Source organism: Canis lupus, chromosome 8 (genome assembly GCF_011100685.1).
Source record: "Canis lupus familiaris isolate Mischka breed German Shepherd chromosome 8, alternate assembly UU_Cfam_GSD_1.0, whole genome shotgun sequence".
Taxonomy (NCBI): Eukaryota; Metazoa; Chordata; class Mammalia; order Carnivora; family Canidae; genus Canis; species Canis lupus.
In genome coordinates this window covers 39,183,695-39,327,873 of record NC_049229.1, presented here as the reverse complement: position 1 = coordinate 39,327,873, position 144,179 = coordinate 39,183,695, and the positions used below count along the sequence as shown (strand labels likewise).

The following is a 144,179-nucleotide window of genomic DNA, read 5'->3' as shown; positions in this document are numbered from 1 at the left end:
TAGATCTACTGTCGAGAGAGAGAGGTGCCTGGGTGGCTCAGTCGGTTGAACGTCTGACTCTTGGTTTCCATTCAGGTCATGATCTCAGGATCATGAGACAGAGCCCCTGCATCTGGCTCTGCACTCAATCTACAGTCGGCTTGGAACGCTCTCTCCCTCTCTCTCTGCCCCTCCTGCTCTCTCTCTCTCTCTCTCTCAAATAAATAAATAAACCTAAAAGAGAGGGGGGGTTGCTAAGAGAGCCTGGAGAGATTATTCCAAACTAAAAGAAAATGAAATCTTTTGAATTCCCTTTCATAGGGAATTTCATAGACAAGTGGAAGTCTCTGCCCCCAAAGGAAACAGAGGCCATAGAGGAATTTAAGAATGATCACAAAGAATGTTGTTTCTGCACATCTGACTGTACTGAATAAGATTGCATCCTGGCTCTACCCAATCTCTCAGACATTTTGGCCTCCTCTGTTCCTCTATCTTTGTGCCACCAGAGCCTGGCCTTCTGGATATTTTACAGTTTCTAGGATAGTCACTTAGATATTATAGTCTTATACTAGATCCCAGCCTCCTCACTCCTTACTTTGGCCCAGCTAGCAGCTTCCCAAGTTGTTTGGGAACAATGGCAGGCTGGAGCTGTTTGTGCAAAATGGCTGTCATATTTTCAGGAATTTTAGGAGCCAGTTGTTAAATATAGTCATTATTAAAAACCAAGTGACAAAAACTTACAGTGAAATAAATTGTATATTTTTCAAAAGGGAGTAAATACAGGCATACCTCATTTGATTGAGCTTCACAGATATGCTACATCTTTTACCAGTTGCAGGTTTGTGGCAACCCTGCATTGAACAAGTCTGTCAGCACCATTTTTCCCAGCAGCATTTGTTCACTTCATGCCTCTGTGTCACATTTTAGTAATTCTTGCAATATTTCAAACTTTTTCATTATTACTATATTTGTTATGGTGACTTGTAATCAGTAGAATTCACTGGAAGCTCAGATGAGGATGAGCACTTTTTAGCAATAAAGTCTTTTTAGTATTTTTAATATTTTATTTATGTGACAGAGAAAGAGAGAGCAAGCACAAGGAAGGGGAGTGGGGGAGGGAGAAGCAGGTTCCCCCTTGAGTAGGAAGTCTGATGTGGGGCTCAATCCCAGGACCCCAGGATCCTGACCTGAACTGAAGGCAGACAATTAACTGAGCCACCCAGGTGCCCCAGCAATAAAGCCTTTTTATTTTTTTTTTTTAAAGATTTATTTATTTATTCATTCAGAGAGAGCGAGAGAGAGGCAGAGACACAGGCAGAGGGAGAAGCAGGCTCCATGCAGAGAGCCCGATGTGGGACTCGATTCCGGGTCTCCAGGATCACACCCCGGGCTGCAGGCGGCGCTAAACCACTGCGCCACCGGGGCTGCCCAATAAAGCCTTTTTAAATTAAGGTATGTATGGGGCACCTGGGTGGCTCAGTGGTTGAGCATCTGCCTTTGGCTCAAGTCGTGATCTCGGGGTCCTGGGGTCAAGTCCTGTATCTGGCTCCCCACAGGGAGCCTGCTTCTCCCTCTGCCTATGTCTCTGTGTCTCTCATGAATGAATGAGTGAATAAATAAATCTTAAAAATAAATTAAGGTATGTATGTACCTTGTTTTTTTTTCCACACACAATGCTGTTACATACTTACTAGACTATAGCATAGTGTAACTCTTACATGCTCTGAAAACCAAAAAAATCATTTGACTCACTGTCTCGCAATACTCATTTTATTTCCGTGGTCTGAAACCAAACCTGCAGTATCTCCAAGGTATACCTGTGCTCAGAAATCATCATTTCCTAATTATTTCACTCTGGTTTACTGTTATCTGTGCTTTTGAGGTTATTTATATATATTTCCTTTGTGTGGTGGAAATACTTTATAATGAATTGCTGCTGTGCATCTCTTGCCAGGTCCATGTTCAGTGAAATCATGCTGATAGCTTGATATCAACTATGATGGGAGTATTTACATCATGCAAACTGGCAAGTGCTACATTATCAGCACCACCAGCCCCTTCCAAGAGAGCCAGTTGTTAGGTTTTTACCAGCATGCTATTGCAGAGATGCTCACATGGGCCTCTTTGTTCTCAGAAAGTAGTAGATAAACTGAAAAAAGCTTGAGAAACAACTATTTTCAGGTGTGCTTTGATCTGATTGGGATTTAAACCATCAAGGAGCAATGAAAATGAATCCAGTCTTCCACAGTTCCACAGAGGGAGATAGATACCCATTGATTCCCAGATTTGGGGTGGACACTAACAAAGTAGCTACTCACCTCAGTCCTTTTGCTCTCTTTTCCACTGGGTGGCTTGTGAATATTCACAAAGCTGAACAGGGAACCTCTCAGCGGGCTTCTACCCACCCATCCCTATAGCTATAAAATACCCTGCATCTAGTCCTGCTTCCCCGCAAGAGAATGAGGGAACGCAGATGGGCCCTGACCTCTAGGACTGAACCACAGCACTCTGCAATCCACTCTGTAAACACTCCCCTTCCACTGGCCCACATGGTATTTTTACTACTAGCAGAGCTGAGTCTTTGGGAAGGCAGCTCTCTTACAGAGTAACAGGTATAAAAATAGCAGGTGACTCCACTTCAGTGATAGGTGCCAAGCAGTGTTTCTGGGACCACAGCCGTGATAGCTGGGCCTGGTGGGGCTGAACTGGGCTTGTAACCAAATCTCCTACTTACCACCGATGACAGTGTGGCCTTGGGCAAGCAATGATCTTTCTAAGCCTCCCATCTCCTCATCTGTAAAGCAGGAAAAGAGATTGTCGAAAGTTGATAGAGCAAGAGAAAGAGATTTAAGTATATATTTTTCAAAGTTACAATGCTAACCAATGTCTCATATTGTGGGACAGAGAGACACAGAGACATAGGGAGAGGCTCCCTGCTCACAGGGAGCCTGCTTCTCCCTCTCCCTCTGCCTTTCCCTCTGCTCCTTTTCTCTCTCCCTAGCTCGCTCTCTGAAATAAATAATTTTTTTTCAAATAAATAAAATTTTTAAAAAAATAAATAAATTGGAGGTGGGTATCCTGGAAGTGGTGATGTCATCTAAATCCTTGCTATGACAGCAGAAACAATAGAAGTCGAGCATGTTTTGTAGAGAGAAGAGGTAGCTCTGAGAAGCAGTAAAAACAGAACGTGTAAATTAGTTACCATTAGGGTCTGGGATTCAAGGTGGTGAGAGAAAAGCTGCTGCTTTTCATTGCTGGATTTTCCAATTTTTTTTTTTTTTTTTTTTTTTTTTTTTTTTACTTCTTAATCCTGGTGATGCATCACCTTGATTCAGTTTTGGTTTTGGTTTTTTAATTTTTTATTTATCTACTTGACAGCACAAGCAGGGGGAAAAGTAGGGGCAGAGGGAGAAGCAGGCTCCTCACTGATCAGGGAACCAGATGTGGGGCTCAGTCCCAGGATCCCGAGATCATGACCTGAGCTGAAGGCAGACACTTGACCAACTGAGCCATCCAGATACCCCGACCTTGATTCAGTTTTTAAAGAAGAAAAACTGTGCATTATATTAGCTAGATTTGTAACCTCTTGAAAAGTAGGTTGATTTCATTTGTTCTTTTCCCTGGAGTTGAGTTTACATGCTTTGCTATGGGAACATTGGAAATAGTTTATTTTTACAGTTCCTAGGCTTTGTAAGTTTCTGTAGCTCCTTTAAGCCTGTGTTGTATGTCTCTTGATTTATAATATGTTGGCAAATCATTCCAAATAAAGCCTTGTTTTCTTGCAGAAATATGTAAAGAAATAGCACCAGATGATTCAGAGTTTGCAATGAATGTTTTCATCTCCCGAGTACTAAGCTGGGTGACAAGCAGTGGTGGAGGCCTGAGTCAGCCTTCTGCTTGGTCTCTGCAGCACCGTCCCCCTACCCGCACCCCACACTACCCCGAGCTCCAGGCCAAATAGGAAATCTTGAACTCACTAACCCCAAGTACACAGGCCTATAAGGGGTGTTTGGATAGGTTTTAGGAGACCCCCCCGGAACCCCCCCCCCCCCCCAATCACATTTGCAACCATGTGTTTTTCTGGGTAGAGCGTCCAGACACTTTTCAGATTTTCAGCCTCTAAAACCCTAGAACTGAAAAGGTTTAGCTGTATGGAGGCTAAAGTGTTTTTTTTCACCTCTAAAAAGTAAAGATTGTGATTCTCTTCCCCTTCCTATGTTTGTTTTTTTTTAATTTATTTATTCATGAGAGACACACAGAGAAAGGTGGAGAAATAGGCACAGTGAGAAAGTAGTGTGGAACTCGATCCCAGGACCCTGGGATCACAACCAGATCCAAAGGCAGATGCTCAACCACTGAGCCACCCAGGCGTTCTCCTTCTTATGTTTGTAACGCAGAGTAGTGGCAAGAGCTCCAACTCTGGACCAGACTGCCTGGGTTTGAAGCCTGCCTCCACAATTTTTCAGCTGTGTGGCTTCAGGCAAATTACATAATCTCTCTGTGCCTCTGTTTTCTCAATTTAACGAAAAATGGGGCAAATAATAGCACCTTTCTCACTGGCTTGTTGTGAAGGTTAAACAAGCTAGTAGAGGTAGAGTGCTTAGAACAGACCCTTTCACCAAGGCAGCATTAGGAGGGTACCTCCTTCCTGCCGACTGGCAAGTCACAAGTGGTCACCCCAACTGAACTGTGTGGGTTATCTTCTGTGTGCTTGGGGTTAGAGCTGAAGCACATCCTGGTGATCCTGCCTTAGAAGGCCCTAAATGCATAGATGACACCACAGAAATTCCTCGGAAATTTGAAATTGTAATGTGAAATGCACATTCCTGTTGATGTGGGTTGTGTGCTGAGGGGAGGGGGGCAGAGGTCAGGGCAATTTCTGTATGAAGCACCCCCTCCACGGCCTGCTGGGGCCTCTCATCCGCTGGGCTGGAGGGGCTGTGTACCGTCCGGGCCATCAGCCCACCGGACCCACCCTCTTCTGAGCCCACCTGGCCAACATGCCCTCATCCCGAAAGTCCCCTTGTGGGTCCCTCCTGTGAGAAGCCGTTTGTGGGCGCGTCCTCCTCGCGGGCGGGGTGCACTGCGGAGCTTCACGCTCTGGCTCCCGAATTCCCGTAACAACCCCTATTGCAAACAGAAGTGGTTATCATCCCCCCCTTAGGGGTCAAACAATTTAGGCCGGGAGAAACTTGTAAAACCATCTCTGGGAGGCCGGGACCTTCAACCATCCACCTCTGCTGACTTCCTCATTCCACCTAGTTCCAGCAGCACAATTTTTTTTTTCCATTAATTTGTTTCAAATCTCCTGTGAACCTTCTGGAGACAGAGATCATACCCAATTCATGCCTGTACCTCAAACATCAATCACTGTGTGGTGCATATAGTAGGTATTCAATAAACAGATGGATGGATCTCAAATTGGGGCTCTGCAAAATTTCCACCCCAGCTGTCCCCAGATGACAATCTTCAAAAAGGGCTTCCAGCCTTGATCTGGTGATTTTTAGACACTTAGTTAATTCAACAAACAAGTATATGTTTAGTGTCTACTATACAGCAAGCGGGGCGGGGCCGGGGAGGGGGGATACAGCAGTAAACAAAACAGAACCTCCTGCCCCGGGGGTGCTTATATCCCCGCCCCCCGGCCTCACAGATGCTTTGTGGGGACCCCCTCCTGGCAGTACCGTCCTGATGCCTCTTGCTAGGAACATTGTGGTGAACAGTACAGACGTGCCCTCTTAGAGTTAGTTCCAACCCTGACGAATAAACACATGGGTATCAAAAAAAAATTACTCCCTCACTCAAACCAACATACTCCCAGCTCCCAGGCTGGCTAACAGCCCCAGGGCCCCCACCTCCGGTACAGCAGCCCTCCTGCCCTCCTCCTCAGGGTTCACCCCCCAACACCCCTTGTAGTGACAGGGGAAGGGCCTGGGCAGGTCCAGGACACCAAGGTCTTGCCTGGGCTGCTGTGAGCACCGGGATCAAGAAGACAAAGTGCTGCCAGGAGTGCAGGCTCAGCCAGGTGCTGAGGCAAGAGCTGGCTCCGGGTTGGCAGCCACTGCGACACCAGAGGTCACTGGCAGGGACACGCTTCAGAGGCTCTCCTACCGACCAGGGACTCAAGGTTGCAGAGCTCACCACACAAGTCCTTCCTGATATTTTCCTTTCATGAGCAGGTTTTTGACTTTAAGATCCCTTGAAGCTGTGAGAGGGAGGCCAGGTATATAGTCTCTGACCTCAAGGGAAATCTTGTTAGATTAGGAAGGCTCAATGCCTCTGGAGGGTGGGTCAGATCAACTCCGGATTCTTTCCTTCCAGCTGCCCCTCTGGCCACCCTCAGAGACAAACAGAGCTGTTTGGCCATCTGACCTTCAGGGTTCTGCAACAGCCCTAATAGCTCTCCCACACTCCTCCCTCCCCGCCCCAGCCCTTAGTGGTGTGTCCCCAGGTCTAACACCCTCTCCCACACACCCCTGAAGCCTCTGCAACTAGCTGTTTTTACTTCGGTGACTGTATAGGCACATGCTGGGTTACTTGGGTGGACATGGGGATGCTGGAATTTAGAGGCTTCTTCATCTTCAAGGGTCAGATCATCTCTTGATTTAGGGGTAGGCCTGCAGCCTAAGAGGATTCTCTTATTCTGTTAAACCATTTGAAGGAAGTCTGGAAGGAAGTCTAAGTAAAGGGGGGGTTGTCACAGCACAGGTGCCTGGAAGTGCTGGTTCACCCCCTTATGCAGCATGCAGCACCTTTATTTTCTTCCCTCCCTTTCCACTGAAATAATTCTTCCTTGATTTTTAAGATTCAGTTTATTTAAAAAAAAATTTTTTTTAAGATTTTATTTATTTATTAATGACACAGAGAGAAAGGCAGAGAGACACAGGCAGAGGGAGAAGCAGGCACCCTGCAGGGATCCCAGGACCCTGGGATCATGACCTGAGCCAAAGGCAGACGCTTAACCACTGAACCACCCAGGTGCCCCTATGATTCAGTTTAAATATTCTCTTCTAAGTCACCTTCCCAGAACTGTCTAGTCCACAGTGACCTTCAGTTGCTCTGAGCATGTAGAGCTGTTGCTATATATGCAACACATTCAATCACAGCTTGCCCCTGTGTCCTCTCCTGGCTCGAGAACTGGACCTGCTCATTTTTGGCCACCTGGGTCTGCGTGGGGAGCACGCTCGAGTGCATAGTCTCCATGGTGAACTCCCTGAGGGCAGAGGGCATGCCGCTACCTCTGGGAACCTCCTTTGCCCTCTGGCTTCCTGCCAGGGTGTGTAGGTGCATACCTCCCTGCTGATTGATGGCGGATTAAAGATGGAAACTTGCTGTATCATTTGATTTCACTTTTGATAAGACAGGGAGGTAGCTGGCACTTTGGGAAGGTGCCCATACCTCGTCTATCCTTTGCCTCGTGTGCTGTTTCAGCAAAAACCAAGGCTGAATAGAAATCCAAAGGAGTGGAAATTACAGGGAACCCTGTGCTTTTCTAGGCCTGTGTTCCAAAGTGATGATAAAACATCCAAGTACACTTCCATTCCTAGCTCAGAAACCACAACAGATGGAAGCAAGTGTGGGCGGTAATTAGAGGCCAAGGTGAGGGAAAAGAGTCATCCATCAGGCCCTGCAAAACCTCATCAAAGGAAATCAGTGCAGAGAATAAAGTCTCCTTGGGTTTGTTTTGGAAGAAAGGATGGGGGATTATGTCCTGATTCCTACAAGTACAAGAGACCTGGCACTGGCTTGGACCATCCAAATATCAAACCCAGTAATTACGTGTTGTGGGCAGGGCCAGCCTGGTTTCCCAGTGCTACATCCACTTCCTGTGGTGGGTGGCAAGTCTACAAGGCACAGTGATGCCAAGTTTTCTCAGCTCTTTCCTCAGTGTGGCAAAGTTAGAATAAGGCCAAAGAGCATGGTCTAGAAACCAGAGAGAGCCACCGTGAAGATCGTTTGAGCAGACGGGCCAGATTTCAGCCAGAACAGCTAGTTCTTTATGAACAGAAGCTAAGCCATGGAACATATTCTGGTGGTGGAACCAGCCTGGGAGAAAATGGATCTCCTGGGTGAAGAGGCACCAAAGGTAAGAAGAGAGGCAGGAAGCACCTTCTCTGACCTGGGCCAGCCAACAGTTTGACCAACTTCATAATCTTTCCCAAGAACTGCACAGAAGCATCCAGGGATTTCTGACCCTGTGAGAAGTTTAGAGTCATGGTGTCCACTCTCTCCCTTAGCCCTGACATTAGCACCCTCCCTTAGGGGAGATGGCTACTTTCCCTTCACGCCACCAAATCAACTAAATAAAAATGACCTAATCTAGAAAAAGTAGTACGTTCACATACAGGAGCTATGGGAGTGGGGTGTACCCAGGAGGAAGAAGCTGTGGTTCTCACAATTTTGGAGGGGAGAGAGGCTCAAAGGAGGGAAATGGCCATTGGGGATGACAGCTCTGGGAGTATCCCTCCTCAAAGGAGTCGGTTCCAGGGTTTGCACCCCATGGAGAAACACTCCAGGGTCTCTGCCCCTTTATGCCCACTTGACTGGGTGGCACAGGCCTTGGGGTGAGGATCACCCACAGAGCCCCTTTCAAGTCAAAGTCTCCAAAGGACCAATCCAGAAGTTTCATTAATTCCACCTCCCCGAGGATGGTGGAATAGAGCCATAGTGAGAACTCAATGATCTCAGTGGGAACTTTGTGCAAAATCTGCTTACCTCACATAAATCCTCTAAGTTTTTAGGAGACACCCATACTGAGATGTGTTGCTCAGCATTATAGGAGCTACTTTCTCACATGGTATGGCTGGTATGCAGTTCACGACTTGGTAAAGATAGCTCGTGAGCTGAAGAACACATGCCTGCTGTCTCTTTTTTAGTTCTCTACAGACATGTGTCACCAAAAAGTCTTTGAATTTTTTACTAGCTGTACTGAGATATAATTGATTGAATATCTTTAAGGATGTAAAAAAAATAATTTAAATAATAGTCTCAACAATTATTTTAAATTGTATTTGCTAACATTTATATGAATATTTGTTCATAGGACAAAATCTAGGTGAAACCCAGAAAATTATTAAAATAATCTTTTAATCTCTTGTAATTGCACAAATTAGAGTTAACCACCACTACGTTTCTAGAAATATGCTTCCGGTATTCTTTATCTGCCCCCCTTTTTCTTTTTAAAATTGAGATCCTATGGTGTTATATCTGGCATACACACACACACACACACACACACACAGATACATAATATCTTTTATTTAGTCATATTGCAAATACCGACAATGAATATTTCTTCACACATTCCTAGAGCCACTACTAACAATCAAGATACAGAATATTTCCATTACCCCAAAAAGTTCTCTGGGTCATTTTTCCATTAGTGATCTCAGTCCACAGCTCTAGGAGACTCCCAATCAACTATCTGTCACCATAGATTAGATTTGTTCTTCTAGTGTTCATATAAATTAAATCATACCTATGTATTCTTTTATGTTGACTTCTTTCATTCAGCCTAGTGTTTTCGAGTTTCGCCCACATTGTTGCAGGTATAAGCAGTTCATTCCTCTTGATTACAGAGTAGTATTCCATTGTATGGAGTGGAACATAAAACACCACAGTTTACCCATTCACCTGCTGGTAGACATTTGGATTGTTTCCAATTTGGGGCTACTGTGAATAGAGCTGCTATGTACATGTCTTCCTGTGGACATATGTCTTCATTTCCCTTGAATAAATATCTAGGAATAAAGTTATTAGATCAGAAAGTAGGTATATGTTTAAATGTATTTATTTTATTTTTAAAAATAATTTTTTAAAGATTTTATTTATTTATTTAAAAAGATTTTATTTATTTATTCATGAGAGACACAGAGAGAGGCAGAGACATAGGCAGAGGAAGAAGCAGGCTCCCTGCAGAGAGCCTGATGTGGGACTCGATCCTAGGACCCCAGGATCATGACCTGAGCCACTTAGGTGCCCCTAAAAGATTTTATTTATTTGTTTGGGAGTGAGAGAAAGCACAGAGGGAAAAAAGCAGACTTACCATCGAGCAGGGAGCCCAACGCAGGGCTGGATCTCAGGACATCGGGATAATGAGCCCAAGGCAGAAGCTTAACTGACTGAGCCACCCAGGCACTACCAAATTTATGTATTTTAAATTTATATATTAAATTTATATTTTAAAAAGTAACTTTTTCAAAGTATTGGTACTGTCTTGTAGTTCCACAGTAGTGTATGATTGTTCTGGTTCTTCCACACACTCATGAACACTTTGTATAGTCAGTCTTTTTTATTTTAGCCATTCGATTGTGTCATTACATATACTATTTTTTAAATTTAACATTCTATTGTGAGCATTACCCATAATATTAAATATTCTTTGTAAATGTCACCCTGTGGTTGTATTGTATATCACTGTATGGGTGAATCATACTTCAGATAAGTGATTCCCTATTGATGAACTGTTAGGTTGTAGTGTTCTCCGTAAATAATGCTGACATCTTTGTCAGAGTAAGGGGTGATTTCCTCAGAATAAATTACCTAAGTAATTCTTTCTTATGGTAGAAAAATTAGAAAAGTACAAATAAGCAAAAGGAACAAAGCTGTCTATAATTTTACTACTTTGAGATGGCTAAACCACATCTCAAAATAAGGTCAACTTTTAAAAAAGTTATCTTCATTCCAAGAAATTAAAAAGAATCATAGTGGAGAAAAAAACCTTTTTTAAAGACTCTTGTTACCTATTAGCAAGAGCTCATTTCTGACGTTTTGGCAAGGAGAAGAAATTCTACTATTTTAGTCTGTCCAATGGGCAGCTTTGGGTGCTTCCAATGGAAGGGGTCCAAACCTTGAAAATAACCCCCTACAGATCTCAGGGTAGACTCTAGAGATGCTATCTCTAAAAATCTCAAATGGAGGGGTGTCTGTGTAAGTCAGTCGGTTGAGCGTCTGATTTTTTATTTCAGCTCAGGTCATGATCTGAAGATCATGGGATTGAGCTCTGCATAGGACTCTGCACTCAGTCCAGACTCTGCTTGAGATTCTCTCTCCCTATCCTTCTGCCCGTCTCACTCATACTCTCACTTTCTCCCTAAAATAAACAATAATTTAAAAGAAAATAAAAAATAAAAATTTCAAATGGAGCCCTAATCCTCTACAGAAAAGACTGAATATACAAAACTAGGAAGCAAAACAACAGGCTCTTTCTTTCAGCCACCCTCATGCCCTTCTGCCAAATATATGTATTCTACAAAGCATTCTCATAGAATCCTCCCATTTCTGGGCTTTGGAAAGAATGCACTGCTAGACACACCCTCTCTGGATCCAGGAAGGAACTTTCTAAAAGCTGGGTGGTATGTGTTAAAAGCAAAGAGAAGCTCTGAGTTGGACTGTGAGAACAGGTCTTGACAGGCCAATGTCTCAAAGCCCCAGGCTGGTGAGCACCTGAGGAAAACACACAGGTAGAAATCACCACTCTCAAGATGGTAAAGAAAGGAAGAGAAAAACAACTTTTTTTTTTTTTCATCTATAGGTCATAGTTAAAGGACCATATGCTCAGGCAACTCCTAAGCAGACAATTCAAGAAGCAACACTTAGCAATTGTGTGCCAAAGTTGCCTTGGCACTTATGTGCCAGACACTGGATTGGGTGCTTTATGTGCATTAGCCCTAATAGTTAATACTCACAGTGAACCCATGAGGTTAACCCAATGAGTATTATTACCCCAATTTTGTGGACAAGGAAATAGAGGCTCAGAGAGGTGAAGTAACTTGCTTGAGACCACACAGATCACATGTGTGACCTGAGGCTCTCTGACCAGATCCATATTACATGGGCCCACATAGTCCAGTCATTCCCAGTCTTCTCCCTCTCCCTGACACCAAGCAGCTCTCAGAACGGTGCCTGGTAATACTACCACGGCTCTGTTCATTATAGTCACACCTGCATCTACAGTTGGTCACACTGGTACTTTGGAAAGTATATATGCCAGGAGGTAAGAAAGAGGAGTGATTCTCCTGGGGCACCTTGGCGAGGAGACAGCATTGTGTAGAGCAAAGTGTACTGGCCTGGGGATTAGCAGGGTTGAGTCCTAGTGTGAGATCTGCCATCAATAGCCTAACAACCATGGGTAAGTATCTGACCTCTCTGGGTCTCTGTTGGTTCCTCTGTATGAGCACTGACACGCCTCCAGCATCCTTTTTCCCATTTGCTTCTCAGGCCTCCCTCAGGGCTCCCCATGGAGACTAAGACTGTGTACTTCAGTATGAGGCCTCTGGAGCCACTCAGCTACTCAAGCCAACAGGCTGGACAGAATCCCAGCTCTGTCACTTGCTGGTTGTGGGACCTTAAGAATTTATTAACACGCTGTGCCTCAGTCTCTCCGCTGCAGAACGGACCTACCTCATGGGGTTGCTGTAAGGTTTAAAGAGATAATGCCTGAGACAGAGTAAGCAGTTTGGGCATGTTATGATTACTATTAGTGACATGTAATCTACATATTATCCCCATATCTCAGTTGGTTTTTCTTCTTGTCTAAACCCTATTCGTCAGCTCCTCTGATGAAGGAGTGAACTTCACACAGTCCTCTGGTTCTCTTCAGAAGGTTGCAACAGGGCAGGACACATGCTTGGTGCTGTCATTTAAAGGTGTTTAAACTCAGTGCCAGTAAGACTGCTGACTCTTGCTTTTTGGGGAGAGGGCATTGGTCACTGCACAATGATTGTATCATGAGCAAGATGCTCCCTTAGAAAGAAACAACACTAGTCTGGTGTCTGGAGTCAAATTCCATTGGGGAATGTGTTCATTTGTGATCTGAAATCAGGGCAGAGCCAGGAATACAAAAAGAGGGGAAGGCATTCTATAGACATTACCCATCTGCTTCTCATTTTAAAGACTGATGAGATCATGGTGTCCTCGCTCCTGTATTTTAATAAAATTGTCCCAATGGCACATTGCCTTAAAACCTGCAGGCAAATCATACTAATTCAGACAAGGTGGACTTTGTGAAATGTCAGCACTTTAGACTATTTCATTCAATTCAAAATATTTTCTAATTTCCCTTGTGATTTCTTCTTTGACCCATGGAATATGTAAAAGTGTGTTGGTTCTAGATATTAAAGGATTTTCCAGATATCTTTCTTTTATTGACTTTTAATTTAATTCCATTGTGGTTAGAAAACATACTTTGATTTCAATTCTTTTAAATTTGCTAAGGTTTGTTTTATGGTCCAGGGTATAGTGGGGCACAATTTGTGTGTACTTGAGAAGACTGGGTATCTACTGTCAGGTGGAATGTCCTATAAATGTTAATTAGGTCATGTTGGTTAATAGTGCTGTTCAGGTCTTCTCTCTCCTTAGTCTTCTACCATCTGCTTTATCTACTTGCTCCATCTTGTTACTGAGAGAAGAGTGTTGAAATCTCTAACTACAATTATGAACTTCTCCATTTATTCTTCCAGCTCTATCAGTTTTTACTCAGATATTTTGAAGCTTTGTTATTTGGTACATATATATTTAGAATTATTATATATTTTTTTAAGATTTTATTTATTTATTCATGAGAGACACACAGAGAGAGAGAGAGAGAGGCAGAGACACAGGCAGAGGGAGAGGCAGGCTCCATGGAGGGAGCCCAATGTGGGACTCGATCCCGGGTCTCCAGGATCACACCCAGAGCCAAAGGCAGACACTCAACCACTGAGCTACTCAGGCATCCAAAATGATTATATCTTCTTGATAAAATTGTTCTCTTATCATTATATAATTAACCTCTTTATTGATGGTGATATGCCTTGTTTTCCAAGTCCATTTGAGCTTTCTTTTGATTTACTGTTAGCATGACATATCCTTCTCTATCTTTCTACTTTCAATTTATTTGTGTCTTTATATTTCAAGTGTGTTTCTTATGGGTAGCATACAGCTGGGTCTAGCCTTTTTGTTCAATTCGATAATCTCTCCCTTTTATTAGAGGTGGTTTAGACTATTTACATTTAATGTAGTTATCCGTATGTTGGATTTAAATATCTCATTGCTAGCTGTTTTCCATTTGTCACATCTTTTCTTTGTTTCTTTTTTTCTCTTTTCCTGTCTTCTTTTGAATTTATTTGGTATTTTTTTATTATTCCATTTTACTTCCACTTAAATTTTATATTTATTTATTTTTAAGTAAATTCTACCCCCAATGTGGGGCTCAAACTCACTACCCCAAGATCAAAAGTCACATGCTACCAACTGAGCCAGCCAGGTGACCCCTCCACTTAAATATTTTAAATTGAAAGTGTTTCCAGACAGCGGTACCTGGGCAACTCATTTGGTTAAGGAGGTGACTCTTGATTTCAGCTCAGGTCATGATCTCCCAGCCATGGGAATGGAGACCCAAATGGACTCCACACTCAGCAAGAAGTCTGCTTTAGATTCTCTCTCTCCCTCTCCCTCTGACCCTCTTCCTATTCTCTCTCTCTAAAATAAATACATTTAAAAATCTTTTTAAAAATACATGAAAGTGTTTTCATACATACTGAAACCTTTCAATGTATTGGTTTTTTTTTTTTAATGTATTGTTAACTAGAGGTCCTTTTTATTTAACTAAAAGAGTGTGGACTTTGGAGTTAACCAAACCTTCATTTGTAACCTAGTTTCTCAGGCCCATATGACCTTTGTCAACTCAATATCTATAAGATTCAACTTCCCCATTTGTTGGTTTGGGTTTTTTTGTTTTTGCTTTATTTTTTTTCAGTTTTACTTATTTAAGTAATCTCTACACCCAACATGGGGCTCAAACTCATGACCCTGAGATCAAGAATCACAATGTTTGGGACACCTGGGTGGTTCAGTGGTTGAATGTCTGCCTTTGGCTCAGGGCGTGACCCCAGGGTCCAGGGATTGTTTTGCGCATCAGGCTCCCCTCGAAGAGCCTGCTTCTCCCTCTGCCTGTGTCTCTGCCTCTCTCTGTGTGTCTATCATGAATAAATAAATAAAATCTTAAAAAAAAAAAAAAGAGTCACAATGTTCTGACTGGCCAGCCAGGCATCTATCAACTTGTAAAATCTAAATAATCATTACTACTTTTCAGAGCACAATGAGAATCAAATGAAAAAATTAATTACAGTATCTAGCATAGGTCTAGAACATAACAAATAATTAGTGTTACTTGCCTTCATTTTATTTGTTTTCTTCACATAGCTCTGTTTCTTTTTTTTTTTTTTTCATAGCTCTGTTTCTAAAAGAAGTTTGAACACTATCAAGGAATCAAATACCTGGCCTATTTACTACCACCTCTGATCATCTTTCATGAGCCCAGAGCAGATATTGCTAGTCAACCACAGCTCTGTTTTGTTTTTAAGATTTATTTTTTATTTACATCAAAGAGAGAGGAAAAGTATGGGTGCAGTGGGGGGGGAGGGGCAGAGGAAGAGGGAGTGAGAATCTTAAGCAGACTCCATGCTGAGCATGGAGCCCAATGTGGGGCTTGATCTCACGACCCTGAGATCATGACCCTGGGATCATGACCTGAGCTGAAACCAAGAGTCGGATGCTTAACTGACTGTACCACCAAGGTGCCCCAAGCATAGCACTGTTTTAAATAAACTCAAATATAGCATCATGCCAACCAAATGGAGATGGATCAAACTATGAAACCCATCTGCCAACAAGGGCTAATACAACCCTACTGAAAGTCTTTTTAATACATTTATTATTGTAATTGGGTTAAATCCCCCTTTTCTCTAACAACTTTTTACCTTGTTCATTTAATCAAACCCTTCACTAAAGGTATTGCAAAGGAAAACTTCTATTTGTTCAGCTCCAGTGATCCCAAATGCTGAATCAATGAGGTTTTTATTTGGCATCTGTGAAACCAGACACCAAAGCAGAGTACAGGGTGAAAGTAGAGTCGTTGGCCAGGGGTCAGGGGCAGGACCGCAGGGCCAGCTCATCGCCTCTCATTTTAGAGCCTGACACAAGCATGTGATGAGGGCCTGGCATCTCATGATGGGCACCAACTATTCCTTCTGGGACCTCGGGTGTCACTTAGCTATGGATAGACAAAGGATGATCTGTCATTTGCTTTGAAAAAAGACTTGACCTCGTACCATAGCAAAGCACTGAACACTTCTTGTCCAGCTGCCTCTTCCCTGCCCGGCCTTGAAAATAAAGACTTCCTGTTAGTGGTGCTGGGCCACATTGGCCATGTCCAGAGACGAGCTGGTGCTTAGGAACATATATGCAGCCTTGTCTCCTCAGGATCTGAGCTTGCTGGGTGGGGACTGGCCTGGTAGTGGCACCCAGGCCACCCTCCTTGTAACCCTAGGAGGGACTGATTTATAACAGTGCTGGCTTCTTATTATTTAGGAAAACATCAGTGAAAAAACAACCCTGCTATCTGAAAGAGGCCCCCTAACCTACTCTTGGCCTGGATCTGCAGGGACACCCCATCCTCTCTTCTTACTATTTCTCCCTATCGGTCCTGTCATGGAAAACTTCGTAATGACATGGGCAGGGGGCTTCTTGAATATTCCCACCATACTTGTACCAATTTGGAGTATAGAAATAAGCTGAATGAATGCTTCCTTTTTTTTAAAAAAAAAAGACATGTGGCTCAAACTCACAACCCTGAGATCAATAGTCACATGCTCTACTGACTAAGCCAGTCAGGTGCCCTCAGAGCTGGGATTTGAACCCAGGCCTAAAACATAACTCTAAATCTAGTGCTTGTTCAACTCTTCCTGATATATAAAGAGGTGCATTCTTTCCTAAAACCACATTGATGAAATGTGGATTTTTTTTCTCTACTTGGAAGATGGAGTCCCTACAAGTTACATGAATTTCTCCCCAACACAGAGGGCAGGAGAGGAACTGGGAGAGGCCACCTCATCCATTCCCACCATTGGTCACTGATAGACTCCAGGGCAGGCTAGGGCTCTAGCAGAGGCAGGAAGCATCACTCAATGCTGTCAATCCCTGGAGTCAACAGTTTCTCTCCTCTCAGCATGCCTCCTCTTCTCCACACCACTGTGCTCCTCACTCTACATACTGAGTGCCAGTCCCTGGGCCTGACAGGAGCCGTCACTCCTAGATCTCCTTTCAGCTTCACCTCAAGAAATGCTCTCACCTCCACTTTCTTCAAAGTTCACTTCAGTGTCTGGGCTTCTGTGACCCTTGGTGATTCCCAGGCTATAATCATCAGTCAGGCTCTATGCTTCCATGGCAGCTGGCAGCTGGCACCTGAAATGTACCATGAAAATGAACTATTTAGGGGGCACCTGGGTGGCTCAGTCGGTTAAGTGTCTGTCTTCAGCTTGAGTCATGATCCCAGGGATGCAAGACAGAGCCCCAAGTTGGGCTCCCAATGCAGTGGGGAGCCTGCTTCTCCCTCTCCTCCCTGCTTGTGCTCTCTCTTGCTATCTCTCTCTCTCTCTCAAATAAATAAATAAATCCTTTAAAAATAAAATAAAATGTACTATTTTTGTTTCTTCCTTTTCTTGGTAGACCATGCAGTCTCTAAAGGCTAAGGGGACAAGTGTTATTAGTCTTTCTAAGGACCTAGCACAGGTCCCTAATAATGCCTATTTAACTAAATGGAATTTATTTTAATTGAATTGAACCAGCTCACTGACACAAAATTCAGGGAGGAATATATTTCATGATTTGTTATGAAGATTATTTGATTATTTCTCTGCAATATCAAAGGCTAAGGAGCAAATATTCTCATAAGTATGTCCAGGCTTGCAATTCTGATTGAATATGTGATTGAATATGTATATTGTGCATAAGGCAGACTCAGCTGAGTACACAAGATTTATAATTTTGTGTTATAAGAATGTGACAGAGGGGTGCCTAAGTGACTGATGTCTGACTCTTGATTTCGGCTCAGGTCATGATCTCAGAGTCATGGAATCTTGAGTCCTACATCAGGCTCTGCACTCAGCATGGAGTCAGTTTGGGATTCTTTCTCCCTCTGCCCCTCCCCTCACTCCCACTGTCTCAATCTCTCTCTCTCAAATAAATTAATTAAATCTTTAAGAAAAGAATGTGATAGAATGAGGCAATTTTGAAATTATGACTAAAATATTGTATGACATGTTTAGTGTAGACACCATGTGCTCTTCACAGAGTTGAATTAGCACTACAGATTTAATCATTAGTTTGAGATAGTATTTTATTTATTTTAAAGACTTTTATTTACTTATTTGAAAGAGAGAGAGAGAAGGGATCCCTGGGTGGCTCAGCGGTTTAGCGTCTGCCTTTGGTTCAGAGCATGATCCTGGAATCCCAGGATTGAGTCCCACATTGGGCTCTCTGCATGGGGCCTGCTTCTCCCTCTGCCTGTGTCTCTGCCTCTCTCTCTCTCTGTCTCTCTCTCTCTCTTTGTGTCTCTCACGAATAAATAAACAAAATCTCTAAAAAAGAGAAAGAGAGAAAATGAGTGGAGGGAGGGGCAAAGGGAGAGGGGAGAAGCAGACTTCCTGCTGAGCAGGGAGCCTGACACAGGAGGGCTCAATCCCAGGACCCAGAGATCATGACCTGAGCCAGGCAGATGCCCAACCAACTGAGCCACCCAGGTGTCCCGATATAGTCTTCTAAATGCTTAGGAATAGACTCAAGAATCACCTCCTGGAGCCTGTTCTGGAAGTTTTACCATCAATAGCCAATACTCACATTCTTTTCAGGGCTTTGCATACAACACTTCATACTATCCTCCCTACAACGTTATGAGGCAGACACTATGGACCTCCCCATTTCTCATATGGAAAACTGAAGCAGCATGAAAGGAAGTAACCTACCCAAAGCCTCACAGGGAGTAAGTGGTGGAGCTGAGGTCTGAACCCTGGGCAGTGTGGCTCAAGTCCATGCTCTGTACATTCCAGGTATTACACACCAGCACACTAATCGGCTTTGAGCAGACCCATCAAGAGATCTAGCTTAATCTGAATTATTACATATTTACCTCTTGACCTCCAGTTGTATCCTCTGTAGGAGAGAGAAAAATATATTCAACAGTCTCTTTATAATCACACCATGAATATCAGAAGAGAATTTTTAGGCTGTGTCTGAGTTTTATTTCTGATTTGTTTAAATAATTCCATTTAGTTTAAAATTTCTCCCAGAGATTTCCCCCTCACCCCCACCCTCTGCCATGTTAGTCACCCATGTTTTTTAGGGCACACTTGATTTCTTTTAGATAATTCTTCCCAAATTATGAAGATCCTAACTGGATAGGAGCATTGTCTAGCTAAGGCCTAACCAAGGCCATATGTGGGAAAGTATTCAGGAGTTTTGCTTATCGTTTCCTCATTAACATTCCAGCATCATGTTCTTTTGTTTTCCCAATAGTTTCCTTCTTGCAAACTATAGTTGTGACACAGTAGTTAACTGTGTTTGTAGTTGTGACACAGTTGCTAACTTTGAAAACTTTGTAACATTTTATTTTTTTTACTATAGGGCTGTGAGCCATTTTTCGTCTTGTATTTGTGATGTGGATCATTTTTTAAAAATTTGTCAAGGCCAGTCTAAAAGGGTCATATTGAGTTGAGTTCTCACTGTTGGGATGTTGGCAACTCCACCTAATTTGGTATCATCCACCAAAAGCAAGATACTTATTCTCAACTCTATCATGTGGGTCACTGAAGAAAGTATTTATATAAGCCTCTTTTCCCATAAATATACTTTTTTGGTTTCCAGATAGTCTGGGAGTGTTGAACTGAGTTCACATTTAATCTTTTCCAAGAACTGCAATGATTATCTCAGCGTTATGCTGACTTATGAAGAAACAATCAAAGCTCATTACCAAATCTGAAGAAATACTGGTGTTTGGCCACTACTCAGTTCCTGGAGGACAATCCAAGTTGAATTTATTCTAAATACAGGAGGGACAGCAATGTTCTTTGGAAGCAAAAGCTTGGCCTGGATATCTGGAACTTACTGAGAGGGCTCTGCCCCTCATCTTGCTTCTAGACTGGCATTCCTTTTAGTTATTGCTAAGCAGAGCAAATTTACAATCTGGTAGCAAGCCAGGGCAACTATGAACTAAAGAATTGGAAGTCTTTAAACACAAATTTTTATATTGTTTATTTTATATCTTGTGTCCTAGAAAGGAAAAGACAGACAATTTTTTTTTTTTTTTTATAAAAGGAAGTTTCATGGCTTCTCGTGTTCTCTCATATTTGTAGGGTGAACTGATGCATTGCCTATGCTAAAGAATCCCAGACCCGGCTGATAATCAGAACCACCTGGAAAGTTGGGAACTTTCATATGGTCAGCCCCTCCCTAGACTTCCTGAATCTTCATCTGGAGTTGGGTGTTAAGAAATGGAGGTAGGGCATCTCTATCTTTTGAAACCTCCCCAAATTAATTAAATTATTTATGGTTAAATCCATGCAATGGAACACCAAATAGCCATTTGAAAAGGGAGGACTACATATGCTAAAAAACTACATGTGATATGGAAAAATCTCACATTAGGCACACAGAATGCATAGTAAGTTCCCAATGAGATGAACTTATCATGAATATATATGTACACATGCATACAGACATCCACTTATATGTGTATACTATATACAATTAGGCGCTTCACCAGAGGCACCTGTCAATCAGAAAGAATGCCACAGAGCACCTGGGCCTAGTGTAACCCCTTGAGATGATTATAGGGGACAGGGTATGAGAGGAGGAAATCAGGGAGTCTGGGATCCCATGGGGGTAGAGGCAGTGTCTACCGACTCTCATGGAAGTATTTCAACATGTCTACACCAGATGAGGCTTAGTCCTGCATTTACATACTTAAAACAATTCTGGAAGTTTTCCTGAGAATCTGAGACTAGTGGCCTATCCATCAACACTGGTTGACTTACACAGACAGATAATTTACTGGGAGCTTATTGGGTAGAATTATCAGGAAAGCTTGGAAAACAGACAAGAATAAAGGTGAAGTAGACTAGCCACAACCACAGGCAAGGCCACACTGCTGAACCAGTCCAACATGCCCCCTGCCGCTGCCACCCCTCTTCACTGGAGGCTGTTGCTGTCATCCCTGCCGCTTGCAAACTTTGGAAGAGCACTTGGTACATCATCTCATGATTATTTAGATTCGAAAGGGTACACAGCTACTGTTGCTAATGCTGGTATAAATATTGGGGTGCATGTACCTCTTCAAATCTGTATTTTTATATCCGTTGGGTAAATACTTAGCAATACAATTGCTGGATCATGGGGTAATTCTATTTTTAACTTTTTGAGGAACCTCCATACTTTTTCCAGAGTAGCTGCACCAGTTTGCATTCCCAACAACAATTCTCCATATCCTCACCAATACTTGTTTCCCGTGTTGTTAATTTTAGCCATTCTGACAGGCGTGAGATGATATCTCATTGTAGTTTTGATGTGTATTTCACTGGTGATAAGTGATGTTGAACATCTATTCATATCTTCTGCCCATTTCTCAACTGGATTATTTGTTTTTTGGGTGTAGAGTTTGATAAATTCTTTATAGATTTTGGATACTAGCCTTTTATCAGATATGTTATTTGCAAATATCTTCTCCCATTCCACAGATGGCATTTTAGTTTTGTTGATTGTTTCCTTTGCTGTGCAGATTTCTATCTTGATGAAGTCCTAATAGATCATTTTGGCTTCTGTTTCCCTTGCCTCTGGCAACATGTCTAATAAGAAATTGCTACAGCTGAGGTCAAAGAGGTTTCTACATGTGTTGTCCTCTGGGATTTTGATAGATTCCTGTCTCACATTGAGGTGTTTCACCCATTTTGAATTTACTTTTGTGTATGGTGTAAAAAAGTGGTCCAGTTTCATTCTTCTGCATGTTGCTGTCCAGTTTTTCCAACATCATTTGTTGAAGAGACTGTCTTTTTCCACCAAATATTCTTTCCTGCTTTGTCAAAGATTAGTTGACCAGAGAGTTGTAGGTCCACTTCTGGGTTCTCTATTCTGTTCCATTGATCTGTGTGTCAGTTTTTGTGCCAGTACCATACTGTCTTGATGATCACAGCATTGTAATACAGTTTGAAGTCTGGGATTGTGATGTTTCTAGATTTGATTTTTCTTTTTCAGCATTGCTTTGGCTATTCAGGGTCTTTTGTGGTTCAATAGAAATTTTAGAATTACTTGTCCTAGCTCCGTGAAAAATGCTGGTGGCATTTTGATAGGGATTACATTAAATGTGTAGATTGCTTTGGGTAGTGTAGACGTTTTTACAATGTTTATTCTTCCAAACCATGAGCATGGAATGTTTTTGTGTCCTCTTCAATTCTTTGTGTTCTCTTCAATTTTTTTCATAAATGTTCTATAGTTTTCAGAATACAGATCTTTTACCTCTTTGGTTAGGTTTATTACTAGGTATCGTATATTTTTTGAAGCAATTGTAAATGGGATCAATTCCTTGATTTATTTTTTTGCTGCTTCATTGTTGGTATGTAGAAATGCAACAGATTTCTGTACATTAATTTTATATCTTGTAACTTTGCTGAATTCATGTATTAGTTCTAGCATATTTTTTTTTTTTGTGGAGTCTTTTGGGTATTCTACATAGAGTATCATGTTGTCTATAAGTTGTGAAAGTTTGACTTCTTCCTTGCTGATTTGGATGCCTTTTATTTTTTTGTTGTTGTTGTCTGATTGCTGAGGCTGACTTCCGATACTATGTTAAATAGTAATGGTGAGAGTGGACACCTCTGTCTTTTTCTTGGCCATAAAGGAGAAGCTCTCGGTTGTTCCCCATTGAAGATGATACTAGCTGTGGGTGTTTCATATATGGCCTTTATGATGTTGAGGTATGTTCCATCTATACATACTTTGTTGAGGGTTTTCATCAAGAATAGGTGCTTTATTTTGTCAAATGCTTTCTCTGCATCTATTAAGAAGAATATATTGTTCTCATCTTTTCTTTTATCAATACTGTGTATCACATTGATTGATTTGCCAATATTGAAACACCTCTGCAGCTCAGGAATAAGTACCATTTTATTATGGAGAATAATTATTTTATCTTTTATTTTTTTTAAAGATTTTATTTGTTTATTCATGAGAGACACGGAGAGAGAAGCAGAGACATAGGCAGAGGGAGAGGCAGGCTTCCTGCAAGGAGCCTGATGTGGGACTTGATCCCAGGACCCTGGGATCACGACCTGAGCCAAAGGCAGACACTCAACCACTGAGCCACCCTGGCGTCCAGAGAATAATTCTTTTAATGTACTGTTGGATTAGATTTGCTAGTATCTTCTTGAGAATTTTTGCATCTATATTCATCAGGGATATCGACCTGTTATTTCTCCTTTTTAGTGGGGTCTGGTTTTGAAATCAAGGTAATCCTGGCCTCGTAGAATGAGTTTGAAAGTTTTCCTTCTATTTCTACTTTTTGGAACAGTTTGAGAAGAGTAGATATTAACTCTTCTTTAAATGTCCGGTAGAATTCAGCTGGGAAGCCTTCTGGCCCTGGACTCTCGTTTGTTGGGAGATTTTAATTACTGATTCAATTTCCTTGCTGGTTTCGGGTCTGTCCAAATTTTCTATTTCTTCCTGTTTCAGTTTGGTAATGTATGTTTCTAGGAATCTGTCCATTTCTTCCAGATTGCCCAGTTAGTTGGCATACAATTTTCCATAATTCTCTCTTATAATTGTTTGTATTTCTGTGGTGTTGGATATGATCTTTTCTCTTTCATTCATGATTTTATTTATTTGAGTCCTCTCTCTTTTCTTTTTGATAAGTCTGCTAGGAGTTTATCAATTTTATTAATTCTTTCAAAGAACCAGCTCCTAGTTTTATTTATTTGTTCCACTGGGGTTTTTGTATTTGTTTGTTTCTGTATCATTTACTTCTGCTCTAATGTTTATTATTTCCCTTCTTCTGCTGGCTTTAGGCTTTATTTGCTGTTCCTTTTCTAGCTTGTTTAGGCGTAGGTTAAGCTATGTATTTGAGACTTTTCTTGCTTCTTGAGGTAGGCCTGTATTGCAATATCCTTTCCTCTTAGGACCACCTTTGCTGCATCCCAAAGGTTTTAGACTGCTTGTTTTCATTTTTATTTGCTTCCATGTATTTTTTAAAATTTCTTCTTTAATTTCCTGGTTAACCCATTCATTCTTCAAGGATATTCTTTAACTAGCATGTATTTGTGGTCTTTCCCGATTTTTTCTTGTGGTTGACTTCAAGTTTCAAAGTGTTGTGGTTATATGTGTCACTTTAGATCCTTGAAAATGAACAGGTACACACACTTTCCCATCCTTTATTCCTCCATTGATGGAAGATGTGGCTTCCACAGAGATGTATGGCTTGGGTTTCATGGTGGAGTCATTCTGTCTCCTTCTCTGAATTGAGCGTTCTTTCTAGCAGAGGTTCGTTTACCATGGTTTCATGAAGTGATTATCTTATTTTCAAGTGTTTTTTTTTTTTAATTTATTTATGATAGTCACAGAGAGAGATAGAGAGAGAGAGAGAGAGAGAGAGAGGCAGAGACACAGGCAGAGGGAGAAGCAGGCTCCATGCACCGGGAGCCCGACGTGGGATTCGATCCCGGGTCTCCAGGATCGCGCCCTGGGCCAAAGGCAGGCGCCAAACCGCTGTGCCACCCAGGGATCCCTATTTTCAAGTGTTATGTCAAGATTGAAGTAGGTCTTGGGGTCAACTGTACTTCCATTTCTGTTAGAACTTTTGTTTTGATTGCCTACCCACTTGAGAGAATGCCCAACCACATCTCTGAGCCTTTCCTAAGCAAGCAACTTGAAAAAAACATGGTTACTATAGTCCAGGATCTGGGAGAGAAGAGCAAAAAAAAAAATAATAATAATAAACTACATCTTAAAAATTGTAGTGGTTTTTGTGTAAAAGCCAAGAGTTGAGAACATATACCAGAATTCAGGTTCCACTTGACCTGCAAACAAACTATGTAACTCTTCTAAATTTCATCTGCTTTTTTCCAGGCCACAAGAGTATTCAGAGACTGGGAAGCTGTGAAGATGAGGGGTAATAGCATGCTAATAACAATCACAAGACAAAGAAGAAAGTAGATCATCTTTGTTTTTTGATGATTATGTACCATTCATCCACAGAAAAGACCTACTACAATTCACTATAAAAGATATAAGCTCAGAGAAATGCAAACAGATGTTCACACAAAAATCTGTACATGAATGTTTATAGCAGTGTTATTGGTAATGGCCTCCAAACTGGAAATGACCCAGATATCCTTCAAAGGATGAATTAAACAAAGTGTGGGGCACCTGGGTGGCTCAGTTGGTTAATCATCTGACTGGATTTTGTCTCAGGTCATGATCTTAGGGTTGTGAGACGGAGCCCTGTGTCAGGCTTTGTGCTCAGCAGAGTCTGTTTGTCTCTCTCCCTTTGCTTCTACCCTCTGCTCTCTTTCTCTCTCTAAAATAAATAAAATCTTTTTTTAAAAAATAAACTATGTTACATCTACATCTCAGAATACTACTCATCAATAAAAAGGAATAAATTATTGATACCTGCAGCAGATGAATTTTCAGAAAATTGGGGCAGCCCGGGTGGCTCAGCGGTTTAGCGCCACCTTCAGTCCAGGGCCTGATCCTGGAGACCCGAGATCGAGTCCCATGTCAGGATACCTGCATGCTTCTACCTCTGCCTGTGTCTCTGCCTCTCTCTCTGTGTGTCTCTCATGAATAAATAAATAAAATCTTTTAAAAAAATTAACAGGATCTCTCTGTATAATTTCTTACAACTACATATGAATTTGCCATTACTTCCAGATTTAAAAAAATTAATTAAAAAAGAAAAGTAAAGGTATAATCAACACAAATATGTAAAAATAGAAAATGTAAATCTGCAAAACCCAAACTGAATTCTCATGATTAAGCATGACATTTATTTCTTTGATTTCTTGTAGCAAAAGAAGAAGAGGAAACCATGATGGGTCAAATATTCTTGTTTTCTCATGAAAATAATCATAGTAAATTTTTAAGAGAGGCAGTCTTTCCCTTGGGAGTCAATTCTAAAAGAGCAATGAACTTAGTACTTAAAAAAAAAGATTTATTTATTAATTTGAGAGAGAGAGAGAGAAAGAGAGAGCACAGGGTATAAGGGGCAGAGGGAGAGGGAAGAGAATCCACACTTAGTGTGGAGCCCACAGGGGGCCCCTTCTCATGACCCTGAGATCACAGCCTGAGCTGAAACCAAGAGTTGGACACTTAACAGACTGTGCCACTCAAGCACCCCAAACTTAATCTTAAAAATACAAGCCGGGGCACAAAATAAAATCTACAGAGGAAAGGCTGGCTCAGGGCTCAGATGCTGTTACTTTCAATCCTTGAGGACTCATAACATGGTTAAGGAATCCTATGGGAAAAAAAAATGATACAACTTTCATGGCTGGTCTTGTACCTAAACGGAGTAGATGATCATACAAACGGAGCATACAGAATGGTTCTATTATTTCTTATTTCTAAAATTCCAAAACCCAAACAACTCAATACTAAAACTCCACCTCCTGCCTTGACCTGATGTCTTCCTCTAGCTATTGCACCATTTCTTTCTCCCCCTTCACAGCAAACCATTGTGCATTGGCCAGAGTCTTGGTCTCCACTTTCTCACCAGACTTTCTCTACTCAGACCACATCATGGGGGCTCCACACTTGGATCCTGCACAGTTGACCTCTATGTTCCCAAATCCAACAGACACCTCTCTGTTTCTGTCTTACTGGTTCTCTCTGCAGCATTTTTTACCCCACTGCCCACTTTCTACATCATGGCAGACTTTTTCTCTTGTCTGCCATGACCTCATCCTCTCATGTTTTTCTTCTTACCTCACTGGCTAGTGGCACATTCTGAAGTCAAGTTGGAGCATGTAAGGTATTTGCCACATTTGTTTGCTCCTCTTGTCCCCTCTTCCATGTAGAGTGCCCTATGGCCGGCTCTTTGTCTTCTCTATCTTTACCCCCAAATCTGTATTTCTGCCTCAGATCTCTCCCCAGAATTCCAGATCTCTCTAACCAAAGGCCACCTCATTTCCACAGGAATGACAGATTGACATCTCAAACTTAACCATCCAAAATAGAATTGGAAATTTCTCCCTCAACCTGTTCTTCATCCACTCTCCCTTATGGAAATACCAAACATCCAAATGCTCAGGCCAAAAAGTTTAGAGGTTTCCTTGCTTTCTTTTTTCTCATCCCCAACAGCCCATCTGTTGGCAAATCCTGACAACTCTACCTTATCCAGAATCCATTCCTACTCCAACTCACCACCTTTCCTGTCCTGGGCTCTTAACCTCTAATTGACCTCCAGCCTCCAGCCTCCACTCCCCGACCCCCCAACCCAGTCCATCTTCCACACACCACCCAGTACAATCTTTTCAAATATAAATTGGATCATGTCACTCCTTTGCCTAAAACCCTCCATCAGATTCCCATCCAATTAGATAAAATACAAACTTCATGCTACATCCTACAAAGCACAAACCATCTGGTCCCTGCTAACTCCCTTTTATTCTGCCCTCTGCCAGGAGAAGCTCCAGCCATGTGGAGGGCACAAACCATGTCTGCCTTGTAATGAGAGTATTCTCAGAAGCTAACACAGCAGGTACACAGTAAGTATTTGTTTGTGAATTAATAAACTAATGATTTCATAAGACAAACTTACAATTCTAGACTGGTAACAACAGCTCTGTATCTTAGGGTTCTGGCTTGAAAACCCAGCAACTGTAACTACCACTCTTCCTGGTTTGCTATGAGAACTAATGGGGAAAAAATTCTAGCTGTAAAAATCCACCCAATTGTTCTTTAATGGGTACATGTTCCAGTGTGAGTTCTATGATGACAGTTCAGGCTCCTCCTCACTTTATTCTTTGTGTGCAATGACACAAGACTCTTGAGTCCTCAAGCAAATGCTCCATTTGTGCCTTTTACATCTGCATCAGTGTGTGATTATAATGGCATGATAAGGGATGTGTGTGAAGGGAATAGCGTGCATGTGGAGAAGGAGGTAATTATTCCCCAGTTAAGTAACAGAGTTTGGGTAGGAACCAACATATTTATCCAGTCAGTAGGCTCAGAGAAGCCACACAAAAGAACACAATCCCTGAAGCAGGAAATGTGCTCTGAGCCCAGGGCACATCCACAGGAGGCCTGACTGTGCCACTGGCTCAGTCTGAAGTGGATTCCGGTTATCTGCACTTAATGGATTTACTGCATCTTGTTACCATTTTCTTTTCCTTGAGGGTATATTTTGTTTGTTTAACATTCTCACAGCCTGCTTTAGTCTGAGCTTGTTGCAAAGGGAAAGGCTGGGAAAGAGGATGGAACATTCCTCAGTCAACCTGCAATCACATCTGATGGTTTGGGAGAATTCATACCTACTCATTTTTTTCATCTCCCTTTCTACCACCAGCCTTTTTTGTTTGTTTTTCTTTCCTTCCGTAAATATTGAAGTTTATGCCTCTAAAAAGTGGGGTGGTGACTTGATGGAGGGCTTACAAAATCACAATAACATTATTACACCTGACAGATTTACCAATAATGCCAAGTATCTCCCTTACTAGTAAATTTCCCTGATTATATCACACATATAAAAATAATTGGTTTGTTTAAATCAGAATCCAAGCAGGGTCGCCATATTATGTTTGGCTGATATGCCTTTTAAGTCTCTTTTTTCACCTAGAGGTTCCTCTTCCCTCCCATCTCTCCTTTGTAACTTGTTGAAGAATAAGGTAAGTTTTTCTGAAGAGCTCCCCCCATTTTGAATGTTTCTGATTGAATCCTTGCAGTATTATTTAACGTGATTTCCTCCAGAAATCAAATGTCAAATTTATTTTTTTAAAGATTTATTTATTCATGAGAGACATAGAGAGGTAGAGACAGGCAGAAGGAGAAGCAGGCTCCCCATGGGGAGACTGATGTGGGACTTGATCCCAGGACCCCGGGATCATGATCTGAGCTAAAGTTCAACCACTGAGCCACCCAGGCAGATGCCCCCAAATGTTAGATTTAGAGGCACAATCTGATTTGGGTTTTGGTTTCTATTTTGGTCTGGGTTTTTTGGCTGAAACATTTCATAGGTGGTACTTCATATTCCCATTGGGGGCATCTAATAACTAGATGTCCTTTATGATGTTAGCTGCCACCAGCAATCAATGCCTACACCCATTATTCTATTAAGGTTTGGAAAGATGGCAAGATTCTAACTCTCATTCCTTCTGCATTGATCATCCGGGCTATTTCTACATGGGGAAATTTTCCCTCATCAACTATCTGGGCTGCCCTAGGGTGCACATTCAAAGAGTTCACTACCTGACAGGGAGACAAGGCATGCTCAGATGCACCAGCTGTACTAAGTGATAAGTGTTCATTAAAGCATGGGTGCAGGAGGAGGATAGAGCAAGCAGTGGAAATGAGACGTGGGCTCCTCCTCTCCGGAGTCCTCGCTACTTCTGCACGGATGATTATGAGCAGGCTGATTGCTGAGCCCTTAAGCTTCCATTTCACCATTGAGCTTAGCTGCACACTTCCCTATTCTGTAATGGAGCTTTGTCCTGACTCTAGCTCAACTCTGAGAACAGGGACCCCACCTTTTTCTTCTTGAGTCCCTCATGGACCTAGCAAGGCACTGACCACTGGGTGGGCTCTCAGTCAATGACTGGTGACTGCTTATAAATGCAGGATGATAAATTGTTTTATCATTTCCATAATCACCCTCCAAAGCACTTCTGAAGTCTCTATCTGGTCAAAGAGTTGGATAAAATGATACAGTTACAGCCCTCAGTAAGTTTTAAGTCCATAATGGACTACACCATCACAGGCTGATGTGAAGGAGCCAGATATTTGAATCAGCTCTAAATGAATACACGAAAACATAAACATGTTCAAAAAGTAATACATTACTGCCAAGTTGACTTCCAAAAGGCTCACATCCTAGTATATTTCCCTCTCAGTGTATGAGAATGCCTACTTCTCCATCCACTTACCAACACTAGACATTGTCACTTCTTAGAATTTTGCCAATTTAATAGTTGAACATAGAATCGTATGTGTGGGTTTTTTTAAAGATTTTATTTATTTATTTGAGAGAGAGAAAGTGAGTGCACACAAGGAGGAGGAAGGGGCAGAGGGAGAAGCACACTCCCTGCTGAACAGTGAGCCCAACGTAGGGCTCGAGCTCAGGACCCTGAGATTGTGACCTGATGAAGGCAGCCACTTAACTGACTGAGCCACCCAGGCATCCCTGGAATTGTATGTTCTGATTCGTACTTCCAGTTAGTAATGAGAATAAGTACCATGCTGGCCATTTGTGTTTCTCCTTTTGTGGCTAATTACCTACTCACATCTTTTGCTTATAAACATTGAGGTCCCTGTGTGCTGCCAGATGGTGTGGTGCTAGATGTCAGCACTATGCAAGAAATTGGGAACAGGGATCCCTGGGTGGCGCAGCGGTTTGGCGCCTGCCTTTGGCCCAGGGCGCGATCCTGGAGACTCGGGATCGAATCCCACGTCGGGCTCCCGGTGCATGGAGCCTGCTTCTCCCTCTGCCTGTGTCTCTGCCTCTCTCTCTCTCTCTCTCTCTCTGTGACTATCATGAATAAATAAATAAAATCTTTATTAAAAAAAAAGAAATTGGGAACACTATATTTTTAATCTATTGTTAAAAAAATAGAAAGTACATGTAAGCTAAGATGTTTAAAGAAAAATCAAATTCCTACTTCTCAGGCAGAATTTTAAGATTTCATTTTATTTTATTTTTTGAGAGATAGATAGAGGTAAAGCAGGAGCAGGGGCAGTGGGAGAAGGAGAAGCAGACTTCCTGCTATACAGGTAGCCCGATGCGGGACTCAATCCCAGGACCCCGGGATCATGACCTGAGTTGAAAGCAGGTGGTTAACCAATGTGCCACCCAGGTGCCCCTCTTTGTGTTTTTTAAGGGTTGTTTTTTACACCAAATAAGGTTTACTTATATAAATTAGGGGGAAGAGGGATGATGTCATTAAAAAGTATTTCTAAGAAGTATAGGTTGATATGGGGCATCCACGAAGAGACTTAAAACTTTGATTCTAAATAGCTCCAACATTCTGACACTGGCCAGTGAGGGTAGGAGAGGTGACCCCTGGCAAGGTCCTAGGCTTGGGTGGCCACTCCTGTGCCAGGTTTCAGTGGGGTGGGACTTTGCAGGGTAGAGGCCAAGGGCAGTCTCCTTTTGCTCTGCTTGGGCAGCTAAGCTAAAGGCAGAGGTAAAGGAAATGAGAACAAATCGTTCCATATGAGGAGGAGGGAGGCCAAGATGCAGAGGGATTGGCCTTGGACACCAAGTCTCTTGGCATGGCTCACCTAGACTGCCTCAGGCATCACCCCCTAGAGAGTGCCCAAAACCAGAGACAGAGAACAATTTTAGGAGCCCCCTGCCAGACACAGACTGCTCTGGAGATGATCTGCAAATACAACAGGGGCCAGTTCACCCTGTGTTCTCAGGTCCCTGACACCGCCTGCTTTCTGCAACCTGAAACGTGTTCAGAGGTGGGAGGAGTCAAATTTATTTTTCTTTCTTGGTATAAAAATTAGCTGGGACTCAGAATGCCATCTACCAAGTCTGAAATAGGATGATGGGGTTGGGCAAGCTGAATCCTACAACAGTGATGGCTCCAATGCTCTAGGACCCTGGAGCAGACAGCCTTAAAACAAAGACCAAACAGAAGAGTTCTCCAGTCACCAGCAGAAGGGTAAGCAATAAGACCCCTTCTAGGGGCACCTGCGCAGCTCAATCGGTTAAGCGGCTGCTTTTGGCTCAGGTCATGATCCTGGGGTCCTGGAGGCCTGCATTGGGCTCCCCGCTCAGTGGTGAGTCTGCTTTTCCCTCTGTGCTTTCTCTCGCTCTCACTCTCTCTCAAATAAATCAAATATAATCTTTTTTTTTTTTTTTAAATAAACCCTTCTTTACTGTCTACAAAAGTCATTACTATTTCTTGGCAAACCAACACCATGGTCCAGCTCAACTGCACAAGGCCTCATGGCCCCAGTTTCCTGGTCTGAATCCTGTGAGAATCCCTAGAAGCATGCCCTGGTATGCTTCACCCCATCTCTGCCTATTCAGACTCCTTCCATGTTCAAGAGCCATCTCTGTGCCCACCTCTCACTCCCTCAAGCTGATAGGCTCTCTCTCTTAAGCCCCATTGCATTTTATTTTTTTAAGATTTATTTATTTATTTATTTATTTATTTATTTATTTATTTGAGAGAGAGAGTGTGTGTGTGGGAGAGCACAAGCAGGAGGAGGAGCAGAGGGAGAAGCAGACTCCCTGCTGAGCAGGGAGCCTGACTAGGGGCTTGATCCCAGGACCCTAGATCATGGCCTGAGCTGAAGGCAGACACCTAAGGCACCCCTGCATTGTTTTTCTTGATTTCTGACATCTAGTCTCCTTTTTAAACCTGTGTTCATTCTTATTCTTCCCTTATGTCCAGAGAGCAACTTGCATAAAGGACTGCGTGTTGTCCATCTCTATGTCCACATATCAAAATACTACAGAAGTATCTGCTGAACATTTTTTTTTTAATTTTTTTTTTTTATGATAGTCACAGAGAGAGAGAGAGAGAGAGAGAGAGAGAGAGGCAGAGACACAGGCAGAGGGAGAAGCAGGCTCTATGCACCGGGAGCCCGACGTGGGATTCGATCCCGGGTCTCCAGGATCGCGCCCTGGGCCAAAGGCAGGCGCCAAACCGCTGCGCCACTCAGGGATCCCTGAACATTTTTTTTAATCAACTTTTTATTTTAGGACAATTTTAAATTTACATAAAAACTGTAAGGATAATATAGAGAATTCCCATATACCTTACACCCAGTTTCCCCTATTATCAACATTTTATATTTGTATGGTACATTTGCCACAATTAATAAGCCAATACTGAAACATTACTATTAGCTATAATCCATACTTTATTAAGATTTCCTTAATCTTTTCCTAATGTCCTTTTTCTATTTCAGGATCTTTTCCAGGATACTACATTGTCGTGTGGCAGTTTCTCAAAAATTTCCTTTTTTTTTTTTTTTTTTTTTTTTTTTAGAATTCTGGTTTTAAAATTTTTAAATTTAAATGCAATTAATTAACATACAATGTATTATTAGTCTCAGATGTAGAGGTCAGTGATTCATCAGTCTTATATAACACTCAGTGCTCATTACATCACATGCCCTCTTTAATGTCCATCACCCAGTTACCCTGTCCCCCATTCTCCTCCCCTCCAGCAACCCTCAGTTTGTTTCCTAGCTTAGAGTCTCTTATGGTTTGTCTGTCTCTCTGATTTTGTCTTATTTTTCCTCTAGTCCCCTATGTTCATCTGTTTGGTTTCTTAAATTCCACATACCAGTGAGATCATATAATAATTGTCTTTCCCTGGTTGACTTATTTCTCTTAGCATAATACCCTCTAGTTCCATCCATGTCATTGCAAATGGCAAGATTTCATTTTTGATGGCTGAGTAGTATTCCATTGTGTGCATGCGTGTGTGTGTGTGTGTGTGTGTGTATATATATGTATGTGTATATATAATGTGTGTGTATATATGTATGTATGTATATATATGTATATACACACACACTGCATCTTCTTTATTTTTTTTTTTTTGCATCTTCTTTATCTATTCATCTATTGATGGACATCTGGGCTCTTCCATAACTTGGCTACAATTCAGTGATAGTATATTCACAATGTGTAACCATTAGCACTATCTAATGCACATTTTTATCACCCCAAAAGCAAGTTCTGTACCTGTTAGCAGTCACACCCCATTCCCTCTTCCTCTCAGCTTCTGGTAACCACCAAATAGATCACTAAAGATCTACGTCATCTTTATGGATTTCCCTATTCTGGACATTTCATACTATTGTTAATTATAGGATATGAGGCCTTTTGTGTCTGGCTTCTCTTTCATTTAGCATAATATTTCTAGGCTTTATTCACATTGTAGCATGAATTAGTACTTCATTCTTTTTATTGCTACATAATATTCCATTGTATGGATATACCAATTTTGTTTATCTATTCATCAATTGCTGGACATTTGAATTGTTCCATTTTTTATCTATTACTAATGTTTCCATGAACATTTGTGTACAAGTGTTTGTGTAAACATATGTTTTCAGTTCTCTTGGGTATATGTCTAAAAGTGTAATTGCTAGGTTCTAGGATAATTTTATACTTAACTTTTTGAGGAACTGACAAACTTTTTTCCAAAATGGCTACATCATTTTACATTCCCAGCAGCAATGTTGTGAAGATTGATTACTCTGCATCCTCATCAACCCTTATTCTTGTCTGTCCTTTGTTCATAGCTATCCTAGTGGGAATGAAATAGTATTTTATAGTGGTTTTGATTTCCATTTCTGTGATAACTAATGATGTTGAGCATTTTTTCATGTGCTTATGGCCAATTTTATATCTTCCTTGGAATAATATCTGTTCAAATTCTTTGCCCATTTAAAAGTTTGATTATTTGAGGGATGCCTGGGTGGCTAAGTGGTTGAACATCTGCCTTTGGCTCATGGTGTGATTTTAAGATAGTAAATAAAATCTTAAAAAGAAATAAAAATTTGATTATTTGAGAAACATGCTTGATGGAATGAACAGCAGGCTGGATGAAGCAGAAGAATGAGTCAATGACCCAGAAGACAGAGTAATGGAAAGTAATCAAGCTGAACAAAAGACCAAGAAAAGAATTATGCAAAACAAGAATAGACTCAGGAGACCCAGTGACTCTATCATATGTAATAACATTCATATTACAGAAGTCCCAGAAGAAGAAAAGAAAGAAATGAGGGCAGAGAATTTATTTTTTTTTAAATTTTTTTAAAACTTTTATTTATTTATGATAGGCACACAGTGAGAGAGAGAGAGAGGCAGAGACACAGGCAGAGGGAGAAGCAGGCTCCATGCACCGGGAGCCCAATGTGGGATTCGATCCCGGGTCTCCAGGACCGCGCCCTGAGCCAAAGGCAGGCGCCAAACCGCTGTGCCACCTAGGGATCCCAGGGCAGAGAATTTATTTGAAGAAATAACAATTGAAAACTTCCCAAATTTGGGGAAGGAAACAGATATCTGGATCCAGAAAGCACAACTTCCAAGGAACCAACAAAGGAAGATTTACACTAAGACATACTGTAATTAAAATGACAAAATATACTGATGAAGAAAAAATGTTAAAAGCAGCAAGACAAAAGAAGATAGTTTTATTTTTTTAAAGATTTTATTTATTTATTCATGAAAGACACAGAGAGAGAGTCAGTGGCATAGACAGAAGGAGAAGCAGGCTTCTCCTGTCTGATATGGGACTCAATCCCTGGACCCAGGATCACGCCCTGCCACTGAGCCACCCAAGAAGATAGCTTTATACAAAAGAAACCTCATTAGGCTATGAGCGGAGTTTTCAGCAGAAACTCGCTAAGCCAGAAAGGAGGCATGATATATTAAAAGTGATGAATGGGAAAAACCAGCAGCCAATACTCTATCCAACAAGGCTATCATTTAGAATAGAAGAGATAAATAGTTTCTCAGACAAACAAAAGCCAAAGGAATTCATGACTACTAAACCAGACCTGCCAGAAATATTAAAGGGGGCTCTGAGTGGAAAGGAAAGACCCAAAATGACAATACAAAGGTAAGAAACACAAAAGCAGTAAAAATGAATATTTCTGTAAAAAAAATCAGTCAAGGAACTCACAAACTAAAAGATGTGAAATATGAGATCATTACCTAAAATATGGGAAGAGGAGTAAAGAATGGGTTCAAACTTAAGTGACCATCAACTTAATATAGGTTGCTATATGCAGAAGATGTCAAACACAAACCTAATGGTAACCACAAATCAAAAACCAAGAATAAATATGCAAAGAATAAAGAGAAAGAAATCCAAATAGATCACTAAAGAAAATCAGCAAACCATGAAAGAGAGAAAGGCAAGAAAGGATCAGAGAGGGCAGCCCTGGTGGCTCAGCAGTTTAGTGCTGCCTTCAGCCCAGGGTGTGATCCTGGAGACCCAGGATCGAGTCCCCTGTCAGGCTCCCTGCATGGAGCCTGCTTCTCCCTCTGCCTGTGTCTCTGCCTTTCTCTCTCTCTGTGTCTCTCATGAATAAACAAATAAAATCTTAAAAAAAAAAAAGAGAAAGGATCAGAAAACATAAGAAGTAATAAAATGGCAATAAATACATATCTATCAATAATTACTTTGAATTAAATGGACTAAATGCTCCAATCAAAAGACACAGGGTAACAGAACAGATTAAAAAAAAAAAAAAAGAAAACAAGACCCATCTATTTATTGTCTATGAGAGACTCATTTTACTCCTAAAGATACCTGCAGATTGAAAATGAGGGGATAAAGAAACATTTATCATGCAAGTATGTCAAAAGAAAGCTAAAGTACCAATATTTATACAAGACAAAATAGACTATTTTTTTAAAGATTGATTTATATACTTGAGAGGGAGAGAGAGAGAATCCAAGCAGACTTCCCAGGATGGAGCCCAAGGCAGGGCTCAGTCTCAGAACCCTGAGATCATGATCTGAGCCAAAATCAATAGTCAGATGCTTAACTCAATGAGTCACCCAGGTGTCCCCAAAACAGATTTTAAAACAAACACTGTAAGAAGAGACAAAGAAGGATACTATATAATAATAAAGGGGACAGGGGATCCCTGGGTGGCACAGTGGTTTGGTGCCTGCCTTTGGACCAGGGCACGATCCTGGAGACCCGGGATCGAATCCCATGTCGGGCTCCCGGTGCATGGAGCCTGCTTCTCCCTCTGCCTATGTCTCTGCCTCTCTCTCTCTCTGTGTGTGACTATCATAAATAAATAAAAATTAAAAAAAAATAATAAAGGGGACATTCCAACAGGAAGATAAAACAATTATAAATATTTATTCACCTAACATGGGAGCACCCAAATACATGAAACAGTTGAAAACAGGGATGCCTGGGTGGCTTTGTTGGTTAAGTGTCTGCCTTTGAATCAGGTCATGATCTCAGGGTCCTGGGATCAAGCTCTGCATCAGCCTCCATGCTCCGTGGGAAGTCTGCTTCTCTCTCTCTCTCTGCCCCTCCCCCTACTTCACGCTCTCTATCTCACACTCTCTCTCAAATAAATAAATAAATAATCTTAAAAAGAAATAAAAATGAACATAAAGGACCTAAAATGATAGTAATACTATATTAGTAGGAGACTTTAACACCCCATTTATATCAATGGACGGATTATCTAAACAGAAAATCAACAAGGAAACAATAGCTTTGAGTGACAAGGGGGACCAGATGGATTTAACAGACATATTCAGAACATTCCATCCTAAAACAGCAGAATACATATTCTTTCAAGTGCACATGAAACATTCTCCAGAACAGATCACATTTTAGGCCACGAAATAAGCCTCAACAAATTCAAAAAGATTGTGGTCATACCATGCATCTTTTCTGACTATGACACTATGAACCTAGGAGTCAACGACAAGAAAAAATCTGGAAAGACCACAAATACATAGAGGTTAAATAACATGCTACTAAATAATGAATGAGCAAAATAGGAAATAAAAGAAGAAATTAAAAACTACACGGAAACAAATGAAAATGAAAACACAATGGTTCAAAACCTATGGGATAGAGCAAAAGCAATTCTAAGAGTGATATTTACGCCATACATACCTACTGCAAGAAGCAAAAAAACCCTTAAATAAACAACTGAACTGGGGTGCCTGGATGGCTCAGTTTGTTAAGCATCTGCCTTCAGTTCAGGTCATGTCCCAGGGTCCTGGGATTGAGTCCTACATGGGGCTCCCTGATCAGGAGGGAGTTGGCTTCTCTCTCTCCCTCTGCTGCTCTCCCTGCTTGTGTGCTCTCTCTCTGTCAAGTAAATAAATAAAATCTTAATTTTTAAAAAAAGCAAACCCTAACCTTACGCCTAAAGGAGCTAGAAAAAGAACAACAAAGAAAACTTAAAACCATCAGAATGAAGGAAGTAATAAAGATTAGGGCAGAAATAAATGATACAGAAACTAGAAAAACAATAAAACAGATCAATGAAACCAGGAGCTGGTTCTTTGAAAAAAATCAATAAAATTGATAAACCTCTAGCCAGACTTATGAAGAAAAAAAAACTCAAATAAATAAAATCATGACTAAGAGAAAAAACAAGAAACACCATAGACATACAAATAATTATAAGAGAATATTATGAAAAACTATATGCCAACAAATTGGACAATCTAGAAGAAATGGATAAATCCTTAGAAATATATAACATGGGCAGCCCGGGTGGTTCAGTGACTTAGTGCTGCCTTTGGCCCAGGGCGTGATCCTGGAGACCCAGAACATTGGGCTCCCTGCATGGAGCCTGCTTCTCCCTCTGCCTCTCTCTCTCTGTCTCTCATGAATAAATAAATAAAATCTAAAAAAAAAAAAAAAGGAAATATATAACGTATCAAAACTGAAACAGGAAGAACAGACTGATTACCAGCAAAGAAATTGAAATAGTAATCAACAAACTCCCAACAAACAAAAGTCCAGGACCAGATGACTCCACAGGCAAATTCTACCAGACATTTAGAGTGTAATACCTATTTTTCTCAAACTATTCCAAAAAAATAGAAAAAGAAGAATAACTTCCAAATTCTATGAGGCTAGCATTACCCTGACATCAAAACCAGATAAAGACACCACAAAAATAGAAAGAAAGAAAGAAAGAAAGAAAGAAAGAAAGAAAGAAAGAAAGAACGAACGAACGAACTGCAGGCCAATATCCCTCCTGATGAACATAGATGCATAAATCCTCAACAAAATACTAGCAAACCAAATCCAACAATACATTTAAAAAGTCATTCACCATGATCAAGTCATAGTTATTCCTGGGTTGCAAAGGTGGCTTAATATTCATAAATCAATCCTATGATATATCACATGAATACTAAAGAATAAAAACCATATGATCATTTCAATAGATGCAGAAAAAGCATTTGACAAAGTACAATATCCATTCATGATAAAAATCCTCAACAAAGTAGGTTTAGAGGGAACATACTTCAACATAATGAAGGCCATATATGAAAATCCACAACTAACATCATCCTCAATGGGGAAAAACTGAGAACTTTTTCCCTAAGGTCAGGAAGAAGAAAAGGATGTCCACTCTCATCACTTTCATTTAACATAGTACTGGATGGCCCTAGCTACAGTAGTCAGACAACAAAATGAAGTAAATGGCATCAAAATCAGCAAGGAGAAATAAAACTTTCACTGTTTGCAGATGACATGATACTATATATAGAAAACCCAGAAGACTCCACCAAAAAACTGCTAGAATTGATAAATGAATTTAGTAAAGTTTCAGGATATAAAATTAATCTACAGAAATCTGTTGCATTTCTATATACCAATAATGGAGCAGCAGAAAGAGAAATTCAGAAAACAATGCCAAAAATAATAAAATACCTAGGAATAAACCTAACCAAAGAGGTGAAAGACCTATACTTGGAAGACTATAAAACATTCATGAAAGAAACTGCAGAAGAGACAAAGAAACAGAAAGACATTCCATGCTCATGGATCAGAGGAACAAATATTGTGAAAATGTCTATACTACCCAGAGCAACCTACAGACTTAATGCAATGCCTATGAAAATACCAGCAACATTTTTCACAGAGTTAGAATAAACAATCTTAAAATTTGTATGGAACCACAAAAAACATCAAAGAGCCAAAGCAATCTCGAAAAAGAAAAGCAAAGCTGGGGCACCACAATTCTGGACTTCCAGTTATATTACAAAGCTGTAGTGATCAAAACAGTATTATGGTACTGGCACAAAAATAGACATATAGATCAATAGAACAGAAAACCCAGAAATAAGCCTGCAATTATATGGCCAATTAATCTTTGACAAAGGAGGAATGAAATATCCAATGGCAAAAAGACCGTCTCTTCAACAAATGGTATTGGGAAAACTAGACAGCAACATGCAAAAAATATGAAACTGGACCACTTTCTTACACCATACACAAAAGTAAACTCAAAATAGATTAAAGATCTAAATATGAGAACTGAGACCATAAAAGTTTTAGAAGAGAACATAGGGAGATTTTTTCTGACATCAGCCATAGCAACTTTTTTCTAGATATATTTTCTGAGACGAGGGAAAAAAAGCAAAAATAAACTATTGGGACTACATCAAAATAAAAATCTTTGGGGCACCTGGGTGGCTCAGTCAGTTAAGCATCTGCCCTTGGCTCAGGTCATGAGCCAACAAGCTCCTTGCTCAGCAGGGAGTCTGCTTCTCCCTCTGCACCAGCTCCCTCCCACCACCACCTCGGCTCACACACACACTCTCTTTCTCTATCAAATAAATAAATAGAGTCTTAAAAAATAAAAATAAAAATCTACACAGTAAAGGAAATAATCAATAGAATTAAAAGGCAACTTACAGAATGGGAAAAGATATTTGCAAATGACATATACAATAAAGCATCAGTATCCAAAATATATAAAGAACTTGTACAATTTATTACCCAAAAAACAATTAATCCAATTCAAAAATAGGCAGGAGACATGAACAGACATTTCTCTTAAGAAGACATACAGATGGCCACAAGACACATGAAAGGATGCTCAACATCACTTACCATCAGGGAAATGCTATTCAAAATTACAATGAGATCCATCTCACATTTGTCAAAGTGGCTAAAATCAATGACACAAGAAACAATAGGTGTTGGCTAGGATGTGGAGAAAAAGGAACCCTATTACACTGTTGTTGGGAATGCAAAGTGGTGCAAACCCTGTGGGTGGCTGAAGAAGTATGGAATTCCTCAAAAAATTAAAAATAGAACTATTAGCAATTACACTACTGGGTATAAATACAAAAACACAAATTCAAAGGGACATATGAGCCTCCATACTTATAGCAGCATTAGTTATAGTAGCCAAGATATGGAACCAGCTCAAGTGTCCATTAATTGATGAATGGATAAAGAAGATGTATACACACACACACATTGGAATATTATTCAGTCATAAAAAAGGAATGGAATCTTGCTATTTACAATGACATGGATAGATCTAGAGAGTATAATGCTAACTGAATGGTCGGTCAGAGAAAGACAAGTATCACATGATTTCATTCATGTGTGGAATTTAAGAAACAAACGAGTAAAGGGGGAATAAAAAGAGAAAAATCAAGAAACAGACTCAACTCTAGAGAACAAACTGATGGTTACCAGAGAGGAGGCAGGTGGCAAGATGGGTGAAATAGTGACAGAGATTAAGGAGTGCATGTCTCATGATAAGCACCACCAGGTGATTAAAATAAAAACTTAATAAAAAATAAAATAAAATTAGAGTATTTATTTTTTATTGTGGAGTTGTAAGAATTCATTATATATTCTGAATACCAGACCTTTATCACATACACAATTTGCAAATATTTTTTCCCATTCTGTGGATTGTTTTCACTTATAACAGCTTTACTGAGATATAACTATGCCATACAGTTCATCATTAAAGTGTAAAATGTAATTGTCTTTAGTATATTCAGAGTTAAACAACCATCATCCTTATTTTCTTGATAATGTCCTTTGAAGTACAAAAGTTATTAATTTTGATGAAATCCAATTTATCAATTATTTTGGTTGCTTATGTTTTCGGTGTCATTCATACTTAAGAAACCAATGTCTAACCCAAGATCATCAAAATTTACTCCAACATTTTCTTCTAAAACTTTTCTAGTTTTAGCTCTTACATTTAGGTCTATTTTTTTAAAGATTTTATTCATTTATTTATTTATGAGAGACACAGAGAGAGAGGCAGAGACACAGGCAGAGAGAGGAGCAGGAGCAAGGAGCCCCATGTGGGACACGATCCCGGATCCCAGGATCATGCTCTGGGCCAAAGGTGGACGTTCAACCACTGAGCCACCCAGGTGTCCCTACATTTAGGTCTATTATCCCTTTGAGTTAAATTTTGAAATCAGAATGTGTTAGTCTTCCAACTTTGTTCTTTTGCAAAATTGTTTTGCTTATCTGGATCTCTTACACTTTCATATGAATTTTAAGAAACTTAAAAGAAGCATAGAGAAAGAAATTTCTGAATCATCTTTTAAGGGTGGCTGCATCATTTTTATTACCCCAGCAGTGAATAAGAGTTCCTCCCTACGACCCAGCAATTGCACTGTTGGGGATTTACCCCAAAGATACAAATGCAATGAAACGCCGGGACACCTGCACCCCGATGTTTATAGCAGCAATGGCCACGATAGCCAAACTGTGGAAGGAGCCTCGGTGTCCAACGAAAGATGAATGGATAAAGAAGATGTGGTTTATGTATACAATGGAATATTACTCAGCTATTAGAAATGACAAATACCCACCATTTGCTTCAACGTGGATGGAACTGGAGGGTATTATGCTGAGTGAAGTAAGTCAGTCGGAGAAGGACAAACATTATATGTTCTCATTCATTTGGGGAATATAAATAATAGTGAAAGGGAATATAAGGGAAGGGAGAAGAAATGTGTGGGAAATATCAGAAAGGGAGACAGAACGTAAAGACTGCTAACTCTGGGAAACGAACTAGGGGTGGTAGAAGGGGAGGAGGGTGGGGGGTGGGAGTGAATGGGTGACGGGCACTGGGTGTTATTCTGTATGTTAGTAAATTGAACACCAATAAAAAATAAATTAAAAAAAAAAAAAAAAAAAAAGAGTTCCATTGCTCTACAACCTCACCAGCATTTGGTATTCAGGTTTTTGGACTTTAGCCATGGCTAATAGGCATTGTAGTGACATCTCATAACTTTTTAAATTTGTCTTCCCTAATGATTGTGAACATCTCTTCATATGCTTTTTTGTGTGTATATTTTCTTTGGTAAGATATCTTCTTATGAAAAGTTTTTGCCCATTTTTAAATTGGATTGTTTTCTTATTGTTGATTTTTAAGAGTTTTTTGTATATTTTGCATTCAAATCCTCTGTCAGATAGTTTTGCAAATATTTTCTCCTAATTGGTAGCTTGTCTTTTCATTCACTTAATTGCCAAATATTAAACACACACACACACACACACACACACACACACACACACCAACCCAAAAACAAAAACAAAAAATCTTTGATAAGCTTTAACAATGCACCTGCTTAAAAAACATCAAAGGGTATCATTTAAGTCTGTTGCTTTGTAAATTACTAGAAGAGACTCTCTCTGGAAAGAGCTAGTGGCAAGTAAGGATGTGTATTTGGATTTCAGCCCCCATCCATCCCTTTGACTGATGCCTTTGTGCAAGCCATAAACCACATAATACATTGCAACAACCCTCATTGTTCTTAAGTGTATCCTTAGTACACTTACAGAACCTTCCACGATAAGCTTGTGCCTATTCTCTTGCCACTTCTCATTCTTCTATCTTTTCTCTCTATACCCACAAAAGCTTTATCTCAGCAACTTGAAAAGGCTTTGCTTCCAGCCTCAAGACTTTCATAGCCAGTGTGGCAGGCTGACTTTTAAGATGGCCCCCAGTGATCCTCACTTCATATTCATGACCCTGTATAGTCTCCTCCCATTGAACCTTGTGACTTGCTTCTAAAGGACAGAATACAGCAGACTGATGGAATGGAAGTTCCAATACTAGGTAAATGACTAACTTCTGTCTTGCACACTTTCTCTTCCTTTCTTACTTGTTCACTCTGATGAAGCCTACTGATATATTATCAGCTACTGAGGCACAGGCTCATATAGCACAGGCTTATGAGTCATACTGGAAGCAGATCAAACTCCAGTTGAGCCTTCAGATGACTTCAGCCCTGGTTGACACACTGGTTGAAAACTTTTTGAGAGACCAGGAGTTGGAAGATTCAAGCTAAGCTGCACCCACATGCCTGACCCACAGAAACTGTGAGATAATAAATGTTACTGTTTTAAGTCACTGTTTGGAGATAAGGTGTTTCACAGAAATAGATAACTAATAGTTAGGAGCATTCCCCTTATCACTTCCTGCCACTTTAATCCCATGTGTCAAGTCTCAGATTTACTTATTCATTCATTCATTTTTAAGTAGCTCCATGCCTGGCATGGAACCCAATGTGAAGCTTGGAACTCAAAACCCTGAGATCAAGACCTGAGCAGAGATCAAGAGTCAGATGCTTAATTGACATAGCCACCTAGGCACCACTATTTTTAAAATTTCTTTTAAGATTTAAGATTTTATTTATTTATTCATGAGAGACACACACATAGAGAGAGAGAGGTGGAGACACAGGCAGAGGGAGAAGCAGGCTCCATACTGGGAGCCCAATGTGGGACTCAATCCCTGGACCCCGCCCTGAGCCAAAGGCAGACGCTCAACCACTGAGCCACCAAGGCATCCCTTTTTTAAATTTTTAAAAAGATTTTTGTTTATTTATTCATGAAAGACACAGAGAGAGAGAGGCAGAGACATACATAGGCAGAGGGAGAAGCAGGCTCCCCGCAGGGAGCCTGATGCGGGACTTGATCCCAGGACCCCAGGATCACAACCTGAGCCAAAGGCAGATGCTCAACCACTGAGCCACCCAGGCGTCCCTAGGATTTTATTTTTTAAAGTAATCATTACAACCAATGTGGGGCTCGAAGTCACAACCATGAGATCAAGAGTCACAGGCTCTAAATACTAAGCCAGTCAGGCACCCCTCAAGTCTCAGATTTAAATGTCACTTCCTTAGGGATAAACTCTTCTTTACCTGCCTATCCTGTACATCCCAGCAAGTCTCTAGTTGCACTCTCTTGGCATTCTCTTCTTATGCAGCATTCGTCACCACTGCAATTAGCTCATTATCTAGGTATTTGTTTCCTGTCTGTCTCTCCCTAAGACTTGTCACTTCCAAATCAGAGCTGGTTGTGTTTTTTCTACACTGAATTCCTAGCACCAAACACAGTGCCCAGCACACAGTGCGGATATACTAATTATGGAATGAAAAAGTGAATAAACAAATGAAGGAATTAGTAAATGAAGTAAACCAAAGCCTCACTGTTCACAAAGGAGGTAGAGAAAAGCCCAGTGCCTTAGTAGTTACAAAAGTCTTGTAATTCTCAACCTTTATTTTAAAATATCAAAAAATAAAAGCTAAAACCATGTCAACATATTCTAGATAGAAATTTTTGTGACAGATGCATTATAACCAAATTCTCTAATAAGTTAAAAGTCCAACAAAGGTTAGCTCATGGTCCATGATTTTGATAAGAACTTTGCAGGGTTTTGTTTTTTTTGTTTTTTTTTTTAAGATTTATTTATTTTAGAGAGAGGGAGAAGGATACAGCATGTGCAGGGGGAGGGGCAGAGGGAGAGAGAGAATCTCCAGTAGACTCCCTGCTGAGTGAAGAGCCTGATGTGGGGCTGGACCCCACAATCCTGAGATCATGACCTGAACCGAAATCAAGAGTCAAATGCTTAACCAACTGAGCCAACCAGGCGCCCCATAACTTTGCAGTTTTAATGGAGGTTGTTATAGGAATTGACTTGGATGGTAAAGGATGACAGCGTGAAGATGGAGAGTATGTTTAACAGAAGCTGCCCCACATTATCAATAGGCTGGAGCTGGTATTCCTCTACTTCTGTTGTTAAATCTGGGGAGTGTCCAGTTTTCTCTCTGAAATGAATGAGTTTTTAGCTAAAGGCTAAAACGAGGATTTTGAAACCTGAGGATAAATCTGTGACCACAGAAAAGTTAATTCAGTCCAGTTGCTTTAGCTGGTTAAACTCTTTTAAAATAATGACAATATATAATCAGCAGCTCTGTATTCCACGTAGTGGAGTGGTTTCCTTAGTGATTCTTTTTTTTTTTTTTTTTTTAAGATTTTATTTGAGAGAGCGTGTGCACAAGTGAGCTGAGGGGCAGAGGGAGAGGGAGAAGCAGAGTCTCCACTGAGCAGGGTGCCCAATGTGAGACTCAATCCCAGGACCCTGAGACCATGACCTGAGCTGAAAGGCAGACACTTAACCAACTGAACCACCCAGGCACCCTTCCTCAATGATTCTTAATCATCACCACCTGCCAAATAACATCCAACTCCCTCCCTAGCTGGACATTGAGCTGTCCTTTCCAGCCTGCTCCTCCACCGTTCCCTTTGCAGGCACCATGCTCCTGCCTTTACTCAGTCATAAGGCACATTTTTTCATCTCTGGGCCTTTGCACATGTTCTCCCTCTGACTGGAAGTCCCCCTTTAGTGCCAACCAATCCCAGCAAAGCAAAATTCAAGTTAAAGTGCCCCTGGTCCCCCTAGAAGTGATTGCTCTTTTGCTCTGTCCTCTTAAGGCACTTGGTTTTTACCCCTTTTATGGCCTCCAACACATTCAATATTGTCTTGTAAGCAGGTGCGTATTTTATTTATCTCAATCTCTTATGTTTCTCAGGATTTTATTTATTTATTCATGATAGACAGAGAGAGAGAGAGAGAGATACAGGCAGAGGGAGAAGCAGGCTCCATGCAGGGAGCCCGACGCAGGACTTGATCCCGGGACTCCAGGATCGCACCCTAGGCCGAAGGCAGGCGCCAAACCGCTGAGCCACCCAGGGCTGCCCCAGGAAGTTTCATTTTTAAAACATTTTAGTTTCCCTTTTTATAAAATTTAGTTTTCAAATGTACCAAAGATACTCTCTCATATAGTAAAAATGAGCTTAGAAACAAATACACAGGATGTTTCTTCACTAGTCCACTAGAATATTGGCTAAATATTCTAATACATTACTCTAAACAGTCACATAGAAGCCAAGGAAGTAAATATATAATAACAAAACAAACTAGTCAATACAGGAAAATGAGCTTTTCAAGAGCTTTCTGGGATTCCTTGTCTACTATTCCACTTTTAACAAAATAATTTGAACACCTTAAAAAGTTTAACAATAATAAATATTAGTCCTATATAAAGTGATTAAGTCAAAGTAGTTTACTTCAAATATAGGAACTTAATTACAGAAATGGAAGGTACCCGATTATTTAGAGAATGTTGTTTGAGAGGATAGTGTTCTCATGACTAAGTTCAGTGTATCTTGGATTTTCATGTTATTTTTTTCGATCAGGGAAGAATGTCTCCCATCTGATTTCATGTTTTCTTCCAGATCAAGAGGAAGAAGGGTATGGGGGTTGAACAGACATCGAGGCTCCCCCAGGATGCCAACTCTGTGAAAAGAATTATTGGTAGAGCTGAAGCAGTGAGGCCAAAGAAAAAGGTGTATAGTTGTACTTATGTGTGTGTGTAGCTTTGGTCCAGAAACTCAGCCCACAGTAAGATTTTGTACTAGCCCTTCCCACATTTCCCAGAGATGGTTCTTCTAATGAAGAAACCTCAGCCTTATAAAGTCGGCAACTCCCTCCTCCAAATTAGAACTATTTGAAGTCTAGCATATTTGTCTAGCAATGTTTTCTAGTCTAGATGGGTATACCAAGAACTGCTTGGGAAAGGAAACAGTGGGGAGGAGAGGGGGTGGGTAAGAAGAAAGCTTTCATCTTTGTTCAACTTTTTGGACAGAGCACGGTGTCTGAGCCCCTGGCCCACCTGGCTCAACCTAGGACATGACTTGAGGTTCTCCTTTCTCTCTCCTTGGGCCACTTACGTTGGCATAGGCACAGAGTCCAGACTTTCCATGTGCTCTTGCATCTGGGCTGGGAATTTGATGCCTACTTGATGATTCTTTTTCTCAAAGATATCCTGAGCTTTTTCTCTGAGAGATGGCAGCAGAGTAGACATGACTGGAGAGCGCATGTGAATGGCTTTTTTAATCGCTGGGCGTTTTGCCATCATTCTCCTGGGGTGGGGAGAGGTGATTTAGGTTACATCATCCTGTTTTCAAAAATGTCCTTGAGCTTTGGAAAGTCAAAAGGTCATACCTGAATTGTACAAGAGTCATGCGTTTCTTTTCCCCTCCTGATTCTTCATCCTCACGCTTCCTTCGAGGAATGTTGAACAAATTGGTACGAAAGAGCCTCCCTATTTCTTCCTCAATCTCTGTGAAGTGTTGACGTCGGAAGACAATCCAAGCTACATACGTACAGAAAGTATAAAAGGACTACAACAGAAAACAGACAACAGTCACGACCCAGCTATGGGAGTAAAAGCTCCCACCTATCTCTGTAACACCGCTAAGCAGACCCAAACCCAGATGACCCCATTTCTCCACATTCCTGAAAAGCTGTGGGAAATTACACATGTAGTCACCTTTGCAGGAGGAAGGTAAGACCAGAAGTTTACTATATGGCATATAGCTTGTTAGCATCCTTTTTAAGAAAAGATATTCAATAAAAATAAGTGCCTGACAAATGGATATTGGTTATTGGTATACTTCATTTTTTTTAAAGATCTTATTTATTTATTCATGAGAGACACAGAGAGAGGCAGAGACATAGGCAGAGGGAGAAGCAGGCTCCTTGTGGAGAGCCAGATGCAGAACTTGATTCCAGGACCCTGGGATCATGACCTGAGCCAAAGGCAGATACTCAATCACTGACCACCCAGGTGCCCCCTACTTCATGTTTCATATGAAAGAGAAAAAGCCCCAAAATGTAAGTGACTTACCTCAAAGAATTTCCAGTCTTTTTGTGTATCTGAGATTTTCTCCCTGCAATATAATAAATTCACAGCTATAGGTTGAAGGCAACTTCAACCTTTCAGTGATCTACACAACCCTCTATCTTTAAAAGGCCTTTTGGCAGGATCATTGCCTGTGGCTCCACGGCTATTTGGCCACATAAATGCTATCAAAAGACAGTGATGAGTCCCAATATCTTTTTCTTCAGCTTCTTAGGTTATCCAGATCAAAACTCCTAGAGTGTTTGGTCAAAAGTTAATAAATTCAGGATACACAAGTTAGCAGGAAATGTATTCTTATGAATGTTTTTAGTGATGTGAGTATTGGGGAAGAAGGGGAATGGAAAGGTGGTAAAGAAGTAACACGGGGTAGGAAAACAGAGAGCTAAGAAGTCTAAAATGGAGAGAAAGACAAAGAATACACATCTTAAAAAGATCAAAAACATCTTTAAATAAAATCTTCAGTTGACTGGAGACAGTAGTGTGCTCTTCCTTTTAGATGCGGTATATATACTGAGCCTTGTCACTTAAAGGCAGGCATCTGCTCAGGAGTCCTTGCAACATGAATTCAGTGTTAAGGTTACTGTACCAGCACGGGCATGCTTACTAAACTTGGCCTCCCTCCCCAACACAAGCCATTCTAATTCTGATTCCCAGCCCAAAGAGAGCAAGCATGGCCTGTGGAGGACTTGAGAACTGATGGAGAGGGCTGTGCACCTGCAATCACTTGATCACTCAAGGAGGCCAAAGCTAGACCCAGGCACTCCGAGACTGATTCTGAATTTGCTTCTGGTTTTGCCTGGGACTTCCTCCGAGTAGCAGTCTCCCAGGATTGGCCTTGCTATATCAGGCTTTCATGAACAATCCTGAACTGCAGTGGTCTGGGGAAGATGACCCAAACCCCTCAGGACCTCCAGCCTACTCAAAGGGACTTCATGATCCATGTGGGCCCAAACTAGCCCTCTATTTGGAGGAAACACTGAAGCATTAGTTAAACTTTTACCGGGGCAGATTCCTCCCCTCTTGCAGCCTCTTTATTCATACACTGGTTTTCTCATGTGCAAGTCTTCAATAAAGAAAGCAGGCAATAATTACAGTGCACATTTACTAAGTACAGACTATAATGCCAAGTTCTATGCTAAGCCCTTTACATTATCATTTTAGTCCTCATAAGATCTCTATGATGTAGTCAACTTTACAGCTGAGACTGAAGTCCAAAGACACCTTTAATTAGGAACAGAGTCTGTACTAAAACTCGGGCTTGTCAGATCTCCACATTTGTCCCTGACACCTGAATGCTAAGGAAATCAGATTTTCCTTTAGATTATTTTGCAGACTTGGAAACATTAAACTACGGAGCCCAGCAGAGGCTTTCAAGACAAGCCTCAGCATCCTTCTGTGCCACCTGAAGGATCCACCTGATGGGAGTACTTATATGGCATTTCCACCCTTCCACGGCATCTGCCAGCTGACACCAGACACCAGGCAGACCCACCAAACTGAAGCAAAAACCAACTAAGCTAAGTTTTTGGGCAGCCCAGGTGGCTCAGTGGTTTAGCACTGCTTTCAGCCCAGGGCATGATCCTGGAGACCCAGATCGAGTCCCACATTGGGCTCCCTGCATGGAGCCTGCTTCTCCCTCTGCCTCTCTCTCTCTCTCTGTGTCTCTCATGAATAAATAAATAAAATCTTAAAAAAAAAAAAAAAACAAAAAACCTCAGTTTTTGGAATATCAAGTCAGTCTGCCTTCTGGGAGATTTAGAGCGGCACATGTTTGTACAACCCAAACTACCACCATCTTAGTGAGGTTTTGAAATGACAAAGTGTGCACGAAACACACACTTTCTCCTCTTCTTCTTCTCTTTCTCTTTATTTTTATTTATTTATTTATCTTTTAAGATTTTATTTATTCAAAGAGACAGAGAGAGAGGGGCAGAGACACAGGCAGAGGGAGAAGCAGGCTCCATACAGGAAGCCCAACGTGGGACTCGATCCTGGGTCTCCAGGATCACACCCCAGGCTGCAGGAGGCGCTAAACCGCTGTGCCACAGGGGCTGCCCTCTCTCTCTTTTTTTAGAGACAGGGAGTGAGCAAATGCACAGGGGTATGGGTGAGCAGAGGGAGAAGGGGAGAAAGAATCTTAAGCAAGCTCCATGCCCAGTGCAAAGCCCCATGTGGGGCTTGATCTCACGATCCTGACATTATGATCTGAGCCGAAATCAAGAGTCAGATGCTTAACCGACTAAGCCACCGGGGCACTCCTCTCTCTCTCCTAAGTAATCTCTACACCTAACATGGGGCTTCAACTCATGACCTTGAGATCAAGAGTTGCATGCTCTTCTGACTGAGCCAGTTAGGTGCCCCTCTTCTTCTCTTTTTAAACATTAGAAGAGAAGCTACCATGAACCTCTTCCCCTCCCCCTCAAGTTGCTATAAAACTGGGACTTCTTTCTCCCCTAAAAGTCCAAAGCAAATTGATGGAGCCTATCCCACAGAAATCAAGTACAGAATGTAGTGGATTTCTTCTTACCATTCTGACTTAGCTGCACATGTGAACCTGAAATAAGTCCAGGAAATGGAGGCAGAGAATGAGCACATTTGGGAAACTCCTAGTTTAACTCCTAGTTTAAATTCATCTCTTGGTGAATTCTGGGTCATTTGTCTTCTTTTTAAATTTATTGTATAATTTTTAAGTTAAGTACATCATAATTATTAACTGATTATAAATTTAAAATTTTACAGAGCATAAATAACAAATTTAAACACTCCATATCCTCCACAAATTGAAACAGGCTTTATAATAGCAAAATCCAATAGAAATTTAATACAAACGTAATTTAAAAATTTCTGATAGCCACAGTAAAAAGAAACTGGCAAAATTAATTTTAATATTTATTGCATCCAAACCCTGAAATATTATCATTTTAATATGTAATCAACATTTTAGAATGATTAGTGACATATTTTATTCATTTGTAAGCTTGTTTGTATAGTGTATATTTTACATTTATAGCACATTTAAATATGAGCCAGCTACATTCCAAGTGCTCAATAGCCACATGTGGCAAGTGGCTACCATGCTAGTCAGCAAAAATGCTGTACATTTCACTTGTGAGGGCAAACTCTAAAGAAAAGGGGGGAAAGCCAGTCTGGTGGTAAACCCAGAGATTTTTGGTGGCCTGTTGCAATGCTTTCTTATTCCTTCTTGCTACATTAGATCTTAGCTCTAAATCAATACAAAGAAAGTGTATCATATTTTAGTCATTCCTGGGGGGAGAAAATGCCTAGGGCCAGGCCCATAGGGTCCTGCTCCTGAGGGAAAAAAGGTAGTGTTCCGTAAATCAGTTTTTTGTTTTTAAGATTTTATTTTATTTATTCATGAGAGACACACACAGAGAGAGAGAGAGAGAGAGAGAGAGGCAGAGACACAGGCAGAGGGAGAAGCAGGCTCCATGCAGGGAGCAGCACATGGGACTCAATCCCTGGTCTCCAGGGTCAGGCCCTGGGCTGAAGGCAGCGCTAAACTGCTGAGCCACCCGGGCTGCCCTTAAATCAGGTTTAAATGAAGGTCAAGGCCTACTCTGCACAAAGGAAGAGACTATCAAAGGAAAGTGTTTGGGGGCAGGGAAAGAGGTATCATTGATTGGGACTGGGAGGGTGGGAGTGGGAAATGGGGTTTAAGGATGATTTATAAATCTGAGCTTCAAAGAGATCCTTTTCTCTGTATGGTCATCCCCATGCCAGCTTTTCTGGTCCCCATCAGGTGACAGCTAGCATTGAGAGCAAAGAAGAGGGTAGAAATCCTAGAGTAGAGGTGGGGGTGGAGCCTGAATTGGCTGTAACCAAAAAATAGATCTAATTCAATGGCGAGTGCCATCAAGGGGGTTTCTTATCTATTTTGGAAAACACAGAGATCTTTAACTTGAACGCGTTCATCAAAATTGTGCCAAAGCTTTACAATATTAGGATTTTACAGATGTATTTAGAATAGAAAGGCATGTCCTCCTACTTCTCAAGAAACATGAAAGCGCTAAATTAACAGCCCCCAAATTGCTGGGTCTTCTGAAATCTCTAATTTAAATCTAGAGACAAATAACATAAGGTGTCCTAGTCCAATATTAAGCATACATATATTAGAAAGAAAAGTCAGAAAATACACAAGAATGTTCTCATAAGGACATTAGCTTACTCACATTAAGTAAAATAATGATATGTATATGTGCTGCCGAAGCGAGCACTAAAATAATGATATGTTAGAATCAGGTAATCACATAACTGGCAAAACTGTCCTCATCTTCTAGATAAAAATAGCCAAAAGAACAATATAAACTCCATTCAAGAACATAATCAACACCCATGGCCAATTAACAACTTTTATTGGCAAAACATGCTGTAATCTGTTTTCCTTGATATCCTTTGTTTGGCTTTTTTGACCTGAATGGAATTTGTTATGTGAATGGTGGGTGGTGAGCTCTAAACCCATTCTTTTCCAAACTATTTTCCAATAGGCAGGAGAAAAGCTTGTGATGTTGCATACAACAGCAAAAAAGACCAGCACCTCTTGGAGATGAGCCAGTGCTAAACTGAAGCAGTCAGTATCTTTCAAACAGAGTTCTTTAAAAATTTGTATAAAAATTACATTGTAATAAAAATTTTCCATTAAAAGTATAATAATGTGGGCAGCCCCGGTGGTGCAGCGGTTTAGCGCTGCCTGCAGCCCAGGGTGCGATCCTGGGGACCCGGAATCGAGTCCCACGTTGCTCCTTGCATGGAGCCTGCTTCCTCTGCCTGTGTCTCTGCCTCTCTCTCTCTCTCTCTGTGTCTCTCATGAATAAATAAATAAAATCTTTAAAAAAAATAAAAAAATAAAAGTATAATAATGTGAGGGTCTATATCCAGAGAACTAAAAGATACAATAAAAATTTTTTAAAAATTTTTTTATTTATTTATGATAGTCACACACAGAGAGAGAGAGAGAGAGAGAGAGAGAGAGAGGCAGAGACACAGGCAGAGGGAGAAGCAGGCTCCATGCACCGGGAGCCCGACGTGGGATTCGATCCCGAGTCTCCAGAATCGCGCCCTGGGCCAAAGGCAGGCGCTAAACCGCTGCGCCGCCCAGGGATCCCACAATAAAAATTTTTAGTTATGAGACAATTATTTATAGTTTGGGTATTTTTTAAAAAGATTTTATTTATTTATTCATGAAAGACACAGAGAGAGAGAGAGGCAGAGACATAGGCAGAGCGAGAAGCAGGCTCTATGCAGGGAGACTCATATGGGACTCTATCCCAGGACTCCGGGATCATACCCTGAGCCAAACGCAGATGCTCAACCACTGAGCCACTCAGGCATCCCTAGTTTGGGTATTTTTAATCTCAAAATTAGTCTGCACTGCACATGTGCTTTTATTTTTTTTAATTTTAATTTTTTAATTTTTTAATTTTAATTTTTTAAAAGATTTTATTTATTTATGAGAGAGAGAGAGAGAGAGAGAGAGAGAGAGAGGCAGAGACACAGGCAGAGGGAGAAGCAGGCTCCGTGCTGGGAGCCTGATATGGGACTCGATCCCGGGACTCCAGGATGATGCCCTGGGCCAAAGGCAGACACCAAACCGCTGAGCCACCCAGGGATCCTCCAATTTTTTTAATTTTTAAAAGATTTATTTATTTGAGAGAGAGAGAGAGAGAGAGAGTAACAGAGTGTGCACGAGCAAGAGGTAGAAAGGGAAAGAATCTCCAGCAGACTCCCTGCTGAGCCCAAGGTAGCTGGATCCCACAGACCCTGAGATCATGAGGCACCTCTGCACATGTGCTTTTAAACATTAAGGGGCACCTGGCTGGCTCAGTTCATAAAACATACAACTCTTAATCTCAGGGTCGTGAATTCAAGCCTCATATTGGGTACAGATATTACTTAAAAATAAAAATCTTTAAAGATTAAACATTAGGGTAGCCCGGGTGGCTCAGCGGTTTAGTGCGGCCTTCAGCCCAGGATGTGGTCCTGGCAACCTGGGATCGAGTCAGGCTCCCTGTATGGAATGGAGCCTGCTTCTCCCTCTGCCTGTCTCTGTGCCGGTCTCTCTCTCTCTCCCTGTGTCTCTCATGAATAAATAAAATCTTTTAAAAAAAAGATTAAACATTAGATATTGCCAATATGATTATTCATATTGATTATTCAAAATGATTATTAGAGTAGGTGTTTTTCGGGTTTTGTTTGTTTTAGAGTAGGGTTTTTTGACCTTGTTGTGGATAGAAGGTTTGTGGCCCTCCCCCCAGCCATCCCAAATTCATATGTTGAGGTCTTAACAACTATCATGGTTGTAACATTTTAAGGTGGGGCCTTTAGGAGGTAATTAGGTTCAGATGAGGTCATGAGGGTGGAGCCACCATGATGGGATTAGTGTCCTTTTAGGAACAGAGAGGGGCACCTGGATGATTTGGTTAAGCCTCTGCCTTTGGCTCAGGTCATGATCTCAAAGTCCTGGGATTGAGCCCCACATGGGGCTCTCCACTCACCAGCAAATGTGTTTCTCCCTCTCCTCTCTGATCTCTCTTGCTTTGGTTCTCCCTCAAATAAATAAATAAAATCTTAAAAACAAAAACAAAACAGAAAGAAAGACTAAGGCTTTCTCTTTCCATCATGGAGGGACCCAGGGAGAAGGCAGCTGTCTGCAAGCCAGGAAGAGAGCCCTCACCAGAACTCAACAATGCTGGCCTCCTGATCTCTCACTTCCAGGCTTCAGAACTATGAGAAAACAAATTTCTGCTGTTTAAGCCATTCAGTCTCTGGTAATTTGTTATGGCAGCCAGAGCTCATACAAACCTCAAATTCTAGTTTTCTCAATTTGAAGTGACACTTTGAAGCCAGAATAAATTAGAGTAATATTGAGAAAAAGTAATTTTTTTAAGGGCGGGGAAGAGCAGACCAGGGGAGAGAGAATCCCAAGCAGGCTCCACACCCAGCTAGGAGCCCAACACAGAACTTGATCTCATAATCCTGAGATCATGACATGAGCTGAAATCAAGATTAGTACACTTAACCAATTAAGTCACCTAGGTGCCCCTGAGAAAAAGCTATTTTACCAGTCATTGAAGAGGAAACTGTAAAGCTGATGATGAACTTGTATGACTATTGAATAGCATCAGAAACAAAGTAGAAATGTTCAAATATAGATTTTTAACATTTTCATAATATGCAAAAACATAAGCATCAAAACAAAAGCAAAAAACTAGAAAAAAAATGGCCAAGTCTTGCTATATGAAACATAAATTATATAAATACTCACTTTCTGATAATGGTTAAAACCAGAAGAGGCAGTAATTAACTTTAATAATTCATAATATTAATATAAAAAACAAGCAATAAATTATTTTATACAGAAAAAGAGCACAGACCCCACAGACATGAAAAATATTCAAAATCAAATAAAATAGCTTTAAGCTTTTTTTTTTTAGGTTTTAAGCTATCAAAAATATTAAACTAATAGAGCTAGGTATGCTTACTGCTGATGTGATACAAAATGTTTTAACCTTTTTGGAGAATAATCTGGCAATATGTAACAAGAGCTAGAAAACTACTGATGCCTTCTAAGTAAATATATTTGGGTAATAAGCCATAAGTAAGCAGCCCAAATAGAGTAATTTATATAAAGATATCCAATGCAGAAATATAATGAAGCAGAAAAACTGAAACCACATAAGCATGCACAGAAGGGATGGTGAAGCAAACTAGTATATTACACAATAGAATAACTATAGTTGCTATTCAAAGTGGTAGGTTAAATTATGAAAACAGAATAACAGAATAAAGTACAAAGAAAATATAGAACATAAAGAATACAGAAATACCTGTATTTTGAAAATGTGGGGAATGTGGATAGAAACCGTGAATTCTGTTTTTTTCCTATAAAGTTAAAAATAAGAGTTCTGGCCATGGTATGGCTCCTGAGCCTACTGTGATAAAACAATTTTAAAAAATTGTCCTGTGATAAGACAATTAAAAAAAAAGATTTTAAGTAATCTCTACACCAAATGTGGAACTCAGACTCACAACCCAGAGATCAAGAGGTGGGTGCTCTACTGAGCCAGCCAGATGCCCTATGAGACACTTACATTTAAATTATAGTAATATATAAACTGTCATTCTTTATTTTTTTTAAGATCTTATTTACTTATTCATGAGAGACACACAGAGAGGGAGAGGCAGAGACACAGGCAGAGGGAAAAGCAGGCTCCATGCGGGGAGCCAGATGCGGACTCGATTCAGGGTCTCCAGGATCAGGCCCTGGGCTGAAGGCGTCGCTGAATGGCTGAGCCACTGGGGCTGCCCTAAACTGTGATTCTTTTTTTTTTTTTTTTTTAAGATTTATTTATTTATTTATTCAGAGAGAGTGAAAGAGAGGCAGAGACACAGGCAGAGGGAAAAGCAGGCTCCATGCGGTGAGCCGGATGCGGGACTCGATTACCGGCCTCCAGGATCAGAGCCCGGGCTGCAGGCGGCACTAAACCGCTGCACCACCGGGGCTGCCCCTAAACTGTGATTCTAAGGGAAAGATTATCTCCCCATAAACAATGTCATCATATAACCCCCACCTTACTAGCATGTACCCACAGCTATTGTTGCTGCAAAATGAGAGGCAGAAGGGCAGGGGACACACCCAATGTCCCCTTCACCACTGCTCATCACCAGGCCTCCTGTCTGCAGTAGCCACGGCGCCCTGGTCCACAGCAGGAAGACTTCCAGGTTGAGAGCAAGATTCCACTGAGCCAATATACCCTTAGAGAAGAGTCTTTTAAACCTAAGCAATGTGGATTCTGGGATTCTTCCCAAACTTGGCTTTCTCAAACAAGACACATGTGTTTGAGGCAGAGTCTCACGTGAGTCCATTGATTCTGTACAACAAAAAAGAAAACTTTCACAAGGGCACCAAAATTCAAATTTAAGGATCTTAAGGATATGAAAAATAAACAAGTGAAGATCTCATGAAATAATAAGTGTGCACTTACTTTCCACAGCACATATGATGCTTATCAGGCATAGCCAAGCCCAGGACAAGGATGCAGTACTTCTGTGCTAAGTATTTCTGTGCTGCTTCTAACTTATTTATAACCAATTCCATCTCTTTTTTCTCTACAAGGCCCCTGAAAAGAAAGTGATCATTTGGATTAATTTGGGCAAATGTCAGTATTTATTAGCAAAAAGTCAGAAATGTAAACTATTTTGAAAAAAATGCAAGTGAGTCAACACATCTCACTTATCCTTCTGTTTATTTGATTTGAGCTATGGCAGAGGGAGGGTCTCCAAGCCCTTTGATAGTTATTGTAATCAGCATCTCAAGTTTATGGTGAATTTCCACTTTTTAATATTCTTTAGAGTATGTATCCTTCATTTTACATATAGGCAGCCCTAATTTATATAGAACAACTCAACTAACAAATTACCTATACTGGTTTCTGAGGTACCTAGCAGCCCATTTTCCTGCTGTTCTGTTAAAAGAGCTATGGAGACTTCCCCTTCAGCTTCCCCTAAATTTCTGATATTACTACTAAGTTTGAAGGCTCAATGTTTGAACTACTCAATGCTTCTTTATTCTCAGTTCTGTGTTTGCTGACAAGCATGTGTGGGCCACGACTCTCGTAACTTTGATATCTTTTTTTTTTTTTAAGATATTTATTTGACACACAGAGAGCGCACAAGCAGGGGGAGCAGCAGGCAGAGGGAGAGGGAGAAGCCGTCTCTTTGCTAAGCAAGGAGCCTGATGCAAGTCTCAATCCCAGGAACCTGGGATCACAACCTGAGCCAAAGTCTATGCTTAAACCGATGGAGCCACCTGGAGCCACCCGGTGGCGTGTCTGGCATCAATTATAATAACCTTGCTTCCCTGTGCAAACACTGCCCAAGTTCCAATTGAATTGCAAATAAACTTTCCAAAAGACAGCCTTTTCATAGGTTACAGTGTATCTGGAGCCTAATTTTAGAGTTTTTGCAGTACAATATAGTAGGAAACAATATTGTTAACAATACATTTCAGTGATTGCTATTGAAAAGTGAAGTGTCACTGGCTTTTTATCTGCCTTTTAATTTTCAAAAAGATTTAAACCCAATGAAATGCACTCTTAAACAACAGGGACAAATTACTGCCCTTTTTGATGTTAACCACTAGACAGACCACATGAGGATATGTTGTGGAGGAAGGGGTTTAAGGATAATAGAGATATTTCAAAGCACAAATTGTTATCACATGTGGTGAGAAGGCTTGTGAGTCACTGAAATAAGATGAGTTTCTGGAATAAGGTGAGTTCCAACTTTAAATGCCCATATTTCATATAATCCAAACACCTACACCTACCTGCACCCCAATGGCCATCACTATGCCTACCTCCCTGTTTCCTTCAGCAGCTGCCACCCTCTCTTACCCTTCACTCCTACTTTACCAGAGCTGCCAATAGCTAATATGTCTCTTTTGCTATTGAAAACAAAATAATAAAAAAATGCCTTGAAATTTTTAGGCCAATAGTTCCTTTTTTTAAAAAAATAAATTTATTTTTTATTGGTGTTCAATTTACCAATATACAGAATAACACTCAGTGCTCATCCCGTCAAGTGCCCCCGTCAGTGCCCGTCACCCATTCACCCCCACCCCCCCACCCTCCTCCCCTTCCACCACCCCTAGTTCATTTCCCAGAGTTAGGAGTCTTTATGTTCTGTCTCCCTTTCTGATATTTCCCACACATTTCTTCTCCCTTCCCTTATATTCCCTTTCACTATTATTTATATTCCCCATATGAATGAGAACATATAATGTCCTTCTCGGATTGACTTACTTCACTCAGCATAATACCCTCCAGTTCCATCCACGTTGAAGCAAATGGTGGGTATTTGTTGTTTCTAATGGCTGAGTAATATTCCATTGTATACATAGACCACATCTTCTTTATCCATTCATCTTTCGATGGACACCGAGGCTCCTTCCACAGTTTGGCTATTGTAAGCCAATAGTTCCTAAGCTCAGATATACTTAAGAATCACCTGGGAGGGGATCCCGGTGTGGCTCAGCGGTTTGGCGCCTGCCTTTGGCCCAGGGTGTGATCCTGGAGTCCTGGGATCAAGGCCAATGTCGGGCTCCCTGCATGGAGCCTTCTTCTCCTCTGCCTGTGTCTCTACCTCTCTCTGTGTCTTTCATGAATAAATAAATAAAATCTTAAAAAATAAATAAATAAAACAAGCATAATCCTTTGGTAAAAAAAAAACTGATAATAATTTCAAGTGCCGTAAATTGACCATAAATTTGAGCCCAATAATCTCTCCTGGAAATGTATCCTTCCTTTTTTTAAATATTTTTTTATTGTAGGTACTTTATTTTTTAAAATATTTTATTTATTTATTCATGAGAGACACAGGCTCCATGGAGGGAGCCCAATGCGGGACTCGATCCCGGGGCTCCAGGATCACGCCCTGGGCCGAAGGCAGGCGCTAAACTGCTGAGCCACCCAGGGATCCCCGAAATGTATCCTTCTTAAAAAAAATATCCAAAATTAAGGGGGAAATCTAATGCATGAAATATTCAATAATATTCAATTATTACCTATCTGTCTATCAGGAAAACTGGCAACTCCCAAAACTATATAAAATGGAGGTGGAAAAGTAGTAATGCCAGCTGTGGTAATACAGCCAGGTACTGTTTAAGGACTCAACATTTATTAACATAAGAATCTCCATAGGATTTATTCCAGCACCAAAGTCCGTACCCTTAACCACCATATGTACTATACTGCCTCTTAATAGATGAGTCAATCAGTCAATAACACACATTAGCTTGATGGAAATCATGCCCCCACTAAAAATTATAATCTATGAAGATTGTAATACCTTGAAAAATACTTATGCTATGACATTTTTAAAAAGATTTTATTCATTTATTTGAGATAGCGAGAGAATGAGTGGAGGGGTGAGGTAGGAGGGGGGGACAGAGGAAGAAGCAGACTCCCCACTGAGCAGGGAGCTCAATGAGTCTCAGGGCTTGATCCCAGAACCCTGGGATCATGACCTGAGCCAAAGGCAGACACTTAACTGACTGAGCCACCCAGGCGCTCCTGATATAATGTTTTAAAACTGCATAATTTTACCTTCGTACAGATCCTAAATACAAATGGAGAAATTCTGTATAATAGAGTTTCGCTGATTGGTAAGGGTGGACACGCTGCACAGTGGCTTAGGCGTAGGCATGGGAGTTAGATAGATCTGGGCTCCCATCTCAGCTCCCCCACCAACCAAGCAAGTCACCTCCAGCCAGCTCCTTAACCTCTCTGAGCCTTAGCTTCTTCATTTGTAAAATGGGGGTAAGGCTCCATCTGGCATTGGGGCTTTTAATCATCTAAAATCACAGCAGGGGTACCTCTGTACCCCTCTCAGCTCTCTCTCACAGGTTGTAGGCTTTCCTTTCAAGTGGCAACCTCTGGGTTAAGATAAATATGCCCTATCTCATCTAATCTGGATGGGAACACTGTAAAGTAGATACTATTATCCCTGTTACACCTCAATTGTTTGATTAAAATAGATTTTTTTCCTCAAAGTTATTTAAGTTCAGATATCTCAATATAATCCATATTTATTTCTATTATAATAAGTAAGCGGACTACTGGAAGCCCAAAGTGAAAAATTATTTTAAGTATCTTAGAATCACCAATCATTTTAAGGCTTGGATTATTCTCTTATTCTGTAACTGATTCCTTCTAAGAAAGTCCACCTTATACCATTGAGCTCTAATAAGCTTTAGTGGGTTTCAAAAACAACTAAGAAACCTTTTTTCTCTGTAACATATTCCAATAAATTATGAAATGAAACAAATGTCTGCTAAATTAGCACTAACCCCCAGAATTAGAAAATGCCACATAAAATATAAACTCATGTGCTGCCAAACGTCTAAGTTCTTTTGGGGGATGAAGACTCCTTAAACCTCGTGAGCCTCCAGCTGGCTGAGCCCTTTTGCTTGCCACCATAGAAACAACACTTCACAATCTCCGGCTGCTCTGCTGTGCCCAGAAATAGTACAGATACGATATATTATGATGGCTTCACTGGAGCAGCAGTGTTTGAATTATTTATCTAGTTCTTTACAGAACTGCTGCCCAGATACATTAATCTATCCATAAAATGCTTTTCAAACTGCTTGGTTGTACACAAGGATTTTGCATTTTAAAAACATCCCATAGCAACAAATTGATGACTCGAACAGCATTCCTAACAGTTAAATCATTGGGTTGGCTCCACACATACTAGGGAGGGCAGCCTAGGCACTTGGAAAGTTCCATGGCTTGCAAAAGGTCACCAAGGCTGAGAGGCATTGTTCTGCTCTGGCCTCCCAAGTTCCCAGATTCTTGCTCTTTTTTTTTCTTTTTTTTTTTTTTTTTTCTTTTTTTTTTTTTTTTTTTTTTTTTTAGATTCTTGCTCTTTAAAGCTCTGAGTCACCTCTGCCTAAAGCAGTTAAATTCTTCCTATGTAGGCTAAGAAATCTTGTTTTCTTCTGTGTTATGGAATAACATTTTGGTCATATCTATTAATTTTTTCATTCTTAGTTTTTTTCATTAGATGCTTACAAAAGCCCTAGCAAGAATTTCATAAGCATAAAAAGCACAGAACCAATATCTCTATCTGCACTGTCAGATATGGTAGCCATGAGCCACCTGTGGCTACTGAGCCCTAACTGTGGTTAGTCTAAATTGGTGTATATTGTAAGTATAATATTGATATTGGATTTCAAACACTTACTACAAAAAGTAAAGTATGTCATCACTAATCTTTTAATATTTGACTACATGTTGCAATGACATTTTTGAGTCATTACATTAAATATGTTATTAAAATTAATTTCAGGGGCAGCCTGGGTGGTTCAGCAGTTTAGCACCGCCTCCAGCCCAGGGCCTGATCCTGGAGACTCGGGATCGAGTCCCACATCGGGCTCCCTGCATGGAGCCTGCTTCTCCCTCTGCCTGTGTCTCTGCGTCTCTCTCTCTCTGTCTCTCATGAATAAATAAATAAAATCTTAAAAATTTAATTTCACTTTTATATTAAATTTTAAGTTACATATGTGGCTCTCATATTTCTACTGGGCAGTGCTGGTCTACATTATCTGGAATATTTTGTTGCTAGAATAATCATTTGAATTATTCAGTGAGTTTTAAAAACTGAAGAACTCCTCCCATGTAAAACGTTTTAGTATACTCCAAAAATTAAAAAATTTCCATCATCTCTTTACCTTAGTTTTAATATTGTCAATGATAAAATTTTAAAGTGCACTACAAAATCCTACTTACACCATATAGCTTTTGGGTTGTTTTTCCAGTGAGTTTTTTTCCAAGTAATGAGATAAATAGTACAATAATGCCATGAGGAAATTGTCAAGATTCTTATTCCTGTGGGGAGAGTTTAAAAAAAAAAAGAAGAAGAAAGAAAGGAATACTAACATGTTTTTTTTCAAATATTTATTTAAATTCTAATTAGTTAATATATAGTATATATTTCAAACATAAAACATAGTATAAATACATTTCCAACATTAAACATACAGTATAAACATATTTCAAACATAAAACCTCATATTTCAAACACGAGAATAAGTAGGAATACACATTATATCATGTCTATCACACAACTAATTTACCATTCAAAATTCTATCTACTGTACTATTGAAGATGTAAGAAATCTGATTTTTATGACCAAACTTCTTGGGATGTCACACACTAAATTATAGTTTTGCCTATCAATTAGTTTAAATTTTTGTTTTCATTAAACAAATAATATTTTACATTGTTTAAAATATGTAAGGTAAAAAGTCCTCTCACTCCTTTGCTACCATTCTACTTCCAAGTGGTAGCCACTGCTAAGAGTATAATGAATCTTTTCTAAACTTTCCAAAGTACAGACAATTACCCAGAAGGTCCTCCCTCACCAACACACAGACATGTACATGAATATATGGCTTAAAATTTTCTTTGGTAACAAGGAAGATAATGCTATACACAAGTCTTTGCAAATTGCTTTTTTTTTTTTTTAAGATTTTATTTATTTATTCATGAGAGACACACACACGGAGAGGCAGAGACACAGGCAGAGGGAGTAGCAGGCTCTATGTAGGGAGCCCAATGTGGGACTCGATTCCGGGACCCCAGGATCACGCCCTGAGCAGATGCTCAACCACTGAGCCAACCCAGCCTCCCTGCAACTTGGTTTTGTCACTTACCTGCTTAGCATGGTACTATGTATCGATATATGAAACTGTGTATCGATTTTTCTCATTCTTTTAAAAGCTGGGTAAAGTATTCTATATCATAATTTATTTAACTAGTTCTCTATTGATGAGTATGTAGGTCTCTTAAAAATGTTATTGACATGGCTGCAGTAATTATCCTTATGGCCACATCTCTGAGTAACTTCCTAGGAGTGAGGTTGGTAGGGCATGGCGGAGAGCATATTAGAGTTTCATAGCTTTGCTCTAGGAAAAGGTTGCACTGATTCACAATTCCATCTCATTTGTTTTAAAACTAGAAGCTTTGGGACACCTGGATGGCTCAGTGGTTAAGCATGTGCCTTTGGCTCAGGGCGTGATCCTAAAGCCCCGGGATCAAGCTCGGTATCAGGCTCCTTGCATGGAGCCTGCTTCTCCCTCTGCCTGTGTCTCTGCCACTCTCTTTCTGTGTCTCTCATGAATAAATAAATAAAATCTTTTAAAAATAAATAAATAAAACTAGAAGCCTTTGCCTTCTAACTATCCTCACAAGATTTTTGCTGCTTCCTATCTAGCAAATGCAAATTCTTAACTGGCATTCTTTCTTCAACCATCCCTTGACAACTGGATGAAGATAAGCATTGTAGGTTTTTCCCCCCCATAATGTTCATAACTACCTGTCCTGGGTTGGGTTCTCCCAGAGACGGACTCTGAGACAAAGATGTGAGAATAAGTAGTTTACTTGGGAAGTGTTCACAGGAAACATCAGTAGCAGGGTGGGGAAGTTAGACAGGGAAGAGAAGGAAGCCCACAAAGTGGGCGTTAACAAGTTCATTCATTATCCCTGTGGACAAACATAGTTCAGTCCTGAGGTGGGGGGGTACTCTGGGAGACAGTTCAGAAAGCTTCTCAGAGTTATCTCGACAGGTGAAAATTGGGATATTTTTGTACCAACTCTCTGTCTAGCACAATCCAGATGGAAGGCTGCTTCTGGGACACTGACTCACTGGTGCTTCCAGCTTGCCTTGTAGTCAGGCTGAGTGTGCTCCTGCTGTGGAATAAAGCTTCAGGTGTTTGCCACAAGCAGCCTTTGCTGAACACTGAGAGAATTTGGGAGGGCTGCCAATGGTTGCGTACCCAGTTCTCACTGAGTACTCACAAGTGTGGCAACATGAGGAGCACCTTCCACCCACCTGTGTATGGAGTCACAATTACTTCTAATTTTCTATCCGAGGAAATAAGCTTAGAAAGGGCAAGAAGTTGCCCTGGTAGAGTCATACACCTAGTACTTGCTGGGGCTCCAACATGGAGAAAACTGATCTTCAGTAAATGAATATACTTGATGGGTGAACAGAGAGCTAGCTAAGGACAAGGCATGAGCTTGGGGCAGCACATTGACAAGTCCTTGAAACAGGCAAAGGGGCATTCCTCTAAGGACTCAACTGCCTTGATGTTCGTACTTTGCTAAGGGCAGAAGGCAATCTTAGCCCAACCCCCAGGAGCCTATAAGTCTGCTTTAACATAAAAATTCCTTTAAAAATGTCCCTTTATCGCTAAACCCCCAAGATAGGTGTTGGCAATCATCCTCCAAGCACATGACCCACCAATATACATCTTACGATATAGATCTGAAGGGTCTCATGACTCAGGTTTTATTAGATGGTAATAAGTGATCTTTTCCCAACAACAGCTAGCCCCCTCAAGGTCCTGGAACCTTGCTTCCAAAATTCCTTAGAGAGTATGCTATCCTCAAAGCCCTCCCAACTCCAAGGTATATAATCAGTCACCCCTCACAGGCCCAGGGCAGCAGTTCTTCCTGCCTATGGGTCCTGTCCCTGTATTTTAATAAAACCACCATTTTGCACCAAAGACATCTCAAGAATTACTTCTTGGTTGTCAGCTCCAGACCTCACCTATATTCCAAAATGTTTCAAGAATTCTTTCTTGATCGTCAGGTCCAAACCTCACTTATATTCCAAAACTTCATCAATACCCTCTAACTGTTTACAAAGATAATGTGGTCTTTCTGGGACTTTGACAATGTGCTCTCCATACTCCTTGCCCTAGGACTTCATTTTGGGCTCCTGTGACTTCTGGCTTCCTGTCTTTGATCCCAGTCTTTGAGACTGAGTCCTGAGGGGATGGCTTGCATAAAGCCTGCCCCATGTCCTATCTCTAAAAAACATATTTATCATCATTCATCAGTTGCAATTCAAATTAAGGATAAAACATCTAAAATGTCTCAGGAGCATTACATACCTCATAAATATTGTAAAAGAACAGATCCGCTGCATCTCAGTATCTTGTAGCAAAAACAAAGCAACAACTGAAAGGAGAGAAGATGGCCAATTGAAGAGAGGGACAAAGGGCTCCCTCAGAGGCTCACCCTAGATAGCATATGTGATAACGAAACAGTTACTCACATTTAGCATCATGTAGTGTCACATTGCCCTGCTGACCTCGTTTTCCTAAGGCTTTAGGTGACTTATCATCTCTTGAAGCAAATTTTTTATCTGTCAACCTGTTTTGGAATAGAATGGTCTCTGGTAGAGCTTTGAAAGGTTTCAGTTGCATTTAATTGATCCTGAGGTACATGAAGCTTTTACGATAAAGAGAGCCTGAGTGTCAAAACCCAAAAATGGGTTTTGTTTAATGTAGGAGAATTTTGGAATGCCTTGTATTAAACATTATATTTACCATGCTAGGGGTAGGAGAAATGTACACTGCCTGACATAAAATGTAAATACCAATTCCATCTAAAACAGAGCATTTAAAAATAAAATAAAATAAAATAAAATAAAATAAAACAGAGCATTTAAATAATCTACTAATCATCTACTTAGGTACTCTATGGTGTAGCTACCATTTTCAGATTTTAAAAAACATATAAAATGTTGAACATTTGCTATGAGCCAGATTATCACAGGGATACATTTGCAGGGACTACCGTTACTGCCTCCCATGATTGAGAAATAGTGCATGTTCTCTCCTTAATGGGTATCTGCACATCAACCTCAGATAATGGTATGATATTTTCTTAGAGTTTGTGAAAAGTTGAGCCATTCTGCTGAGAGGAGCTGTCAGCAGCACTGCCATAGTTTGGAAAAGATACCTGTCTGCAGCTGGACCATCAGTTTCAGCAAAGTGTATTGCTTTGCCTTTCTTCCCTTTTTCCTTGAGTTCTACTGCAGGTGTAAAACTGGAATACAAATGAAAAAATTAGGAACTTGACCTTTCCCCAGGGGAAGGCTGATCCTAGCAGGACAGTGGCTCATGGGATCTTAAGACTTGAAGATGTTATGAGTGGAGTCTGGGAAGGCTCCAAGGCACCGTGGTACTCAATTCACATATTTTACATATGGAACAACCATTTAGAAAAAGATGAACATTTCAGACTTTATGCTCTGCCTCTATGTATCAGCAGTCTCCAGAACATCACCATACACAAAACATTTCCATCTGAAAATGTTTCGGTAACTTCACAAGAAACAGAAAGTTCATGATAAGCCTGGAAAAATGTTTTTATTTATTGAGCATCTCTGACGCACCAAGTGCTTTTAGGCATAGTCTTATTCAATCACAATAACTCTAGGGGGAAGATATTACTAGTATGGCCATTTTTTTACATACAAGAAAACTGAAGCTTAGAAAGAGATTAAGTAACATGACCAAGATCACTAAGCATGTGTCAGAGCCAAGACCGGGGTCCAGGATCTCTCACCACAGAGCCATGCATGTACCCACCAAGCAATCCTGTCTCCTGAGCTGTCATCTCAGTTGTCACTGCTGTGGACGCTTCTAAGTGCCTTGACTGTCTCTCAGAAGGTTTCAGGACCCTTTAATGAACTCAAGGTTAAGTTCTAAGGTCATACAAACGTTTACTAAGTGGTAACAGTGCTGAGTAAGAAGGGACAACGACTGAGCAACACACACACATGCTGAGGCCATACTCTGTGTCATCCATTGCTCTGATGTGAAAATAAAACGGTCCCCATTATAGTCAATCCACAGCCTCTTGGGAATTTCAGCAAATGCTTAATAGAAAAACCAAGAAAAACATTTTGAACACCAGCAGAATGTGGTTCCTGCTTTTCAGAGAGTACGTTTTCTAGGGGAATTGGCGGGGGGGGGGGGGGGGTCTACCAAATACATTGGTTTGGAAACCCACTGTGGATTAGAATTTTCATTCTTCTGTCTGAACCAATGCCACAGTGATAACACAACCCAGAAGCCTAATCTCTGCCCACAGCTTCATGCCCCTCTGCTAAGCTTAAGTGCGGGTATAGTAATAGAAGCACATTTCCCCAGACTTTACTCATTCTCTAAAGATGGATGTCAATCATGTATACTCTCTTCATCTCCTTGTCAACACAACAGTTTTTTATATTTTAATAGGTGTGGGGGTTTTGTGTGTGTGTGTGTGTGTTTTGATACAATAGTTTTGAAACAACTTTCTTTGAAAATTTTCTGGGACTGATATTACTCACAAAGTAATCATTTTAGAGAAATACTTTCCCATGGGAATAATAAAGTTAATCAATTTGGTTCTTTCTTCCTCCAAGAGTTTTTGCCAACCTCCCAGCAGTTTTCAGGTTGTAAAACGGGTTAGCTCCTAAAAGCATGTATATCATGTCACCGCAAGGGAATGATCCTTTGCATTTTTCTACTTTTCTTTTTTCTAAAGACCATTGGCACCAACTTGGTCAGTGGATGATTTCTAAGCTTTTCATCCTTTTTGATGCTACTCTTATCACTAATATCCAAGGACTGGATATTTAGTGGGGAGGGTATGCTGAAGTACTAAGGGGATGGGTGAAAAAAAAATGGAAGAATACCAATTTTTTTTTTTAAGATTTTATTTACTTATTCATGAGAGGCAGAGAGGAAGATGCAGAGGGAGAAGCGGGCTCCCTCTGGGGAGCCCAATACAGGACTCCATCCTAGGACTCTGGGATCATGACCTGAGCCAAAAGCAGATGTTCAATCATTGAGCCATCCAGGCATCCCAGAATACCAAATGTTGATGGTGGCTACCACCAAAGAGGATCAGGTGAGGCAGAGAGGTGAAATGGTGTTGAAGACATCTAGCTTCCAATCTGTATACTTCCATTTTATTTGAGTTTTTTTTTTTTTAATAACAAGACTATATTATTTCTTGCATTCCTACAAAAAAGTTGATAGAGGCCCATACAAACACTATATGGTAGATATGTTATATTGACAGACCATTTAAATAGCCTTTAATAAAATAATCAAATCTCCCAAACAAATCCAGACTTAAGAAAATTTATTTTATTTTTTAAAAACTTTTTTAAAGATTTTATTTATTTATTCATGAGGCAGAAGAGAGAGAGAGCGAGAGAGAGAGAGTCAGAGACATAGGCAGAGGGAGAAGCAGTCTCCATGCAGGGAGCCTGACATGGGACTCGATCCTGGGACTCTGGGATCATGCTCTGAGCCAAAGGCAGATGCTCAACCACTGAGCCACCCAGGCGTCCCCCCAAAATTTATTTTTTAAAAAGATTTTATTTATTTATTCATTTGAGAGAGCACGAGCAGGGGGAATGGCAGAGAGAAAAGGAAAAGCTACTTTTTAAAAGCCTACCTAAAAAAAAAAAAAAAAAAAGCCCGGGTGGCTTAGTTGGTTAAGCATCTAAGCATCTACCTCTGGCTCAGGTCATGATCTTGGGGACCTGGGATTGAGCCCCATGTGAGGCTCCCTGCACAGCCATTTTCCTTCTCCTTCTGCCATTCCCTCTGCTTATGCTCTCTCTCAAATAAGTAAAAACCTTTTTATATTTTAAGTAGCTCAATGCTGGGATCAAACAACCCTAAGACCAAGACCTGAACTGAGATTGAGTTAGATGCTTAACCGACTGAGCCACTCAGGTGCCCCCCAGACATTTTCTAATGGCTCTCTGAAGCCATTTCTTGCAAGGTGCTTGTGCAGATTCCTTCATATAACCACCCTAAATAAGAACACAAAGTTGTTTGCATGTTTCTCCTTGGATCATCACATTGTTTTGGCCACTTAAAAGCCATTGGCAGTTAACTTTCCTACCCCAGGCTAGGGAAATGACAGGTCACCAGTTCTCCCGGGATTTCTCTTCTCTGGAAGACAAGAGTAGATAGATATACCCAATCTCAGTTACTGTCAAATGAAATTACTGTCTCCTATCCTTTTCTCAGTCCTATCCCTATAATTCAAAGTGTCTTGCCCTAATTTAAGATGAGAGACACGAAGTGCTTGTCCTTAGCCAGTAGGCTGACATTTACTGCTGAGCCTCTAGACATTATTTTCTTTCAGACATACCTTCCCTACTTCACACTTGTCTGAGTGGTGGTTCACATGAGTCAAGTTATTCTTTACCTTGACTGGTGAGAAGTCTTTCTCCCTGTGAGTGCCCTGCTTAGCCCTATAGACAGACTACACTCACAGTGCATTTGAAATCACTAGAAAGTGTCACTAGTAATAACTGGAAGCTGTCCTTTGAATCATAATTCTGACTAGCTCCCAAACCACAGTCTGAGCTAGTTCTGTGCCCTCCTGCAGTCTCTACCATCTTCCCCTCCATCTGGCAACCCATTTAGTATCTGGGCCTTTCACAGACCACATTTTGTTCATTCACAGTATTACAACATAATTATACCGTTTCCCTTTGCCCTGAAATAAATGACAAAAAGAATCATAGTTTCCACTAGAATCCATCACTAAAATGCAGAGGGCTGGATCACTCTTGGCTTCCACATAAGTTAGAGCTCCTTGGTGGTTATTAGAGTTCTCTCAAGCCGTGAGGAAAGACAAGAGTAGTTCAGGGTTTCTGGAGGGATAGTTTCCTCAGCTGTATGTCTGTAGGAGAGTCAATGACCTTGGCAAAGACTCAGGTGGGCTGCTGGTTCTCTCCCAGTTGTGAGGAGGGGCTTCTGAAACAAGAAAGGATAGGAGAGCTACCACTGTGTCAGAGGGAAATCCGCCTCACAGGCCAAACCAGGGTGGCCTGTGAAGAAAGGTATTCCCTCTTTAACAAATAAGAAATGGGCACGTGTGCTAATGAATTACACAACACCCTCATTTACTCCTCACAAAGCATTATTAATCCATTTTATGGATGAGGGAACTGATCATCAGCAAGGCTAAGTAACTTGACAAATGATAACCACCTAGTTAGAGGGAGAGCTAGGATTTGAATTCAGGTCTTCCTCTAAAACACTCATCAAGGTCTCTTCCTTAACAACCTATTAAGAGGGCAGCCTGGTGGCTTAATGGTTTAGCGTTGCCTTCAGCCCAGGGCCTGATCCTGGGGTCTTGGGATCAAGTCCCACATTGAGCTCCCTGCATGGAGCCTGCTTCTTCCTCTGCCAGTGTCTCTGCTTCTGTGTGTGTGTCTCTCATGAATAAATAAATAAAATCTTTAAAAAACAAACAAACAATTTATTAAGAAATAATGACTATCCAGGATGCCTGAGTGGCTCAGCGGTTGAATGTCTGCCTTTGGCTCAGGGAGTGATCTCGGTGTCTGGGATCAAGTCCCGCATCAGGCTCCATTTGGGGAAACTGCTTCTCCCTCTGCCTATGTCTCTGCCTCTCTCTGTGTGCCTCTCTTGAATAAATAAGTAAAATATTAAAAAAAAAGAATGAGTATCCTGTCCCTGTCCATTAGTGTGCATCCATTTCTTGTGTGGAGGTTATGGGTATCTTCTGATACAGTTATCCTTCCCAGGGTGTAATCTGCAAAAGTAAGGCAGGATCTGCCTGTGACATAGGGAGCTAGGTCTTCTCTGAAGAGTGGGATTTCCAAAGTCACTCATTCAGGAAAGATGCCAGGACCTACAAGGTTGGGAAGAGCAAAGGGATCATATTCTCTAACTGGAGAACACCTAGAAGTCTATGAACAGCTGTTTGCTAGTGGGTGTAAAAGGTGGCCTACTCCATGTGAAAGAAGACTAAAACACCAGAAGGGATTCCCAGGGTTGGAAACTGATAGGTTAAAAACTGAATGCCTCTGAGATCATACTGTTACTTTGCAAAACTATTATCTGGATTCATAATACTTCAAATTTTCTTCCCCACTGCTGGCTCTTCTTTCTTTAGTTTCCTTCTCAACCTCCTTTCCCTGGACATGTTCCCTAAATGAGAGCCTTTCCCTGGGTTCCATCTGGTTCCTCTTCTCACTTCCTCTGAGTAATTTCAACTACTCCACTAGCATTGATAACTGACAACTGTATAGTTAAGGTTCAGCTCTTTCCGCAGACATAAAATGATACACATGCCTACTAAACACCTTCGCTTGGGCATCCTACAGACACTTCAAACTCAGTATGTCCAACACTGAATTCATTCCCCTTTAACTTGTACTCCCTACTACTTCCATCTCAGCAAATGGGCACCACCATCCACCAGGTGGCCAAGGCAGAAAATGGTGTCATCCTTGATTTCTCTATCACCTGTGGCCCTCACACCCCACTAATCATTTAATCTTTAAATACATCTCGAATTCATCTACTTTCCTCTCTTCCCATTGGCACCTTCTTAATTTAAGCCATCATCATCTGCCAACAGAATTTCTGCAACTGCTTCTTAACTGATATCCTACCTCCAGCCTTGTTTTCCTCCAAATTAATTTCCACCCTGCAGCCAGACTCATTTTTCTAAGACACGCTTTCCAATCCTAGTTTACTTCTACTTAAAACCTTTCAGGAATGCCTGGGTGGCTCAGCGGTTGGGCATATGCCTTCAGCTCAAGGCGTGATCCCAGAATACCGAGTCACACATCGGGCTCCTATATGGAGGGCTGCTTCTCCCTCTGCTTGTGTCTCTGCTTCTCTGTCTCTCTCATGAATAAATAAAATCTTTCAAATAAATAAAACCTTTCAGTGAAGGGGCATCAGGGTGGCTCAGTTGGTTAAGAGTCTGACTCTTGATTTCTGCTCAGGTCATGATCTCAGAGTCCCAGGATCAAGCCCCGAGTCAGCCTCCAAGCTCAGCAGGGAGTCTGCTTGAGATTGTCTGCCTCTGCCCTCCCCCTTGCTCATACAAACACTCTCTCAAATAGATAAATCTTTAAAAAAAATTTTTTAATTAAAAAAAAATTAAAAATCCTTTCATTGGCTCCCCCATGCCCTCTGATTCAAGTTCAGATTCCTCAGCATAGAGACGCCTGGGTGGCTCAGCGGTTAAGCGTCTGCCTTGGGCTCAGTGCATGATCCTGGAGTCCTCAGATCAAGTCCCACATCAGACTTCCTGCATAGAGCCTCTGCCTGTGTCTCTGCCTCTCTCTGTGTGTGTCTCTCATGAATAAATAAAATCTTAAAAAAAAAAAAAAAAGATTCCTCAGTATAGCATGCAAGACCTTTCATGATCTTACCCTGGTTTGAAAATTCTACTCACACCTGCCTGGAACCCTTTATCCAGGCTCCTGAACTACCTGAAGTCTCAAATATGTCCCGGGCCCTCTCAGGACTGGGCCTTTGCACATGCTGGGCCTTCTACCTAGAATGCACTCTCCTCCTCCCCAACCACATCTCCCTTTGCCCTGCCAATACCTACTCCTCTTCAGGTCTTGGCTTGGATATCACCTCTCCTGGGAAGCCTTCCCTGCCCATCCCCCACCCCATTCCCTGGGCTTCAGAAAATGGCTCCATTTGGGAACTGGGTCAGAGTGCTTGGCTGAATGTGGTTTTCCAGTCTGGGCCCAGCCCCGTGGTGGCAGTGGTAACAGTTACTAATGAATGGGCCCTAAGAACAGCCATCTCAGGGAAACAGGGTCATAGCACTGCTACTAACAGATCTTCCCTCCAACAGGAGCCTGAAGGTTCTGGTTTATTTTCAGTAAGAAGGGGCAGCATAGATACTACCTTGCCCATACCCCCTTGAACTCCCCGGTCCTCCTGTCTGTCACCTCCCTTCCACCATACTCAGTGGGAAGGTGCTCTTATCTTTTCCAAGCTCTTCTGTGCTCTTGACCCCACTCCCCACTCCTTTTCTTCTGTTTCATCTCTTTTTTTCCTCAAAACAAACAAGATTTTCCTACCTTAAAAACAAAACCGGGATCCCTGGGTGGCTCAGCGGTTTAGCGCCTGCCTTCGGCCCAGGGCGTGATCCTGGAGTCCCCGGATCAAGTCCCACATCAGACTTCCTGCATGGAGCCTGCTTCTCCCTCTGCCTGTGTCTCTGTCTCTCTCTGTCTCTCATGAATAAAAAAATTTAAAAAAACACACCAACAAAAATTCCCTTCCTTTACGACTGGATCCCCAAAAGGCTACTAGGTCTTTTTTTTTTTTTTCCATCACAGGTAAACTCACCGATAAGAGTACTCTATTTTTTTTATTTTTTAAAGAGAGAGACTGCATAAGCAGGGGGAGCGAGAGAGGGAGAAGCAAGGTCCCCAATGAGCAGGGAGCCCTGTGTAGGTTTGATCCCAGGGCTCTGAGATCATAACCTGACCTCAAGGCAGACGCTTAGCCAACTGAGCCAGCCAGGCGCCCTTGTCTCCCTTGTTCTCATCTTGCCTCTCCATGCTACTGTGGCAGGGGCTTTCTAGAGCACAGATGCAATCCCATTATGTTTGCTTGGCAAAGATTTATAGAGTGTACTAAACAAAACCAGGTGCAAGTGCAGTGACTGAACAGGCCTTCCCTCTGCCTCTGGTGCTCCCACCCCTACCACTGCCTTGGCCCTGCACCATTACCAGCAACGGGGGTGACAAAAGTCTCTGAAATCATTTCTGGAAAAAAAAAAAAGAGCTTGTTGCTGCTCATGAGTCTTCTCACATTTTATTTTGTGATGGCATATGCTTAATTCTAAAAAGAAATCAGTACCTGCATTTCCATCAACTCCAAACACTAGCTCTGGCCTAAACATCCAAAGGTCTACTTTCCTCTTCCTTGGTACTGTCCTCAGCAGCTGGACTCCCAAGGTCATCCTGATACTCTGAGATTTATCATGCCATCACCCATCTATTCTTCATAGTATTATTTTCTGTCTCCTAACTGCTCCTATTTTGTGTACTCCACCGTCTGGAGTTAGTGTGTTGTTTTGGTTTGGTTTTTTGCTTTTTAAAATTGGTATGATTTAACATGTAGCAAAGTACATAAATCTTAAGTGGACAGCTTGATGAATTTTTTACTATGTACATACCCATGTAACCACCACCCAGATCAATATTTAGACCATTTCCAGCACCTCAGAAGGTTCTCTGACACCTTCCCCCATCCCCTGCCAGTTGCTAATGTCCCAAAGTAACCACTAGTCTGACCTCTATCATCACAGTTCTTTTTTTGGCCTGTTATTTTAAACTTAAATATAAACGGAATTATAGATTTAATTTTTGTATCTGGCCTTTCAAAATGATGCCATATAATCTACCTTTTAAATCATGCCATCACACATATATTCTCCAAAATTAGTGGAAATCAATTATCCTATTTTTTTTAAAAAAAATATTTTATTTATTTGATGGAGTGAGAGAGCACAAGTAAGCATTGTGGCAGGCAGGGGGAGAGGGAGAAGCAGACTCCTTACTGAGCAGAGACCCAATGTGGCTCGATCCCAGGACCCTGGGATCACGACCAGAGCCAAAGGCAGACATTTAACTGACTGAGACACCCAGGCACCCCAATCATGCCATTTTTAAAGAATAATTTGTTAATAAACCAAAAGAAACTGGTTTATAAATATTTTATGAGTAAGAAAGTCGGTGAGAAATTGATACCAATGAATTAGATTAATCTAATGGTAACCCACCCCAAATGTCACTTAATAAATAAATAAACTGAAAAAAGAAAATGTTGACACTTGAAATTTATATCCACATTTTGTTTTTTTTAATTTATATTTATTTTTAAAAAGGTTTTATTTATTTATTCATGAGAGACACACACACACACAGAGACAGAGACACAGGCAGAGAGAAGAGGCTCCATGCAGGGAGCCCGATGTGGGACTCCATCCCGGGACTCCAGGATCACGCCCTGGGCGGAAGGCAGGTGCTAAACCGCTGAGCCACCCAGGGATCCCTTCTGGTGTTTTTTTTTTTTTTTTTTTTTTAAAGATTTTATTTATTCAGGAGAGACAGAGAGAGGGAGACGCAGAGACAGGCAGAGGGAGAAGCAGGCTCCATGCGGGGAGCCCGACGTGGGACTCGATCCCGGGACTCCAGGATCACGCCCTGAGCAGGAGGCAGATGCTTAACTGCTGAGCCACCCAAGGGATCCCCCTTCTGGTGTTTTAATATGTATTTAACTTGTACTTTGATTTGGTTTATTGAAATACTCAATAAATATTTGGGGAGGGTGTACTCTGTGAAGTTCTGTAGACAACTCCTAGGGACACAAAGATGAGTAAGACAGTTCCTGCCACCGAGGGGCCTACTGTCTAAAGGAGGGAAACAGTATGTATATATGGTGGGGAAAGGTTTTGGCATCAGACTAACCCTGGTTCAAAATGTCAGTTTTGCTACTTACTGGCTGTATGACTTTGGTTCAGTTGTTTAACCTTCTTGAGCCTTGTTTCTTCATCTATAAAATGAAAGTATTAATGCTCACTTTTCATGGCTGTTTAAGAATCTAAAAACAGGGTAGCCGGGGTGGCTCAGAGGTTCAGCGCCGCCTTCAGCCCGCAGCATGATCCTGGAGATCCAGGATCCAGTTCCACGTTGAGCCCCCTGCATAGAGCCTCTGCTTCTCCCTCTGGCTGTGTCTCTGCCTCTCTCTCTCTGTCTCTTATGAATAAATAAATAAAATCTTAAAAAAAAAAAAAGAATCTAAAAACATGCAAATGTCTGGCACATAATAGGTACACAGCAGATAGTGGCTAGTATTGTCTGTTGAGTTATGCACTTTTTCATAGAGTATTTTCTCAAAGGAGATTAAAATCAATTTTTCTAATTTAATAATTTCACTTTGGAGAATTGACTATTGTGCAGCAAGTATAATACGGTCTCATTAACGTAGAACTTTATTTTTGTAACTCAAAGAGGCAATTTTATAAAGTAGTTAAGAACATGGACTCTGAGACAAACAGATCTAGATTTCAATCATCTTTGTCACCTGTGAGCTGTGCCATTTGGCAAAGTCTTTTAGTTTTCTTTAAATTGCTTCACCCTTTGAGTTCAGTTTTATCTGTAAAACTGGATGAGCACGCAACTTTTTCAAAGGATTGACAAACTGATTAGCACAGTGTCTGGTACATAGGAAGCAGCTGATAGATGTTATTAAAAGTGATGTCTGGAAGTCTGCTGACCAAAATGATTTTCTCTAGATCGTGGAATTTCAGCAGATATTTATTTTGCTTGTTATACTCTTGTGTGTGTGTGTGTGTGTGTTTTACCCTAAGCACATGAAATTTTTATAAAAGCTATAATAAAGTTTTAATAAAATATACCTTCTGAATTCAAGAGTTCTGGTTTCATCTTTCCAGTACCACATCCCCAATTGTAATCCAAATTGAATTGCTGTAAATGAAATGATTGCAGCAATATTAAAAATTCAATTTACAATACACATGTCACAATGAACTTTTAACAATTCCCACTTGTTGCTCTTTATTCAATAAAGATGTAGAATCTTCAAGTGTTGTGGAGGTTTTTTGTTTTAATCGTAGCCAGGATTTTATCCCTTTTGTATTCAAGTGCAGTTTCAGTAGAAAAGAGGGAAAAGAGGGAGGGAGGAAGGAAGAAAAGGAAGGGAAGGAAGGAAACTTCACTTAGCCGGCACCACTATATCAAGACTCCTCAGAACAATTTACTCATGAATTGGGACTCAGACCACAATAAACTGAGGCTCAGGGCAGCCTCCGCGGAGAAAAGGAGTGAAGACATTCAAAACCAGGGAGCCCGCCCGGCCACCGCCTCCCTTCCAGGGGAAGTAGGCGAGGAACAAGCTTACCTTGTCAACGACGGTAACAACCCACCAGCCCTTCCTTTCCGGGGTCGCGCCTGGGGCAGGACAGCTGCCTGCGCAGGAGGGCTATTTATTTTGCAACCAATCAATTAGAGGTGCTGAGGTGGAATTTCCAGAACTTCCAAATATCTGGGTAGGGAACCGGAATTCAATTCTGACCTTGGCCGAGTACACCTCCCTCGCCTGGGTTTTCCTCTTCTCCCCGAGTGCCGCTCGCCCGGGGCTGCGGGCGGGGCTGCGGGCGGGGCTGCGGGCGGGGGGGCGCCCCGGGAGCGGCGGGCCGGGAGGCGGCGGCGGGGCGGGTCAGCCCGGGCCTCGGGGTCGGGGTCAGCCAAGGCTGCACGCACCTCCGGCAGGGAAGCGGTCTGCCCGTCCCACCGCTTCCGACGGGAATACAACTCCGGCACCTGAGGCATGGTCGCTACCGACCGGCCTAATCCGGTGCCCAAGCAACCGCCTGGCGGTGCTGGGCAACCGCGGCCCGAGGGCGCCCGGGGGGCGGGGCGTCTTCCGGGGCGGGCGGCGCGGGCGGCCAGAGGGCAGCGGGGCGGCCCACCCGGTGCGGGAGACGCCTCCGCCCGGCTCCCTTGCCCCGGGCTCGGGGCTCTGCTTTCCGACTACCTGTGCTCTGGTGGCTTCTGGGCTTAGGTATAGTAAAGCTGCCCAGGGGTTCTCTTGGAGTCAATTCTTTTAGGTCCTTCCAACCGTGAAGTAAACCACTGAACTGTTTCTTGTTCTTAATTGAAATAACAAGACTCAGTTTCATAGGGAAGATCCCTTAGTCCTAAATTTTAATGGCACTAAATTTCAAATCCAAGTTGAGATTAGGTCGATGGGGGTGGGAGGCGGCCGGTGGAGGTGTAGGGGAGGATGTGTAAGTGAGGTTTTCATAACTTGGTTCTGCTGCATAACCAGGTGTGTTACCCAGGGCAAGACAACTCTGATCGTCTTGAAGATACCGAAATCAGGGGTTACGAGATTTTTAAAGGAGTAATGTGTCTAAAACACCATCCTTACTCAAAATTAGTGTTGCTCAAAGCAGACACTTGCTTTGCGTCAATCAGTATTAATTATATTTTTACATTCATGCTTTTCACTTTTCAAATCCTGTCTGTGTCTTCTAATTCCTTCTTGCAACTGACTGGCTGATATTTTTCCTTCCAACACTGATGTCAGCAATGCTAGATAACACATGATTGAAAATGCCTAAATATTCTGCCTTTGTTTTATCTCCACAGCTTAATTAGGTTAAGAGATGCTCCCTAAATAGTAACTATATTCCCACTGCTGTTCAGATATATGGAAACCCACCTGTACACACTGGCAGTGGCTTTGAGCCTGTGGCCTCAGGACTGGCTTACTACATTTGAGATGACTGATTTAGAATAGGAGTTAAGAATATCCCAGTCACCAAGAATTTTTCACCTAACAAGGTACATAACTTGGGGTGGAGAGAAGACAGGGAGAAATTATGAGCTGACACGCCACAAAGGCCTAGAAAGACCAAGAACTCTGGATAGAATCCATTCATCTTACCACCATTGTCAGGAAGACCACACTTCAACTTCCTCAGTTTATCCCAGTGAGTGAAGAAATGTTAATAGAAAACCAAAGATCTTTTATACTGCACCATAGTTTAACTTCAGGCTGTCTAATGAACAAAACTACGGTAAAAGAGTTGAGAACCAAAAACAATGATCTAATGTAAAAGTTACAAGCTATTTCACCTGTGCTAGAGGGACATATTTATAGGTAAACTTCGAAACCTCTCTAGGGGCAATCTTACGCTTCTGTATTATCGGACCCTAACAAAAAGGGAGTAAAATATTCATTATTTATTTTAAAAGTGACCTATTCATTAAAGATTTTTTACTAGATTTTTTTAATATCAGAATCTCATAACCAAAAATATAAATATAATTTTCTCTTTAAAAAAAATTCATGATGTTATAAAGTAGGGATGGGGCAGCCCGGGTGGCTCAGCGGTTTGGCGTCTGCCTCCACAGACCAGGGTGTGATCCTGGAGACCCAGGATTGAGTCCCACGTCAGACTCCCTGCGTGGAGCCTGCTTCTCCCTCTGCCTGTGTCTCTGCCTCTCTCTCTTAAAAAAAAGTAGGGATAAAGCTACTAATTATTAACAATTTTTCTAAAAGATTTTATTTATTCATGAGAGACACACAGAGAGGCAGAGACACAGGCTGCCCTATTAACAGTTTCAAGTGTCCTATGAGACATGATTTTTTTTTTTCTAATTAAGAGAAACTTCTCAGGGTCATATAACTACGAGCATATAATATAAAACTAGGTTGCTGGTCTCAGAGTTTAGGTCCAAAACATTAACTGAATATAATGTATGCTTATACTATGAAAAAGTCATAACAGATTTTCAAAGTATTATAATTCTACCTTTCAGAATTTGTAAGAAAATGGCAATGCCAGTATTTGAATTATCAACTTCATTTCTGTTTGCTTATTTCCCCAACCTTCAATTCACAAACAACCCAATCTATACTGAAAAAGTAAAGAGCCAATGGGCTTCTTGATATGTTCTAAGGGAAAGACATTTTAACATTATCATCCTATTAAATTTCAGGAATGCATATACCCTAAAGTATTCTAAGAGCTACCTCTAAGAACCTATAATTTCTCTTTAAGGAATGTATTAATTTTTCTATATCTAATTGTAATGCTTACAGATAACCCTTCAAGGCAGTTTTCTCATTCCTATTTAGACATACACAGAAGCAACTGAATATTCCTGTTGTTTCTCAACCTAAACATATATATTGTCTTAGCAGTTGACTTGTGATGTATGGATTTGAGATTCTTGAAAACTTCAATTCCAGTGTTCAAAAGCAAGGGGGACATGCCTCACAGCACAACTTTTATAAACTACATTCAATTTGTAGGATAAAGAAATTCTCATGAAGTCTCCTTGACAGGTGATACACTATCCTATTATGCATGCTAAATTTAAAGATGTGAACTGCATTAATAGCTCCTCATGAACAAATGTTATTGAATTATCACTATATACATCAAACTAATACCATAAAAAATTTAGAGTAAGCTTGTTTTGAAATTTCATGCATCTCAAATACTATGAAACAATCTGTTAGGTCTTATTTTGACAGGTGTTTAGATTTATTGTCTCAAAACAGGGACAACTATATTGACATTCAAGGTAAGAATTGCCCATTCTGAGAATTGTTCTTTTTTAATCCCTTAGCATTCTATATATGTTACATTAGCTTTAGTCCAGACCACTAGTCCCTAATATAGCACTACTTTCACGTTCAAGTGATGCTGATTATTCCTTAGGCTGTAATTTAGTCTCATCCTAGTATCAAGTACTTTTTCCATTGTCATTTGACTATGTCTGATCTAACATCTGCTAAGGAGTTCCCAGGAGTTATCCGATTACCAGTTTCAACTGATCCTTGGAAACATTGAGTGGCTACTTTGGTGGCTTTACCTTCGTAATATTCAGATCTAGATAAATTTGAGAAGACAAAATTAAATTAAAAACACTCAAGAGGGTGAGGAATCTTACAAATTACTTTTCAGAATAATATTAAATGGAGTATCTACATAGATTGATATTGTTACAGCAAGTTACCAGAGGCCAGGCCATACGATGGTCATTTTTCTGATACTTTTGAAACTAATCTCTTCTAAACAAAGGTCTAAAATGAATCATACTAATACCAAATTGCACTTACAGAAAAATTCCATTGCATTTTGAAGTCAGAGCAAGGGATAAATGCTTTCAACAAATAAAAGACTAGTAAAAGTTTACTTAGAATGAGCATTATCTTAGTAAAAATTCATGTTAAACATCACTCTAAAGCTAGTATTCACCTGATTCTGTTAATACTAAGGTAGTTTGCCAAGTATTTATGTAATGCTATGTGTAGTTAAACCCCCTTAATGCCTCTTTGCTGAAAACTTTCCACCAATGTGGCACCAGCATGGAAAAACCTGAGTTATCTTCAGCTTTTCAGAGTGTAAAGAGAAATGACCTTAAATTTTTTTTAAGTTTATTTTGAAATAATTTCAAAATTGCCTTTTTATCTTACTCCCACCCACCCAAATGACTCTCCTTAAAAAATAAAAATAAAATAAAAAACAGCTCATGACCAGAGTCATTACAAAGCTCAATATTTTTAGGCTAATTTGTTCTTTAGTTTTTATATTATTAAAAAATTAATCTTCCTGGTATGGTACAGAAGGGTCCACTACTAAAAATATAGCTCCTATAGTGCACTGTTATCTTATGAACAACATGAAGCAAATCTACATCACTTAAAAGAGATTCCAAAGTCTGTATGTGGTGAAAACATTACATTATGCATTTCCCAATCAGCTTTTCTGAATTTCTCCCAAGTTTCCTTTAAAGAGAATAAATCAGAACAAAACAGAAGTGTCATTCCACTATAAATATGAACCCCCTTCTCCTAAGGATGCAGACTTTAAAGCTTAAGCTCAGGACAGTGGATCCCAGAGTTGCAACATTCTTATCTGTAACAATCTTAAATCAGATTTATAGGAAAATGAACAAGTGGTATATTACAAAATACAGGACCATCTTTCAGTTTTGTCTTTTAGAAAAGAAAATCTGGGATGCCTGGGTGGCATAGTCGGTTAAGCAGCTGATCCTTGGTTTTCAGCTCAGGTCTGATATCTCAGGGTGATGAGAGGGAGCCCCACACCACACATTGGGCTCTGTGCTCAACACAGTCTTCTTGGGTTTCTCTCTCCCTCTACCCCTCCCCCCAAAATAAATAAATCTTTTTTAATCAATCTTTAAAACAAATATTTAAAAAATGAAAATTAAAAAAAATCTATTCTAGTGATTTAAGGCAAGTATTGCAAAAGCATTATGATTCTCAAATAAGAAAAAAATAAATTATCTCCCTCTATCCCCCAAGTAATTGCAACTGTTGAAAACCTGTCCTTATGGAATTTGGATAAACTCAGAAATTAAGTCATGAAAAATAAAGTTAAAACAAGTTTGACTAAATTGGACTCTTAATATTAAGTAGCTTTAAAGTTTGCCCTGCTAGCTTTTGTTTCAGGCACCCGCATGCCACAAAAAAAGCAATTTGTTTCATACGATGTCAGGCTATTATCAGAAGACAACTCTTACCCCACCTTTGTTAGTTTACAGAAAAGAATCAATCTATACTTAACCCCAGAATATAGCTTGTATTTTACTGGAATATTCAGGTGTATTTTCACTTGAAAACTTAAACCAAGCCTTAGGTACACTGGCAGATGTCTGGTTTCTTTATTAAAAGGAGGGGGAAAGTTGACCCAGATCTTGTCCCTTTAAAGATTTGTTTATTTATTTATTTATTTATTTATTTATTATTTTATTCATGAGAGAGGCAGAGACACAGGCAGAGGGAGAAGCAGGCTCCATGCAGAGAGCCTGATGTGGGACTCAATCCAGATACTCCAGGATCACGCCCTGGGCCAAGGGCAGGCACTAAACTGCTGAACCACCCTCATCTTGTCCCTTTAAAAGTTGTCAGTAATTCAAAGCAGGAATCCCATCTGAGAATTAGACAAGACTGAGTTACATTTCATCTTAGTAAAGACCAAGAGGGGTAAAACAGTGAGAAGGAAAAACTGAAAACTCGAAGACTAATTTTGAGATAAATTTCAGCTTTACTTTAAATTTGTATTTATGCATTTGTTTGCAAAAAGTATACCTGTCCTTAACATCACTGCAATGTTCATTTTAAAGAGGTACATAAAAATAAACAATTCAAGCTTCTCTATATTTTATTGTAACCAAGCTTCCACAGAACTTTCGTGCAAACTTCAGGTTTTCCATCTCAAACAAACCTCCATGCACAAACTAAGCTACGCAAAAATGCTCAAGTCAGCAAACACCCAAAATGCATTAAAGAGAAACCTCAAATAATGGTTTTAAACTCAAACTTTAGAACTAACCTTTTATAATTAAACTAAGTTGTTGCACCCTTCCTTTCATATGCATACACCTAGCTAAAGACTTCCAACAACAGATCTCATACTTGGCACCAAGGCATTTCAAAAAAAGAGAAAAAGAAAAAAACCACACACAAAAGAAAAGAGAGAAAGGAAAAGAGGTTTACGCTGACTCGAGTGCAAGCTTAGTCCACTTCCTCGATGGTCGGTCCCCCGGAGGCTCCAGAACCGCCGCCGCCGCCGCCAGGGCCGCCTTGGTAAAGTTTGCTGATGATGGGGTTGCACACTCTTTCAAGCTCTTTCTGCTTGTGTTCATACTCGTCTTTCTCTGCCATCTGGTTTCGGTCGAGCCAGTTGATCACCTCCTGACACTTGTCGAGGATCTTGTTTTTGTCCTGCTCGCTAATCTTGCCCCTGAGTTTCTCGTCTTCCACCGTCTGCTTGATGTTGTAGGTATAGGACTCCACCGCGTTTTTGGCGGCGACCCGGTCGCGATTGGCTTCATCTTCCGACTTGTACCGCTCGGCCTCCTGCACCATCCGGTCAATGTCGTCCTTGCTTAGACGACCCTTGTCGTTGGTAATGGTAATTTTGTTTTCTTTACCGGTGCTCTTGTCGGCGGCGGTGACGTTGAGGATGCCGTTGGCGTCGATGTCGAAGGTGACCTCGATCTGGGGGACCCCGCGGGGAGCCGGGGGAATCCCGGTCAGGTCGAACTTGCCCAGCAGGTTATTGTCCTTGGTCATGGCCCGCTCGCCCTCGTACACCTGCACCAGCACGCTGCTCTGGTTGTCTGAGTAGGTGGTGAAGGTCTGCGTTTGCTTGGTCGGGATCGTGGTGTTCCTCTTGATGAGTGGGGTCATGACGCCGCCAGCCGTCTCAATGCCCAACGACAAGGGGGTCACGTCGAGCAGCAGCAGGTCCTGCACGTTCTCCGACTTGTCCCCGATGAGGATGGCCGCCTGCACCGCGGCTCCGTAGGCCACCGCCTCGTCGGGGTTGATGCTCTTGTTCAGCTCCTTGCCGTTGAAGAAATCCTGTAACAGCTTCTGGATCTTGGGGATGCGGGTGGAGCCGCCCACCAGCACGATCTCCTGGATCTGGCCCTTGTCCAGCTTGGCGTCACGCAGCGCCTTCTCCACCGGCTCCAGGGTTCCGCGGAAGAGGTCCGCGTTGAGCTCTTCGAAGCGGGCGCGGGTGATGGACGTGTAGAAGTCCACGCCCTCGTACAGCGAGTCGATCTCGATGCTCGCCTGCGTCGACGAGCTCAAGGTGCGCTTGGCGCGCTCGCAGGCGGTGCGCAGTCGCCGCACTGCGCGCTTGTTGGGCCCAATGTCCTTCTTGTGCTTGCGCTTGAACTCCTCCGCCAGGTGGCTCACCATGCGGTTGTCGAAGTCCTCGCCGCCCAGGTGGGTGTCGCCGGCTGTGGACTTCACCTCGAAGATGCCGTCCTCGATGGTCAGGATGGACACGTCGAAGGTGCCGCCGCCCAGGTCAAAGATGAGCACGTTCTTCTCGCCGCCGGCGCACCCCTTCTTGTCCAGGCCGTAGGCAATGGCCGCGGCGGTCGGCTCGTTGATGATGCGCAGCACGTTGAGGCCGGTGATGGTGCCCGCATCCTTGGTGGCCTGGCGCTGCGAGTCATTGAAGTAAGCCGGGACCGTGATGACCGCGCTCTGCACCTTGCCCCCCAGATAGGCTTCGGCGATCTCCTTCATCTTCGTGAGGACCATGGAGGAGATCTCCTCCGGGAAGAAGGTCTTCATCTCTCCCTTGTACTCCACCTGCACCTTGGGTTTCCCTCCCTCGCTCACCACCCGGAACGGCCAGTGTTTCATGTCCGATTGCACCGTGGCGTCCTCGAACTTCCGCCCGATCAGCCTCTTGGCGTCGAAGATGGTGTTGGTGGGGTTCATGGCCACCTGGTTCTTGGCGGCGTCGCCGATGAGGCGCTCCGTGTCGGTGAAGGCCACGTAGCTGGGGGTGGTGCGGTTGCCCTGGTCGTTGGCGATGATCTCTACTTTGCCGTGTTGGAAGACCCCGACGCACGAGTACGTGGTGCCCAGGTCGATGCCGATAGCCGGGCCGCGGGCAGACATCCTGAGAGCTGGGCAGGCGACGTTAGGCGACAACCCTGGGGCCGGAAAACCTGCGGCGTCAACTAACGGTCGCCTCACGCCAGACACCGCGAGCGCAGACACCGAGTCCCGCTCGGCCCGCTCGGCTCCCGGCTCTTATAAGCCGCCGCGCTGCCGCCTTCTGGAAACTCCCGGAGCCAATCCGCTCCCAGGACCGCCCGCCGCAGGCTTGCCTGGGTCGGACTGACCCGCCCGCAGCCCAACAGACTTCTAGTGGGGTGAGGGGCGGGACCCCGGCCGGTGCACCGAGGCGCGGGGCGGCCGTTATGCTAATGAGGGCCCCCGCGCGTCTCCCGGGGAGCCTCCGACCGCCCAGCCCCGCGCGCCGCGGGGCAGCTTCCGGGCGTTAGGCTCGCGCCCCCTCCGCCAGGTGTAAGCGCTTTTGCTCGCTCTTTGCCTTTCCTGAGGCGGGATTCGTCTACGTCTCCTCGATTGGCAGAGCGCGCAACCAATGAGCAGCGCGGACCTCCCAAGTGGGCGGGGAAGGGGCGGCTGGGCGTGGTACGGGGAGGAGACGCGGAAGGGGAGCCACCTGAGCGGCTGGCGGAGCTGTTAAACCCTGAAAGGCGGTGCAAAGCCGAGTGTCCCAGCTAATGTAGCACGCGGGGGCGGGGCAGTCCTTGCAGAGTTGGCTGCTCCGAGGAAATAGGGCTGGAGCCAGCTTTTTTTTTTTTTTTTTTTTTTTCTTCTTCCTCCCGCGCCCTTCCAACGGCAGCGACCGGGAGTCGGCGTGGTCTGCGCGTGAGGGCCGCTCCCTCCCGGCGGGGGCTTTGAAGTTCCTGGGCCAGGAGGTCGGCCTCCTGGGAGTTTACTTGGCGTGCTTCGCGGCGTCTCTGTGGCTGTGAGCGCTGGATGAAAGCTGAGCCCCGGGGAGCGCGGTTTTCCTGCGCCGCGCGGGCGGCCTGCAACACGGGAGACCCGGGAGCGGCTGCGCGTCGCCCTCCCGGGGTTTCAGCTTCCTGCACCCCGCTCTCCATTTCCCCGCCCGGCCTGCCACTCGAAGCTTCCCGGCTCCGTCTCCCTGCTCGCTCCACTGCTTTTATTTTCCGTTTCGAGCACTTTATTCGCCGCTGGAAAAATCTAGAAGTTCATTAAAACGCGCCGGTCGAAGCCCCGTGAGAACCCCCCAGGCTCACCGCCCCGCACGACCCTGCCCCACCCTGAGCTCGCGCGCGGGTGCGTAGGACCCCAGTAGTGTTTCCTGGCCGAGCTCAGCCGAATGACGTGGTTCTCCTCAGCTGTGCTGAATGGAGCTAAGGGAAAGACACAACCCCTCAGAGTAGGCAGATGAAAAAAGAGCATATAACTCATTCCATTATTATGTTTCAGGGGAAGAGGAGAGTGGATCCGGGAGTACTGTCTGGCACCGGCTGATGGAGGGTAGAAGCAGACCCCTGTGTCCGGACTCCTGAGGGAAAACCACAACAAAACTGCTGTGACAGACACAGCGATGATGCTTCACGTTGTGGGGGAAAGCTGGAGGCATTCATTCAAGGAGCTTTACTAGGTACCTATTATGTTGAGCGTAAAAAGACACATGAGACGGTCAGGTTTTATGAGGTTAAGACTCTAGTAAAAAGATAAAACGTAATTTGAGAGAAGTGCTGTGGGAACACAAAGCCGGGGACCATCCAGTCAGGGGAGGGCCTGTGGGTGAAAGCTTCCTGGAACTGATGGCCCACGTGTGCCAGCCAAGAGGGGAGGAAAGACATTCTTTCTGTGGATGAGGGCAGTGTGTAGTGAGGCACATGCGAGTTCTGTGCAGAAGTTTGGTGTCACCACAAGGAGAAGGACACAAGCAAAAAATAGTCTCTACAGGTGAGCTCTAGGTGTCATGATTCTTTTCCCGAGGCTATGTGAGGGGGAAACCATCTTTTGAAGGAAGCCAGTAACCTATGGCCCATTATCAGACTTGGTGTGAGCCAGCTGGAGAAAAGTTTTTGTGTAAGAAACGCACAAAGCTATCTGTGACCAAAAAAGTAATGTTGACAGAATCCTGTACAATCAAATCAATGAGATTTCTTTTATCTAGTTGTGTATGTCATTTCCATGTCATTTTTAAAAACACATAAAAAAGACATTGTATGTCATTTTTAAAAACACATTTGCTATTAATTTGTTAATCTCATTGGTTAGATAGTGTTGGTTTTAACCACAATTTCCATCTCTTTTTCTATGAGAGAAGTTAAAGAAAAAAATGTTGGACTAGGAAACCTTTTTTTTTTTTTTTTTTTTAAGATTTATTTATTTATGATAGACACAGAGAGAGAGAGACAGAGGCGGAGGCAGAGACACACAGGCAGAGGGAAAAGCAGGCTCCATGCCGGGAGCCCAATGCGGGACTCCAGGATTGTGCCCTGGGCCAAAAGCAGGCGCCAAACCGCTGCGCCACCCAGGGATCCCCCTAGGAAACGTTTTAAAAGAAAATTTTAGGGAAACAAAAATAAAACCGAAAAGTTTCTACTAAAGTTGTCTTAACTTGTGAGTACAGATCTTTTGATTTATTCTTGGAAATTTTTACTTTTTATGTTGTTGAAAGGGGAATCCGGGATTAGCAGGCTGGAGAGCAATACAAATTCTTTGTAGAACTGATGATACAGTGTGATTTAGAGACAGGTCTCAGTACAACTGTGAAAGTAGAAAAACAGGGAGAAACTTTCCAGATCTCCTGTATTCAGACCGCCCTCACACATTTACTTCAAGCAAAGCAAGATTGCAAAAAAGCAAACATGTTAGTTCTTAACAACACTAAAATTACAACTTCAGAAGGAAGAGGTATGTATGGTCACTATGTACTAAATGCATACTTATTACAACTAAATTTTGCAGTCTGACCACTACATTCATCTTTAACACTGCTTCCTGAAATCACAATAGCAGTTTTATCTGCATTTTCATTAGTTATATGGTTTTTTTCTGCTTTTTTTACCTAGTAAATTGATGTTTTATAGCTTTTTTTTTTTTTTAAGTAAACTCTACTCTAAACCTGGGGCTTGAACTCAGGAGTTCAAGACTCTTGAACTCTTGAGATCAAGAGTCCCCTGGTTCTCTACTGACTGAACCAGCCAGGTGCCCCTGTATGTATTATACTTTTTTTTTTTTTGTATTATACTTTTTTTTTTAATTTTTTTTTAATTTATTTATGATAGTCACACACAGAGAGAGAGAGAGGGGCAGAGACATAGGCAGAGGGAGAAGCAGGCTCCATGCACCGGGAGCCTGATGTGGGATTTGATCCCGGGTCTCCAGGATCACGCCCTGGGCCAAAGGCAGGCGCCAAACCGCTGCGCCACCCAGGGATCCCTTTGTATTATACTTTAAATGGCATCTGAGTTTTTCCCAAAAGGACAATGTCTACATTTTGATTTTGTAAGAAATAAACATTTGCAGCCCTAGAACATTGTCATATACTGATCATTCTTGGAATTTTTCTGTTGCTCCTTATTTGTATTGATTTTTTAAAATTTTTTTTTTGATGATTGTGGCTCATAATTCATTGAAAACACAGCTCATCAAAAATGATTAAATTAGCAAATTTATGACCAAATAATATTCATCAATGCCAGCAATGGTGCAGCAAAACAGGTAAATGCTACTGGTGGGAATATAAGTTAGTACAGTCTTTCTGGGCGGCAAAATTTGATCATGCCCTTCATTTAGCATTACTCTTTGTGGGATTCATCCTAAGGAAATAATAGAACATATAGGTATATTATTTATAATAACAGTAATAAAAGGGAAATGGTTTAAATATCTGGCAATAAGAAAATGTATTATATATAAAGTATAATATAATACATTCCTATGATGAATTATGTAACCATAACATCATGTACAAGAATTTTTAATGACACAGGAAAAGTTCCTGGTATAATTAAGTGGACATATAATAATATTAAGGACTTTTGTATCTTATTTGATATGTATAATAATCTTACATATATTAAAATGGATCCAAAAAATGGATTATCTCTAGATGGTAGGATTATCAGTAATTTTTCTAAATTTTATTGGACTTTTACAATGATTTTTATTATTTTTTAATTTTTTTAATTTTTATTTATTTATGATAGTCACACAGAGAGAGGCAGAGACATAGGCAGAGGGAGAAGCAGGCTCCATGCACCTGGAGCCCAATGTGGGATTCGATCCCGGGTCTCCAGGATCACGCCCTGGGCCAAAGGCAGGCGCTAAACCGCTGTGCCACCCAGGGATCCAATTTTTTAAATATTTTATTTATTCATGAGAGACACAGAGAGGCAGAGACGTAGATGAAAAAGCAGGCTCAACCACTGAGCCCCCCAGGCATCCCTACAGTGATTTTTAAAGCTTGACTATTAACATTCAATTGAAACAAAGTTTGCTAATCTACTATTTACATAGAAATTACTACTGATTTTGAACAAGGGAAATCTCTTTGGCAAATTATGAATACTAGGGTGTTTCAGAATATTTTTAAAATCCAAAGACTGAAATTTCCCACAGTCTGGAAAAAATAAGAGCTTTAACATATGTGAAGTCATCTAATTAACCCCCAGCACCCAGAAGAGTACCTGGAACACAGTAGTGATTCACTAGCTCAGTGTTTTATTAAGAGTGGCCTGAGGCACATTATTTAACCAAAAAAATTTTTCCTGTGTCAGAGGAAAATTCTCTACCTCTTGTCTCTCTGTATTAAATAATACTGCAGAGATCAAAGGTTGAAACAAACTCGCATCTGAAAATACTTGTACTAGAGATACAAAGATGAGTAAGATGAAGTCTAAAAACTACATGCCTGGGCAGTCAAGCCTGTCCAAGGAGAATGAGTAAGAATAAATTTTTCCAGAATTACCACGGGAAAAAAACTTATGGATTTTCTGGAATCCTCTCAATTCTTACCCTTTATAAAGGTTGTGGATGAAAAAGAAAAACTCTCAATTCCTACAACCTTTATAAAGGTTGTGGATTGACAACAAAAACAAAACAAAAAGGTTGTGGATTGTTTTGAGGAAGTAATGTCCTGAAGAGAAGTGGAGTGAGTAGTAGCAGCCTGTAATTGAGGACCTGTGAGCAAACTGGAGTTGAAGTAGTTATTTAAGATATCTGTAAATCCTGCCATCCTATATTCTTTGGAAGTACCCTGTTCCATGTTCCACACTATTTCCCCAATCACCTGTCAGTACAGGAGAAATTTCACCATCGTTTCTTTTAGTCTTGAAAATCTCAGTCTTTGAAAATTGTAGTGTCAGAGTGGCCTGCAGTAGGACAAGGTATGGAAGGCTAAGACCTGAGCCCAGGAGAGAGGCTTTTCTAGAAGAGAAATGAATCTGTGAAAACAATATTAATTGTGCTTGTCTTTCAGTTTTGTACAGTGCTAACTTTGAGGATAGACTCTTGTGGAACAATCTAACAGATCCAATATGGTTGTAAGTGTTAATACTTACTAAATTCTGGGCAATTACCTCAACTGTCTTTGAGGACTGTACTGAAAGGAAGAGAATACTCTTTGCTGATCACCTGGTAAGGGGGGCAGCATATTAAACTCTTAACTTGAAAATAAGCAAAATGGATTATATTGAGAAGGAAGTTATTTCTCAGAAGAAATTGTTATTTTGAAAATTAACCCTCTGAAAGAATTGCTATATCAGTGGATTTTCTAGTAAATTATTTCTTTTTATATTATAAGGAAACCTAATCAATGTGTTGCCACCTGTGTTTGCCATGAGGTAGTACTTTTCCACTCATTCTATATAAAAGAAATGAGGATTTGGCAATAGGAATTTTAGTTAATTTGTTTTGTGTACTTTTTATTTTTTATTTTTATTTTAATTAATTTATTTTTTAAAGATTTTATTTATTTATTCATGAAAAACACACAGAGAGAGAGGCAGAGACAGAGGCAGAGGGGAAGCAGGCTCCATGCAGGGAGCCCGATGTGGAACTCAATCCAGGACCGCAGGATCATGCCCTGAGCCAAAGGCAGATGCTCAACTACTGAGCCACCCAGGCATCCCTTTGTACACTTAAAAAAATTTTTTTTCTTATTTTAAATAAGTGTGGAGCCCAAGACAGAGGCTTGAACTCAAAACCTGAGATCAAAACCTGAGCTGAGATCAAGAGTTGAATGCTTAACTACTGAATCATCCAGGCGTCCCTGTTTGTGTACTTCTTAAGCTGCTCAGGAACATCAAAATTAACTGTATCAGAAATTTTATTATTTTGGTATTAGAGAATGGAAGGAGTTGATAACTTTTCAGACAAATAATTTTGTAAAAGAGCCAGGTTGAAAAAAATACAGTATAAATAAAAGCAATTATACAGACAGTTTAACTTCTGAACATAGAGGAGGACATTTTATTAGGTCAAAGCAATGGATTGAAAAAATGTAACAAATTTCCCATGTAACTCAGTAACTCCATTTTATACTGATACACAGAAAATAATCACATTATAGAATGCATTTATATCACTTATAATGTAATTCATTACATTTGTAATTTAGTACAGTCAAAATTTAAGCCATATTTTGTTTCTGAATCTACTTCTATCAGAAATTATTTGTTGAATCTCTACTATATTGGTCTGGCAAGATTGATAATCTTTTATTTTGTTTGTTTCCTACTTGTTAGAAGTCTGCAGTTTTATATGCTTTCCAAGAGATAAACCATAGTTTTTTTGTTTTTGTTTTTAGAACTTAACACTTTTCTAACCTTATTTCTCCTGAAGCAGGTGAATTCATATGAATTTGAAGTCTTTGGTGGATTTCTCTTCTCCCTTCAGGTTTCTATACCCACTATCACATTCTAACTAACTTTATCTAATTTTTTGTTAGTCTGATTAGTAGAATGAATATTCAAGTTATCATCCCACTTTATAGCTAGAGATTTTAAATGACTTTACTTTCGTATATACTATTATGTTATAGTCTAAGTTAGATTTCATTGTGTCACTCATTAAAACATTTGAAGAAACAGGCATAAAAACAAAATAAGCATTTCTGAAAATATATAATAACATCATAATATTGCATAAGAAACAAAATAATAATAGTAATAATGAATTAGAGAGTTAACCAAAAGTAAAACTACAAGTGTATTCAAGTATATAAGGAAATGATATGGCTATAAGATTCATATGGTTAAGAAATGTGTTTATGAGCATATATATATATAAAACAAAGTATTTGGAGCCAAGTTAAAAATCTCACCAAACATTTCATTTCCTAGTGAAAGGTTTTTTTAAAAAACAGCAATCATTGTTTCACTCAATACTTAGTTGAATTTTATCTTGAAATTTGAAAGCTGAGAAATAATGGTATTATACGTTAATACTGAGAATAAATATTTAACAGAAACTCATTCTATTACTAAGTTCAGAAGAAAATAATGTGTGTTAAGATGCATTCTTTTTGTTGTCTGTGATTTATGAAAATCTACGACTATTGAAGTAATTAATAACCACTTGTTTTTCCTTCAGGTTAAAAGGATTAACAGGGAACTTCATTAATATTAATAATCAAGTTTTTGACTGGTATATACAGTGAAAAAGGAGGAAGGACAAATGTTACATTACAATGAGCAATAACTAGATTATCTTTCCTTGTTAAAATATTGGTATCACATTCTTTTTCTCTGTACTCATATCTTTTTATTTATACTCTAAACTACAGATTTTTGAGTGTACTTTAATTGTCTAACTACATTTCTTAATATGTAAACTGTGATTTGGATTATTTTAAGTTTAGGATTATATGTGTTTAAACAGATATGTTATTATCTCTTTATAATATATTTATAGGAACCTAGCAAGCCCTTTATTTTAGAAGGGACCATGGAAGGTAATTAGCATATAAAGTTTCATTTTAGTGTAGCTTTAACCACTGATGTCATATGAATAGTCTAGTTACTTTTCTTTAGCAGATTTTCCACAAATACTAGGAGAGTCACCGTGAATCAATTTTGTCACAGCAAAGTGATTCCAAAGTGATCTTTACTGAGTTTTCTTGGATCCTTGAAACTGGAACTTTTGGGATTGATGTTTGTCAGGAAGACAGAAAAGATGGTGTCACTTCAGATCTGATATTCCTGGGTCTGGACTTAAAGATTATCTGTTGAAGATTGATTCTTCCCCATGTCCTCTCCAAATTCAGATCTCACTTCTCCAGAGGTTTAGAAGGCCCTATTTCACCACTGCCACACAGAAAAAGACAAAACTCAAGAAAAATAATATTACAAGTTGACGACGGCTCTATAAGATACAACATAATTCTTAGGTCAGAATTTCATGGCGCTTGGCACCAGGCCAGCACAATATTACTACAATAAAAAATGGGAACAAAAGCATAGTTCCTGGGACTTAAATTTATTTAATTTCTTAATGTAACTCATTGTACCCATCAAATATAAGGTGTTCTTAGTACTAATTCTTCAAATATAGGGATACCTTCTTATTGATTCAAGCTAGAATGGGTAGGACACATGCAACGTGAAAAGATAGGTCAGCCAGGTAGAGGAAAGTAGGAAGGAAGCAGTTAAGAAGTGTCTTCCTTCAAATAATTTTACAGTGTACTTTAACTTTTTAAAAAACTCGTTTACCCAGCCCCGTCTCTCATGAATAAATGAATAAAATCTTAAAAAAAATAAAAAATAAAAAATAATAAAAAATTTGTTTAAATGACCTCTACACCCAAGATGGGGCTGGAACTCATGAGCCTGAGATCAAGTGCCGAATGCTCTACCAACTGCACCAGGCAGATGCCCCACAATGTACTTCCAACGTGTTAATGTCAAATCTCTGGTTGAAAGGTAGGTGCAACAAATTTAAAAGTTCATGTTTTTACTGAGTGCCTTCAACCATCAAGCTAACATTGTTTTCTTCAAATATTAAATGTTGTACACTCTGCAAATGAAAATAGAGTACACACATACACACACCCCAAGGAGCTTTCCTGCAAATTCTTAAGTTCATAATGCTCCTAAGCTGCCCCAGTGATTCTGGGTAGAATTATTTTTTATACACTACTTTGCCCTATTTTTTTTTTTTTAAAGAGAGAGTGTTTTTAAAAATATTTTATCTCACATCAGGGAATGCATAAGCATTTGAAAGAAAAAATGACTTCTGTAATCTGGACAGAATTATATTTCTGTCATCTAAAAATGAGCTCTGCTGATTCTGACACAAGCAATTGGTTTAAGTACAATAAAAAAAAATAGTAACTTTCAAAGCTTAATTGGGGGCTTCACAGGCTGTCTACTTGAGTGTATTCCTTTCTCATCAAATAGATAAGTACAGAGGGTTATGCAAATTTTCTCACATAAAATTGTTAATATTCCTAATTCTGAAAGGAAATGTCTTTTACATATTTGTCATCCTTTGGCCCTAGAATTTCCTGTGCCACCTTATTGAAATGGTGATTAGTGATATTTTCAACTCAGAGCCAAGTACTGGCTTGCAGCCTTTACACCATCTTTTTTGTCAGTAAATGAATAAAATAATGGAGAAATTATAATGGCTTCCTGCCCCCTAGTGATCTGTGGTGGATTGTGGTAGGAAGGATGAACAACTGTCATACCAATGGCCTTCAACGATTTGGTTCTCCTAAATATGAGGAAACATATAGGATTGAAGCTTCTTAATGCTAAAGTCAATTAAGCATATGAATATAAACATGTAAGAGTTATTGGTTCAAAATTAGCATGGTTCAAAATTAGCATTAACGTAGTTTGAGTTTACGTTATTGTCATTTAGTTAAAATTCATATTTACCAATACAGTCACAAATATCTTCGCATTTTAAATCCTTGCATCTTTGCCTTTTGCCAGCAGATAAATTTATAAGTAGCTAAATTTCATCTGGTTTTAGTAGGAGACTCTACCCATACATTACCAAGTAATAGGTCCTTGAGTTTGACAGAAGGCAATGAAAGTAGGCCATCTAAGTGATTATAGACATCTGTGGAGTCTTCACTATCTTATTTGTCTCTTCACTTAAAGAGTAACATTTGGCAGATGGTAGAAAGACCATTAGAGTAGTGGACTTAATATAGTAGTAAAATCTATCATAGGTTTTAGACATCAGGTAATAGATGCATAAAGTTGAAGTCAGATTGGGAGGGGGATTGTTTCACTTAAAGCATTAAATGTTCATTTTTTTAGTTTGCTGCTAGGTTAGGGTGTATAAACAGCTGTCGTTTCCTGAAATTATCTTTCATTTCTTTTATAAGACTGTCTTTATGAGTTAACACAAAGTATTTTTGGTAAATTGAATTATAAAGCTAGAATAACCAACTTGTTTTTAGACAAATTTAGATTAGTCTATAAACTTTAAGCAGATCAATCACAATATGGCAATTAGGGATTTTGTTTTGTTTTTTAGCCAAAGAAATGAAAATTTTCTTATCCATATCATCTGTTAAGACAAAAAAAGAGGAAATTTGTTATTCTGGGGTCCTGATTTTTCTTGGGAATCTTTTCAAATGATTTGAATTATTGAACTTATCAGTCTCACAATCATTAAGACGGTGACTGGCTGGAGAGTAAAATATAAAGGTCAGGAAGAGGGAAAACAGGAGGGAAAAAAGTCACAGAGGTAGAAATAGAGAAGTTGAATTCAAATTAATTTTTAATTGAGTACTTAAACAATGGGCCCTCCAAAATGGCTGATAATACCACTAAAGGTTTAAATAAAGGAAAATAAAACACATCAATATTTAGTATTTCTAAAACATCATTCTGAATGACCCATTCAAATAATAAGTTTTGTTTCCAACTGATACATTTTCACATTATCCAACATGTTCATATTAGGTACCCACTACCTTACCAGGCACAGCAGATCAGATGATGAACATGGAGCACAGAGTTTCAACAGGTTTATCACGTGTTCTAGACTGAAAAGGCCCTTCATTGTACCTCTTGGTAGGTGAGGTATGTGGCTTAGTGGGTAAGTACAGGCACATAGAAATCAGGTCTAGGTTCAAATTCCAGCTCTAATGTTAAATTTCTGTGTGATCTTAGGAAAAATACTCCCTCAGTGCCCCATCTGGAAAATTAGGATAATACTTACCTCATAGAGCTGTGAGGTTTAAGTAAAATTGTATATACAAAGCACTTAGCAGAGCATAAAGAACACTAAAGGGATACCTGGATTACTCATTGAGAGCTCTAGGATGGATGGGTCACGGGCTTCCAAATCTGGGCTGCAGCTTCGGGCTCTTAACACCCCAAAGAACTCCTACTTGCTTCAGTTCACTGGAAAGCATCCTGTCACCCCGTTTGATACAGCTCAAGTATTAAGGAGATGGCGGGCCTTCCCCAAGGATATGTCCCCACAGAGCTTTTTGGCACCCTGGAATCCTAGGCATTGTTAATATTAGGGTGCCTATAGGACACTAGTATTTATCACCGAAAAGCATGATAAATGACAGGAGGTGGGGCAGGAGAGGAAAGATGAGGAACTGATTAAGTAGATTAATGGCAAACAACAAATAATTTTAACTGCTAAAGCCCATTAAAAATTAAGGAATACACCAAATTTATTCTGAACAATGTGTACACATACACATTCAGGTCTTTCTTTTGCTTGGTACTAATTTACCATTTTGGTAACAATGACATTTTCACTATTAAACTGGTTCCTGGGGGGGATTTTCCAGAAATCTATTAAATATGGAAGTTCTTTAAGGTTGTAGAGGAAGAAGTATTGTTTAATCAGGGAGAAGGTTGCCAACCACCACCCAGCCTCTCTTCCTACTTTTTTAGAATATAGAAGTTGGCATATCACCTCAAGTATTTAAGCATATCCTTGGCATGTTGACAACAATTGTTTTATTAGGCATTTTATAGCTATAATTGTCTCAAAGTATCAGTATTACTTTAACCTATCAAATTACTTTAATCTCTGCCCTCACATAGACAATTCCAAATGTTTATTTTTTATTCAGCTTTTACATCTTTTTCATATTTTTGTTCTCAACTTCAGTACTTAAATCAATGATTTTTTTCATGTCAGTCTATTGTTTTTCCTTTTAACTGATGCTCTGACTGCCCTAGCGAAGTCTGTCCTTTTAATTCTTTTAGTTTTATGACTAGCCCCTGGAATACTTACATTCTTCCTTCTATGTTTTGTCTGTATTCAAACTTCATACATTAAACACTAGCCGTGTATCATTTTATGCCTGAGAGTCATTTCTCTGAATATTTTTACTTTAAAAATATGGGAGAGATTAAGACAAATTTTTAAGTCTTACTCCACTACTGCTTCATTGTGTTTTATTAATCTGAGATTTTTGAGTCCTGTTTACTAAAGAATTATAAACATCTGAGTCTCACCGTAACTGGTGACAAGCTTTTTAGGCTCTGACTCCATTTCTCCAGGATTTCTTGCTGGAGAACAACAGGCCCTTTAAGCAAGACTGTAAGACACAAGATGCCACATATGTGTCTAGATTTTTCTTTCGTTTTTTGGATTTGGAGCCAAATTACATAAAGACAGGAGGAGAAGGCAGCTTCCACAAGGGCTAGACGCAGTAACCCCAGCAGAGGGAAGTCAGAGGGAACTGGGTTGGAGAGAGAGGCGTCAGACATTTTCATTCCCCTTAAGAGGCAAGTAGCCTTTCCATATACTCTCTGCCTTAATAAGGAAAACTTGTACATTACATGTAACAGAACCCTGTGCTGCCCTGTAGCTAGTTCCAAGACAAAAACACAAGGTGTCCTGTGTCATATGACACTAGGAGGAGACAACATGGTAAGGTGGGGCTTTGTGAAACCATAAACATCTCAGTTATGTAGAGTTAGATTATGTTCAATGTTTATATATTTACTTGCTAATTGTTGGCTGTTAGTACATGTGAAAACGCTAAATTAATCCCCCCCTTTCCTAATGGAAGAGGTAATCCTTTTTACAGCATGGTAGTATTTAGAAAACCCTGTTCTTTAATGGTGGGAAGCTACTGCAATAAATTTTCATGAGGATCAGTAAAAAAGTGATCCTCCTAAAAACTCTGTCCATTAAACTATATAAATAGTTTGGAAATTTGGAGTGAGTTTATCTTGTCTTTACACAAGCCTCTGATGGTTTCTGGGTTTGTTACACTTTTATCAGGTTCCTATCAATAATGTATATATATTTCATTTAAAGTTTCATTTCAGATTGAATTCCTTGATAAACTACTGTGTCCAAGACTAAGATGAATCACTTTTCCTGCTTTTTCTGCTACGTGGCTTTTTAAAAAAACACCTAACTTCTTCTTTATCTTTTAGTGTATTTCCCCCATCTCTATTTCCCATTATTTTGTTTTCATACCACATGCCTCCTGCACTGTTCCTGTTCTTATGTAATACCACAATGTAGCCCCACAAATCTCTGAGCTCACACTGTGCTCTCTTACTTTTCTCTCAACTAGAACTGTGTTAGTCAAATATCTCTCAATTCTCTTGGAAATTTGTTCTCTTATGCAAATTGTATAGAAAAATATCACTTGCATATCTTAAAAATCCGATGTAAACAAAAAGAGCGATGTTAAGTTACTGTTGATAATTACAAAATTATACTTTTAAGTACATGTTATTTAAAATCCCTTTCATTATGAGAAGGGTATCACAATGCAAGTAATTCACATTAAAAGGTATTCTATACAATAGATGTGTTTATTGGTGGGGTCAGTTTTGCCAGTGTTTTAATTCACATGTGAATCATGTAGACCTCGTGTCAGTAATAACTAACAATACTACTTTAACTAAAAAGTGTTCAACTATTTCCACTTCTATGCTCTGATTATTTTATAGTCCTCAAATTTTGTAGTCCTTTACAGAAAAAAATAAGAGCATGGTGATAAACTGCAATTTGCCACACACATTTCCTCCAAATCTTAGGTAGTATAAAACACAAGACATTTTTTCCACACTCTACTTTTATAGAACAACCAGATTTGTAGTTGATTTCTTTATTTTATTTGATTTATCAATATACATGGCAGCTTTCTCAAGTCTCAAAGTAAGTTCCAAAAGTATGTAATTTTAAAGGTGAAAAATCATTTTCCTTTAGATGTCATATTCCTAGAGAGCTATTAAAGTCTATTTATAAACAAAAATAATTGATAAACTAACACACTTTAGAAATCAGAATATTTTAAATTATTTTAAATGAATACAAGATATGTCTTTTTAATTAACTATCATAGTTAAATTTAATATCACAAAACAAAATGACTTGTCCCCACTAATTTCTCAAGTGGGGTAAGGTCATTGGGTTTTACACTTAATATAAGTTTTAAATGTGATTATTAAATGATAATATTTTATCAATTATAGGAAATATTCATTTATAGGAATTTCCTTAGGTCCATCAATCTTTTTAGGCCAAGTTTGAGCCCATGTCAACCTTCAAGTTTAGAGTCAATGCACCTAACCTGCCTAATAAGCATGTCAATTTAAGAATATGAATTTCATTGATAAGAAAGGGGAATAAACAGTGGCTAAATCACTGTTCAACTTAAAAAAAAAAAGGCTAAATGAGATAGTTTCAAAGAGCTAATTACTTTTAAAAAGTTTGTTAAATAAACACGAATGGCCACTGATATTGGATTTAAAATTTCACAGGATAACCTTAAAAAAAAACCCACATAGAAATAGTAAAGTCATCACCTTATGATAAAAAAAACTAAAGTTTAATAGTCATTGAAGGGGTAACAACCACTTGTACTCTACATTGAAAAGTAATTTTAATCATAGCTAAGACAAACTAAAAATCAAAGAATTCTATTAAGAAATAACAAAAATGATAAACATTTAATAACACCTAAAATGTAGATACTTAAGATCCTAAACAAAAATATTAAAGGTAAAAGGGCCTTGGAATTTTTTCCCAACAATTCATCTTATAAAATCAATTTCTAAATAGCGCATATCCTTTGCTTTGGTGTTTTGTCTGCTATCAACTAAACATTAGCACAGTAGAAAATCACTTATGTTCTTTTCAAATGCTTGGCATTATAATGTGATCTCATATCTTTCCTCAAATTAAATTTTGCTCCACATATTCCACATGTATACAGATGAACATCCATGTGCTGTTCCAACTGTTCATTATTTGGGAATATCTGAAAGCAGACCTGGCATATAGTCTCACCAGCAGATAAATGAGAAATCATATGCCGTACATGGTCATGTTTTCTGAAGTTTCCTTGATCACAAATGGAACAGACATACCTGGCCATGCCTTTGTGCATATCATTGTGCAGTCGCAACTGACGTTCTCTTAAAAACTGCTTTCCACATGTCTGACAAACAAACTGTTTTTCCTTAGTATGAACAGTATAGTGTTCTCTTAAGTGACACCGCTGATAAAATCCTTTACCACACAGATTACAAAAATGCTTTCGTCTGTGATCTCTCTCATTTTCTTCCATGATGGCACTCTTAAACACATCCTGGTCCAGACAGCTAGACATATGTTCAACCACTAGATTTTCGGTTTCAAACCGCTGGCCACAATTAGGACATCGAAAAGGACAGGCAGAATGTTTAAATAACTGCTTTTTTTGGATACTGTTTATCTGGAAATGATTGTCCCTAAAGTCATCCAACATTTCAACAAACATATCTCTTATTTCTGACTGCTCATCAGGATTCTCTTCCATGTCCATCTTCTCCTCCGTATTTCCTAACCCGTTCATGGTCAGATCTTGGGGTTCTCCACATCTTTGCGCATGTTCCTGAAGCTGCCTACCCTTAACAAGGATCTGTCCACATTTCCCACATGCACAGATATTTTCAATGTGTTTGGCTAAGTAATGAGATGACAGGTCCTCCTCAGTTATTGTGAGCCCACACAGCTCACAAGATGCATTTTCGGTATCCTCTTGTACTGGACTGCTGTTGTTAGGGGGCCTCATATTTTCTAAGCCACCTCTTTCATCAGCACTTATTGACATCCGAGGTTTTAGCATTTTCCTACCACTTTTCTTAATACCAATATCTTCTTCAACATAGTATCTATAAAATGGCTCTTCAGGTTCATCTTCTAATTCATCGTTGTCCGTGGATTCATTACAGTCTTTATCAGTAACTTTAATAATGTTAAAGTCTTTTAGTTCGTCTGTAGGAATATCTTCTGGCTCCATCTTGATGATGATTCTTTTCCTGTCAGCAGCTCTGCTTTTCTCTTCACTGGCTACTTCAGACTCCATGGTGCTTTTTCTGCTTCCAGTGGTTGAAGTCGAGTCATCAGCAGCCTGGCTCGTGTCTCCTCTGTATTTGTCTGTCTGTGTAGAAAATGCTTTGGAAGATTCCTTTTCACCAAATTCAGCCTTGATACTTCCATCTTTTCCATCTCTAATATCGACTATTCTATGGTAGGATCTTGTGTTTTGGTATGAATGTCTGTTAGTACAGGTTAGCACATGCTCATCCAATAATTTTTCACAGCTAAAGCCAAATCCACAACTGTCACAGGTAAAACTCCGTCCAAAGCGCCGTGACACACGTTCTTTTGGAGTAGATAATTTGGACACAGAACTTTTTTTACATACATCAAATAGTGGTTCGGGGAAATTGCCTAATTGTAAAGACTCTTCATCAGGCTCTCTATTGTGTGGTGTATTTACTGTTGAACTTGGCTCTGCACACCACCTATTGGCTTCACTGCCATTTCTAGCCACTGTGTCTTCATACATTCTTACCCCAAATATCATTTTGCTGTTCTGTTTGCTAGAAGCAGAAGACGAACATTTTGAACTAGAACAGTCTGCATCCTGTATGTCTTCTAAGCAGTCAGGAACATTGTACAGCTGCAGGTAGTTCATTGCCACTTTAAACTGCTCAAAACTGGAGGGCGCAGTCATAATTTTTCCTAAATACATAAATTGCAAAATGAGATCAAAACACTCGGCACTAATTTTCATGTTGCTGAGATTCAGTTGTGCAGTACTGTGCTGATGGTTCATGAAAAACATTCTGAAATAGGAGCTACAGGCAGCCAGAACTGCTTTGTGTGCTTGAAAGTAAATGTCATCGATTGCAATACAGCAGTCACAGAGGAAACCCCACTCCCTTTGGTTGTTTAGCTGCTGAAGAACGTAGCTGCTGTGGCTGGGCTTTGCCATCTTCAATTAATTAGAGACCTATGTGGAGAGAAATATAAAGTCAGACAAGGTATCTTTAGAAAAGCACTTGAATCATTTTGATTATACTTTAGGATTTGTGTGGCTTTGGTAGTACAATAAAGGTATAAGTACCTTTTATTCTCATGTAGCAAAACTCAATAATATACACCTGAATCATTTTCTAGGTGTGAAGATGGAGAAAACCCAACCATTATTCAAGCTTCTCATTTTGATTTTAAGAAACACAAGCTAAGGTATTCAAAGCAAAAACCATCATTTTGGTTTCATCGCAACTCTATGGGGGAAAATGTATGCTAAATGTGAAAGGAAAAAGTTTAAGAGTACTTGAAGGATATAAACAGCGACAGTAAATAAAATAGCAACTTAAAATGAAAGTTTAACCAAATTGCACAGTTTTAAAAACTTCTCACATAATTGATATTAAGGAACTATTGCTCATTTTTTAAGCGTGGTGAGTGTATTTTGGTTGTGTTAAAAGAGTCCCTATCTTTTAGATACACATACTGACATTTAGAGATGAAATGATAGTATCTAAAGTATACTAGAAAATAATCCAGTGAGGTGGGTGTAGGGGCTATAGGTGATACAAAATCTTGTATTGATAACTATGGATAACTAATTGATAACTAATTGATAACTTTTAATAGAATGATAACTACATTCTATTAAAAATGCTCATGAGAGTCTCTGGAAATGGCAACAAGCAAATAGGTTTAATCAATGCTTTTCTTTCTTTTTTTTTTTTATCAATGCTTTTCTCTTGATTATTGGAGAAGCAATAAATCTGTAGAGTCAGAGTATCTGTCTTACATCTCTGGGCATGCACTTTAGGGTGTAACAAAGCAGTGGATTCGTTAGGTACAGAGGTGTCTATCAAATGGTAAATTTTTCTTCATTCTTTTTTTTTTTTTCTTCATTCTTTAATTGTTAAAAAAGTATACAAAGTAACACGTGCTCATTGCAAAGAATTCAAATATATAAGTAAATAGAATAAAAATACACCTTAAGTCACGTACCTCTTCCCAGAGGTAACCTCTCCAAACACTCTGGATTGCATATCTTCACATCTGTTTTTATGTCTCCACACAGAGTCAACAGATATTGAATAGCTACTATGTTCCAATGCACACAGTTTTTTCTCTTGCTGTGTTTTCTGTAGGGTTTTTTTTTTTAAATACCTAAATGATATCATCCTATATATACCTTTCTGCTAGTTTTCTTCATTTAACATACGGTAGACACTATAAATTTTATTAGTGTAGCGAGTTGACTTTTGGTAAAAGAGGGAGAGGAAAACATTAAAAGTACTAGAAGCCCTATTCATTACATTATAAAACTAAAATAAGGAATGCCTGGGTGGCTTAGCAGTTGGGCATCTGCCTTCAGCTCAGGGTGTGGTCCCGGGGTTCCAGGATCGAGTCTCGCATCAGGCTCCAGCATGGAGCCTGCCTCTCTCTATGTCTCTCATGAATAAATACATAAAAATCTTAAAAAAAAAAAAAAAAAAAAAAAGGGATCCCTGCCTGGCACAGCGGTTTGGCGCCTGCCTTTGGCCCAGGGCGCGATCCTGGAGACCCGGGATCGAATCCCACGTCGGGCTCCTGGTGCATGGAGCCTGTTTCTCCCTCTGCTTGTGTCTCTGCCTCTCTCTCTCTCTCTCTCTGTGACTATCATACATAAAAAAAATAAAAAAAAATAAAAAAAAATTAAAAAAAAAAACTAAAGATCCAATTTTAGCCTCAATTTTTAATCTGTATACATAAAACTTCAGAATCTTCTACTTAAAAACAAGTTCCTACACAAGTTAAGCATAAAAAAAACATTTAACAAGCTGTTCAGAGAAATGTTCAATCTTTAGTCCCCAAACCCTTCAATCCCTGCAGTGATAATTAAGAGGTATCTACAGCTTATTTCCACTTGTTTGTCACAGATCATCTGTGGATCACATACCCTTTCTCCACTACCTGAAGACCCACCCTACCACCTCCTTCCTGTTCTTCCTGTTCATCCTGCCTGATGACAGTTGCATAGCCAGGGATGTGCCTCTTCTAGTGAAAGGAAAGTGGCTTTATAATGAGACCTTCTGCCTTCTTAAAATTGCAACCACTATACCTTTTTTGTAAGCCAGATCAAGCATGTCAAATAAGTAGAATCTTTCCACCTATTCAACCTTCTGTAAATCAGATGTCTGTACAATGCAATGAGGAAGCATGCTCAGTATGTACTTAAATACAAGAAGCAATATATGGACAAGGATATTCATCAGTATGTTCTTTATCATTTGAAATGCCTGGTAATAAAGGGGTTGTAAGTAAACCAAGGTAAATCCACTACCTAAAATTCACTGTCCTGTGGCCTTTAAAAATTAAATTTATGAATGAAGACTGCAGAAGAAAATGAGTCAAGTTTCCAGGATGGAAAGTCAAGTAAATAAACAAAGGATATGAAATTATGTAACAATTACAATTATATAAAGTGAATCAAAACAACAAAACCTTACTCAAAAGGGAAAAAAAAAAGAAAACACATACACACAAATGTGGACCCCAAACCCATTTTAAATAGAATGAGATTTCTAGCTCTATATTCATTTATGGGATTCAGAGAGAATCTTGATAATAGAGGCAAAATGATAGATGTTATCTCAAAAAAAATTAGTAGTAAGAATTGTTAAAAAATAAAACAAACTCTTTTGAAAGGACAGTGGATGCCCAACCTGGAAGACGGATGAGATGTCATTGAGGACAGTATGATACAAAGAAGAGAACACAGGCTTTGGATCAGAGAGACTCAAGTTCCAATCTGACCATGCCACCTTTGGTAACATTTATCTTCACTGACTCCCAAGTTTCCCGAACTGTCAAAGTGAGGAGAATAAAATGTCAAATAACATTTCAAACACGAGGATTCATAGAAACAATGTATAAAATGTACACAATTATTGACATGTGAAAATTAATGGAAGTAAAACTTGGCAGTTTTGGTGATTATGCTTATTTAAGCATCAGGAGCTAAGTTTGACTAGATAACCTTAAAATTTCCTTCCAAACAGAGTCCAGTAGTAGGAATGCCAGCAGTTAAATCTGTAAAGACTTTCAGGTTTTATTTATTTTTTATTTTTTAAAAGATTTTTATTTTTTCATGAGGGGGACACAGAGAGAGAGGCAGATACAGGCAGAGGGAGAAGCAGGCTCCATACAGGGAGCCCAATGTGGGACTCAATCCCAGAACTCCAAGATCAGGCCCTGAGCCAAAGGCAGACGCTCAACTGTTGAGCCACCCATGCATCCCAAGACTTTAAATCTCCTATGCTTAAGATAATAACAAGAACTCTTCTAATCTAAATGGAAAGCAGTTTTATGGCCAGCAACCAAAAAAACAGGTGCAACTATATACACCACCAAAATGACAGGCACCTCTACAGCTACAGCCACAAGTTAGTAAAAATACAATGAGGAGGACACTTGATGGGATGAACACTGGGTGTTACACTCTATGTTGGCAAATAGAATTTATTTTTTTTAAGATTTTTATTTATTCATGAGAGAGAGGCAGAGACACAGGCAGAGGGAGAACCCAGGCTCCATGCAGGGAGCCCGACGTGGAACTCGATCTCGGGACTCCAGGATCACGGCCTGAGCTAAAGGCGACGCTCAACCACTGAACCATCCAGGTGCTCCGGCAAATTGAATTTAAATTTAAAAAATATAAAAGTAAGTAAAAGTAAAAAGAAAAAGTAGAAATACATTCTATGTTAACATAAAACATGAAAACAAGAGGAGCAACAGCATTTTAATGCACATTTTTTAATGCAACAAATATGCATTGAGTGCTCCGGGGCGTCAGACGCTAAAGTACTGAGAATTGGCAATAGCACAGGTATTTTGTCATCTTGAGGACACATCACTGAGGAGAAACTTGACTTTAGATTAGTGACTTCAATATGTATTCGGTAAAGTACCTACTCTATGGAAGAAGGCATCATGCTCCGGTGGAGAGAACAAAGGGCTCTGGGTCAGAAAGGCATGGGTACAAATCCCACTGTCTTCAGATGTCTCTCTATATCCCTACCTTCCCCTCAGAGCTTGAGGCTGAACAAAATTCATGCTACCACTACAGCTTCTGGGCTGACATACAATTGTAATTTCATCAGTGTCATTACTGGAACATGCTAATGTCCACGTTCCAGTAAAACTTTTTAAGGTAGAGTAACTTTTTTTTTTTTTAAGATTTTATTTATTCATGAAAGACACACAGAGAGAGGCAGAGATATAGACAGAGGGAGCAGACTCCATGCAGGGAACTGATGCAGGACTCAATCTCGGGATGTGGGATTGCGCCCTGAGCCAAAGGCAGACGCTCAACCCCTAAGCCACCCAGGTGTCCCTAGTATCAACAACTTTGTTCTTGTTACACCACACTAAAAAAAAGCTCAGAGAAGGTCTAATAACACAAAATAAATAAAGCCCCAAAAAATAGAAAAAAAAAAAAAAAAAAAGAAAAGTAGGGCATGGAATCGGGGGTGAGGGATCTAAATTCCTATGAGACTTTTAACTTGTTATCTCTTAAGGATAATTTTTGCATTAAAAAATTTAAAAATTCACTCACTTATTAAAAACAATTTCAAATTCCAAAGTTCTCTCAATTTTTTGATAATCTTAATAATTCTACCAAAAATACTTAACTTTATATTAAACCTTGCAAACGTTTTAAATAAAAGGGTTTATATTATATATTTTAGCTGTTTTTATTTTTTAAGTTTTTATTTTAATCCCAATAAAGTTAATATACAGTGTTATACTAGTTTCAGGTGTGCAATTTAGTGATTCAACGCTTGCATACAACACTGGGTGCTCATCACAAGTGCCCTCCTTAATCTCCATTACCTATTTCACCTATCCCCTAAACTACCTCCCTACTACAGGCTAAGAGTCTGTTTCTTGATTTGCCTATTTCCCTGTGCTCATTTTTTTTTTTTAATTCCACATATGAATAGAATCAGATGGTATTTGTCTTTCTCTGATTTACTTTGCTTAGCATTATACTCTCTCTTATCCATGTTGTTGCAAATGGCAACATTTCATTCTTTATCATGGCTGAACAATATTCCATTGTGCATAAATACCACATCTTCTTTATCCATTTATCAATAGGTGGATACTTGAGCTGCTTCCATATCTTGGCTATCATAAGCAATGCTGCTATAATCATAGGGGTGCATGTATCCCTCTGAATTAGTATTTTGTATTCTTTGAGTAAATACCCAAAAGTGCAGTTGCTGGATTGTAGGACAGTTCTGTTTTTAACTTTTTGAGGAAACTCCATACTGTTTCCAACAGTGGCTGCACCAGTTTGCATTCCCACCAACAGTGCAAGAGAGTTTAGTTATTCTTGTCTTTATAACTGAAATCTGTGATTGCTTTGTGTTACTAGCTGTATCACTGGTGGAACAAGTTTATTACAGCTAGAGGTCAAGGGCTGCAGCTGAGAGCAGGACTTCAAATGTGATCCGAAGCTAAGAGTACTAAAGTCTGTATGCATGCAGTTCTCCCGGAAGAGAGAGGAATTAGGTGATGCAAAATATTTTGCAATGAACTTTTTAACTTTTAGTTTGAAAGTTTCATCTCATTCAAAACCAGCTGCCAAGCACATTAAGAATATTAATTTAGATACCTACGGATTTTTAGAGTTTAGATCTAAGCTGGTTCTTATTTCATGGAAGGGTAAAGATCTAAGACTGTTAAACAGTGTATCAAGGGGATAGTTAGCTGTGGTGAAATGGGTATTAGGACTACAGGATGAGGACTTCTGACCACGAAGGTGTGTACCAACCACTTGGTACTATGTAATGTGCCCTTCTCCAAGGAACGCTCAGCAAGGACTGGGCATGAGTCCTTAATACAGGGTAGTTTTGGCTGGCTGCTCTTGCAGAAGTGACTACTCACATCTGAAATCGATCTGTAGGGGTACCTGGGTGGCTCAGTGGTTGAGCATCTGCCTTCAGCTCAGGTTGTGATCCTGGGGTCCTGGGATTGAGTCCCACATTGGGCTCCCTACTGGGAGCCTGCTTCTTCTCCCTCTGCCTGTGTCTCTGCCTCTCTCTGTCTCTTATGAATAAATAAATAAAATCTTAAAAAAGAATGAAATCTAACTGTAATGTTGCTTTATCTGTATAGGTGCATCTAGTCTTACTCAACAGACATGTTCCCTAAATTATACCATGTAAGCTATTTCGGTAAATTTCTCACTGACAATAGTAAGGTATCAGAAATACTTTTCCTTCATCACTAAATATCTTAAATTGGAACAAACAATTTTGCTCAAAGTTTCTTTTGCGTCTGCCTCAAATGATAATTGAAGGGTCTATAAATAAGCATATAAACTGAATGAAGTAGTAAGTAACTTACAGTAATTTTGGAGTGACTCCTTCTGTAAAGCAAATCTCTTTTTAATGTGTGCCCTAGACCAAGGAGGCTCCCCTGGGGATAATTTGCATAGCCTCAGTGAATCTGCAGCAGAACCTCCTATTAGACTTTCAATTTAGCTCCCCAATCCCTGAACTACTAACAATTAACTCTGGATCTCAGAGGTCATTTATGTATCTATATTCATTTTTTCATACCTATTTCTGTGTCTTCTATGATTGGAGATATATAGATATAGATTTAATTTGAGGGTTATAGACTATCCTTTTAAAAAGCCTGAAGTGAAATGAAAGGATTCTCTAATGTTAATAAATCAGAGTATCAGCATGTGTTGAACATCTACAATATTCCAATACTGCATGAAGTATTGAAGTAGAGGGTAGAGAAGGATGGTAAACATGGAGCTAATTACATATGAGGGATTAAATTTTAAACCAAGAAACAATTTGAGAATAATTAAGTACTAAATTATACTGAATAAAGTTCAGCATGAGTTGGGGGGGGTGGGGGAAGCCTACCACTAGAAGAGTAGGCTTTAGGAAGGATGTAGGATTTGGGTAAAGCCTTGGTGAATGAGTAGGATAGAGAAAAACAGCAGGGGAAAGGCATTTCAGGTATCTGTGTAAGTGTGTAGGTAAAGAATTAGAGAGGGGTACACAGCAGCATAAACAAAAGCATGAAAATGTAATGGGAGGGAAAGCAGATATGCCTTACTGGACTGGTAGATGGAGGCTATAAAGGTAGGGCAAATGACAATTGTAATATGATAATGGGAATAGCCAACACTTGTTAAGTCTTACTATCCATGGTCAGGCTCTAGTCTAAGCAGGTGTGTGTGTGTGTGCGCGCGCGTGCATATACATACATATATTTATATACGTGTGTGTATGTGTGTGTGTATATAAAATGTGTATTGGTATTCAATGTTACGTAACTTCTGTAGGGCCACAGAGGACTTGGTGGGATTAGAACACAAGCAATATGACTCTTGAGCCTAAGATCATGGCCTTAGAGATTTTGTCACCTATAAAAATAAGGTCACTCTGGTGAAATTCTTTCCTAGAATATCATTTTCCAGAGCATATGTGCCAATGCCTAAGCTTAATTAATTGAGTTCCTTAGGTTTTCTCCTTGAAAGTTCCAGGAAGAATCAGTTTTGTAGATGCTCCTAAAGATAAAAGGTTTTACTTCAAGGCACTTAAATGACAGACACAATCAAGGTTAGAAAATCTTAGTCATTTTTTTGAACAGATATTCTGGCTGGCTATTAGACTGTAAATTCAGTACTTAGCACAGGAAGTTCTGAAATTATAATTGGGTTCTGTTCCAAAACTTTATTTTTAAGTTAGTTATTTGGAACTTGAAACACATATTCCCATAGAAACAATGCTATAAATGGTGAGTCACTTCTATGCTCACACTCTAAAATCTTTTAAAATGCTTAATGTAGCTTTACATTAGTCCTAACAGTGCTACAGCATGACTTTTATCTTTTGCACCAACAGAGGTACCATACAGCAATGCCTACCTCACTGACCTCCAAAGGGTAAAGATGAGGCTTAAAAGGCCTTTGTGCCCCCAAGTGCCTAGCACTCACTGCCCACATAGCTGGCACTTGATGCTTGCTAAATCAAAGTCTTAAAAAAAGCCCTGGAAGCAGGCACCAATAGATTTGGATACCAGCCCTACTAACCATAGCTAACCCTATTCAGCTATGATTAAACATCTTTACCTCTCTAAACCCACTTTTCTCATCTGTAAAACATGGAGAATTATACCCCTCACAGGGTTCTTATGTAATTTAGAGACAATTTCTTCTTGCTTTTTCTGTCAAGCATAATACAATTTTCCTTAAGTATTAATATCATGATCATAGTTTATAGCATCTTACAAAGTGGTCAAGTTCAACCTGATGCTTTATAGGTGAGACAACAAACTGAGGTCCTATGAGATTCAGAGACATGCTCAAAGTCACTTCCAGTTTTAGTGGCTGACAGCAAAGGCCCTTGGCTCCTCAATCCTGGTCTAGGGCTCTTCCTACTATCCTGCAGCCCCCAAGTACAGAAACAACTGCCTGTCTTTCTCCTCTGCATCAACCGTGTTTTGCTGAAATACAGAACCTGTTCAGATTGGCAAGGGTTGTTTGCACCTACACAAAATGGCCTGAGATTGTGGTGCTTTGGGAGATCGTGGTTTGTTGGCTGATTAGTAATTTTCTGTGTCCTAGCTTGTTAAGCCAACAGCTGTCATTTCTAAAAGGGGTGCTGATCTCCTGCTGCCCACCATTTCAGTCTGTTATGAGTTATAAAATTAGACAAAACTCAGTGAAGCTGAGTTTACATAATTTAATTTTCAAAGAGGACGTAGGGAAGTAATCTGTAAGATCAGATTTTAATTCCTGCACTTTGTTTCATCTATTTTAATTGCTGATAGGCAACAATTCTGCTTTACTCTTGTTTCTGGTCAGGGCACTAGTTAATTGACGTTGCCAACCAAGTAACTTCTGAATAAGTGAAGTGTTACTAAAGGTAAGCTGCTACTAAAGGTAAGTGTTACTAAAGGTAAACTTATCCACAGAGAAAGCAAAGTGAACATAATAGCTTCTGGAACATTTCTCTCTCTCCAAAAGGCAGAGAGGGGAACCTGGGTAGCTCAGGTGGTTAAGCACTGGACCCTTGGTTTCACTCAGGTGATGATCACAGGGTCCTGGGATGGAGCCCCGTGCCAGACTCTGCACTCAGCAGCAGAGTCGGCTTCAGGATTCTCTCCCTCTGCCCCTCCTCCACTTGTGCTCCTGCGCTCTCTCTCTCTCAAATAAATAAATCTTTTTTTTCCCCCAAAGATTTCATTTATTTATTCATGAGAGATAGAGGCAGAGACATAGGAAGAGGGAGAAGCAGGCTCCATGCACAGAGCCCGATGTGGGACTCGATCCAGGTCTCCAGGATCACGCTCTGAGCTGGAAGGCAGATGCTTAACTACTGAGCCACCCAGGCATCCCTCTTTTTTTTTTTTTTTTTAAGATTTTATTTATTTATTTGAGAGGGAGAACACAAGCAGGAGAGGCAGGAGAGAGAATCAGACTCCTTGTTGAGCAGGGAGCCTAACCTAGGTTTTTTTTTTTTTTTTTAATTATTTTTTAAGATTTTATTTACTTATTCATGAGAGCCAGAGAGAGAGGCAGAGACACAGTCAGAGGGAGAAGCAGGCTCCATGCAGGGAGCCAGACGTGGGACTCGATCCTGGGTCTCCAGGATCACGCCCCGGGCTGAAGGCGGCCCTAAATCGCTGAGCAACCCTGGCTGCCCTGACCCAGGGTTTTATCCCAGGACCCCGAGATCATGACCTAGGCTGAAGGCAGACGATTAACTGACTGAGCCATCCAGGTACCTCTTAAATAAATGAATCTTAAAGAAAAAGAGAGAAGAGGAAAAGTATTTAATCTAGGCAGTCTCTACATTTTGATCTGTTCATCTAAAGAGGCAACATGGCATCTTCTGACCACTAGAGGGCACTGTCTGAACAGCAGGCTTCTCTCTGCAAACAGCAACTTTATCAGGAAGTGACTTTTTGCACGTGGCATTGGTATTGGTATTCTTAGGGTTCATTTTGTGGAACTTATATCTATTCCAGAGTGCCTCTGTGACTTTAGGACCCACCTAAATCTGCTTCTCTCCCTGTATTCTGTCTCAGCTAGCACTGCCATGCACCAATCACTGAGGGTACTTGGGAGTCACCTGGACTTCTCCCAGACTTAATAGTTAACTATTAAGTCTTACCAATTTTCTAGTATTTCTCACATCTGCCCCTCTATTCCATCCCTACTTTCCCTGCCCTCCTGAGGATCCTATCATCATTGCTGAGTTATTGCAAAAGGCTCCTTAACTGGTTCCTCAAATCCATCCTTCACTTCAAACAATTCATAAAGAACAAAAATCAGACCATTTCATTCTGCTTAAACCCTTCTATGGTTCCCTTCACATATCCTCAGGCTAAAGTAAAAACTTAGCAAAACATACAAAGCCAACAGTGCCCACCCAGCTGGTCTTATGTTTGGCTACTTCATGTTCAAGCAGCATAAAATGGCTTGCTCTCCCTGTTCCCCTCCCAAGCCCACCTTATTTACTTAATGTATTTATCTCCATTTTTATTCATGCCAATTGGTTCTTCTGCCTGAACCTCCCACATATCTGAGAATCAGTTTATCACCTCCTCCAGAAAACTTTCTGTAATACCTCCCTTTCCCACTATTTTAGGTTTTTTTTGTTTTGTTTTGTTTTTTTGAAGATTTTTATTTATTCAAGAGAGACACAGCAAGAGAGGCAGAGACACAGGTAGAGGGAGAAGCAGAGGAAGAAGCGGTCTCCCTGCAAGGAGTCCAATGCAGGCCTGGATCCTGGGACCCCAGGATTACACCCTGAGCCAAAGGCAGATGCTCAGCTGCTGAGCCACCCAGGCGTCCCAAATGTTTTATTATTATTTTTTTAAGTAGGCTCCATGCCCAATGTGGGGTTTGAACTCATGACCCTGAGATTAAAAGTCGTATGCTCTACTGAGCCAGCTAGGTGCCCCCTATTTTAGGTTTTGATATTACTCTGTATCCTCCTTATTTTACACTTACTACACTATATTTTAATCATCAGAACAGCAACATAAAGTAGGTGTTAAAGCGTAGACTAACCAGATTGCCTGGGTTCAAATTCTGACTTTGCCACTTATTAAGTGTATGACCTCGAGCAGGTTGCATAAACAATTTGTACCTTAATTCTCTCATCTGAGAATGGGGATGATAATCCTACTGTTTAGAGTTATCATGGGCAATGGCTGTCAAGGAGCAAATGCTAGTAAGAATTGGATACCACAGTTTGTATCTGTCCCTAGGTCTCCCCACTAGATTATGTACAACCTGAAGGCAAGGCTGTTAGCTTGTTTCTGTGCAACACACTAAGTATGCAGTAACTGTTCCTGAATGAGCAGCTGGTGAGGCAGCTCCAGGACACTAGGAAGTGCTACCCAGGCTCTTTCCCTCAGGAGATGCACATAGCTTTTTAAATTGTACTGTCTCCAATCTTTCCAGTTATAGCCACCCTTTTCTTGTTTAATTCCAACCAAAACCCTGAAATTTTCACTCTCTTAATTAAAAGAAAATGAAACCAATAAAAAGAGTATCATAAAAAGTGTGTTCATTCTAAGAAGCTTAACTCCATTTTTAAGTCTCAAATCTATTTAAGATTTCCCTTCATCCCGAGGGACCTACACAGCAAAAGCTTTCAAGCTTTCATATATGCTGTTCCCTTTACTCAGAAACTTTTCGATGTCCAGCTCACTCTTTGGGGAGTGTTTTTTTTTTCTTCCCCTGATCTCAGGGTAATGAAAATGCCCCTCCCCTGTGCTTCTAAGACAGCCCCTAACTATACAGTGACAAAAAATGTATCATCCAAAATGGATGTTGTGTCTATCAACACACTCTTGGCAGGGATTTTAATTATGTGCCTCCCTTGCTTTGCTATAAGCTCCTTGAGATCAAGGCATTGTCTTAGTCGTCTTCACTGTATCCTCTGAGCCTTTTAACAATTGCCTGGTATTTGATTAGTTTTGAATGAATAAATGTTGAAGTAGGTGTTTTATTTTGCTTATCAATTTTTTTTTATTTTAAAGATTTTATTTATGTATTCATAGAGACACACAAAGAGAGAGAGGCAGAGACACAGGCAGAGGGAGAAGCGGGGTCCATGCAGAGAGCCTGACGTGGGACTCGATTCAGGGTCTCCAGGATCACACCCTGGGCTGCAGGCAGCGCTAAACCGCTGTGCCAATTTCTTTCTTTCAAGTAATCTCTAGACCCACTATGGGACTTGAAGTTGTGAACTGAGATCAGGAGACACGTTTCACTAAATGAGCCTGGCCAGGCACCCAATTTTTTGTATTACTTCAATCATGGCAACTCTTACATAGTCCTCAAAAATTTACAAAGCAATTTCCCATACATCAAACAACTCTTCTCAAAATAACCCTCAGATAGGTATTTTCATAATCCTCATTTTGTTAATACAAGTTTAGTGGTTGATACCAAAGTGCTCATTTTCTAAGTAGAAGATGGGACTCGAATTCTGGAGTCTTGATTCAGCACCCTAAGTTTCAGCTTTTATAAACCAGACAACACTCTTCCTGGCAATGACTATTAACTGAAGTGCTGCTTTGGAACGTCCTGAGCCTCCCAGTCACCCACTCTCATACAGCCCCCATATTGCAGGCAGAATGCCCTGCCCCTTCCCCATCCCCTCCTTCCATCTGCTGACTCCCACGGCCCTCAGAGCAAACCCTTCCCTAATATTAAAAGATGTAAAGTGGGGATGAAGCTCTTTAGTTATCTTGAAAAAGGATTATGTGTATCTCACATAGATAACAAATGGAAAATCTGGTTGGTGATTTAATTCTTTAATTTTCCAGTATTATTTGGGAAATGATTTTATTTTATTTTTTAAAGGTTTTATTTATTTATTCATGAGAGACCGAGAGAGAGGCAGAGACACAGGCAGAGGGAGAAGCAGGCTCCACGCAGGAAGCCCGATGTGGGACTTGATCCCAGGTCTCCAGGTTCAGTCCCTGGGCTGAAGGGGGCTCTAAACTGCTGAGCCACCACGGCTGCCTGGAAAATGATTTTAAATTCAAAGCAGAGTAGTATTAAAAAAAAATCCATGTCCCCAATACTCTCAAATAATCAATGTTGTGATTAAACTTCGATGTACTATTTTGGGGCTTTGTTTTCAGATCATCAACTACTTTACACTCATCCTTCTTGAATATAAGTGATTCTGTACTTTGACTAAAATCTTCTGTAGTTACCATACAAGCCCCTATGTAAGTATAGTTAGAAATCTAAAGTATGTGCCATCTCCTTCCATGCCACATCTAAAAACTGCAGAGTCATTAATTCCTTTCTTCATTCTAATTCTCTTTCCTTGATGTTTTGCATGCTATACCTCTAGATACTAATCAAGGGGAACCATTCATGCCATATCAGCACAGGGATATCTAGGCAGTGGTCTTCATGTCAAGTATAGCTACTCCTTCCCAACTATGAAATTATGAAACTCTCTACAAATGTGAAGCTTTGGTGTTTTTTTTTTTTTAAAAACAAGTTTGACCAGTACAAATCAATCCGTCAGAGGTTGGACCTCAACATTAGCATGAAAAAGTATGAGAACTAGCCCACCAAGGTACTGTAAGTACTTCATAAGGACAAACCTAAAATAGCAGCTCTGTTATATTTAAACGCTCACATCTGTTACTCGATCATAGAATTTTAAACCAGTCCAATGCAAAACATTCCCTTTTTCTCCCCCTAGTCAATTCTCACCAACCTGAGTAGGGAATAGAGAACATAAGGCCATGAATCATCATAGGCCATCCTTAGAGTGAAGCATATACAACAGCACAGTTAGAATCAAATGTTGCCTCTTCTTGTTTTAAACAAGGAATTGACTGTTAACAGTTACCTCTGGGTAGTGGGAATCAATGACATTCATTTTTGTATTTTATGTATTCTAGTATAGGCTGAATTCTTACCAAGAGCATAGATTTTATAAGTATTTCTATTTTGAGAAAAAAACAGAATAGACATGAACCACTTTTAATTTGGTTCACATAAAAGCATATAACAATGTCAATATTTCAGGGTAAAATATATTTGCACAAGAAAAAATATCAGGAGAAAACAACTTACAGAGAGACCCAAGTGACCTCTCAAACAGATGTTTTTCAAATACAACTCCATTTTCTTGGAAGACAACAGATTACAATGTAAAAATAAAAAGCTATGGAAACTTTTTTGCCTTTGTATCCCAAATGGTTTCCTCCCCTTTGGGCCAGAAGGTTAATAGCAAAGGCTTAGCACTTTCCTGGCTGGAGGAAGAAAGGCCTGAAAGCAGGCACTTCTCTACTCTTGCACATTAGGATAGGAAATGGTGCTGCAAGAAAAATGGACACACTCTTAAAAAGCTCCATGAACTTATCTTCTCCAGAGCCCTGCAAAAGATGAGAATAAGGAAACTACAAGAATTTAGCACTGTCAATGTGAAATCAAAACACAAGGTCCAGAGCAAGTGGCTGAGACTGTGCTCATGCCCTGCTAAGGTCCTGGTTAAATATGGTTTCTTTTTTCTCTGACAATGATGTACCAGGGCTCCCTCACTTATTCCCCCAAGTAGGCCATCACATTGGAGGGGGAAGAATAGAAAGGGGTTTAGGAAAGGACAAACAACCTGAGTTATTCTACACCATGAAAATTTGGTCGTAATGGAGAAATCTCTTAAAATGAATGTAAGATGTTAATTAAAGGCTCTACTGTAGACTGTATTGATCTTTGAAAATAGTTTCATGACCCCTATGTTTCAATTCTTTTTAAGATGAGGAAGCCCCCTGGGGCAGCCCGGGTGGCTCAGCGGTTTAGCGTTTTAGCGCCACCTTCGGCCCAGGGCGTGATCCTGGAGAGTGAGGATCGAGTCCCGCATTGGGCTCCCTGCATGGAGCCTGCTTCTCCCTCTGCTTTGTGTCTCTGCCTCTCTCTCTCTCTCTCTCTCTCTCTCTCTGTCTCTCGTGAATAAATAAAATCTTTAAAAAAAGAAAATGAGGAAGCCCCCATCTAGCACCCAAACCCATTCACTTATTGAGACTGCAATCACATAGCCAGCCGAGTGAATCAAAAAGAAAGTTTTGAGGTTGTGATGGCTAGCCATCATTCAAGCTTCATCTTTTTGTGTCCCAATTCTCCCATCGTATTCATTCGCACTGACAAAATTTCATTGAATCGAATATCTTGGTTTCAGAGGAGAAGGTAGCGATTGTTTTGAAGTTAACATGAGAACTGCATCCTTCACCAATTCTGCTCCAAAGTGCCTTGAATTCAAGAAACTGATTCTAAGACGCTTCAAAAAGGCTGGAACTATTCCTTGGGTTCGAGAAAATTTTTCCTGTAATAGTTCTGCTGTGAGACCGTGAGACATACGCTATGGAAATACAGTTAGGCCAGTGGAGAATCCGCGCGTACCTACCACGTTGAAGCTCGATTGGTGTAGGATCATACGGATACCCTACTGTCCCCAGAAAGCATCAAAGATTTTCATCGACATCTCCCCAACGCTCCCAATTTGGAAAAGGTCATGTCAGCCTTTCAGATCCTACAGACGCGCCGCTTAGGTAAAAAGGGAGGCTTGGGAGGCTGGCTCAGCTCAGACCCAAGCCTACGTGTTTTAGTGGTAACGACTCCCGATCTACAACACATTTACCCAACACTAACAGAACTTCCAGCAAGCGCCCACCACCGGAATCGAAAGCACTTTCTTCCCACGAAGCACATCTTTTCCACTGAAAATTCCCAAACCCCAGACTCACTACTTTTCACTGAACAAAAAGCGTGTGTGCCGACAAGACGGGGTGGAAAAGAGCGTGGCAAGAATTTGCACGGCTCTTACGCCTCCTCCCTCGGAGCGCGCCCAAGTCTGCGGCCTCGGGCTCCGGGACACTTCCCCTCCCACCCGCCGAGGAGCCGCAGCTGTAAGTTGAGCGAAGCGGGCTCCGGCACGTCAATCAACCCGGTCCTCCCGCCTCCCGTCTACACCTCCCCTCCCCCCCCCCCAAAAAAAATAAAGGCAGAGAAAGAAAAGGAAAAGAAGGTAACTAATTTGGGAACTGGTCTCCGCCGGGGCTTCGCTTCGGACCTAGGGAGGCCGCACGTCCCGGACCCGGCGCGCCGGCGAACGGCGGGATCGAGCAGGCGGCCCGGCAGCCGCCCGCCGCCGGGTCCTCGCGGCGCGTCCTCCGCGCTCCGGATCCCCGCACGGGTCGGCGCCGCTCCGGCCCCGCACTCCGCCAGGCCCGCGGCCCGCGTCCTGCCGCCCGGGCCAAAGTTGCGCAAATAGCCCCACAACTGGCAGATACTCACCGGCCGCGGCAGGAACCGGGGCTGCGGAGGTTTTAGGGAGTTTAAGGCAAACCGGCCACGGGAAAGGCGGGCGGAGGCGAAGGGGCCGCGAGCTGCAGTGGCGGCGGCGCGCGGCGCTCGGGCTGGGCTGCGCGGAGAGGCTCTGGCTCTGCCAGGGACTGTGCTGCAACAAAGGACTTCCGCTGCCGCACAGCCGCGCCTGCCGCACCGCACTGAGCCGGCCCCGCTTACGCGGCGACTCCGGGTCTGCCCACCAGTTCGCTGCGGCGTCCGCCAGCCTTCCCCTCCCTCTCGCCCGCCCACCCACTCCGCCGCTGGCTGCTAGGGGCACCCGCGGTCGCCTGTTTGTTTGCAACAAGTTTCTGCGTCGGGCTCCGGGGAGGCTGGCGCAACCCGCACCGCGGGGGCCGGCGCGGCGGCGGCTTTACCACCCCTCGCGCCCCTCTCCCAAGGGTAGGCTTGGGACCTCCTCCTCCGCCTGTTTGCACAGCTGGATGGGACTGGGCTCCTCCCGACTCCCCAAGGGCAGGATGCCGTTTTCCCACTCCGTCCAGATGTCAGACCCCTGCCCCGGAGGGCTCAGCAGCAGGGCGTTCCCTCGCGGTTCGCCCCTGGCGTCCTGGGGGCGCCGGCGCCCTCGTCCTGCCCCGTGCGCCGCCCGTCGGCCCGGGTCGCCCATTCCCCGCGCTCCCCCCACTCCGCCTGCCATGGGTCTGTCCGCCTCTGGCCTTGAGTCACTTCCCCCGCCATGCCCCACCCCAGCCCAGCCCGCCTCCCCTCCCCGGCTCCAGCGGCTCGGCCTCCTTGGCCCCGCGCCCCCACCCGTCTCCCCGCGAACACGCGGGCGCATCCCTCCCCACCCCCTCCCCCGCTCCCGCCCCCACCCCCAAACTGAGGCAGTGCAGTGCTTTTGCACACCCTGGGGAAAGTCCCCGGGTCACGCGGTTGTGTGTGGGGAGCCTGTGACGCCCAGGCTCGTCTCCACGCTTCCGCCTCAAGAGTCACGACCGAGGACCGTGGCGGAGGCGCCCCGAGCGCGGGCAGACCCCCGCCGGGCCACTTGAGTAGGCGGGCGGGCGCGCACGTACGCACGCACGCACACTCCGGCCCCCGCGCCCCTCGTTCCCGGGCCACCAGGCGCACGGTCACGTGGGCCCATCGCGGGGCGGCCGGCGCGGGAAGCCGCGCGAGAGCGGGCCGCGGGGTGCGTGAGCCGGCGCCGCCGCGTGACGTGCGCGGCGCGGGAGCCGCCCCTCCCGCACGGAGGAGCCGGCTGGCCGCCGCGGCGGCGTCTGGGTAAGCGACGCGGCCCGGCCCCTGTGGGCTGCTCCGGGCTCAGTCCCTCCCGCCTCGAGCCGCCCGGGGCGGCGGCCTGCAGCTGCGGCGGTCGCGGGACAGATGCAAGTAGCTGGGGAGAGGGGTGTTTTGGTCCGTTTGACATGTCAATCAGGGCACTGGAGGAAAATGGCAACCGCGAGTGAGCGCTGGGCCGAGGATACGCAGAGCCGCCTTTCGCTGCCCGCAGGAGGCGGCTGCCGGGGCCTGGCCCCGCGCGGGACCCCCCGCCCCGCCCCCCCCCGGGCCCGCGGCGTTCGCGGGCGGCCGCGCGGCCCCTCGCGCAAGTGGGCGGGCCTCCTGCTGCGAACGGCGAGGCGCTGCGGCCACTGGCCTCTCTTCCCCGCCCCCGTTTGTGATTACCCCGTTTCTAGGGCAGGAAGTTCCTCCCCCACCATAATTCATTTCTTCCTTTTTTTCAGATTATATTAATCTCATCCTGAGTAAATCCAGTTTTTCTTTTTAAAGTCTGCCCGATCATGAACTGCTTCCCTAGCACTCGTTATTTGGAGCAATGAAGCTACTTAGGCAGCACCTAGTGCTGTACTTGGAATTTGACAGCCTCTAACAGGTTTCATAAACTAACGCCCATCCCCCCCCTCCCCCCCCAGGAAATTACATTTGGCATTCATTCTCCTGAGACTCAAGTTTTTTGTTTTGTTTTGTTTTTTGTTTTTTTGGCAAAACTGTTGATTCTCACAGGAGTTTGTCAAGTGTGTAAAGCACACTTTGGGATGACAGATTTTAAAAGCTGAAAGGGGCCTACCAGGAAATCCAGTTCATCCTTCTGTTTTACAGACGGAGACACCGGGTCTAAGGAACGCGTAGTTTGAATCTAAGGCCTACACCTTTTTGAGTAACTGGACTCCAGGGCTCCAGGCCTTGGGCCCTCCACCACACCAGGAGCGCAGTGCCAGTTTAACCCACTCCCTGTAGAGACCATTTGCCAGAGGTGATTATACTTGGCTTGCTTCAGATTTTGAGAAACCAGGCTTGGCCAGTGTGTGATGGCTCTGGTGTTTTAAGGACTGGGTTTGGGATGTACCTACCTCTAGGTGGAGTAGATGGCCTGTGAGGTATTTTGGGCCTCAAAGCCCATCCCCTCCAAACTTCAGCCCTGTTCTCTGCAAAGAGTAACAATTGCAGCACTGGTTGCTCCCTTAGGTTAAGGCATTAACTTTTTCGTTAGCAGTCTAGATCTGTGTTGAGTAAGGGTAAACTATCCATGATCAGAAATCAATTTCTTAATAGGGAGTAGGGTACCGGCATAGCGCTTGGAGTAGATTAGTTCTGATGACCGGGAGATGATCAGGAACCAGTGGAATATCACAGGGATGAGCAGCAACAAAGCAGGGAGGGGCCTCACATGACTTGCTTTACCTTTTTACCTAACCCTTCCCTGAATGTCTTATTTGGAGGTAGTGGAGATGAATTCTGCTCAGGTTGTTGGCTGTTGATTGAACGCCTGCAGTGGCTAGCCACTTTCATAGATGAATTTTAAGTACCTTAACAAAAAAGGAGGTAGTGTTTTCTCTATGTTACAAACAAGGAAACAGCCTCAGAGATTTACCTGGCTGTCTATGATGCTGTCATTTGCAGTAGAACTCAAGGCTAGATCACTTATCTCCCAAGTCCAGTCAGTGCTCTTTTGCATTGTATCTTGCTACCACTTCAAGCCAGGAAAGGGATGAGAGAATCGCCTGTGGCTGATTTATTGGCGCCTGTGGTTGCCCAGAGAGGCTGAGCAGGACTTTCAGCTGCCCTCTTTGCCTTAGAAAATGGAGCTGTGTGCTTCCACCCTATCTCCTGAGGGGAATGCGCAGGAGCCAGGCTGTCTAGCTGGGGAGGAGGGGCCCAAGAGTCTTGGCCGTAAAATATCCTGGCAAGGGCAGTGCTGGGAAGTGTTGCATAATGCCCTCCCCACCACTGAACCAAAGTGATTTATTTACTATGGCCCGTAGGTGGTGCTTGACCATCTTGTTAAAGAAAAACTTGTCCTTTTTGTAATAATAGGGCCATAATAGAGTTAGGGGTTTTATATTATTGCAGGGTTTTTTTTTTCCTTGTCTTAAAAAAGCAGTGCAGGTGCTCTTATCTTGATAAATTATAAAGTACTTGTACACCACTTCCTGTGTCCCTCTTCTGCTTCTTTATTCCAGATTGCATGTGAATTTCAATCTTTTAAGAGAAGGAAGTTAAGAAAAATACTACTCCAGTTTATAGTTACCAGCGCAGGTTATGTAGTCAGACCTAGCTTTCGATCCCCACTTTATACTATCTTCTAGCTGTGTGTTCTAAGCCTACGTTTTTCCTCATGTGTAAAATAGAAATAAAAATAACACATAGTCAAGATGAGGACGAAAAGAATGTTCATAGAGCACTTAGCACAAGGCCTTGCATGTAGTACTTACTCATTATAATAGTAGCTATTTTAACTAGAACAGTATTGTTCCCTCTAGGATAGGAAAGATACTGCTACTTAGGGAGAGTAGAGGAAGAGGGAAGTATTTGAAACAAACATCAGTGTCAGGATTAGTAATTGAATTTATTCACACATCTGCTTTCCCTTTGCTATCAGGAATTTTTCTTTCTTTTTAAGTGAACAAAAGGTGTTAATATTATTGTTATTTTTGAAATTTTTCTAAATCATTTCCTAACTGTACATATCAATCATACAATGACTTTTTGTTCCTTGTGAAAAACTCCAGGCACTTTAAGCAAAGGGCTTCATTAACCAATGTGGATAACGTGTTTGTGGAGCATTCTGCGGCAAAGGAAGTATTGGTTCACCTATATTCAGAAGTTATAATTATTCTTGTTTGTACTGTATTCTAGGTCTGTACTAGCATCGTTGTTATCCAACTTCCTACTGTCCTTTGAGTACCTTATTTATTTATTTATTTTTTTTAGTAGACTAAGAATTCTTTTCCTTCACAGGGTTCTGATTTTTTTAAGGTTCACTAGCAGTTTGCACTCACCAGTGTTAACACTCTTGTTTGCCTGGTGCTGTGGCTTTATCAGGCATCCCACATGTTGGTTAGATGGTTAGAGATGTAGTAGGCTGGCTGTGTCTGGCAACAGGCAGGCCCCAAACTAACGTTTCCCTGTTCCGTTAAAGGTTTCTAGAGCATAACTGCTCTTCCTGTGTCATCTACCACCTCTGCTTCTTACCCTGTTCTCTAATATTTTCATGAGCAGATGCCTGGAATTACTGCAGATTTTATCTCAATATTTTCAGGTTTGCAATTTCCATATCGTCTTCAGATGTTATGAAAATAGGCATAATGGTGTTATGAGAGTAAATACCTCTTTTCCCTAAGTACTTTTTTAGAAGAAGTCTGAAAATGATGTGTTCTTCCTTTGCCCCCAGTGCCCAATTTACTAGTTTGGGAGAACTTTTGTTTCTTAGAATCTGGCTCATTTTTTTGTTTGTTTGTTTGTTTAAAGTCACAATTAGAATTACAATAGTTGATTCTTGTTCATTTAATTAATTGGTGTAATCCCCACAATTGCTTTTTTTTCTCTGTAATTTTACAGTGTGAAATATTTTCTTCAGTTTCCTTGGTTCCCTTCTAACATGGTGGTTCTTAACCGAGGCATCATATTAGAACCACCTGAAGAGTATTTTTAAAAAGGATCTGAGCCTCACTCTCAGCAGTTCTGTTTGGGTTGGTCTGGAGTAGGACGCAGACATCAGTACAACTCTGCATTGAAAATTTTACAGGGCATGATAAGAGCTACTATTCCATGATAAAATGATTTCTGCAAACAGTCTTTCTCTAGGTTATAAAATGTTATACCTCCATAATCATGTGAAAGTACAATTAAAAAGTTAAAATCGTTGTATAAAGTCTGTTATCACGTAGCACTTTGAATATTTCTGCTTTTACCTTTGTATTTATAGCCATGAGTAAGTATCTCAAAAAAGCTGTACACATTCCTCTGCCAACTCTGTCTCCTTGTCTTAATGATAATTAATAATAAAGTCACAGTGGTAGGAACCACAGAGAAAATATCTAAGACTGTTTATTTTCTACAAAAAGAGATGTCTTACTCCTTTTGTCCCATTTTTATTGAAGATTCTTACAGCCTCAGAGAATGAAAAACTGTGTAAATGAAAAGCTATCGTCTGACTACCGTAGATCTGAGAGTCCAGTCTAATACAGTAGATTTTTAAAAAATAAGTAAAAATCAAAAGGTGTTAAATTTCAAGTTAACTTTGAATTAAACAAAAATAGATACTGGTATAAAGCTGTTCTAGTTTATTTAGTTTGAGCTAATACAGTTACTGCAATTCAGTTAGTAAACAAGGTTTTGTAGTCTCTCTTAAATACCAATACTAATTCTATTAGTACAGTATAAATATCACTTTGATGATAGATAAGGCATCTTAAGATGAAGCACTCTTTCATTTTGGCTCTCGTATTTGTAAATATAAAATGATCAATTATTTTTCTGCAACTTCTCTCACATTTTAAAATTTCCACCCAAAATTGTTAAATAAAACTTCTAAGATCTTTCTGTATGCATAGGAATCTTTGGCTATTCCACATACTAGAGAAGATAATATTGATAGTCAAAGAAATGATGAACGAAGGCTTTATGAAAAACCCAGCTAATAATTTTGCAAAGTAGGTCAATTAGAAAATGTTTTTTAATAACTATGTGATGGATTGGCTTTATTGAGCTAAAATAAAATCTGGTTGTGTTACCTTAAAACATCAAGGTCTATTTTTTTTTTTTTTAAGATTTTATTTACTTATTCATGAGAGAGACAGAGAGAGGCAGAGACAGGAGAAACAGGTTCCATTCAAGGAGCCCAATATGGGACTCGATTCTGGGACTCCGGGATCACCTCATGCCCTGAGCCAAAAGGAGATGCTCAACCGCTGACCCACCCAGGTGTCATCCCTCAAAGGTCTATTATTATACAAAGAAGTTTGAACCTATTATGTATCTAAGTTGTGTGTGGGGTTTTTTTTTTTTTTTTAGATCTGAATTTGTTTCATTTTATAAATTCAGAAAAATTTCCCCCTTATTCTATTCAATATATTTGCAAACCTTGCCATCAGTATGTATGTTAAAAGTTTTTTTTAGTTTATTTTTTTAAGATATTATTTATTTATTCATGAGAGACACAGAGAGAGAGAGGCAGAGACATAAGCAGAGGTAGAAGCAGGCTCCATGCAGGGCTCCCAATGTGGGACTCTGATCCCTGGACTCCAGGATAATGCCCTGAGCCGAAGGCAGATGCTTAACTGCTGAGCCACTCAGGCGTCCCACGCTGAAAGTTTTAGACGGAGATTTTGAAGAAAGAGCATGAGTTTAAAGTCAGCCTGGAATACTACGAGCACCATTTAATGGCAAGTTATTTGACTTTGGGTACCTTCCCACCTTCTTCTCTGCGCCTGTGGTTCCTCAAAAATAAAATGGAACTAATATAGTACCTGCTCTAGTACCGCATAGGATTAAAACAAGATGCCTGGGTCACTCAATGGTTGAGCGTCTGCCTTTGGCTCAGGTTGTGATCCTGGGGTCTTGGGATCAAGTCCCACATTGGGCTCCCCACAAGGAGCCTACTTCTCCCTCTGCCTATGTCTCTGCCTCTCTCTGTTTCTCAAATAAATAAATAAATAAATAAATAAATCTATCTTAAAAAAAAAAAATAGCATAGGGCAGAGATTCTCAAAGTATGGTTCAAGGACCCCCCAGAGGTTCCTGACATCTTTTTAGCATCTGCAAGCATCTTATTTTTGCAAGGCCCAAATCTCTTAATATACTTGAATCAAAACAACATGTGGTATCAGATTGAACACAGAAGCAAGGAATCCAGCTGTATTTTTTAAAGCCAGGTATTAAAAGAGGACTGTAAAATATAAAACAGTGCTACCCTTTGCACTTAAAAAATAGATGTGGTTATTTTTTAGAAATAAATATTTTATGTCAATATATGATGGGTTTATTATTTTAAATGAATTTAAAAAATTTAAAATGTCTCACTTTTAATTTTTTATATGGTAAATACTGATAAATACAACCTGCATAACCAATAGCTCTTTGCAATTCTTAATACTCTTCTTAAGAGTGTAAATGGATCCTGAGCCCAGAACTTTTTAGAACTGATAAAGGGTAATAATGGCTGAGTAGTTCCTATTGGAACAATTCTGAACTAGAAACTACATTTGACCCTTGAACAGTGTGGGGATGAGGGACCCCAACACTCCTGCACAGATATCTGCGTTTAACTTGACACTGCCCCCTCCCCAAGCTTAACTACCAATAGCCTATTGTTGACTGGAAGCCTTACTAATAGCATAAACAGTCAATTAACATATTTTGTATGTTACATGTATTATATACTAACTATATTCTTGTAATAAAATAGGCTAGAGAAAAGAAAACGTTATTAAAATCATAAGGAAGGGGCACCTGGCTGGCTCTGTAGAGTGTGCAACTCTTGATCTCGGGGTTGTGAGTTCAAGCCCCAAGTTGGCCTAGAGCTTACTTTAAAAAAAAAAAAAAAAAAAAAAGCATAAGGAAAAGAATATACATGTACAGTACTGTACTGTGTTTGTAAAAAAATCTTCATATAAGTGGACTCCTGCAGTTCAAACTGATGTAGTTCAAGGGTCAACTGTATAAACTGTGAAAAAGCTTTAGAATCTTACCAGATGGCATTTAAAAGTGACAAAAATCAGGCAGAAACTGGAATGAGGTTTAAACTTGGAAGAAAGGAACAGCAGTGGATAAGTTTCCATTTGTATGGCTTTTGTACTGAGAGAAGGCTCTAGTTGGTGACAGGAGGAACTGGCTAAACTTAGGTTAATAACCTGTAATCTTACGTGCTTGAATAAAAGAGGACAGTTTAGCATGACCACAGAGCTGGAAAGAAAAGGAAAATCTTAGAAAGGATGCTGGAGGAACCCCAAATATTGTATATAATTAAGCTTGAATCTTTTGCCAACCCCTAAACTTACATGTATGTTGAACCTCCATACAGCACACCAACAATAAAAAAAAACAAACGAGAGGCAAAATTTGGAGTTTAAGTCCAGCCAAGTTAACTGTAACAACAAAGCAAAAACATCAATACTTTGGGAGAATATTACAGAATCTAAAGTCTTTACTATAGTAATCACAATGTCTAGGATATTGTCCAAAATGAAACAGGAAACTAACACCCTAATTAATGGAGATTGACTCCAAAGGACCCAGAGGTTGGATTTAGCAGAGCAGCTATTATGAGTATGCTCAAGAATGTAAAGTAAAATAAGGTGGTAATGTGTGAACAAACAGGAAATTTCAGCAGAGAAATAGAAAAAAAGAATGAGATGAAAATTTAAAGACCTGGAAGTATATCTGAAATTAAAAATTCAGATATACATATTGAATGAGTTTATCAAAAATGACAGCTTAATAAAGTAAAAATGAACTTGTAGCTTAATAGAAAGTATCTCATCTGAAACAAATTTTTTTTAAGATCTCTTTTTATGCCTTCATTTTTTAAAAAGATTTTATCTATTTTAGAGAAAGAGCACATCAGTGGGGGAAGGGGCAGAGAGAGAGAGAGAGAATCACAAGCAGACTCCATGGAAGGAAACCAAGAGCCAGACACTCAACTGACTGACCCACCCAGGTGCCCCTGAAACAGAAAAATTATGTGAAATTTATATAAACTTGATCACTATATACTAGCTAGCATCCCTCTGCATATGGACTGACTTCATAGTATATGAATCAAAGCCATCTACAGAGTACTCAAAGATCCTCTCCTCACCTCAGCCATCTCTTCTCCATGACTGTTACACTTAGACTTTTGCTTGTGTTCCTTCTGGCTTCGAGAGATTCCACCACTTTCAGCCTGAAAGTCTTTTCTGAGCTGAAGCTCCCTATCATCAATGTCCTATCCTATCTGTACCTACCTTTAGGGCCTCTTCTGTCTAACATCCATTTGCAGTGAGATATTTTGCCCCTGCTGCTTTTCCAGACCATTGTCAGAGCTCACTAGGAACCTCTTGGTCGCCATTCTTGGGGCGTTCATAGTAGGCCTCATCCCCATATTTCTCTGCAGCACTTTCCACCACCCCCCCCACCTCCTACCATGGTTCTTGCTTTTCCTTTACCCACCCTTATCCTCCATTCAGTGTTAATATTTCTCCTCTTGTGTCTTTTCTGTTGTTCAAGGATTCATTCTTAGCTTTTTTTCCGTCTTCTTTTACTCAGTAGTCCTATCCACTCCTGCTGGCTTCAGCTGTGTAACTACAGAGGACCTCCTCTCCCTGTCTAGCCTTGATCTCTAGAGCCCCAGTCCTGCACAGTGTCTCCATTGATGACAAAACGTTTCTACTCAGATGTCCTGGAATGAACATCTTGAACTCACTGTGTTCAAAACAAAACTTCTCTTTTATTGAGCCAGTTTCTATGCTTCTTCTCTAGCATTCTGGTACCATGCTTTTATATTGATACCTAACACCTGACAATTCCTCCAAATATGGCCTGAAGGATGAATGAATTCTTCCAGTTGCCCAAGCTGGAATTCTGAGACTTCCCTTCAACTGTATCTTCTCTGTGTCTGACCACATCCAGTCTGGCTGCCAAGTCATGTCAATTCTATGTCGAGTGTATCTTCTTGTATTCTCATTCCCACTGCCGTTACTTGGGTATTGCAGTGGATTTCATGCTGGTCTTTATTTTTCCATACTTTTTCCTTACTACTCATTTTTTATGTATTGCTACTAGAGCAGTCTTAACTCACAGGCCTGATGATGATGATGACGACAATGGTAACTGGTATTTACTGAACACTTCCTATGGGCCTCACTATTTCTATGTGCTTCTATGCATATCTTATTAAATCTATGTAACAACCTGTGAGATAGGTACTGTAGTTATCTGTATTTTACAAGGACCAGAGAATTAAGCATCTTCTCAAGAGCACACAGCTAAATGACAGAATTGGAATTTTGATCCAAGCTGATTCCAGAACCCAAGCTTTAATGACTATGCCGTTCTCCCTCCTGTAAAAGCATCTTAACATCGTTCATTTCAAACACAGCTGGAGTACCTTTCAGTTTTATATTGGTTCCCTGTATGAGCTGACCACATCTCTTGTTACTCACTTCCTTTTGTTTTTTCTATGCAAACTGAATTCTTCAGTTACCTATATATTCACACTCCTCCCTGTAATTCATTGTATTTTTTCCTGCCTGGAATGCTATGTTCACCTTCTGCCTGTTCATCTAAATCTTTTTTTTTTTCTTCTTCCTTCTTTTTTTTTTTTTTTTTTAAGATTTTATTTATTTATTCATGAGAGACACAGAGAGAGAGGCAGAGACACAGGCAGAGGGAGAAGCAGGCTTCATGCAGGGAGCCCGACATGGGACTCGATCCCAGGTCTCCAGGATCACGCCGTGGGCTGAAGGTGGTGCTAAACCGCTGAGCCACCTGGCTGCCCTAAATCCAGTTCAAATGACTTATTTTCCTTTGGGTTGCCATTGATCTTCCTTTCATGGCATGTTCTCTGAACTGCTCTTAAGACATTTACCACTTTTACTTTATATCATAATTACTACTTCTTATGTTTTGTCTCCCCTATTAGCTTACAATCTTCTTTTTAAAAAATTTTTATTTAGGGCAGCCCAGGTGGCTCAGCAGTTTAGCACCTGCCTTCAGCCCAGGGCGTGATCCTGGAGACATGGGATTGAGTCCCACGTTGGGCTCCCTGCATGGAGCCTGCTTCTCACTCTGCCTCTCTCTCTCTCTCTCTCTCTCATGAATAAATAAATAAAATCTTTAAAAAAATTTTTTACTTAAATTCAATTTAATTAAAATATATTATTAGTTTCAGAGGTAGAATTGAGTGAGTCATCAGTTGCATATCGTACCCAGTGCTCATTACATCATGTGCCCTCCTTAATGCCCATTACCCAGTTACTCTACCCCATCCCTCTCCGTCCTCCCCTCCAGCAATGCCCAGTTTGTTCCCTATAGTTAAAAGTCTCTTATGGTTTGTCTCCCTCTCTGTTTTCCTCTTATTTTATTTTTCCTTCCTTATGTTCATCTGTTTTGTTTCTTAAATTCCACATATGAATGAGATGATATGATAATTTTCTTTCTCTGGACTTATTTTGCATAGCATAATATGTGCTAGTTTTTTTTTTTTAACACATTTTCTTTATTTATTCGTGAGAGACACACACACAGAGGCAGAGACACAGGCAGAGGGAGAAGCAGGCTCCATGCCAGGAGCCGGACGTGGGACTCGATCCTGTGTCTCCAGGATCACGCCCTGGGCCGAAGGCAGGCGCTAAACCGCTGAGCCACCTGGGCTGCCCAATACGCTCTAGTTCTTTCTTTTTTTAAATTTATTTATTTATTTATGATATAGAGAGAGAGAGAGGCAGAGACACAGGAGGAGGGAGAAGCAGGCTCCATGCCGGGAGCCCGACGTGGGACTCGATCCCGTGTCTCCAGGATCACGCCCCTGGGCCAAAGGCAGGCGCTAAACCGCCGAGCCACCCAGGGATCCCCAATTCGCTCTAGTTCTATCCATATCATTGCAAATGTAAGATTTCATTCTTTTGGATCCTAAATAGTACTCCATTTTGTATATATGTACCACATCTTTATCCATTCATCAGTTGATGAACATCTGGGCTCTTTTAATATTTTGACAATTGTGGACATTGCTGCTGTAAACATTGGGGTGCATGTTAGCCTGCAGTTGTCTTGGTTGCATCATATATGTAATTTTTTCTGTCCCTACACCTTGTATATAATGCATGCTTTCAAATAATTTTTTCTTTTTTCTTTTTTTTAAGATTTTATTTATTTGAGAGAGTGAGCATGAGAGCACATGAACAGGGCAGAGGGAGAGGGAGAAGGAGGCTCCCTTGCTTAGCAGGGAGCCCAATGTGGGGCTTGATCTCAGGACCCTGGTATCATGACCTGAACCAAAGGTAGATGCTTAACCAACTGAGCCAATTTCTTTATTAAATTTCTCTTTAAAAAATATGTTCAGTAAGTGGAGAATTTAACTCTTACTCATAGACCATTAACCACAAGATTTTTGTATATGTGGCTTTTTAATGTGCCCTTTCTCATTTCCATGTGGTTCAATAGTTCATTATACTAATGAACTATATATATATATATATATATATGTATATAGATAGATCTGGTGAAAACGTTTATGATCTGAGGTTTTGTTTTTTTAAACAATTCATAAGACTAGTTTAAACTACTTCAATTTGAACCATTTCATTGAATCTAAGACATGTTTTTCATATGGTGAAATCCCCAGTATACAGTTTTATTTTGGTTTTAAAATCTCTCTATAAATTGGTGATGTTTTAGAATCTGGGTAATGCAATGAATACAATAAATAGTGACTTTTAGTTAAATGGCCGTTTGGAACAATACAATTTGGAGTTTGGTTTAGGCTCAGGTGTCTGTTGGTTCTGTTATTTTGTTACTTTTTTTCTGTTACTTTTTATTTCATTACTGCTTAAAGGCTTATAAAATGAGGTAGTAAGGACTAAGAGTTTTTTATTTTTTAATTGGGGGAAGATTGGGAGAAATTTAATGTTTGAGTAGTAGAATTCAAAAAAGTACTGTATGAATAGAGTTAAAAGCAAGTTGCAAGATTCCTGAAGTACAATATTATTTATATAAATTTTAAAACATGCAAAATAATACCATACTTTCATAAGTGATGTGTGCAGGTGCAGTAAGAACATGGTGATGTTACAAGATAGTTAGAAACACCAAAATCAGGATGGATTCTGAAGTAGAATTTGCCTTTGGAGGCAAAGTAGTGGGTAGTTAGAATGAAGGAGAGATGGCAGGGGGTCTCTACCACCTTTGTAATTTTTACCTTATGTGCTCAGGGTGTCTGGCTGGCTGCATGTTTGTGACATTGATCTCTGTACCTATTTATCTATCTGAAATATGGGGGAAAGGAATACGTGTTGGTATGTATTTATGATGTTAAACTTCAATAAAAGGATATAAGTTCAGGGCACCTGGGTGGCTCAGTTGGTTAAGTATCTGATTCTTGATTTTGGCTCAGGTCATGATCTCAGTGTCCTGAAATCGAGCCCCACATCAGGCTCCACACTCAGCTCACAGTCTGCTTAAGACCCTCTCCCTTGGGACGCCTGGGTGGCTCAGCGGTTGAGCCTTTCCCTTCCCTCAAAAAGTGATCCTGGAGTCCTGGGATTGAGTTCCATATTGGGCTCCTTGCATGGAGCCTGCTTCTCCTGTCTCTGCCTTTCTCTCTGCCTCTCTCTGTGTCTCTCATGAATAAGTAAATAAAATCTTTAAAAAAAAAGTTTCCTCTCCTGCTCCTTCTGATTTCCACACCCCAGCTCGCTCGTTTGTTCTCTCTCAAAAAGAAAGGATTTCAGTTTAAGCCATACAATTCCTCCCATCGTGCTCCTTTGTTTCCCTCCAGAAGCAAACATTTTACTTATTTCTTTGAAATTTTCCAGAGATGTGTACACAAACAAGAATATATTTATGTATGTTTCTCCCCCACCTTTAAAAATAACCACTCCACCCCTTTTGCATAAATAGTCTTTTCTGAACAATTTTACACTTTGCTTTTTTTTTTTTTTTTACTTAATATATCCTGGGGATTATTCCATATCAGTACATTAAATATGTAGTTTTTTTTTTTTTTTTTTAATTTTTATTTGATAGTCACACAGAGAGAGAGAGAGAGGCAGAGACACAGGCAGAGGGAGAAGCAGGCTCCATGCACCGGGAGCCCGACGTGGGATTCGATCCCGGGTCTCCAGGATCGCGCCCTGGGCCAAAGGCAGGCGCCAAACCGCTGCGCCACCCAGGGATCCCTAAATATGTAGTTTTAATAAAAATAGAAATAACCTTTTATTTAGCCTAGACTTTATTCATTAATAAGTATTAGTTTCTGTATCAGATTTGTGTAAGCAAATTAAGCAGCAGAAAATCTGGGTTTCTCATTGATTCCTCTTTCCAAATGTTCTTGAGGCTTCTCTGGGTGTCTTGATGTATAACCTGACCGTTCCATAGGCATCTCCAGTTTGTGGGTCATGTTCCCTCTGGAAGGCAGAAAGAGAGGACATTTGGGTTCTAGAGCACAGTGCCTGGGTTTGAATCCCCTGCTCTGCCACTTACTTGCTGTGTGACTTGAGTAAATTAACTCTACTGTTTCAGTTTCTCCATCTGTAAGATGCATTGAATATTCCCTTTCTTGTACAGTCATATTGAGAATTAGATGAATGAAGAGTGCCTGACACACAGGAAGCACTGTAAGTGTTAGCTAGTTTTATTATATTATTGATCACTCAGCTGTCTGCTGCCCACGCTGCGCCCAATCTCCAGACAGCTAACCCCACACTCTCGTCACTGATCTCCATTGACGTTGGTCTCTGGATAGTGAGGAACTTCATTCTCTTTTTCAGAACCTGCTCTTTTAGAGAAGGTTCTCACAGCTGGCCAGTGATTTATACCATAGCTGCCTTCTCCCTAAAGCTCCAGGGCTGTCTACACAGTTGGGGTGGTGGAGGTGGTGAAGCAGAGCTTCCACCTGCCTGGAACTATGGCACTCTTGAGTGCCCTTGCAGCTCACACTAGACTTCTCTGCCAGAATTCTGCATGTTCTTCATGTGGGATTCTTCCTCAGACCCGTGGCCCCATTCTGTATTATTCCTTCAGGGGCCTCCATGCTTGTATGTGTCTGAATCCAGTCAATATCAGGGTTTAGGGTCTTTCCATTGGGTTCCTGGGGTCCCATGTAAATCAGGGAATGTGGCTTAAGGGCTCCTGAATGTACTGTGACTGATCCGTTTCCCAGATATATTGTATGATAGGAGGCCAGTGTACCCCGAGCACACAGAGGAACCCTACGGAGCCATAACAGCTCCAGCCCAGCCAGGACTGTGATATGTTATGACAGTTACAGCTACCATTTGAATAGGTTTCCATGACAAGGTGCTTTTCACAAGGTGCTTTTCACAACTCATTTAGCCCTGAGGAAGGGGACAGCATCTCATTCCCATTTTCCAGTGAGCAAACAGGACTAGAAATGTAGAGAGATATATTTAAAAAACAAAAAACAAAAACCAGATAGACCTTCCTTTTGCTTCTATGTCACTCATACCAAGCTACCTTCTTACCAGATGAAAAAAAATTCTCATATTTTGCAGTTTTAGCAGAATTGATATTTTTATAATGAGATATCATGTTAGCTAGGTTTGGAGTAAAATTAACAGTATTAAAAACTATTGAATAATTTCATTTAAATTTAGATCTCCGTGTACTCTGTAGGTTTGTGTAAACTGTAGCTAATTTTGTAAAAAAAAAAAAATTGTCCTTTTTCTCAGAGCCACAATGGACACAGCTAGCCATAGCCTTGTCCTTCTGCAGCAGCTGAACATGCAGCGAGAATTTGGTTTTCTGTGTGATTGCACAGTTGCCATTGGAGATGTTTACTTCAAAGCCCACAGAGCAGTGCTTGCTGCTTTTTCTAACTATTTCAAGATGATATTTATTCACCAAACAAGGTAAGGATGTGCTTTTGTAAATCAGAAGAGTTTCTAATGTTGTAATATAGCTAAGCCTTATTATAATATCATTTGGGAGATTCTTTGTTATGGGGTCACCTTAAGAAATAAAAAAATTATGATGTGTGTGTGTGTGTGTGTGTGTATGTATATATATATATATATATATATATATATATATATATATTTTAACACACCTAGCAATTCATCTCAGTGTGTAGGATCCATGGTGGAAGGTAAAAATGAAAACAATAATAGTTAAAAGTTATTGAAGGCTTATCCCATACCCAAGCACTAAGTATTTACCTAATGTACATTCTACTATAATCCATACTATTTTAGAGAAAAGGAAACTGAGACTAAATCAAGTAACTGACCCATGTAGGATTATACAGGTAATAAGTTATCCTCAAATGCAGGTCTTTTCCTTTAAAGATCTATGTTCTAAGTTGTTGATATCAATTCTATAACACTTTCATAGCAAGGGTGGAATGTTATAATTCTACCCACCTTATATTCCATATTACAGTTCAACAGATATTTTTTTCAAATACTTTTTTCAAAAAGTGTTGATTTTTTGAATTTCAGTTATCCCAACATGATAGGTATGTAGAGAGAGGACAGGAAAATCGTATTCAGATTCTGAGCTCTTAAAGAATAGTTTTAATCCATCCTAGGTTGAAAGTCAAAAGAAGTCACTGTTTGTTTTTTTTTTTTTTTTTTTTTTTTTAATAATTCTCCTTTTTTATTTATTTATGATAGTCACAGAGAGAGAGAGAGAGAGGCAGAGACACAGGCAGAGGGAGAAGCAGGCTCCATGCACCAGGAGCCTGATGTGGGATTCGATCCCGGGTCTCCAGGATCGCGCCCTGGGCCAAAGGCAGGCGCCAAACCACTGCGCCACCCAGGGATCCCTGTTTTTTTTAATTCTCTGTTTTTTTAAAGGACCTTGCATGAAATACTTAGGAGTCTAGCTTCAGTTACACATTTTTATTTACCTGTTCATTCATTTAAATATTTGTTGGGTATTTACATGTCAGCACTGTGTTAGACCCCAGTAACAGGCTAGTAATGCTCCCTGTCTTCAAGGGCTCATAGTTTAGTAGAGAGGTAATATGTGTAAAGAAAACAATCACAATGTAATTGATCTGTCTATGCCTCAGTTTCCTTCTCTGTAAAACACCTGGAATAGTATGTATACTCACCCCATGGTGTTGAGGAGATTAAATGGATTAATAATATTAAAATGCATAGTACAGAGCTTTATACTGTCATCTACTGTTTAATCAATAATTAATGTGATATGTCTATAATAGAAGTGTTGTACAAGATAGAGTGTCAGCAGCCCTATTTTGAGAAGGCTGATCTAGGCTTTACAGAAGCCCTGAATCTTGAAAGATCAGTAGGAGTTTTTTGGATATTGTAAAGGAATGCAGGAAAGCACCCTACAGGCAAAGGGAGAAGGTACATGAAAACATAGGCAGATATGAACCACAGTAGTACATTCAGGAAACCAAGTAGATCAGAATGATTGGAATGCGTGGCACAAAGTGGGGAGATAGTTGGAACGGGGGACAGGTCATGGGTAGTGTCAATGTAGAAATTAGATTAGAAACAGTGCCTTCACATCAGTCTCATCTAAGAGCTATGAGTTAGTTGAGCTCTCAGAGCCCCTGCTGTGTACCAGGCACCATGCTAAACTAAATCCAAGAGATATAAATGTGTTAGGCCTGCTATGTGATATTTCTGTTGAGCAACTAAAAATCTTCAGTTAACAGCTCTGTGCTGATAGAAAATAAAAAAACAAACCCTGCCACAGACCCTGGAAAAGGGTGGGTGAGAGTTAAGAGTAAAACCCAGGAGGGAATCCTGAGATACGGGGACTAAGAAATGGATTGCCAGCATCTGACACCCTGTGCACTCTGAAGCATTGACATGAACTTTTGCTTCAGGGAAGGTAAGTCCATTGACTAATTGTTGGTTGACATCCAGTGCTTCCCTCAGGTTCTCTTTATCCTAATTTTTCAGAGTGTTTCCTGATTTCTTGTTACCCTGCTATTTGTATCTATCATCTGAATTCTAGATTCATATTTAAAAATTGAGCTTGGGGTTATTTTAAAGCTTTTCAAACTTACACCTATATTCATTTGTGATTTAAAGAATAGACATATTAAGATAGTTTGGAAGCCAAAATAGGATTAGTGTATTTAAATTCTAAATATTACCGATTTTAATAGATCCTTTTAAAATTTTAAATATTTCTTATTTTGGTAAAATATATATAACATAATACTTGCCATTTTAACTATTTTAATCATACAATTCTTTGGCATTAAGTCCATTCACAATGTTGCGCAACCATTACCACTTATCATTTCCAAAACTTTGCATCACCCTAAACATCAACTCTGTACCCAATTAAGCAATTAACTCCCCATTTCCCCTGCCCCACCCCAAGCTCATGGTAACCTCTAATCTACTTTCTCTCTCTACAAATTTGCATATTCTAGATATTTTTTTACAAGTGGCATCATATAAAATTTGTCCTTTTGTGTCTGGCTTATTTCACTTACCAAACGTTTTCCAGGTTCATCCATGTTGCAGCATGTATCAGAACTTCATTCATTTCTATGGCTGAATAATATTCCACCATATGTATATTGCCACACTTCATTTATCCATCCGTGTGTTGATGGACATTTGGGTTGTTTCCACTTTTTAGCTAACATCAATAATGCTGAAATGAACATTGGCGTACAGGTGTCTATTGAGTCCATTTTTTCAGTTCTTTTGGTTATGTATTCAAAAGACTGTTAAGTTCCTTAAGAGCAGAGTATCTGTTTTATTCATCACGTTTCTCCTCCCTGGCATGTAGCATAGGGCATACCACTTAGAAGTCACTAAATGTTGAGCTAATCAGAGTATCAGTGTGTGTTTCCTAACTTTAGGCAGTAGGTTGAATACATGATGTCTTGTAGCTGGACCATAAAGCTGATGTACCACGAGCATTTAATTTTTGTTGATATGTTTCATCAAGGCAGATTGCTCAGTTTGAACTTCTTAGGAAGAAATTGCGTTAGTCTAAGACCATATACTGCTAACTAAAAGGCCAACTGGTCGTTTCATCTTGTGTGGGTCTGTTTTTTGTTTTTAACAGCGAATGCATAAAAATACAACCAACTGACATCCAGCCTGACATATTCAGCTACTTGTTGCACATTATGTACACGGGGAAAGGGCCAAAACAGATTGTGGATCACAGTCGTTTGGAGGAAGGGATTCGATTTCTTCATGCCGACTACCTTTCTCACATTGCCACTGAAATGAATCAAGTGTTCTCACCAGAGACTGTGCAGTCCTCAAATTTGTATGGCATTCAGATCTCAACGACCCAAAAAACAGCTGTCAAACCAGGGCTGGAGGTCAAAGAAGCTCCTTCCAATAACAGTGGAAACAGAGCTGCTGTCCAGGGTGACCACCCCCAGTTGCAGCTCTCTCTTGCTATTGGGCTGGATGATGGCACTGCAGAGCAGCAGAGGGCCCATCCTGCTTCCCAGGCCCTGGAGGAGCACCAGAAACCCCCGGTGTCCATCAAGCAGGAGAGATGTGACCCAGAATCTGTGATCTCCCAGAGCCACCCCTCACCCTCATCAGAGGTGACAGGCCCCACTTTCACCGAAAGCAGTATCAAAATACACTTATGCCATTACTGTGGGGAACGTTTTGATTCCCGTAGTAACCTAAGACAACATCTCCATACCCATGTGTCTGGATCCCTCCCATTTGGTGTCCCTGCTTCCATTCTGGAAAGCAATGACCTTGGTGAAGTGCATCCACTTAATGAAAATAACGAGGCTCTTGAATGCCACAGGCTCAGCTCTTTCATTGTCAAGGAGAACGAGCAGCAGCCTGACCGCTCAAACCAGGGTGCCATAGAGCCTCTGCAAATCAGTCAAGTGTCTTTGATCTCCAAAGACACAGAGCCAGTAGAATTAAACTGTAATTTTTCCTTTTCAAGGAAAAGAAAAATCAGCTGTTCCATCTGTGGTCATAAATTTCTCCGAAAAAGCCAATTGCTAGAACACATGTATACACACAAAGGTAAAGCTTACAGATACAACCGATGCCAAAGGTTTGGCAATGCGTTAGCCCAGAGATTTCAGCCGTATTGTGACAGCTGGTCTGATGTCCCCCTGAAAGGTTCTCGCTTGTCACAAGAACAGTTAGATTCATCTTGTGCCTTAGAGTCAGAGCTCACGCAAGAAAATGTGGACACTATCCTTGTGGAGTAGCAGTTTCTCCTTCATAATTTTTATATCCATTCTAAAAAAAATCACATGTATTTTTATTCATGGATTATTTTCCTCTTCACCTTCTATTAACTTTTTACCAGTTAGCCATAGTTTTAAGGTTGTATGTATAGTAGGTCTAATTATTGTAAGATATGTTATACATATGGCTATTAAAATGTAACCTTCAAGTAGAGCTATGGACATTCATAAATCACAATTTAGAAATCAGAAATCAATGTAGGAATTATGGAACTTGAGACAAAATAGTTATTTATATAATTTATAAGTTGTAGAATCAGTAAAAACCAAATTGAAAATGAAGTAAATGAAATCGTTTTTAAAGAATATCCTACACTATTATTTTAGGCTAATTTTTCACATGAATATGCCACTATGAAGACTATTTAAAACTATGTTCTGCCATATAGGAAGTTATTTTAATGCATACCTATATGTTATGATGTATACAAATTTTGTTTTATGGTATAGCTACATATTATAAGTAGTTTTTAAATCACTTTTTACTTATTAGCTCTGCAGCATCTTATATGGCTTTTATTTATTTCTTGACATTGAGCATACCTCATTTTTAATTAAAAATATTTTAGTGAAAAGAGAGAAAGGGAGAAGATTCAGACATTAAAATAAAATCCCAAGGAGAGAGAAATAGGAATATACATACAGATAGATAAACACAGACAGAAGTTGAAATAGGTCTACACTAAACCCAGTATTGTTACCTTATTATAGAGCATTTCCTTAACAACCATAAGAGCAATTAGAGTTGTTGTTTTTTTTATGACCATCAGTTTAAAGAGGAAAATGGTAAAATAGAAATTATCTTTCTACTCTTAGTGTCAGAGGATTTTCTAGGCTGCCTCAGTTGATGTTAATTTTCTAAGTATCACTTGAAAAAGTAATTTTTCAATGACACAGTTTTCTTTTTTTTTCTGGCCCATAAAACCAGCAGAGTAGATACAGTCAATGTCCTAGAACTATGTCTAAAAATCCATGATAGCTTTCCCTTTGTGAATAAACTTAGCTCCCTTTTATAGCAGTGAAACTTAACACAGCTAAAACATCAGAAAAATTAAAACTGAGGGACTAAATGATAGATTCTCCTGCTTTATGTAGCTGGGGAAAAAGCTGGTCAAAGTTCACCACAAAGGATAGATCTAAATTGTTCCTGAAATGTTTAAATTTCAAAGATTAGTCAAGAATAACAAAAGAGAAAAGCTTTAAAACAGTCTCATCTTTCTTGTATGCTGTCGTGTTCAATTCAAAGCCTCACAGACATGTTAAAAAATCTGGTTTGTGAGGCTTAGAAATTATACAGAAACTCAGAGCTCCTTCATGACTGCATCCTTCTGAGGACATCTCCTGACAGTGTCAGGGTTCAGGTTAGAAGGGAGCTCAAAGAGTAATCTAGCTTAGTCTAAGGGCACAAAGGTTTTCTGTGGGTAAACAGGTTAGGTGAATTATGAAATGATAAGTTTTTCTTGAAGGCTGAATGAAGAAACCACAGTTGAGTTTCTGCCTCAGACAAGTAACTAAAACTTCTTGGGGTCAAGATTGAGATGTGTTGAGAAAAAAATCTAGCTATTGATAGAGGATCAATTATATTGGGAGTGGCTAAAAACAAATGTGTTACACTTTGGAGTCAGAACTTCCTCGAATCTTAAGTCATTCTAGCAATTGTGCAAATTTATACTACCCTGAAAGATTTCATCTCCTAGGATGAACACAAATATTGACATTGATGTCATGTATTTTAGGCTATTCAGAATATATTCCCTGGCCTTCTTCGAGTACAATTTCTCATTAGTATAACAAATTTTCTGATTTCTTTCTTCTCTGTTCTTTCCTTCTTGCTCAGTCATTAGACCTTGACATAAGAAGTATGTAGTTAAAGGGTGGGATTGGGGTGCACATGAGTTGAGGGGTAGGGCAGCAGTTCAGGGTAGAGTCTGGAGAAATTGTAAGAGTTTGCTGTGGCTGAGGGGCCATAGCAGACAACGTTAATTTAAAAGTGAAATATATCTACATTTGTTGAGTGTTAAAAATGTGATGGTTAGCTATATTTTTATCCTTATTCATATAGTTCCTTTTAATATTAGAAATTCAAAGCCAATGTTCTTTCTTTAATCTTCATAATATTCTGTTTTAGGAAATGGAAGAATGTTAACTCCATTTTATAGAAAAAAAGTCCCAAGAAATAGGTTCCAGATAGCCAGTGAATAGTGATGTTGGGTTACATTTTTTTTTTAATTTTTATTTATTTATGATAGTCACACATAGAGAGAGAGAGGCAGAGACACAGGCAGAGGGAGAAGCAGGCTCTATGCACCGGGAGCCCAACGTGGGACTCGATCCCGGGTCTCCAGGATCGCGCCCTGGGCCAAAGGCAGGCGCCAAACCACTGCGCCACCCAGGGATCCCTGACCCCAGTTACATTTTTTACATTCATTCAGCAGACATATATTTTTAAAATAGCTGTTACATGATCAATACTGTGCCCTGAGTGCAATTTTTAAAGACATGGTTCCTTACTAAGAAAATCTTCTTGTATAAAAAAAGTCCTTTTGGCTAAGCCCTTTAGTTTTGATCATGTCATCTACAAAATGGAGCTATAATCTTAACCATATAATAACGGCTTGCATAATGATTACCAAGCTCTTCAAATGGGAAATGCTATATGCACCTTAATCAGTGTGTTAGGCAAATACTAAAAAGACATTTTTTTCTTGAATCAGATTAGAACTTTCCCTTCTTTACAGATCCTACATAGAGTTGTTTTCTGGAGAGAAACAGATTTGTTTCAGTATTTGTCCCGATTAGCGTATTGTCACAACTCTGGAACTTGTAAGTGTAGTCTGCCTTATAAGGGAACCAAAATCTCTTGATTTATGTGTTTTAAGATTATTATTTCTTGCTCTGCTTTTCTGATTTCCCATTAAGTGGATATAAGCAATACCTACCTCACAGGGGTGTTGTGAGGATTTGTACTAAAATTGTGTTAAGTTTGGGGCACCTGAGTGGTTCACCCAGTTTTGATTTTGGCTTAGGTCATGGTCTCAGGGTCCTGAGATTGAGCCCCACGTTGGGCTCCATGCTGGGCGTGGAGCCTGCTTAAGATTCTTTCTCTCCATTCCTCTCCCTCTGCCCTCTACCCCCTTCTCTATAGAAAAAAAAAATTGCGTTAAATTCTCTTAGTATTCTTAATAAAAACGAACCATATAAAGAAAATTACATGTATTCTATGGCTAAACCTAACCTGGATCCTAACCAGGATTCTAACCCGTAAACTCTTAGAATATCTTAGAATACACTATTTAATACTCAATTGACACAATTCTTATTTTTATTTTTAAGAAATATTCTAGAAACAGCAGTGTTACTGGAATTCCTTTTCTAGTGTAGTTTAACCACCTGTTAAAGAAGGATGTTAGTCCTTTGGCATTATAGGGAATAAAATCTTTGCATTTCAGCTTCATGGAAAGTTCCCCCAAATGTATTGTTTACGCATGGAAAAAGGAAAAAAAGCAATGAAGAAAATATCATTTTCATTTCTTTAATTTAGATCATCTAAAAAGTAAATGGGGACAAGAAATAGAGTGGGGATAATAACATTGTAATTCATTATTGGAAGTAATTCATAATGGAAAAGCCTCACTTTAAACTGAAGGAAATACATATTAATCATGGAAAAAGATAGGCTGGAAAATGGTATTTCCATGTTATCTGCACAGGCAAAATCTTACTGTTGTAATCAAGATCCTTGATAAGTGTCATTTTTTTATAAGTGTCATTTTTTAGTAGTAATTGAGGTAAAATAAGTCACATGAAAAGATTTCATAATGAGATCTGTGTCTTTGTATATTTTAAACTAAATGTAGCTCTGTTGTATTTTATTATAATTAATTTTTAAATTCCTAACAGTGAAATCAACAAATGATTGTTCTCTGCTGGACTTCCACGTTTGTATGGTTGGACTTTTTGAAAACTGGTAAGATTATACAGTCCCAAGTATGGATGTCTTAAGTACAAGGAATCACAGACTGAGATTTTTGTCTTCAAGACCTGGAAGGATCCATTGTGCTTCAGGATGCATCTGTGCTTAGTAGATAGTGCTCCAATGCATTTGACATTAACTGCCATCAACTCTGCTATTTTGTGCCAAATAAAGTCATTTAGTCAGACTAGATCAAATATCAACTTAAAATCATTTCAAAGAAATGTGGATTTCAAAAACATGTGCAATAAAAAAAAGGTCCAGTGAAGAAACCGTCCAAGTACAAGAAACACATGGCAAATATAGGAGATTGTGGTGAATGGTGCATTGTATGGTTGAACTCTTCCACCTTGTGTGCTTTGAGTTTGCTTCAGAAACATTATTTTAGAAAGTTTTGTACCCTCTATTTGGAATCAAAACAGTGGATTTCATGTATTTTATCATGACAAATAAATTGTGACATGACCATAAACAAAACCTTTTTTTAGTGTAGCTTATACACAGTGTTCTTATTTTACAGAAGTGTCTGCCAAATATTGTCCTCCTAGCACTGGGGTAAGTCAGTCTCTGTACCAGGTAACATCTTGGATGTGTAATGCAAAACAATGCATCATAGAGCCCAGTCCTTATCAACCAGAATCTGTGTGAATAGAAAATTGGCATCCTAATCCAATGCTTTCCAACTGCCATCTCTGGAAAGAAAGGTTAATATCTAGCCATTGCCCATTAGTTCCCTTTGCCTTTTTTTTTTTTTCTTCCCTATTTACTGTATTTTTCTGGTA

General features: G+C 40.6%; 4 protein-coding genes and 2 long non-coding RNA genes across 16 annotated transcripts; 2 read left to right on the top strand and 4 right to left on the bottom strand.

The window, feature by feature from the left end:
• Positions 1-9,706: 9,706 nt before the first annotated feature.
• Positions 9,707-18,938, bottom strand: LOC119872869. Its single transcript, XR_005363403.1, has 3 exons — positions 18,762-18,938; positions 17,090-17,202; positions 9,707-9,719 (listed from the first exon to the last, which is right to left on the bottom strand). It is a non-coding gene; the product is annotated as an uncharacterized LOC119872869 (long non-coding RNA).
• Positions 18,939-46,461: 27,523 nt separating this feature from the next.
• On the bottom strand, positions 46,462-78,127 carry PPP1R36 (protein phosphatase 1 regulatory subunit 36). Of its 3 annotated transcripts, XM_038544935.1 has the most exons (12): positions 77,988-78,127; positions 77,626-77,769; positions 77,123-77,192; positions 66,854-66,940; positions 66,165-66,262; positions 66,001-66,067; positions 62,830-62,928; positions 57,523-57,657; positions 48,506-48,548; positions 47,821-47,999; positions 47,547-47,738; positions 46,463-47,112 (listed from the first exon to the last, which is right to left on the bottom strand). In XM_038544935.1, exons 3-12 carry the CDS (start codon positions 77,164-77,166, stop codon positions 46,926-46,928), a joined length of 1,131 nt encoding a protein of 376 aa, XP_038400863.1. In that variant the 5' UTR covers positions 77,167-77,192; positions 77,626-77,769; positions 77,988-78,127; the 3' UTR covers positions 46,463-46,925. The 3 variants fall into 3 exon arrangements, with proteins under 3 accessions (XP_038400864.1, XP_038400863.1, XP_038400862.1); XM_038544936.1 differs by lacking the exon at positions 77,626-77,769 and having other exon boundaries at positions 46,462-47,112; positions 77,984-78,056; XM_038544934.1 differs by lacking the exon at positions 77,988-78,127 and having other exon boundaries at positions 77,626-77,881.
• Positions 78,128-83,294: 5,167 nt separating this feature from the next.
• HSPA2 (heat shock protein family A (Hsp70) member 2) lies at positions 83,295-86,015 on the bottom strand. The gene has a single exon (XM_038544921.1). It carries the CDS (start codon positions 85,696-85,698, stop codon positions 83,785-83,787), a length of 1,914 nt encoding a protein of 637 aa, XP_038400849.1. The 5' UTR covers positions 85,699-86,015; the 3' UTR covers positions 83,295-83,784.
• A 906-nt stretch (positions 86,016-86,921) lies between these two features.
• On the top strand, positions 86,922-98,947 carry LOC111097075. Of its 2 annotated transcripts, none has more exons than XR_005363402.1 (2): positions 86,922-87,244; positions 94,410-98,947. It is a non-coding gene; the product is annotated as an uncharacterized LOC111097075 (long non-coding RNA). The 2 variants fall into 2 exon arrangements; XR_005363401.1 differs by lacking the exon at positions 86,922-87,244 and adding an exon at positions 89,936-91,239.
• Positions 93,793-119,292, bottom strand: ZBTB1 (zinc finger and BTB domain containing 1). Of its 2 annotated transcripts, NM_001123330.1 has the most exons (3): positions 119,213-119,292; positions 100,929-102,841; positions 93,793-93,908 (listed from the first exon to the last, which is right to left on the bottom strand). In NM_001123330.1, the coding sequence occupies exons 2-3, from the start codon at positions 102,821-102,823 to the stop codon at positions 93,872-93,874; spliced, it is 1,932 nt and encodes a 643-aa protein (NP_001116802.1). In that variant the 5' UTR covers positions 102,824-102,841; positions 119,213-119,292; the 3' UTR covers positions 93,793-93,871.
• Positions 119,293-119,512: 220 nt separating this feature from the next.
• On the top strand, positions 119,513-143,874 carry ZBTB25 (zinc finger and BTB domain containing 25). 7 transcript variants are annotated; one of them, XM_038544927.1, is made up of 5 exons: positions 120,433-120,508; positions 121,346-121,499; positions 134,914-135,093; positions 138,251-139,194; positions 143,325-143,874. In XM_038544927.1, the coding sequence occupies exons 3-5, from the start codon at positions 134,921-134,923 to the stop codon at positions 143,393-143,395; spliced, it is 1,188 nt and encodes a 395-aa protein (XP_038400855.1). In that variant the 5' UTR covers positions 120,433-120,508; positions 121,346-121,499; positions 134,914-134,920; the 3' UTR covers positions 143,396-143,874. The 7 variants fall into 7 exon arrangements, with proteins under 7 accessions (XP_038400854.1, XP_038400852.1, XP_038400851.1 ...); XM_038544924.1 differs by lacking the exons at positions 120,433-120,508; positions 143,325-143,874 and adding an exon at positions 119,515-119,665 and having other exon boundaries at positions 138,251-141,762; XM_038544922.1 differs by lacking the exon at positions 143,325-143,874 and having other exon boundaries at positions 138,251-141,762.
• The last annotated feature ends 305 nt before the right edge of the window (positions 143,875-144,179 follow it).

What these genes read in the sequence shown, in the direction of transcription:
- ZBTB25 (XM_038544926.1), top strand. Translation starts at nt 134,921, where the DNA reads ATGGACACAGCTAGCCATAGCCTTGTCCTTCTGCAGCAGCTGAACATG. An exon ending in ATATTTATTCACCAAACAAG is followed by an intron (nt 135,094 to 138,250) that starts GTAAGGATGTGC and finishes TGTTTTTAACAG; the next exon opens with CGAATGCATAAAAATACAAC.
- ZBTB1 (NM_001123330.1), bottom strand. Translation starts at nt 102,823, where the DNA reads ATGGCAAAGCCCAGCCACAGCAGCTACGTTCTTCAGCAGCTAAACAAC. An exon ending in ATGCACAAAGGCATGGCCAG is followed by an intron (nt 93,909 to 100,928) that starts GTATGTCTGTTC and finishes TCTGTGTGGCAG; the next exon opens with TGGTGAAATAGGGCCTTCTA.
- HSPA2 (XM_038544921.1), bottom strand. Translation starts at nt 85,698, where the DNA reads ATGTCTGCCCGCGGCCCGGCTATCGGCATCGACCTGGGCACCACGTAC.
- PPP1R36 (XM_038544936.1), bottom strand. Translation starts at nt 78,056, where the DNA reads ATGCCTCAGGTGCCGGAGTTGTATTCCCGTCGGAAGCGGTGGGACGGG. An exon ending in TCTTTTACAATATTTATGAG is followed by an intron (nt 62,929 to 66,000) that starts GTATGTAATGCT and finishes CTCTCCCCACAG; the next exon opens with GAATAAGAATCTTGACAATT. An exon ending in ATGACTCTTGTACAATTCAG is followed by an intron (nt 47,739 to 47,820) that starts GTATGACCTTTT and finishes TCCCCACCCCAG; the next exon opens with GAGAATGATGGCAAAACGCC.